The sequence below is a fragment of the Pseudophryne corroboree genome, chromosome 1, assembly GCF_028390025.1.
Source record: "Pseudophryne corroboree isolate aPseCor3 chromosome 1, aPseCor3.hap2, whole genome shotgun sequence".
Classification (NCBI taxonomy): domain Eukaryota; kingdom Metazoa; phylum Chordata; class Amphibia; order Anura; family Myobatrachidae; genus Pseudophryne; species Pseudophryne corroboree.
The window spans coordinates 1,201,022,893-1,201,167,071 of NC_086444.1; the positions used below are offsets into that span (position 1 = coordinate 1,201,022,893).

General features: G+C 49.4%; 1 protein-coding gene across 3 annotated transcripts; it reads right to left on the reverse strand.

Annotated features, from left to right (window-relative positions):
- Positions 1–2,098: 2,098 nt before the first annotated feature.
- On the reverse strand, positions 2,099–118,943 carry MAVS (mitochondrial antiviral signaling protein). 3 transcript variants are annotated; one of them, XM_063925327.1, is made up of 12 exons: positions 118,742–118,943; positions 64,305–64,413; positions 29,872–29,999; positions 23,505–23,673; positions 21,487–21,887; positions 20,669–20,800; positions 17,822–17,908; positions 7,123–7,233; positions 6,765–6,884; positions 3,715–3,825; positions 3,357–3,476; positions 2,099–2,861 (listed from the first exon to the last, which is right to left on the reverse strand). In XM_063925327.1, exons 3-12 carry the CDS (start codon positions 29,989–29,991, stop codon positions 2,229–2,231), a joined length of 2,004 nt encoding a protein of 667 aa, XP_063781397.1. In that variant the 5' UTR covers positions 29,992–29,999; positions 64,305–64,413; positions 118,742–118,943; the 3' UTR covers positions 2,099–2,228. The 3 variants fall into 3 exon arrangements, with proteins under 3 accessions (XP_063781397.1, XP_063781395.1, XP_063781396.1); XM_063925325.1 differs by having other exon boundaries at positions 2,099–2,882; positions 118,742–118,942; XM_063925326.1 differs by lacking the exons at positions 64,305–64,413; positions 118,742–118,943 and adding an exon at positions 36,631–36,723 and having other exon boundaries at positions 2,099–2,882.
- Positions 118,944–144,179: the final 25,236 nt, after the last annotated feature.

The following is a 144,179-nucleotide window of genomic DNA, read 5'->3' on the forward strand; positions in this document are numbered from 1 at the left end:
TTCTTTTCCCTTTATCCTTACCTCTGGCGAGGAAGGAAGAGCCCCCACCTCTTCCGGACTTATGCGACCAAAAGGACTGCATCTGATATTGTGGCGTTTTCTTTTGCTGTGTGGAAACAAAAGGTAAAAAAGTAGATTTACCCGCGGTAGCTGTGGAAACCAGGTCCGCGAGACCTTCCCCAAATAAATCCTCACCTTTGTAAGGTAAAACCTCCATATGCTTCTTTGAGTCGGCATCACCCGTCCATTGGCGGGTCCACAGGGCTCGCCTCGCAGAAATCGCCATGGCGTTGGCTCTCGAACCTAGCAGACCAACGTCTCTCTGAGCGTCTCTCATATATAAGACTGCGTCCTTAATGTGACCTAAGGTCAATAAAATGGTATCCCTATCCAGGGTATCAATATCAGTTGACAAGGTATCTGTCCAAGCTGCTACCGCACTACAAACCCAAGCCGATGCTATTGCCGGTCTGAGCACAGCACCCGTATGTGTATAAATTGATTTTAAAGTAGTTTCCTGTCTGCGATCAGCAGGATCCTTGAGGGTTGCCGTGTCTGGAGACGGTAGCGCCACCTTTTTGGACAAGCGCGTTAACGCCTTGTCCACCCTGGGAGAGGATTCCCACCGTAACCTGTCCTGCGCAGGGAAAGGATACGCCATAAAAATTCTTTTGGGAATCTGCAGTTTTTTGTCCGGAGTCTCCCAAGCCTTTTCAAATAACGCGTTCAGCTCATGAGATGGGGGAAAGGTTACCTCAGGTTTCTTTTCCTTAAACATGTGTACCCACGTGTCAGGGACAGAGGGGTCATCTGTGATATGCAAAACATCTTTTATTGCAATACTTTTGGCCACCCTTGGGTGTAACCTCGCATCATCGTAGTCGACACTGGAGTCAGAATCCGTGTCGGTATCAGTGTCGTTTTTGAGACCCTGAAGGGCCCTGTGACACCGTCAAAGCCATTGATTGACTCCCTGTATTATCCCTGGACTCTGCTTTGTCCAATCTCTTATGTAATAAAGTCACATTTGCATTTAAAACATTCCACATGTCCAACCAATCAGGTGTCGGCGTTGCCGACGGAGACACCACAATCATCTGCTCCACCTCCTCCTTAGATGAGCCTTCCGCTTCAGACATGCCGACACACGCGTACCGACACCCCCACACACACAGGGATATATTTATATGGAGACAGTTCCCCAATAAGGCCCTTTGGAGAGACAGAGAGAGAGTATGCCAGCACACACCCAGCGCCAACTGACACTGGAAACAAAATTCCCAGATAAACAGCGCTTTTATATAACTATATATAAATATATATATACACTCCCTGCGCCAATTACAAGTGCCCCCCCCCCCCCCTCTTTTTTGCCCTCTGTCACCGTGTTCAGCAGGGGAGAGTCCGGGGAGCCAGCTTCTTGCAGTGTGCTGTGAAGAAAATGGCGCTGGTCTGTGCTGGAGGATCAAGCCCCACCCCCTCAGCGGCGGGCTTCGGTCCAGCTCAAATTTACAATACTGGCGTGGGATTATATAATATACTGCCTCCGCAGCCTATATATATATGTTAGCCAGTCCTAGAGGTTTATTATTGCTGCCCAGGGAGCCCCCACTGCGTCCTGCACCCATCAATGCCCTCAGTGTGTGTTGTGTGTGGGAGCAATGGCGCGCAGCGTTACCTCAGAGAAGATCTGAAGTCTTCTGCCGCCTTTGAGGTCTTCTTTCTTCTTATACTCACCCGGCTTCTATCTTCTGGCTCGGCGAGGAGGACGGTGGCGCGGCTCCGGGACGAACGGCGAGGGTGAGACCTGCGTTCCGACCCTCTGGAGCTAATGGTGTCTAGTAGCCTAAGAAGCAGAACCTATCATTTAAGTAGGTCTGCTTCTCTCTCCTCAGTCCCACGATGCAGGGAGCCTGTTGCCAGCAGTGCTCCCTGAACATAAAAAACCTAACAAAAGTCTTTTTCAGAGAAACTCAGGAGAGCTCCCCTGTAGTGCACCCAGTCTCCTCTGGGCACAGGATCTAACTGAGGTCTGGAGGAGGGGCATGGAGGGAGGAGCCAGTGCACACCCATACTAAAGTTCTTTGAAGTGCCCAAGTCTCCTGCGGAGCCCGTCTATACCCCATGGTCCTTACAGAGTCCCCAGCATCCTTTAGGACATAAGAGAAAAGAGCAGAAACGCGTCAGTCTTTTTCTCCCTACTGTATTTGCCTCAGTCCCTGATGTATTTAAGTTCTAAGCTTCTTCCACAATAGGAAAAACGAAAGACCAACAGCAGCAACAACTAGTGTGATTGTAACTGGGCCTTCAAGTTTATTTCCCATCGGTGTGTCTGGCATTTTTTGATACTGGTTCCGTTCATTCAGCTCGCGGTTATCCGGTGTAGTCGGTTGTCTGTGCCGTAGGATTGAGATGTTTCCTTCATTAAGGTCCACTGGTGGCTCTTCATTGAACTGAATCCTATGACTTCTGTTGTCCTGGGACAATTCAAAGCTGTTTTCTTCAGGCTGCTGTGTTAGGTTATCATCTGGTGGAGCGTATGTGAAGTCGTTTTCTTCTGGGCTTTTCCTAGCATTTCTCCACGTGCTGTGGTGGTTTGGAGTGCTGGTTTGCAGCGTTACGGTCTGTGTGGTTACTGTAGTGTTTGTATCCGCGTTAGATGTAGGCGAAGACCCGGCCCGATCGCTGACACCTCTTGAAACGCTTCCCTCTTCACCATCACTATCACTAATCTGTAAATCCGGTGACCAAAGCAAATCAGACACCTGCCTTTCGTCTTCAGTGACCTCTCGCATTCTGCAGGTGGACAGCAGCACGCCCGGTTTGCTTAAAGACATTTCCTCACCATCCTCATCATTGTCCTGGGACGAAAAAGGGACAACCTGCAATTGGATGCCAACCCCTTATGTTAGAACAACATAATACTGACACAATGGATATTAATGTGGCATTATAGTAATCTGATGGAATGTACTTACTGATCACACCAATCACATCACTAAGGGGGGATTCAGTTATCAGAACGTTAGGTTGTATTCACCGTAACTTTTCATAATTAAATTGATAGAAATGTAGAGGAAATAATAATACAGGCTTTCCCAGGTGGGGGCCCTCAGGAGCGGCCAGACCAGTATCACCGGGCCCCCTCCCCACTCGGTCCGATAACATGCGTGGGCTGCTTCGGCAGTAATTACAACCTCTTGTTTTAGACAATGGGGGAGAGTTATCAAAGCTTGGATAGAGATAAATTGGACGGAGATAAAGTACTAACTGCCATGACAGGAGCTGATTGGCACGTACTTTATCCCTCTCCAAGCTTTGATAAATCTCCCTCTATATATGGTAACGATAATTACATTGCTTGTCGTCTCCCGCTGATGAAGAGACCGTTCCCTGTGCTGGGAGGCTGCGCCAGCTTCATTTGCTTGAACGCGATGATCTCCAGAAGGTCTCGACAAACCAGAAGATCCAGCCACCTTTATTGAAATAGCAGCGTCATTAGTTAGCTATAGAAATATGTAGAAACCATAGGTGACCACCATCCAACTATCAACGCTAAATTATTTGTTGAAACAACATTCCAAGCAAGTCTAAGGTGCACTTTGCCGGGGTATGATTGCAGGAGGACCGTAATTGTATATGGTCCTCCTGATGCTGTCTCTGACAGTCCCCCAGTTCTCTCTCTATCAGGGACTATGTAAGCTACTGTCTTACCGGCTGATGTACGGAATGCTCTCTGCTCGGTGGACTTGTGATAGGTTCATTAACTCCCGAGCGATGGTCTGTGGGAGGACGGGGCAGACTGCTCACGCGGAGATCATCCACCTTTATTGAAATAAAACCTAACAATTATTTTGTCTGCATTTATTATTCCAGAATAGAATCTACATACACACACACGTGTGTACATATATATATATATATATATATACATATATATATATATATATATATATATATACATACACATATATATATATATATATATTGTCTATTTCATCCTACTTTACCGCCAGGCCAGAGCAGGTAGACCACGACTATCCCTCACAACCATTAGACTGCGCACACATAAGTCATACTGTCCCAACATGAGCAGTAAGATGGTGGGGCTTGCGGAAACATGGTCACACATTGAGGTGCGTAGTGTGATCGGATTTCTGTGTGGAACTGGCATATCAGCAGTGAAAATTCTCTGGCAACTTGTTGAGGTGTACGGTGATAACATCATGTCATGGAAACAGGTTTGGGTTTGGTACATGGCGTTTGATAACGGCAGGACAGACATTCAAGATGAGCAGCGATCCGGCCGGCCAAGCACGTCCACCACAGGTGACACTTTGTGCAGCATTGAAGGTCTGATTCAGGAGGACAGACGCATCTGAGTTAGTGATATTGCTGATGAACTGAATATCTCAGTGGGTAATGTGCACAACAACGGTCATGAGCAACTGGGCATATTGACCATGTTCCCGCCAGCCCCGTTATTTTACACCAGTATGACTGATACGAGGCGCAGTCTAATGGCCGTGAGGGGAAGCAGCGGTCTACCTGCTATGGCCTGGCGAGAAATTAGAGTGAACTAGAGAACATCACACACGCAAGTGGTCTTGTTACCTTACTTACTAAACCACCCCCGTATATACTGTATCATGACGTTCTATGGGGAGCAGGAGTAAGGCTGGGATGGTCCTGACATTAGCATGAGGTAGCGAGCAGGCCGCCGAGGCCATACAGAACATCGGCAGCAGATGAATCAGGACCTAAATCTACAGGTTCTACAACCTGTAAAGATGGTGACAGGCACAATTCCTATGACAAACCCAATGCCCTCTAGTATGCCAGCTTGATAGGAAATGCGGCTGGAAGATCTTCACTATCAGCCCATAGGGCCGGAGTCTTTCCACCTGGAACACCCAATATTCAAAAAGTGCAGCCACACCAACTGCCAGCGAGTCCCACAATGTCTGGCAGTGTTTGGGGTGGCAGTTGGTGTGGAAGCAGTGATAAGAGTGGAGAAGTGGGCCACTGGAGTAGTTGCCCATGGCAACCAATCAGGATCTACCTGTCATTTTTTAGAGCGTGCTTGATAAATACTACCTCAGCATTGATTAGTTGCCATAAGCCTCCTCCTTGGCACAACGCAGCTGCCTAAGCTTGGGAGTAAACCATGGTTTATTATTGCCAAAGATGCGAAAAGATTTTGATGGTACATACATGTTCTCACAGAAGCTAATATATGATGTCACAATTTCTGTTAAATTCTCCAAATCCAAGGCTGAAGCCTCAAAACACCATAGTTGGTACAGTCAAAACAAGCCTGAAGTTTCCTCTTCGCCTCGTTGAACCATAACCTCACGGCTTTAACCCCAAGCTTTACCGATTTTAACTTTTGCTTGTAAGCGGGGAGCATTTGTATCCAACAATGGGCAGAGAGACCCACCATTGCCCAAGGAACAGACCGATAGACATATTTTAAGATGGTATAACAATGGTCCAACATACGTGCATCCCTAGTTGGACACTAAACATGGTCATGAGCAGGGTTGAACACATCTTCAACCCGGCTCACTGTGCGGTGTGAACGCGAGCCGGGTCGATGCGACCCGTTTCCCGTTTACTCTCTGTGTACGGGCGGCGTTTGGAGATCATGTGATCTCTAAGCGCCACCCCCGCCACATCACCACAGACGTCACCAACCCGGGAGCCTGAGGCGCGACCCGCTTCAGGCAGTCTGAAAGGGGTATTATATGAGCAGCCAAGTAATGCAATGCCTCATTTATACAAGCCCGGGGAGGAATGTAAACACCAACCAGGATAAATAATGCAAATTTCCGTGGAGAATTAAAAAGTTTACAGTTAATAATGAAGGACAAGGACATCTCTCCATCTAATCTCCTACTATATCTTCCTCTCTCTTCCCCTTACTTCCCTTCCCAACTTGTCCTCCCTCACTCTTGGTGATGAGGGTCATTCATCACCTTCCCCCACCACTTGCCCCATTCCCTCCTAATCTTCTGTTCTCCGACTCCTTATCTCCAGAATCCTACTCCCACCATGCCCATATCATCAGTCTGTCTCACTCTTCCGGCAGTGTCCCCTCCTCGTCTTCTCATCACTAAAAAAAAAAACACTTGAACGCAACTCCTACTCAACTTAAGCCCTATCTCTCTCCTCCCTTGTGCCTCCAACCTGCTAGATTGGAATCTCTCTATCTGACTTACCACACTCCTCTCCTCTAACTCCCTTCATGACCCTCTTCTGTCTGATGTTTGTCCCCTTCACTCCAAAGAAACTGCCCTCACCAAGGTCACCAATGAATAACCTTTTCATCTCCAAAGCCAATGGTCACTTCTCATCCACTTAGATCTGTCTGCCTTTTGACACTGTTGATGTGTCAACTACTTCTTCAAACCCTCCATTGGTCTCTGTGAGTCAGTCTTCTCATGTTCATGTCTTATTAATTCTTTCATCTCATCTCCTTCCTCTTCCTGTGGTTGCCACTCTAGGGTCCATATTTGGCAACCTCTTTTCTCCATTTACACCTCTTCCCTTGGAAAACTAATCAATTAGTTCAGTCTCCCATACCACATCTATGCCGATAACACTCAAATATACCTCTCCTCACCTGACTTAATTTTTTAATAACTTTTTGAATTTGAAAAGGGTGCAAAAAAAACCTTTAAAAAAAAATTGTAAAAATAATGTTAATAAATATGTCCCCAAGTTTTGATAAATCTCCCTCTATATATGGTAACGATAATTACATTGCTTGTCGTCTCCTGCTGATGATGAGACGGTTCCCTGTGCTGGGAGGCTGCGCCAGCTTCATTTGCTTGAACGCGATGATCTCCAGAAGGACTCGACAAACCAGAAGATCCAGCCACCTTTATTGAAATAGCAGCGTCATTAGTTAGCTATAGAAATATGTAGAAACCATAGGTGACCACCATCCAACTATCAACGCTAAATTATTTGTTGAAACAACATTCCAAGCAAGTCTAAGGTGCACTTTGCTGGGGTATGATTGCAGGTGGACCGTAATTGTATATGGTCCTCCTGATGCTGTCTCTGACAGTCCCCCAGTTCTCTCTCTATCAGGGACTATGTAAGCTAGTATCTTACCGGCTGATGTACGGAATGCTCTCTGTTCGGTGGGCTTGTGATAGGTTCATTCACTCCCGAGCGATGGTCTGTGGAAGGACGGGGCAGACTGCGCATGTGGAGATCATCCACCTTTATTGAAATAAAACCTAACAATTATTTTGTCTGCATTTATTATTCCAGAATAGCATCTACACACACACACACACACACACACACACTCACACACACACACACACACACACACACACACGTGTACATATATACATATGTATATATATTGTCTATTTCATCCTAATTTGCCACCAGGCCAGAGCAGGTAGATCACGACTTCCCCTCACGACCATTAGACTGCGCCTCACATAAGTCATACTGTCCCAATATGAGCAGTAAGATGGTGGGGCTTGCGGAAACATGGTCACACATTGAGGTGCGTAGTATGATCAGATTTCTGTTTGGAACTGGCATATCAGAAGCTAAAATTCTCCGCCAACTTATCGCGCAGTATGGTGATAACATCATGGAAACAGGTTTGGGTTTGGTGCATGCCGTTTGATAACGGCAGGACAGACGTCCAAGATGAGCAGTGATCCGGCCAACCAAGCACGTCCACCACAGATGATAATTTGTGCATCAGGAGGACAGACGCATCTGAGTTCGTGATATCGCTGATGAACTGAATATCTCACTGGGTACTGTGCACAACAACGGTCATGAGCAACTAGGCATACTGACCATGTTCCCGCCAGCCCCATTATCTTACACCAGTGTGACTGATACGAGGCGCAGTCTTAATGGACGTGAGGGGAAGCAGCGGTCTACCTTTTCTGGCCAGGAGGGAAATCAGAGCGAAATGGAGAACATCACACACGTGATACTTGATAAATGCTACCTCAAAGCTGATTAGTTGCTATGGGCAACTTCTGCACTTGCACAGTTATCTGTATGTCAATTTTATATCCGTTTGTAACCAAAGCCTTGGAGATATTTTTGGATGGCTGCACTCTGATTGGTGGATAGATCCAGCCATTCAATATCTGGATGGGGAGGCAGGTAGAGAATGCTGTCTGGCCACCCAGATTGGGTGCAATTCACAATCATTTTCAACTTGCCTCCCAAGAAACTCTGGAGGCACCAGCCTTCCCTTGCTCGAGGGCCCCTAGAATGGTTGGGACTCACACTAAGCAGTCTCTGATCTCCTCACAATCATCCCATCCTTGACAAGCTCAACTCCCTCTTTGCCCTTCCTATCCTTGCTTACTACACTTGAAATTGCCACCCACTTCACACCAAAGATTGACACCATCCACAATGACATCTCTCCATCCAATCTCCTACTATATATTACTCTCTCTCCCCCCTACTTCCCTTCCCAACTTGTCCTCCCTCACCCTTGGTGTTGAGGTTCGTGTCCTCCTTTCATTATCTTCCCCCACCACTTGTCCCGTGGATCCCATTTCCTCTTATCTTCTATTCTCATTATCTCCTGAATCCTACTCCCACCGTGCTCACCTCTTCAGTCTGTCTCTCTCTTCCGGCAGTGTCCCCCCCCCCCCCCCCCCTTCTTAGCTCTCTCATCAGTAAGAAAAAAACACTTGACCGCAACTGCTTCTCTAACTTGAGCCCTATCGCTCTCCTCCCTTATGCCTCCAACCAGGATTGAGTTAAGTTGCTAACGGTCGGGATCCCGTCTGCTGACGATGCCGACAGCCGGAATCCCAGCTAACGGGCTACTCTCACTCATGGGTGTCCAGGAAACCCGTAAAGTGGGAATAGAACTTGTGGCGAGTGCAGCGAGCCACTGTGCCCACATGATGGCGTGCGCAGCGAGCCCGCAAGGGGACTCATTGCGCTTGCCCCGCTGCCAGCATACTGATGGCCGGAATGCAGTTGTCGGTATACTGATGGACGGCATCCCACTTAGATCTGTATATCTTTGACACTGTTAATGTGTCAACTACTTCTTCAACCCCTCCGTTGGTCTCTGTGAGTCAGTCTTCTCATGTTCACGTCATATTTGGCACCCTCTTCTCTCCATTTACACCTCTTCCCTTGAATACCTCATAAATTACTTCAGTCTCCAATGCCACATTTATGCAGATGATACCTCTGATGAAGCCACCGTCTTAGTAGGCGGAGAAACGTGTCAGTTGACCGAAACTTTGACTGTGGAACGCAACCGGAAGCCCCGTTACCGGAAGTCGCGGCACGTGACCGACAACAGCATCCCCTGCTTGACTGGATCCAGACACACAGATTTCAGCTGCAGGCAGCGGCCTCCCACAGTGTCCTTTCCATCTTGGACCTTGCTATATAGCACAAAAGGTACTGTCTCTTAATTCCAACCACCGCAGCGCGGGGACTCTAAATACACTGACAGCACTGTGGGTACTGTGCTATATACAACAAGTGCACGGCTGACAACTAGCCAGATGGGCTTCAATATCTAGCAAGAGCCGCACCAGCATAATTGAAGTGGACATTCCATCTATATTTGGAATCTGGTGAAGTATGGCCATATAGTAAATCTCAAGCACTTTACTAAACAGATTTACAACTAACTGTGCATCTACATAATTATACCTATTTGCTGCAACTAAAAGCTGGTTTACGCATGTTCTATTAATCTTCTGTTTATATACTAATCAGTTTTGATTATATCCAGGATAAGACATTATTGTCCAATATTTAATGTTCCTCATGTCATAAATTCCATTGCTTTTAAAGTGATATCACACTTGTGTTTATATGTATTATTTATGAACAATAAAATGCTTGATTGTCAAACCAGCAGCTGAATCAATGTTCTACCTTTGAGTGCTCACACTATTCTTTTTATATCTATGCAGATGACGCTCAAACATACCTCTCCTCACCTGACTTCTGTGTCTCTAGCTTTACCATCTCGACCTGGATGTCCCAACACTTTCATGACCATGTTTTCACCCATCTGTCTCACCCACTTTCTCTCTGTTGATAACATCTCCTACCCTGCTGTCTCTCAAGACCACAGCCTGGGTGTCCGCCTTGACCCTTGGCTCCTACCTAGCCTTCACCCTCTTACATTCTAAATATCTTTCACTCCTACCATTTCCACCTCTGCAAAATCTCCAGCACCCCTGATATCACAAAGACTGTAATGCACTCATCATGTCCCACCTCAGCTACTGTAACAGCCCACTCTTTGGCCTTGCCTGTTCCTGCCTTTCTCCTCTTCATCCTGAATGATATTCAATCCTACTGCTCGTCTCATTTTCCTATCTTGACGTTCCCATGCGCCAGGGATAATATGCCAATGGTAGTCTCAGACTTGCCCCTTACTAGTATTGTTTTTAAAAGCACTGCATGACCTGCATGTGAATCCTGTGACCTTGGATAGACAACAGTGTGGGCCAGGGCTGGTTTATGGCATTAGTGGCCCCTGAGCAATGACCAATTGCGTGAATATAGGTCTAGGTTACGACTCTGAATCAGGCTCCCAATCTTTGCAGCTTCCTTCATGAGACTAATTTTCCTGCTACAACTCCACTAGTATAAAGTGACATCATTATGAAAAAAAAATATGATATAAATCTATTTTCCTCTTGTGTATTGTCATACTGTAGGTATAGCAAATCCCAGATTTTGAGCTCCCTAAAGTGTATGGCAATAAGTACCGGGGGCATTGCAACATACTGTATATCAGGGGCATGCAACGTGTGGCACGCCTACTGCTATACAAGTATACAACTACACATCCCAGCATGCTCTGCCACTGATTTTTTTTCTGTTAGGGTATGCTAAATCTGTGGCAGGGCATGCTGGAGTGTGTAGTTCTACATGTTGCCTGTGTCTGCTGTATATCATTGTAAAGCAGTATTTTTTATTATTAAAATGTGAAGCATTTAATATAAGAACCCAGACTCAGAGTGGCCCACAGGGGTACAGGGAAAATCCTCGAAAAAACTGAGCTCAGTTTGGAACGACATTGTAGCCCTGCATTAATTCACTACCCTACAATTTGTCATCCCAGTGGTAAGAGCTTAGGGGGTCATTCCGAGTTGATCGCACGTAGCAACTTTTTGCTGCTCGTACGATTAACCTGCCGCCGCCTATGGGGGAGTGTATTTTAGCATAGCAGGGCTGCGAACGCTTGTTCACGTAAAACAAGACCAGCCCTGCAGTTACTCACCCAGTGCGACTGATCCACTGATGAAGGTCCCGATCCTGACGTCAGAGATCCGCCCTCCAAACGCCTCGACGTGCCTGCGTTGGACTCACCACGCCTGGAAAAATAAGATTTTACTCACCGGTAAATCTTTTTCTCGTAGTCCGTAGTGGATGCTGGGGACTCGGTAAGGACCATGGGGAATAGACGGGCTCCGCAGGAGACTGGGCACTCTAAAGAAAGATTTAGTACTACCTGGTGTGCACTGGCTCCTCCCTCTATGCCCCTCCTCCAGACCTCAGTTAAGGAAACTGTGCCCGGAAGAGCTGACATTACAAGGAAAGGATTTTGGATTCCAGGGTAAGACTCATACCAGCCACACCAATCACACCGTATAACTTGTGATAACCTTACCCAGTTAACAGTATGAACAAACAACAGAGCATCAACCAAAGGATGCCAATATAACATAACCCTTTATTAAGCAATAACTATATACACGTATTGCAGAAAGTCCGCACTGGGGACGGGCGCCCAGCATCCACTACGGACTACGAGAAAAAGATTTACCGGTGAGTAAAATCTTATTTTCTCTAACGTCCTAGTGGATGCTGGGGACTCCGTAAGGACCATGGGGATTATACCAAAGCCTCCAAACAGGCGGGAGAGTGCGGATGACTCTGCAGCACCGAATGGGCAAACACAAGGTCCTCCTCAGCCAGGGTATCAAACTTGTAGAATTTTGCAAAAGTGTTTGAACCCGACCAAGTAGCAGCTCGGCAAAGCTGTAATGCCGAGACCCCTCGGGCAGCCGCCCAAGAAGAGCCCACCTTCCTTGTGGAGTGGGCTTTTACTGATTTTGGATGCGGCAATCCTGCCGCAGAATGAGCCTGCTGAATCGTGTTACAGATCCAGCGCCCAATAGTTTGCTTTGAAGCAGGAGCACCCAGCTTGTTGGATGCATACAGGATAAACAGCGAGTCAGTCTTCCTGACTCCAGCCGTTCTGTTAACATAAGTCTTCAAAGCCAGGACCACGTCCAGCAACTTGGAATCTTCCAAGTCACGAGTAGCCGCAGGTACCACAATATATTAGTTCAAATAAAACGAAGACACAACCTTTGGTAGAAATTGCGGACGAGTCCGCAATTCTGCCCTGTCCATATGAAAAACCAGATAGGGGCTTTTACATGACAAAGCCGCCAATTCTGACACACTCCTAGCCGACGCTAAGGCCAACAGCATGACCACTTTCCATGTGAGATACTTTAGCTCCACGGTCTTAAGTGGCTCAAACCAGTGGGATTTCAGGAACCCCAAGACCACGTTAAGATCCCAAGGTGCCACTGGTGGCACAAAAGGGGGCTGAATATGCAGCACTCCCTTAACAAACGTCTGAATCTCAGGCAGTGAAGCCAGTTCCTTTTGAAAGAAAATGGATAGGGCCGAAATCTGGACCTTTATGGACCCTAATTTTAGGCCCATAGTCACTCCTGACTGTAGGAAGTGCAGGAATCGACCCAGCTGGAATTCCTCTGTAGGGGCCTTCCTGGCCTCACACCAAGCAACATATTTTCGCCATATACGGTGATAATGTTTTGCTGTCACGTCTTTCCTAGCCTTTATCAGCGTAGGAATAACTTCATCCGGAATGCCCTTTTCCGCTAGGATCCGGCGTTCAACCGCCATGCCGTCAAACGCAGCCGCGGTAAGTCTTGGAACAGACAGGGCCCTTGTTGTAACAGGTCCTGTCTGAGAGGCAGAGGCCATGGGTCCTCTGTGAGCATTTCTTGCAGTTCCGGGTACCAAGTCCTTCTTGGCCAATCCGGAGTAATGAATATTGTTCTCACTCCTCTTTTTCTTACAATTCTCAGCACCTTGGGTATGAGAGGAAGAGGAGGAAACACATAGACCGACTGGAACACCCATGGTGTTACTAGTGCGCCCACAGCTATCGCCTGAGGGTCCCTTGACCTGGCGCAATACCTGTTTAGCTTTTTGTTGAGGCGGGACGCCATCATGTCCACCTGTGGGAGTTCCCATCGATTTGCAATCAGCGTGATAAAGTTGATAAAGTCCCCACTCTCCTGGGTGGAGGTCGTGTCTGCTGAGGAAGTCTGCTTCCCAGTGGTCGACCCCCGGAATGAACACTGCTGACAGTGCCTGCACGTGATTCTCCGCCCAACAAAGAATCCTGGTGGCTTCTGCCATCGCCACCCTGCTTCTTGTGCCGCCCTGTCGGTTGACATGGGCCACTGCAGTGATGTTGTCTGACTGAATCAGCACTGGTTGGTCTCGAAGCAGAGGCTCCGCTTGGCTTAGGGCGTTGTATATGGCCCTTAGTTCTAGGATATTTATGTGCAGACCAGTCTCCTGACTTGACCACAGCCCTTGGAAGTTTCTTCCCTGAGTGACTGCCCCCCAACCTCGGAGGCTTGCATCCGTGGTCACCAGGACCCAGTCCTGTATGCCGAACCTGCGGCCCTCGAGGAGGTGAGCCCTTTGCAGCCACCCCAGAAGAGACACCCTGGCCCTGGGGGCCAGGGTGATCAGCCGATGCATCTGAAGATGCGATCCGGACCACTTGTCCAACAGACCCCACTGAAAAATCCTGGCATGGAACCTGCCGAAGAGAATGGCTTCGTATGACGCCACCATCTTTCCCAGGACTCGCGTGCAGTGATGCACCCACACCTGTTTTGGTTTCAGGAGGTCCCTGACCAGAGTCACGAGCTCCTGAGCCTTCTCCTCCGGGAGAAATACCGTCTTCTGGCCTGTATCCAGAATCATGCCCAGGAAGGGCAGACGCTTCGTAGAGATCAGCTGCGACTTTGGAATATTCAGAATCCAGCCGTGCTGCCGCAACACTTCCTGAAAGTGTGCTACGCTGGACCTCGCCTTTATGAGGAGATCGTCCAAGTATGGGATAATTGTAACTCCTTGCTTCCGAAGGAGCACCATCATCTCCGCCATCACCTTGGTAAATATTCTCGGTGCCGTGGACAGGCCAAACGGCAGCGTCTGGAATTGATAATGACAGTCCTGTACCACAAACCTGAGTACTCTTGATGAGGCGGATAAATGGAGACATGCAAGTAAGCATCCTTGATGTCCAGAGACACCATGAAATCCCCCTCTTCCAGACTTGCAATGACCGCTCTGAGCGATTCCATTTTGAACTTGAATTTCCTCAGATAAATATTCAGGGATTTTAAATTCAAGATGGGCCTGACCGAACCGTCCGGTTTCGGTACCACAAACATAGTGGAATAGTAACCCCTTCCCTGTTGAAGGAGGGGAACCTTTACTAACACCTGCTGGAGGTATAGCTTGTGAATTGCCGCCAGCACTACCTCCCTTTCCATGGGGGAAGCTGGCAAGGCCGATTTTAGGTAACGGTGAGGGGGCGTCACTTCGAACTCCAGCTTGTATCCCTGAGACACATTTTGTATAACCCAATGATCCACCCGTGAGCGAACCCACTGGTGGCTGAAATTTCGGAGACGCGCCCCCACGGCTCCTGGCTCCGCCTGTGGAGCCCCAGCGTCATGCGGTGGACTTAGTGGAAGCCGGGGAGGACTTTTGTTCCTGGGAACTGGCTGCATGGTGCAGTTTTTTTCCTCTACCCCTGCCTCTGGCAAGAAAAGATGCCCCTCTGACTTTCTTGCTCTTTTGCGAACGAAAGGACTGCATTTGGTAACACGGTGCTTTCTTCGGCTGTGAGGGAACATATGGCAAGAAATTTGACTTCCCTGCCGTAGCAGTGGAAACTAGGTCCGAGAGACCGTCCCCAAATAATTCCTCACCCTTATAAGGCAAAACCTCCATGTGTTTTTTAGAGTCGGCATCCCCTGTCCATTGCCGAGTCCATAAGACCCTTCTGGCAGAAATGGACATTGCGTTTATTCTAGAGCCCAGCAGGCAAATGTCCCTCTGGGCATCGCGCATATATAGGACAGCGTCCTTGATATGTCCCAGGGTCAGTAGAACAGTGTCCCTGTCCAGGGTATCTATCTCCTCTGAGAGATTATCAGTCCAAGCTGCTACAGCACTACACATCCAGGCCGAAGAAATTGCTGGCCTCAGTAGAGTACCAGAATGTGTATAAACAGACTTCAGGATAGCTTCCTGCTTTCTATCCGCAGGATCCTTTAGGGCGGCCGTATCCTGAGACTGCAGGGCCACCCTCTTAGATAAGCGTGTCAACGCCTTGTCTACCCTCGGGGAGGATTCCCAGCGTAACCTGTCCGTTGGCGGGAAAGGATACGCCATCAGTAATCTCTTGGAAATTACTACTTTCCTATCAGGGGAATCCCACGCTTTTACACATAATTCATTTAATTCATGTGAAGGGGGAAAAGTCACTTCTTGCTTTTTCTCCCCATACATATTATAAACCCTCTTGTCAGGGACAGGGTTTTCCTCTGATATGTGCAACATATCCTTCATTGCTATAATCATGTAGCGGATGGCTTTAGTCATTTTAGGCTGCAACTTTGCATCATCGTCATCGACACTGGAGTCAGACTCCGTTTCGGCATCTGTGTCAACCATCTGGGATAGTGGGCGCTTGTGAGACCCTGACGGCCTCTGCATTGTAGGATCAGGCATGGGTTGAGACCCTGACTGTCCCAAGGCTACAGCTTTATCCAACCTGTGATGCAAGGAGCTTACATTATCATTTAACACCTTCCACATATCCATCCAATCAGGTGTCGGCACCGTCGGCGGCGACACCTCATTCACCTGCACTTGTTCTGCCTCCACATATCCTTCCTCATCAAACATGTCGACACTGACGTACCGACACACCGCACACACACAGGGAATGCTCTGACTGAGGACAGGACCCCACAAAGGCTTTTGGGGAGACAGAGAGAGAGTATGCCAGCACACACCCCAGCGCTATATAACCCAGGGATTACACTGTACCTTAGTGATTACCCAGTAGCTGCTGTTTGTGATCGTTTTGCGCCTAAATTTATGTGCCCCCCCTCTCTTTTTACCCTTTTTGCACCTGGATACTGCAGGGGAGAGCCTGGGGAGCGTCTTTCCAGCGGAGCTGTGAAGAGAAAATGGCGCCGGTGTGCTGAAGAAGAAGGCCCCGCCCCCTCAGCGGCGGGCTTCTGTCCTGCTTCTATGTGTAAAAAATGGCGGGGGCTCGAACATATATCCAGTGCCTGACTGGATATATGTGTTATTTTGCCAAAAGGTACCTTAATTGCTGCCCAGGGCGCCCCCCCCCTGCGCCCTACAGTGACCGGAGTGTGCGGGTGTGCTGCGGGAGCAATGGCGCACAGCTGCAGTGCTGTGCGCTACCTTAAGTGAAGACAGGAGTCTTCTGCCGCCGATTTCGATGTCTTCATGCTTCTGCTGCTTCTGTACTTCTGGCTCTGCGAGGGGGACGGCGGCGCGGCTCCGGGAACGGACGATCAAGGTTAGGTACCTGTGTTCGATCCCTCTGGAGCTAATGGTGTCCAGTAGCCTAAGAAGCGCAACCTAGCCGCAGTTAGTAGGTTTGCTTCTCTCCCCTCAGTCCCACGTAGCAGAGAGTCTGTTGCCAGCAGAAGCTCTCTGAAAATAAAAAAACCTAAACTAAAATACTTTCTTCTTAGCAAGCTCAGGAGAGCCCAGTAAAAGCACCCAGCTCTGGCCGGGCACAGATTCTAACTGAGGTCTGGAGGAGGGGCATAGAGGGAGGAGCCAGTGCACACCAGGTAGTACTAAATCTTTCTTTAGAGTGCCCAGTCTCCTGCGGAGCCCGTCTATTCCCCATGGTCCTTACGGAGTCCCCAGCATCCACTAGGACGCTAGAGAAATGGTGAGTATCCGCCCCAGAACGCCTCCTGCCTGTCCGTCTGCTTGCGATTGCCGCTGCGATCACATTCGTTGCTGGCGGCTTCGTTGCCCGGCGAAGATTGTTGCCAGGCAACGACGCGCATGCGCATTTCTGACCTGTTCACACCGCAGCGAAGAACCGCTGCGTGCAAATGGGTCGGAATGACCCCCTTAGATAGTTGAATCTTTTTTACAATGTCATGTATTTCACCTTTACTAAACCTAATGCAGTTCTCACTGGGTTTTAGACACTGGCCAGTCAGTACCGTGGGTGCACTATCATATGTACAGTGCATTAATGTGGTATAGATAATTCACAATTGCATCCCTCTTATTGTGTACTGTGCACCCATACATATTCAATGTACTGATGAGAGGATACAGATAGAGCAGAATGTACTGCAGCAGATGTTACGCCATGGCATAGAATGTTTGTTGGCAATTTACTGAAATATATGCTGAATTATTCACAAGTAACCTTATCCGTGATCTGGTATAAGATCACTTACACCCTGTATACTGCAATTCAATCTGCCCCTCCTGTTCCTCTTATTACTTATTGTCACATCTTTTAATGACCCTTTTACAGATGAAGTTATAGCCAATAGTGCTGACATGCATAATCAGACACAACCTGACAATTATAAGTTTTGTATTTCACCAGTGAATAAGAGAAGGTTATCTTCAGCCCAGAATTTTGGGTGTGTGACTGCAGTGTAATGCTCTCTTCCCTCACCTTGTGATACGCAGGTTGCCCCCCGAAGTCCGCAGCCCCTTCCTCATTACTTGCATGAAGACTAGGTGATTGCTGAGCCGGAGTCACCTTGACGAAAACATCAGTGTTGGTATTATTTACATTAATTATCCTGTATATTAAATTAAAAAAAGCTTTTATATATGTACACGTCAAGTCTTCACGCACACTCAGGCGCCCAGTGTCAGGTACCCAGAGCAATAAGTAACAATGATTATAATAGACAGTGTCGCTCAGCTGCCATGGTGATAATATATGGGTGTGGTATGTTAGGTAGATTAGACTTAGGTCGACAGTGTCTAGGTCGACCACTATTGGTCGACAGTAAGGTCGACATGGTTTCTAGGTCGACAGGGACTCTAGGTCGACATGAGAAAAGGTCGACATAAGTTTTTTAAACTTTTTTTGGTATTGTTTTCTCCGTACAGTGACCGGGAACCCCAATTAGTGCACTGTGTCCCCTGGCATGCTTCGGGCAGAGTCTCTCGCTCCGCTCGGAACAGGTTACTTATTCACCATTGCAGATCACGTGGATCGGTAAGTATGATAAAGTAAAAAAAAAGGGGGGGGGGGAAGGGAAAAACTCATGTCGACCTACTTTCTGTCGACTAATAGTGGTCGACCTAGACAGTGTCAAGCTACTTACTGTCGACCTAAAGACTGGATCCTATAATATATAATGTTTAAGTGCCTTGCTAAGTAGTATTTTTAGCACCTCAATAAGGAGAAAGAAAGAAAAGTTCACCTACAGTATCTCCACCAGACAGTAAGTGATCATTTTATATATGGGTATAAACTTCTACAATGTCACCCCAAAGCATTATTGTGATTCTTCCAAAATAAAACTAGACAGTGGGGTAATGTAATCTGCCTTGTAGAGTAGTTCTGTGACCCCTGGAAGTTGTGTGCTCAGGAAAATATTAACGTATATCCGTTTAGTGACAACTCCATACTAAAAGGACCGCATTGAAAAAACAACTGCTGTTCAGTGCAACTCTGCAATAAGGATTGTTTGTCCTAATGTCCAGGTTTGTTTTATCTCTTCCAGAATCCCGGAGCTCAGGGCCTAATTCAGATCTGATTTCAGCAGCAAATTTGTTAGCTAATGGGCAAAACCATGTGCACTGCAGGTGGGGCAGATATAACATGTGCAGAGAGAGTTAAGGGGGGTACTGACGGGGGAGATGTGTGCTGAGCGATCTTAACACAGACCGCTCAGCACACATCTCTCCCCCAGCTCAGCACAGCGCGATGTGCTGAGCGAGGGGGAAGACGGACGGTGGGCCGCTTACTTCACACAGCGGTGAAGTAAGCGACCCGCTAGATTGAGCCTGCATGCACGGGGCTGTGCATCGCTATCGCTGGGGGGCATACACACGGCAGATCCGTGCTTAAAGTCTAAGCAATCTAGTCAGATTGCTTAGATTTTAAACACGGATCTCTCCGTGTGTACCCCCCCATTAGATTTGGGTAAGGTGTGTTCAAACTGAAATCTAAATTGCAGTGTAAAAATAAAGCAGCCAGTATTTACCCTGCACAGAAACAATATAACCCACCCAAATCTAACTCTCTCTGCACGTTATATCTGCCCCACCTGCAGTGCACATGGGCCCTCATTCCGAGTTGATCGCTCGCTAGCTACTTTTAGCAGCCGTGCAAACGCATAGTCGCCGCCCACGGGGGAGTGTATTTTCGTTTTGCAGGAGTGCGAACGCCTGTGCAGCCGAGCGGCTGCAAACACATTTTGTGCAGAACAAGACCAGACCTGTAGTTACTTATCCTGTGCGATGATTGCTGCGACGAGTGACACGGTAATGACATCAGATACCCACCCAGCAAACGCCCGGCCACGCCTGCGTTTTTCCAAACACTCCCAGAAAACGGTCAGTTGACATCCAGAAACTACCACTTCCAGTCAATCTCCTTGCGATCGGCTGTGCGACTGAAAGCATCGCTAGAACCTGCGCAAAACCACGATGCTCTTTGTACCAGTACACCGCGCGTGTGCATTGCGGTGCATACGCATGCGCAGTTTTGCAGTTTTTTAACTGATCGCTACGCAGCGAACAACGGCAGCTAGCGATCAACTCGGAATGACCCCCATGGTTCTGCCCATTAGCTAACAAATTTGCTGCTGCGATCGGATCTGAATTACTCCCTTAAAGGGAACATTGTCTGCGACATTATAAAAAAGTGCATGGTCGTATGTCGAGAGTCACATGACTCCAATTTAATGTCTAACATCCGTGTAATCTAGAATATACAGTATCTGTTGTCTCTTTTCCAACCATTTTAAGATCATTGAAATTTTAAATCAAGGAAATGTAATAGTAATAGGTGGGGGCAAGGAAAGCTGTATGCATATCTCCCAACTACAGTATCTCAACTTCGGCACGGGCGGTCCCAAGTCGCAGAAATAAAAAAAGGATGGATCTTACACTAAAGTGGGAGGAGTTTCACCAAAAGTGAGCATTTGGGGGGCGGATCGGGGAGGCGGTTTATCTGGATGAAGGTGGGGCATATATTGTCCCGATTTAGCTTGTAGAAATGTTTGGGGGCAAGTTTCACTAGTATTTACTAAGAAGCATATTTTGTGAGTCCCTAGACCTGCCCAGATTACTGTGTCACATGGTGGGAGGAGTTGTGTTGTGTTTTATTGGTATAAATGTTTGCTAGTCCCCGCACCAACAAAGAGTAATTGGTACTATATATCTCTCCTATATGAGCTGATACAGCAGGTGTTTGGGAATTAGCCAGATGTTTGGTAATTAGGCTGAAGTCTAGCTGAGGCACAACGTCTGTGACATCCAGTGAATAATGGAATATAACCTGCGCCGCAGATGAATCCTCAGAGGTCTCTTGTCTAGATGTCTGTTGCGGAATAATGTCTGCCAAGTTCGGTGACAAACTATGATTACCCTGAGGAGGATTTCTGGAAGCCGGCACTTCCCGAGTCGCCATCTACAGAGGATGTAATGAGAAATACAGAATTGTTGGGAGAGAAGCAGAACCAGATTTAATGATGTCATCGACGGCATTAATATAAAAATGTTCTTGACTGGTGAATGGGAAAATATCTAACGATCCATAGGTCTAATTCAGACCTGATCGCACCTCTGTGAAATTGCAGAGGTTTGCGATTGGATAGTCGCGGCCCAGCCAGAGTGACTACCCGCCCCGTGCAAGTCTGCGTACGCCGTGCAAAAAGCTTTGCAAATGTCAGTCAGCTGCAAATCCGTTCGCAACTCACTCACCATCAAATGATTCTTCCAGTCTGTGCACAGCCCAGGACCTACTCCTACAGTGTGAAAGAAACAGGCTGATCAGGGCCGGAGCGGACGTCGTACACCCTCCCTGAAAACGCTTGGGAATGCCTGCGTTTTTCCTGACACTCCCAGAAAATGGGCAGTTACCACCCCCAAACGTCCGCTTCCTGTCAGTCAGCCTGCGTTAGCCTAGCGATAAAAAAACGCAGTATTTTTTTGCAGTTTGGCCTCGCGCCTACGCATTACGATCCGTATGCATGTGCAGTCGTTCGATAATCGGCCGCTGTGCGTTTTTGCACAACAGCGTTCGGGTCTGAATTAGGCCCATAGTCAGGGCAAAAATGACGCAAATGGATATTTTTAAGAGGCCAAACAACATACCCCACTTAAAGGCTCATCACTGTCCTCCGGGGGTGCAGCCTGAAAAGGTTCCGTCTCAGGAACTGGCACTCTAGCTGTATTATCTTCTGTCATCTTCCTGCTGAGTGGAGTGGATGGGGAGTCACTGAGGGGAATCCTGCTCTGTGATGGTGGAAAGGACTCATGAGATGCCCCAGGTATGACTGGTGACTCCTGTGGCTGGTCTGGTGATGGGCGGCTCCGTGCTGTCTCTTGCCTAGTCTGGATCGGATTGAGACTCCGAGAAGGCCCAGGTTGTGGGACCGGGGGTATCGGCTGTAACTGAGGTGGGAGACTGAGGTTACGCTGCGAAGCTTCTGGTTGATAGGGTGGTGGCTGTTGATGGGAACGGGATGGAAGAGAGGAAGGAGAAGGAAGGGGTCCTGAAAAGAGAACGATATTTTGTGATTGTTAAATAACTTTTTAAATTGGTAGTTTTTCAGTTTATTGCCCTTTTAAATGCTTTAAGGTGGAGCTTTCACATACTGAATCTAAAACTCAACTGAACAGCAATGAAACGACGTCTATTGAGGCTACAGCACATAAGGGGATATCCAATTAGCCCCGGTAATTTACCGGGGCTAAATGTTCCGCCGGGGGCTAGCTAATTAGCGCAGATAAGCCGTGGCACGCGCCGGCTTATCAGGGATTTTGTTTTCGGCAGGCGAAACAGAATCCCCGGAAACATCCCCGTTTTCACGGTTTCACACGAAAACACACAGGTATCACTGAACCTGTGTGTTTTCGGGAGAAGGGTATTTTTTTTACAGGTGATCCATCTGGATAGCCTGTAAAAAAAAAAAAAAATCTCGGTGAAACATCGGAAAAAAGTCCGAACTCGATGTTTTACCGGGGATAATTGGCTATCCCCCCCATAATCTCTACCTGTTCTCAGTGTGTAAAACCTGTGAGATTACAGTAGAGATGTGTGGTGGGGATCCAGCGGCATCCCAGTCCAAGTATTACATATCTGATTGATTCAGAATTGCCCCACACCAAATCCCCTTCCTCCCCCCCGCTCTGAGGTAAAACCTTCTGGTTTCATGATCGAATCTCAGGATGGGGGGAATTTACTAAAAGTCGATTCTGTTTGTTTTAAAATAGATGAAAATTGCTCAATATCGATTTTGTAAATCTAGGGCCAAAACGCACATTTATCAATATTTGAAAATTAATATGAAAAAAACCCTAAATCACCGGTTAGCAAATGTGTGTTTCAACCTCTGAAACCAAACATCAACCTGTCTTTCCTTATCAGCACTATTTGTGGTGGTTTCGGAAATGTGGTTTTAGTGCAATTTATCCTTTACAGATGTGTCCCCATACATCCAGCCTCAATACGCCACAAAGCGAGGAAGCCGCCAGGTCCCATGCAACTTTGCTAATGTCAGGCGCCTTTTTTTGCTGAAAAGGTATCTTAGTCGCAACGCGATGTGTTTAGGATGCACAGGAAGACCGTGCTGAGTAATTTGATATATGACACTTGTATACTGTATGTGACTAAGGGGGTCATTCCGACCCGTTCGCACGCTGCCGTTTTTCGCAGCGCAACGATCAGGTCACCGCAATGCGCAGGTGCGTCGTACGGGTACAAAGCGGATCGTTGCTGGGCGATGGATTGTATGAAGAATCCATTCGCACAGCCGATCGCAAGGAGATTGACAGGAAGAGGGCGTTTATGGGTGTCAACTGACCGTTTTCTGGGAGCGTTTGGAAAAACGCAGGCGTGTCCAAGCGTTTGCAGGGCGGGTGTGTCGTCAATTCCGGGCCCGGACAGGCTGAAGTGATCGCAAGGGCTGAGTAAGTTCTGAGCAACTCAGAAACTGCACATGCGATCGCACGCTTGCACAGCAAATATACACTCAACAGTGGGCAGTGACTATGCGTTTGCACGGCTGCAAAAAGTAGCTAGCGAGCCATCAACTCGGAATGACCTCCTAAGTCTGTATACAGAGGAGAACAGAACTTGCACTAGAACATTAAAATATACATATACTTACGATATGAGTTATATATCTCCTGAAAGCGATGGGCTAGGTCATAGAGCTCGCATCTTCGCAGAGCGCGTATTAAGTGATTTACCCAGTCATCTCTCTTCCTCAGGTCATTGACAAACTCAAGCAATGTGTTGCTATTACCTTCGTTATTCACAATCCTCTTTAGTTTCTCCTGTAAAACATGTAAATTACATGTTACAACGTATGACACATTCTTCATTAAAGAATGTAACAGAATGAGGTTTTCCACCATTGTGGCCTCCAAACACTATCTTAAAGGAACAGAGAACAAAATGTACAAAGTGGGGTCTCTGGAAATGTAAATATCGTCAGTTCCTCTCTTTCATAGAAAATAAGAATTTACTTACCGATAATTCTATTTCTCGTAGTCCGTAGTGGATGCTGGGGACTCCGTCAGGACCATGGGGAATAGCGGCTCCGCAGGAGACAGGGCACAATAATAAAAGCTTTAGGATCAGGTGGTGTGCACTGGCTCCTCCCCCTATGACCCTCCTCCAAGCCTCAGTTAGGATACTGTGCCCGGACGAGCGTACACAATAAGGAAGGATTTTGAATCCCGGGTAAGACTCATACCAGCCACACCAATCACACTGTACAACTTGAGATCTGAACCCAGTTAACAGCATGATAACAGAGGAGCCTCTGAAAAGATGGCTTCCAACAATAATAACCCGATTTTTGTAACAATAACTATGTACAAGTATTGCAGACAATCCGCACTTGGGATGGGCGCCCAGCATCCACTACGGACTACGAGAAATAGAATTATCGGTAAGTAAATTCTTATTTTCTCTGACGTCCTAAGTGGATGCTGGGGACTCCGTCAGGACCATGGGGATTATACCAAAGCTCCCAAACGGGCGGGAGAGTGCGGATGACTCTGCAGCACCGAATGAGAGAACTCCAGGTCCTCCTTAGCCAGGGTATCAAATTTATAGAATTTTACAAACGTGTTCTCCCCTGACCACGTAGCTGCTCGGCAGCGTTGTAATGCCGAGACCCCTCGGGCAGCCGCCCAAGGTGAGCCCACCTTCCTTGTGGAGTGGGCATTTACAGATTTTGGCTGTGGCAGGCCCTGCCACAGAATGCGCAACTTGAATTGTGCTACAAATCCAACGAGCAATCGTCTGCTTAGACGCAGGAACACCCAGCTTGTTGGGTGCATACAGTATAAACAGCGAGTCAGACTTTCTGACTCCAGCCGTCCTTGAAATATATATATATATATTTTTAAGGCTCTGACAACGTCGAACAACTTGGAGTCCTCCAAGTCGCTAGAAGCCGCAGGCACCCAATAGGTTGGTTCAGGTGAAACGCTGATACCACCTTAGGGAGAAACTGAGGACGCGTCCGCAGTTCTGCCCTGTCCCAATGGAAAATCAGATATGGCTTTTGTACGAAAAAGCCGCCAATTCTGACACTCTCCTGGCCGAAGCCAGGGCCAGTAGCATGGTCACTTTCCATGTAAGATATTTCAAATCCACCGATTTGAGTGGCTCAAACCAATGGGATTTGAGGAATCCCAAAACTACATTGAGATCCCACGGTGCCACTGGAGGCACAACGGGGGCTGTATATGTAGTACTCCTTTGACAAAAGCTTGGACTTCAGGAACTGAAGCCAATTCTTTCTGGAAGAAAATCGAAAGGGCCGAAATTTGAACCTTAATGGACCCCAATTTGAGGCCCATAGACAATCCTGTTTGCAGGAAATGTAGGAATCGACCCAGTTGAAATTCCTCCGTCGGAGCCCTCTCCTTCAGGATCCGGCGTTCAACCGCCATGCCGTCAAACGCAGCCGCGGTAAGTCTAGAGGTAGAGTGCACGGATCCTCCGTGCGCATCTCTTGAAGTTCCGGGTACCAAGTCTTTCTTGGCAAATCCGGAGCCACGAGTATCGTTCTTACTCCCCTTCGCCTTATAATTCTCAGTACCTTGGGTATGAGAGGCAGAGGGGGGAACACATACATTGACTGGTACACCCATGGTGTTACCAACGTGTCCACAGCTATTGCCTGAGGGTCTCTTGACCTGGCGCAATACCTGTCCAGTTTTTTGTTGAGGCGGGACGCCATCATGTCCACCTTTGGTTTTTCCCAACGGTTCACAATCGTGTGGAAGACTTCTGGATAAAGTCCCCACTCTCCCGGGTGGTGATCGTGTCTGCTGAGGAAGTCTGCTTCCCAGTTGTCCACTCCCGGAATGAACACTGCTGACAGTGCTATCACATGATTTTCTGCCCAGTGAAAAATCCTTGCAGCTTCTGCCATTGCCCTCCTGCTTCTTGTGTCGCCCTGTCTGTTTACGTGGGCGACTGCCGTGGTGTTGCCCTACTGGATCAACACCGGCTGACCCTGAAGCAGAGGTCTTGCCAGGCTTAGAGCATTGTAAATTGCCCTTAGCTCCAGTATATTTATGTGAAGTGAAGTCTCCAGGCTTGACCACACTCCCTGGAAATTTCTTCCCTGTGTGACTGCTCCCCAGCCTCTCAGGCTGGCATCCGTGGTCACCAGGACCCAGTCCTGAATGCCGAATCTGCGGCCCTCCAAAAAGGTGAGCACTCTGCAACCACCACAGAAGAGACCCCCTTGTCCATGGAGACGGGGCTATCCGCTGATGCATCTGAAGATGCGATCCGGACCATTTGTCCAGCAGATCCCACTGAAAGGTTCTTGCGTGGAATCTGCCGAATGGAATCGCTTCGTAAGAAGCCATCATTTACCCAGGACTCTTGTGCATTGATGCACTGACACTTTTCCTGGTTTTAGGAGGTTCCTGACTAGCTCGGATAACTCCCTGGCTTTCTCCTCCGGGAGAAAAACCTTTTTCTGAACTGTGTCCAGAATCATCCCTAGGAACAGCAGACGTGTCGTCGGGCTCAGCTGGGATTTTGGAAAATTTAGAATCCACCCGTGCTGTTGCAGCACTACTTGGGTTAGTGCTACACCGGCCTCTAACTGTTCTCTGGATCTTGCCCTTATCAGGAGATCGTCCAAGTAAGGGATAATTAATACGCCTTTTCTTCGAAGAAGAATCATCATTTCGGCCATTACCTTGGTAAAGACCCGGGGTGCCGTGGACAATCCAAACGGCAACGTCTGAAACGGATAGTGACAGTTTTGTACCACGAACCTGAGGTACCCTTGGTTTGAAGGGCAAATTGGGACATGGAGGTAAGCATCCTTGATGTCCAAGGACACCATAAAGTCCCCTTCTTCCAGATTCGCTATCACTGCTCTGAGTGATTTCATCTTGAACTTGAACCTTTGTATGTAAGTGTTCAAAAGATTTCAGACTTAGAATAGTTCTCACCGAGCCGTCCGGCTTCGGTACCACAAATAGCGTGGAATAATACCCCTTTCCTTGTTGTAGTAGGGGTACCTTGACTATTACTTGCTGGGAATACAGCTTGTGAATAGCTTCCAACACCGTCTCCCTGTCGGAGGGAGATGTTGGTAAAGCAGACTTCAGGAATCTGCGAGGAAGAGACGTCTCGAATTCCAATCTGTACCCCTGTGATACTACCTGCAGGATCCAGGGGTCGACTTGCGAGTGAGCCCACTGCGCGCTGAAATTCTTGAGACGACCCCCCCACCGGACCTGAGTCCGCTTGTAAGGCCCCAGCGACATCCTGAGGACTTTTCAGAAGCGGGGGAGTGCTTCTGCTCCTGGGAAGGAGCTGCTTGCTGCAGTCTCTTACCCTTTCCTTTGCCTCGGGCAGATATGAATGGCCTTTTGCCCGCTTGTTCTTATGAGAACGAAAGGACTGAGGCTGAAAAGACGGTGTCTTTTTCTGTTGGGAGGTGACCTGAGGTAAAAAAGGTGGATTTTCCGGCTGTTGCCGTGGCCACCAAGTCCGATAGACCGACCCCAAATAATTCCTCCCCTTTATACGGCAAACTTCCATATGCCGCTTGGAATCCGCATCACCTGACCACTGTCGCGTCCATAAACTTCTTCTGGCAGAAATGGACAGCGCACTTACCCTTGATGCCAGAGTGCAAATATCCCTCTGTGCATCTCGCATATAAAGAAAATGCATCCTTTAAATGCTCTATAGTCAATAAAATATTGTCGCTATTCAGGGTATCAATATTTCCAGTCAGAGATTCCGACCAAACCCCCCCAGCACTGCACATCCATGCTGGGGCGATTGCTGGTCGCAGTATAACATCAGTATGTGTGTATATACTTTTTAGAGTATTTTCCAGCCTCCTATCAGCTGGATCTTTGAGGGCGGCCGTATCAGGAGACGGTAACGCCACTTGTTTTGATAAGCGTGTGAGCGCTTTATCTACCCTAGAGGGTGTTTCCCAGCGCGCCCTAACCTCTGGCGGGAAAGGGTATAATGCCAATAACTTCTCTGAAATTAGCAACTTCCTATCGGGGGTAACCCACGCTTCATCACACACTTCAATCAATTCATCTGATTCAGGAAAAACTACAGGTAGTTTTTTCACACCCCACATAATACCCATTTTTGTGGTACTTGTAGTATCAGAAATATGTAACGCCTCCTTCATTGCCGTGATTATGTAACGTGTGGCCCTACTGGAAAATACGTTTGTTTCTTCACCGTCGACACTGGAGTCAGTGTCCGTGTCTGTCGACCGACTGAGGTAATGGGCGTTTTAAAGCCCCTGACGGTGTTTGAGACGCCTGGACAGGTACTAATTGGTTTGCCGGCCGTCTCATATCGTCAACCGACCTTGTAGCGTGTTGACACTATCACGTAATTCCATAAATAAAGCCATCCATTCCGGTGTCGACTCCCTAGGGGGTGACATCCCATTACAGGCAATTGCTCCGCCTCCACACCAACATCGTCCTCATACCTGTCGACACACACGTACCGACACACAGCACACACACAGGGAATGCTCTGATAGAGGACAGGACCCCACTAGCCCTTTGGGGAGACAGAGGGAGAGTTTGCCAGCACACACCAAAGCGCTATAATTATACAGGGACAACCTTATAGTAAGTGTTTTCCCTTATAGCAGCTTAATATATAATAATATCGCCAAAAAATGCCCCCCCTCTCTGTTTTAACCCTGTTTCTGTAGTGCAGTGCAGGGGAGAGCCTGGGAGCCTTCCCACCAGCGGATCTGTGTGGGAAAAATGGCGCTGTGTGCTGAGGAGATAGGCCCCGCCCCCTTCACGGCGGGCTCTTCTCCCGGTTTTTTCTGTAATCCTGGCAGGGGTTAAATACATCCATATAGCCCAGGGGCTATATGTGATGTATTTTTAGCCAGTAAAGGTAATTACATTGCTGCCCAGGGCGCCCCCCCCCCAGCGCCCTGCACCCTCAGTGACCGCGGTGTGAAGTGTGCTGAGAGCAATGGCGCACAGCTGCAGTGCTGTGCGCTACCTTAAGAAGACTGGGAAGTCTTCAGCCGCCGATTTCTGGACCTCTTCTCTCTTCAGCATCTGTAAGGGGGCCGGCGGCGCGGCTCCGGTGACCCATCCAGGCTGTACCTGTGATCGTCCCTCTGGAGCTAGTGTCCAGTAGCCTAAGAAGCCAATCCATCCTGCACGCAGGTGAGTTCGCTTCTTCTCCCCTTAGTCCCGCGTTGCAGTGAGCCTGTTGCCAGCAGGACTCACTGAAAATAAAAAACCTAACAAACTTTTATTCTAAGCAGCTCTTTAGGAGAGCCACCTAGATTGCACCCTTCTCGGCCGGGCACAAAAACCTAACTGAGGCTTGGAGGAGGGTCATAGGGGGAGGAGCCAGTGCACACCACCTAGTGGTCAAACTTTTAATTTTGTGCCCTGTCTCCTGCGGAGCCGCTATTCCCCATGGTCCTGACGGAGTCCCCAGCATCCACTTAGGACGTCAGAGAAATAATGTTTTGTAATCCTATGTTTCATGCTTTATTGCTACTAACAGTAGTATTGTGCCCCCAATTTATCAGTCGGAATGTTCCTGCGACCGTGATCGCCTCCTTTTCCCCACATAATTCCGCACTTGTGTAGAGTCCTGAACTATCGGCCAGTCTGATTTAATTTATCTAATTTTTACCATTAGGTGAGGCCATTATTTAATATCCAAATAGCCCTTCTTGGTGCACCAAGTCCCATGTGACTCGTATTCGCCGCATCTGTACATAAAGGACTTTTTGGAACCATATGGAGTAACAGCTTTCCATTGCAATACTTGATAAACTGTCCAATCTGCACCAAAGTCTTTCACGTTTGGCCAGTTCCGACACGCAACGCAAAAATGATTCAGAATTGCAGCACAGTTATTCATAGGCTTTTGTTAAATGGGCCGGGTCTCACCTGTACACAAGTGAATTATAAAGTCACCCCTGATTACTTTATTATAGGCTTTATATTGCTTTGCATTACCTCAGTAGGTTTGGTTAGGCATCCAGACAGGTGGAATAACATCTCATTGATATTTATAGCCTCCAGAAGTATCATGTTATGTCTCAGGTACTCCAAGAACTTATCCTCAGCAAAACCCATTCTTCACTCTAAGAGGGGGAAAAAATCCACGTTGTATAAAACATTGCATTTACTGACACAAAATCACCTCCACCCACTGTAATGTTCCCACCACTCAGAGACAGATCCTACAGCAGGCAACCCAGACTCCTATCTACGGTCTAATGGCAACTGAGGGGCGCAAATTATGGTAACCAATTAGGACAAATGTAGAGAGGAAATTTAGCCCCAAACCAGCAGATTGACTCTTAGGGGGTCATTCTGACCCGTTCGCGCGCTGCAGTTTGTCGCAGCGGTGCGAACGGGTCGGAACTGCGCATGCACGGTGGCCGCATTGCGCACGCGTGTCCGGGCAGCGACGCCGCCAGCAGAATAAGTGATCGCAGTGGAGATCGCAAGAAGACTGATAGGCGGGAGGCATTCCGGGGCGTCAACTGAGCGCTTTCAAGGCGTGTTGAGGCGAACGCCGGCGTGTCCAGGGGTTTGGAGGGCGGATGTCTGTCGTCAATTCCGGAACCTTCATCGCTGGATCCGTTACACGGGGTAAGTAAGTCTGACCCTGGTCTTCTTTTGCTCAAAACCTTTTTTTGCATAGCAGTGCTGCACAAGCATTCGCAGCCTTGCTAAGCAAAAATACACTCCCCCATAGGCGGCGTCTAGTTGATCGCAAGGGCTGAATAAAGTAGCTTCGTGCGATCAACTCGGAATGACCCCCTTAATCCGGCTCTGCAACTACTCAGCTTCCCATAACATTTTGGTCAAAAGAATGCCATTAGAATCCAGAGGCGCTCAAAAAAAACACATAAACAAACATTCATAGTGCATTATGTATGTGTATGGCAAATTCAATTAATTAAATTCTTTTGGTTGGTCTTGTACCTAAAGATGAGTCTACTTTTTTAGGAGTAGACAATCACGCTTTTGGGGGGAGTTGGAATTCTACCAGTCAGGATTCTATGTGCCTCTGGTCTTCCTCTCCACAATCAGTGCCCAAGAAGAAAAGATAAAAAACCTCCAATGGTGCAATACCTATTATTTACTGTACTAAAACATATAAGACGGGGATAGGGGTGGTCTCTCACCATATGAAGTGGTCTACAAAGTAGACAATAATAGCAGGTTTTAAAGATGATTGAATTTGGGCGTCCCCGGAACCAGCCGTTCAACTCCACAGGTGATGTCCCAACCGTCTCCCTCACAATCGACAAATCCTCCGGCCGACGCTTTTCGACACAAGCAGTGTCTTCATCATTATTGGCGCACAGTATTTTATCATAAGTATTTGATTTTTCCCAGAACATTTGTAATTGTGGGGCTTATTTATGAAATAGAGAAAAATTGCACAAAAACCTTCCTTGTGGTAATTTGGAAGAGCGTTTCGGAGCTATCTATCAATGACCCCGAGAATCTGCTCAATAATCAGATGTCCCGGTGAATCCTAAAAGCAACACTTTCACCAACAGTGGCAGCAATGAAAGATTACACTGTTGGGTTCTGTAAGAGCTGCGTTATGTCGCATGCATGACCGTGAGAGGCAGGTGGCTCTACATGAATCCCTCCTGGCACCCAAGAGCCGCTTTCCATTGAAAAATGGAGCTAAGGTCATCCGGAGACAGCTCCAACTATCAGGGTCAAGCAGAGTTGGATTAAGTGGGGGCACAGGTGACACCTTACCCTGGGCCCCCCTCTCTCAGGGGCCCACCAGCCAGAGCCGCCCACTCACCACCCCTGCCTGCTGCTCCAGGCTACAGCCGAGATCCTGGCCCCACCACCATAGAGTGTGATCTTCTACCTACACAGAGGTGTAGAGTGTCACACTGTTAAAACAAATTCACCACTAGCATGGTGCAATAAGCTCAATAGTAACATGGCGGCTTCTGTAGTGTACAGTCGGCTAGGAAGTGCTGCACAGGTAACTGCGGTGCAAGGGTGAGCTGCAGGGGTGATGGGGTGTGCCGGGCTCCCTGTCAGAGTACAGGGGAGGTGGGAAGCAGCAGAGACAGGAGTCTAGTAAGTGGTGGACTCTTGGTTAGAATAACTGGCGAGTGTGATTCTATGGTCTATGGTCGATTTTACCTACACACTGAACGATATCGATGATCAATTTGGTCAATATGAGAGTACATACATCTATATTGCCCAAATTGACCGGCATGTGTCAACGATGACCACTCAACGATGAACGATTGTGGGCACGCGCATCGTTCATCACTGATGCATCCACACTGAAAGATATGTAGGATTTATCGTTTATTTATGAACGATATCGTTCATATCTTTCAAGATATCGTCCAGTGTGTAGGCCCCTTAAGTCGCCCAAGTGTCAGGACAGGCATGGGTGTTATTAGCCAGCTGCACTTACTCTCCTGTATATTCTCCTCTACATACCTGCAGAAGAGCAATCACTGCGTGTAGTCTGGTTTCACAAAGTGTATACAGTGTCTGAATTGTTTGCCCAGTTTGGGTCTGCGTTTTGTGTGTGCACATGGGTGTATCCAGGGGTCCGAGCGCCCCTAACAAAGTAAGGGGCCGGCGCGCCCACCCCCCACACATTTGAAATAAGGTGTGAGTATTGGAAATGGGGCATTGTCTTGTTGGGGAAGGGTGTGAACACAATAGTACTTCCAAATCAAATTATGCCACACAATAGTGTCCCTTATTCACATTACACTGCACAGTAGTGTCTCGTATTCACGTTACACCATCCCTCCCCCCTAACCCACCTTTCCCATAGCCTGACTCTAACCCCCGTCCCCCCTTCCTAATCTCCCTCCCTGCAGCCTAACCCTAACCCTCCACCCTCGCAGCCTAACCCTCCCACACGGCTTTCCAGTGGAGACTTTGGCACTAACTCAATCCGGATTTTATTATTCTGCATCGCTATCTATGTTGGGATGCCAGCATCAGCATTCCGAGCAGTTTCGAGATGCTGGCGTCAGCTTTTTCCGACCGCCGGGATACCAAACGCCTTATTGTCTCATAAGTCACCCCTGCCTGAACTTCCTCCTTCCCTTACTTACCCCCTTGCACCTCTCATGCCCCCTGTTCCTCTTTAGCCCTGTAGTTTTCACTCCCTCATTCCATCTCTCAGTCTCACCCCTGCACCTCTCACTCTCTCCCTCTATCACCCATGTACCTCACTGCCTCCTTCCATCTCTCACATCACACCTGTACCTCACTCCCACCTTCCATCTCTCACATCACACCTGTACCTCACTCCCACCTTCCATCTCTCATACCTCTTCACTCCCACCTTCCATCTCTCATACCTCTTCACTCCCACCTTCCGTCTCCCCTGCACCTCGCTCCCACCTTCCATCTCTCACACCTGTACCTCGCTCCCACCTTCTATCCCCCACACCTCTTCTTCACTCACACCTTCCATCTCCCCTGCATCTCCCTCCCACCCCCCACGCCTGTACCTTGGTCCCACCTTCTATCTCCCCTACACCTCGCTCCCACCTTCTATCGCCTCTACACCTCGCTCCCACCTTCCATCTCCCCTGCACCTCGCTCCCACCTTCCATCTCCCCTGCACCTCGCTCCCGCCTTCCGTCTCCTCTACACCTCGCTCCCACCTTCCATCTCCCCTGCACCTCGCTCCCACCTTCCATCTCCCCTGCACCTCGCTCCCACCTTCTATCTCCCCTGCACCTCGCTCCCACCTTCCATCTCCCCTGCACCTCGCTCCCACCTTCTATCTCCCCTACACCTCGCTCCGACCTTCCATCTCCCCTACACCTCGCTCCCACCTTCCGTCTCCCCTGCACCTCGCTCCCACCTTCCGTCTCCCCTGCACCTCGCTCCCGCCTTCCGTCTCCTCTACACCTCGCTCCCACCTTCCATCTCCCCTGCACCTCACTCCCACCTTCCATCTCCCCTGCACCTCGCTCCCGCCTTCCGTCTCCTCTACACCTCGCTCCCACCTTCCATCTCCCCTGCACCTCGCTCCCACCTTCCGTCTCCTCTACACCTCGCTCCCACCTTCTATCTCCCCTGCACCTCGCTCCCGCCTTCCGTCTCCTCTACACCTCGCTCCCACCTTCCATCTCCCCTGCACCTCGCTCCCGCCTTCCGTCTCCTCTACACCTCGCTCCCACCTTCTATCTCCCCTGCACCTCGCTCCCACCTTCCATCTCCCCTGCACCTCGCTCCCGCCTTCCGTCTCCCCTACACCTCACTCCCACCTTCCATCTCCCCTGCACCTCGCTCCCACCTTCCATCTCCCCTGCACCTCACTCCCACCTTCCATCTCCCCTGCACCTCACTCACACCTTCCATCTCCTCTGCACCTCGCTCCCACCTTCTTTCTCCCCTGCACCTCGCTCCCACCTTCCATCTCCCCTGCACCTCACTCCCACCTTCTATCTCCCCTACACCTCGCTCCCACCTTCCATCTCCCCTGCACCTCGCTCCCACCTTCCATCTCCCCTGCACCTCGCTCCCACCTTCCATCTCCCCTGCACCTCGCTCCCACCTTCCATCTCCCCTGCACCTCGCTCCCACCTTCCATCTCCCCTGCACCTCGCTCCCACCTTCCATCTCCCCTGCACCTCGCTCCCACCTTCCATCTCCCCTGCACCTCACTCCCACTTTCCATCTCTCACACCTGCACCTTGCTCCCTCAGATTATTTCCCCCTAGTCCAGGGATCCCCTTCCTCTCAGACACATTATCTCCCTTAGCACAGAATAGCCCCTTCCTCCTAATATAGAAGATTCCCCCATCCCCCTGAGACAGATCTCCCCCTATCAGCCAGTACAGCTCACACACTGAACCTTCTCCTGGTATGCGGTGTCCGCTACATTGGCAGGTTAGGAATCACGGCGGTCAGTGTCACAATGGGAGCCGGGAAGAGATGGTACCTGCACATTGTGACTGCATAGTGTGTATTATGTGTAATTACTCAGCAAGTGCTGGCCAGGGCTGGTTCTATATTAAATATCTGTGCAGTGTCTGACTAGGCATGTGGGGTGTGCCCAACATCAGGGTGTGCCTGTGCACACATGCCACCCACCGTGTGCATGCTTACGCCCCCTCCCCCATAGCAGTGCAATTAGCCCCCTGAGCCCCCGCTCCCCATGTGTCTCTGCCTCATGCCCTACCCCTAATAGCAGTGTTATCAGCTGCTCCTACACCCTCATGTCTCCCCCCCAGTGTCATATTCCCCTGTGCCCCCACTTTCCATAGTTCTCCCCCTCATAGCCGTGTCATTACTCCCTTCCCCCACTCCCCATAGGTCTCCCACTCCCACATAGCAGTGTCATTACCCCCCTTCCCCCACTCCCCATAGGTCTCCCACATAGCAGTGTCATTACCCCCCTTCCCCCACTCCCCATAGGTCTCCCACTCCCACATAGCAGCATCATTACCCCTCTTCCCCCACTCCCCATAGGTCTCCCACTCCCACATAGCAGTGTCATTACCCCTCTTCCCCCACTCCCCATAGGTCTCCCACTCCCACATAGCCGTGTCATTACTCCCTTCCCCCACTCCCCATAGGTCTCCCACTCTCACATAGCAGTGTTATTAGCCACCTTCCCCCTACTCCCCATAGGTCTCCCACTCCCACATAGCAGTGTCATTACCCCCTTCCCCCACTCCCCATAGGTCTCCCACTCCCACATAGCAGTGTCATTACCCCTCTTCCCCCACTCCCCATAGGTCTCCCACTCCCACATAGCAGTGTCATTACTCCCTTCCCCCACTCCCCATAGGTCTCCCACTCCCACATAGCAGAGTCATTACCCCTCTTCCCCCACTCCCCATAGGTCTCCCACTCCCACATAGCAGTGTCATTACCCCCTTCCCCCACTCCTCATAGGTCTCCCACTCTCACATAGCAGTGTCATTACCCCCCTTCCCCCACTCCTCATAGGTCTCCCACTCTCACATAGCAGTGTCATTACCCCCCTTCCCCCACTCCCCATACGTCTCCCACTCCCACATAGCAGTGTCATTACCCCCCTTCCCCCTACTCCCCATAGGTCTCCCACTCCCACATAGCCGTGTCATTACCCCCCTTCCCCCTACTCCCCATAGGTCTCCCACTCCCACATAGCAGTGTCATTACTCCCCTTCCCCCTACTCCCCATAGGTCTCCCACTCCCACATAGCAGTGTCAATACTCCCCTTCCCCCACTCCCCATAGGTCTCCCACTCCCACATAGCAGTATCACTACCCCCCTTCCCCCTACTCCCCATAGGTCTCCCACTCCCACATAGCAGTATCACTACCCCCCTTCCCCCACTCCTCATAGGTCTCCCCCCCACCATAGCAGTGTTATTAGCCACCTTCCTCTCCCCATACCATACCTCCCAACTTTCTAAATATGAAAAGCGGGACGAGGGCGTGGCTTATTGGAAAGGGGCGTGGCTTCACGGAGGACCCGCAATCGTGAGCCATGCCCCGTTTTGGTCACTGAGGGGGCATGCCCAGCGCTCCGTGAGCTGCTGGCATGCCCCCTCTCCTCCTGTCTCCAGTGAATAGACGCTTATTCACTGCTGCTCTGCTAAGCTGCCCCCCCCCCCCCACGGGACACTGCGGCCCGCGGGTGGGACAGCGGGACAGTCCCCAAAAACCGTGACTGTCCCGCGAAAATCGGGACAGTTGGGAGGTATGCCATACAGTAAGTCCCCCGTTACCCCATCCATATCTTACCTTTGTGCTGTGATGCTGATGCTGCAGTGCTGGGGCAGGGTTCTGGCTCCGCAGTCACAGTGCCTGGCTTTCTCTGCAGCTGCCGTCTGTGCTCAGCCACAGGGCAGGCAGAAAGTGAAAGTAAAGTCACTTCCTGCCTGTGTGAGCAGAGATTCGGCTCTGTGTGCTGCTGCAGCCTCTGTCCTAACTCTCCTCTCTCCCCTTGCTGCGATAACAGAGCTGACCCTAGCCTTGGGAATGGATGCCCCTGGGCATTCTAGATGCCCTAGGCATTTGCCTATAATGCCTATTGGCTAGGGCTGGCACTGGGTGAGAGTCTGTTACTGCCGGTGTACGCCAGCACCGCACTGCACTAGTGATCAGACTAGTGTCCGGCAACACCGCACTTATAATCAGACTCAAAATAAACTACAGCTCCCAGCAGTGCAGTGCGTGCAGCGACCAGGTACAGTATGACAGTACTTCTCTTCTACCCTTTGGCTGCGGGTGGCACCGCCAGGCGGCGCCCCCTTCTTCCCTGGCGAGTGCCATCCTGGCCAATGGGTAGATACACCCCTGTGTGTGCACATAAATAGGTTAGTGTCCTGCAGTCATATACGAATAGGACACGCTATGGCTGTAGTAGGTGCTACTCCTCTGTCCTTTAAGCACCACAATAAATTTACTTTACTTTAGTGATGTGCACTATAATGTATATTATCTGTGAGTTAACCAATTTGTCTGAATGACAGGTTTTGTCCATTTTCCAGTGTTTTATAAATAATCAGGAAACTTCTTAGAAGCAGACATTTAAAAATGAAAGTTATACTAATAGCAAAAAAGAGCCCTTCATATTGGTAAATGTTATTAATCTATATAGTACAGTGGCCCTCATTCCGAGTTGTTTGCTCGCAAGCGGATTTTAGCAGATTTGCTCATGCTAAGCCGCCGCCTACTGGGAGTGAATCTTAGCATCTTAAAATTGCGAACGATGTATTCGCAATATTGCGATTACACACCTCGTAGCAGTTTCTGAGTAGCTTCAGACTTACTCGGCATCTGCGATCAGTTCAGTGCTTGTCGTTCCTGGTTTGACGTCACAAACACACCCAGCGTTCGCCCAGACACTCCTCCGTTTCTCCGGCCACTCCTGCGTTTTTTCCGGAAACGGTAGCGTTTTTTCCCACACGGCCATAAAACGGCCTGTTTCCGCCCAGTAACACCCATTTCCTGTCAATCACATTACGATCTCCAGAACGATGAAAAAGCCGTGAGTAAAATTCCTAACTGCATAGCAAATTTACTTGGCGCAGTCGCAGTGCGAACATTGCGCATGCGCATTAAGCGGAAAATCGCTGCGATGCGAAGATTTTTACCGAGCGAACAACTCGGAATGAGGGCCAGTATGTGTTAATATATGTAGAGAACAATATATAAACTGCTTATCTTCAAAAGTATTTATTCTATTTAAGTACTGTATATACAAGCAAGCTATATACAACTGATAGGTGAAACCCCCTGAACACATATAATACTTTAAAAGTTTTAAGAATTGTATTAAATGTTTCCCTTAAGACAAATCCCTGAAGAAGTCAACATTTGACGAAATGCGTCGAGTATCACATTTGTAGTCACCTCCCATAACAGGGGTCCTTACTGCCAAAGAAGCTCCCATCCAAATTGGGTTGTGGTCCACAACCCAATTTGGGTGGCAGCTCATTTAGCAGTAGGTTGCGGTAGCTGAAGGGAAAGCTACTACCCCAAAGTGGGTTCCCACCATCTTGATTCTATGTGTCATGTAAGATCAGATTTTACTTACTTGCTGATTTTACTAAACTTTCGTAATAACTGTATCAAATGACTATTTAAGACGGAGAAGCTCATTGCCTTTATCGGGTGATTTGGGTGAGAGGGCTTCTTTTTCAGAGGAAGGAGGAGGATAGTAGCCCCTATTACCTCAAACCATCACGGGACAGAAAGATAAGAACTGTATTATAACATTGGAGAATGTTTAGGTGGACTATACCATTGTGACTAACTCCAGACATGTCTATCAGGCTTGGGGCATTGGTGTGGGTACTAGACTATATCTTTTCTGTGCACGGCAGGGGCCAGGAGAGGTGTAAGTGTATTGCTGTGGAATACAATGGCCAGGTAAGGTGGTAGAAAGAATGAATGGTTAATGGATGATGATGAGATACTGCGAGGATAGAGGATGATGATGTCTGGAAGATGACCATTAGAGTGAGCCTCTTCATGAGGGATGGGGAGCTGGTGACTGGAGAAGACCAGAAGGTTGTGGTTAAGTAGTGAAGCCTGGAGACAATATGACAATGTTGCTCATCATTAGAAATGTTGATCTCATGCAGGGGGCAGATGTATGAAGCCTCGGAGAGAGTAAAAGTGGAGAAGTTTTAACTGCAATTTATCTAGCACAGTTAGGAGCCGATTGGCTGGTAAAGTACCTTTTCTTTCTCCAAGGCTTAGTACATAGACCCCTAAGAAAGAAGACATAAAGGTGTTTTGTGCGACGTCATCTGTTTCTCTGACCACAGAGGGCGCTGTGCTGACAGTGTCACAGCAGTGCGGAGTGGAGCACAGATTCTAGCAAGGTGTAAGGAAGGATGTACAGATACATTCAGAAATATTTACCCTATATAAGTGAGCGAGGGCCTGACAGGCCATTGGGATGGCGCAAGGCTGAAAACACAATTAGGACATAACTTACCATACCAAAAAAAAAAAAACACTACATGATAAGCATTTTCCAATCACTGTTGAGGAAAACTAAATGGGCTCCGTAAGTAGGCAGTAAGCAGCTCAGTTGTGTACCGGACGTCAGGATGTACACCAGGGAAGGGCTTTGTAGTTGCATTAGCATAAAGCATAGTTGCCTATCCTTCCGCATCTTGCAGGAGACACGCAGTTCACTGTGCAGTCTCCCTCTGTCCCCGCAAAGTTAAATAAATCCCTAGATTTCACATTGCTCCATCCGGTATGGACTGGGGTGGGGCCTGGTGCAGAATAGCAGCCAGCATGCAGAGGAAGGCAGGAGGGTGTTCCAGCCTCCACGAAATGTTATGTGGACTACTCAGTTAAGAGGGTTACCAGGTGGTACTTGGTGACGCTCACGCAATTACCCTTGCCCAGCAGTCTTTTAGCCTCCTGCGATGCTAGGCTTCACCTTTTGCAGCCATCTTTCCAGGGTGAATTAGGTCCACCCCGTACTCAGATGCCACCAGGTATTATGTAAGGACAAGGCGACTATTGGAGTCTGGACAAGAGTAAATGCAGTACAGTGAGACGTTCACTGGACACAACCTTAGTAACGCTGCTAAACGCACAGACGGAGATATTAACAGAATGCACGTGAATGCAACAATGCACAGAGTGAAATAATAATAAACACTGAATGTATATGAAATGCAACAATGCACAGGGTGGTATAATAATTAAACACAGATGGTTGGTAAATGCAACAATGCACATGATGATATAAGCAACTAAATATCAATGGATAATAAATGCAACAATGCATAGGATGATATAAATAATCAAATACAAGAGGTAACTCAGACTCTGAAAATAACCAATGCAAAATCCCTGGACTTAGCTTAAACTGTCTGATGCGGATTCTGAAGAAGCCTGAAAATTGGTACTGGAACAGAACCCCCTTAAGGGGAGCAGAGATCTACAGACACTGAGACTGGCTTCAGAGCAGGATTTCACTATGTGCAGTGATAGCAGGCTTGGCAACTGGAACAGACAGCACTAAATGCACAGACTCAATTCACAACCACAGGACGAGAACCGGGACCAGGTACAAACAGGAACTAGAAGCTATAACCGGCATCAGGTGAAGGGCAAGCTGGGTAATAAAGAGAGCAAGCCCCAATCAGGATGGCTGGAAAAAGGACAAGCCTCCTGAAACACAAATGAACTCTAGCTGGAAAACCAGACACAAGGTAATGGCCTAATTATCTGACAGGAGAAACTGCACAGGCCACACATACAGGAGACAGACTGCAGTTACACAGACTCACCAAAGGCGGCCCGCCACAGTACCCCAAACAAGTACATGAGAAAACCTGGAATGTTAACAGAAATACAACAGACTCACAACATAAAAACAAACAGAATGCAAGCTGCATTTGCAGCTTGTAACAGGAGGAAGTTGTGACAAGCTGTGCACACTGACAATAAAGGACATGGGGTGTATGTCCCCACTTACCTTTCACACATTGGTCAGCGGTCATCTCCCCACCACCAGAAACCCCACTTCCCCCGGAGCTTCTTACCCACCCCAGTGTGTGTAGGCTGGCACTGCCGCCTGAGTTAACAAACAGTGGAGGTTTTATAAATACTTTGTCAGAGGACTCATTTTGGTTGAGTCAATCAGTGTCACCTACTGGGGCTGATTCTCACTTGTACACAATATCAATAATCACGTAAATAAGTGCTTTTATTTGTGACCGCACATGCCACCCACAGACAAACCCCCTCTGGCGGCATGCTACACTTAGTGCTTTAGTTTTCACCTTCCACTGCAGGACGCACTCCTGAGTGGCAATAGTCATGCCCATAGGTGGAGCTAGACACAGCCTTTGGGTGGAGCATGACACACCCCTCAACGGCATGTGTGCTACCAACTGTAGTCTCTCTGAAACTTCTTTTCAAAAGTAGCCAAGTATGGCCTAAAGTCGCAGACGCAACTGTGACAAAAGACACAAAGACTCCCACAACTACGTCCGACTCAGACCCTAAGGCAGAGCTTCTCAAGCGCGGTCCTCAAGGCACCCCAACGGTCCAGGTTTTAGGTATATTCATGGCTCAGCACAGATGGTTAAATCAAATTGACTGAGGTGCTAATTAAGTCACCTGTGGCCAAGCATCAATATACTTAAAACCTGGACCGTTGGGGTGCCTTGAGGACTGCGTCGAGAACCTCTGCCCTAAGAGTATGGCCAGCAGAATAGGAACATGGCCTGGGTACATCAGGGCGTCCGCCATTGAACATGTCAGGAACACAAGCACATCCATAGAGGTTGTGGAGGATGAATGAATGACTCTGGGCACTGATAAAGCAGAAATAATGATAGCAATGTCCTGTTTCACAAGCTGCCATGGCAAAAGCTGCACAAGCAGACACCAGAATGACATCTGCGCGTATAGAAGTGACAAGAACTGTCACTGGCTTTAGAGATCTGCATTCCGTTCTCTATAGTGTAGGTAAATGTACTTTGATTTCTCACTACACAACTTACTATGCACGTCAAACACATATTTTATCTCCAGAACGGCATCATATCTACAAAGATCTTATTCATTTCCTGGTTTACAACTCTCTAATTAGCTGAGGGCACAAATCAGGGATGAGTTTCCTGCATGGTTGGAGCCTGCAGTCTCCAGCAATGCAGCCTCGTGGTGGGCTTCGCAGATGCTCTGCCCTTCCTCTACCTGCAGTTTATCTGCCACATCCTCCATAATTCACCTCGGCTAAGCCTGACCACTCTAGGCCTAGTAAGGTCAGCCCTCCCTGTAAGCCCTTGCTCCCCTTTACTCAGGAGAGTGACATACAGTCACTCTTGGGGTGACAATACCCTTTTGACACCCCCCCCCCCCCCCTCACACACACACACACACACACACACACACATTTATTCAGGGCTGCCATCAGAAATTGTGGGGCCGGGACTGACAAAATAGACAGGGCCCCCACAAAAAAAAAAAAAAAAGATTCTGCCACACCGCTCCACCCCTATGTGGTGTCAAACATCATGACGTTACATATAGGTGGAGCATTGCGAACCTGCAGGAACAATTCAAAGAGCTGATGCACAGGGGAAGGCTTGTTTTAAGACCTCCCTAAGCATCAGCCCGTGCAGCTCTCAAAGTATTGGCGGTAGGAGTCAGGGGTGGACCCCTCTCTCTAAGGGCCCAGGACTCCAGTCCCCATTGTCCCCCCCTGATGGCTGCTCTGCATACATTTCTTGGGGAGTACAGCACAAATTAGACTCAATCCTGCTACACTCGTCCCGTAGGACTCGAGGTGCTTTACAAATACAGATGAAAAAACACATAATACAAAATCAACATAAGTATTAACTACCTACAGAAAAGAGAGCCAAGCGTCTCCTTTATTACAAAAAAAGACTAAAGGGACATTAGTGAAACGCGTGAGTAAACAGGAAAGTCTTCAGTCTGTTTTTGAAGGATTTTAGAGTGGGGGCTTCTCTTACTGTGTGGGGAAGAGAGTTATATAGAGTCAGAGCCACAATGCTAAAAGCTGGACCCCCAGATGAAGTAAGGGAGATTCTAGGTACACCTAATAGTTCTTCAGCTACAGAGCGAAGTAAGCGAGAGGGACAGTAAAAAAGATTAAATAATGAGGATTTGATGATGTCCAACACATTGATCATGCCAAGCCACAATCCAGACCACCACCAAGATTCCACACATGGTCAATGTTTTGTGTTTCTGAAGCCACAAGGATAAGTGTGTGCGGTATAGAAGATCTACAGAGTCTAGACAGACAATCATTAGGTCAGTCCCATATGGTTGACATGCATTAGGTCGACAGGTTAAAAGGTCGCCAGGATCAAAAGGTCAACAGGTACCATTAGAAAGGTCAATAGGTACAAAAGGTCGGCAGGGTGAAAAGGTCGACACAACAATGGTCAGCACAAGTTTTTTCTGTGTCATTTTGGACAAGGCAACTATTCCCAATGGTAGTCCACGTGGATAGTAAGTCAAGCAAAAATTAGGAAAACATGAAAAAACTATGTCGACTATTTGTGTGTCAACCACTGCCATTTTGACTTTTTGAACCTGTCAACCTAATGAATGCCCTTGTTTGTATCACTGGACGGCCCTCTAACCTTCACAAGGGCCACACATTAATCATTATTTCTGTAGTAATATACAGTAACTGAATAAATTGAATCACTGAATGAGACACTTATCTGTAATAACCTATTTCATACTAGCAGGAAGGAGCTAGGGGCTGCAAGTGAAGGTTTCCAGGGCAGCCTCTTGCCCGCCAATGGTGCAGCATCTGTAGTCTGAGTGGGGGTAACTGTCAATCACTTGCAGTTCTCAGATATTAATCTAATATTGCTTTTTCTGCAAGTCACTGACAGTTAATAAAAGGAATGTATTTCAGGAAATTTTTATGTTATGCTTTGGGAAACAACCATGAAACAATGTGTTACCCCAAAGTGGCAGATTTGTGGAATATTAATAAATGAACTCTGTTCCGTGGCTTCTAAAACACAATATAAATCGGAGATGTGCAATACAGTACAGAGGCATCTTCCGCTGTCCTGTATAAAACACATAGGGGGTGATTCAGATCGCATGCAGGCATTTTTTTGTAGTGCTGCGATCAGGTAGTCACTGCCTACAGGGGGAGGAGGTAAATGCGATCGCTTGTGTAGGAGAGCTGCACAAACAAAAGTTTGTGCAGTCTCTGCATAGGCCAGTACTTACTCAGCCGCTGCGATGATCCTGCCAGGAACTGACGTCAGAATCCCTCCCTCCAAACGCCTGGGCACGCCTGCGTTTTTCCGGACACTTCCTAGAAACGGTCAGTTGACACCCACAAATGGCCTCTTCCTGTCAATCTTCTTGCGATCGCTGGTGCGATGGCTTTCTTCGTTAAATCCGTCGCTGTCCGGCGATCCCCATCACCAGCGGCCGGCGTGCCTGCGCATTGCGGAGCATCGGCATGCGCAGTTCAGACCCGATCGCACCGCTGCAAAAAAAGCTAGCGTGCGATCGGGTCTGAATGACTCCCATGACATGAGATTGTCCAATTCAATGCTGAACCACAGTATACAATACAGAGCCCTTTCCAGTACATTACACAGAATCCTATCTGTTATACACACAATGAACTAGAACCTGTTTAGATGGCTAATATACAATCCAGAGCATTGCTCTAATGTACACTGAGCAATGCCAGAGTCCAATCCAGGGGCGGCTTCAGAGGTGGGGCTGCAGCTAGGTTCAAAATTCAAATAGGGGAGCCACAGCAACTGCCAGTGAGTCAGTTTGAAATGACAGTTGGTGACAGTTGGTGTGACTCCCCTATTTGAATTTTTAACTGACCTGCAGCCCCTCCTCTGGAGCCACCATTGGTCCCACCTAATATACACTAAACAATACACTGTCCTCTCTGATGTGCAGTATACAATACAGAGCCCTTTCCAGTAAATTATACAGAGCCATATACAGTATGTTATTCACCCTATGAACCAGAAACTCTTTAGAGGTCAAATAAGATTTTAAACCTACCGGTAAATCTTTTTCTCCTAGTCCGTAGAGGATGCTGGGGACTCAGTAAGGACCATGGGGTATAGACGGGCTCCGCAGGAGACAAGGGCACTATAAAGAACTTTTAGTATGGGTGTGCACTGGCTCCTCCCTCTATGCCCCTCCTCCAGATCTCAGTTAGAGAACTGTGCCCAGAGGAGATGGACAATACAAGGAAAGGTTTTTGTTAATCTAAGGGCAAGATTCATACCAGCCCACACCAATCATACCATATAACCTGGAATATACGCAACCAGTTAACAGTATGAACAACAAACAGTATCAAAGACCAATTCCAACTGTAACATAACCCTTATGTATGCAATAACTATATACAAGTCTTGCAGATTTAGACCGCACTGGGACGGGCGCCCAGCATCCTCTACGGACTAGGAGAAAAAGATGCACCGGTAGGTTTAAAATCTTATTTTCTCTTACGTCATAGAGGATGCTGGGGACTCCGTAAGGACCATGGGGTTTATACCAAAGCTCCCAATCGGGCGGGAGAGTGCGGATGACTCTGCAGCACCGGCTGAGCAAATGCGAGGTCCTCATCAGCCGGGGTATCAAACTTGTAGAATTTTGCAAAAGTGTTTGAACCCGACCAAGTAGCTGCTTGGCAAACCTGTAATGCCGAGACGCCTCGGGCAGCCACCCAAGAAGAGCCCACCTTCCTAGTGGAATGGGCCTTTACTGAATTAGGTAACGGCAATCCTGCCGTAGAATGAGCCTGCTGAATCGTGTTACAGATCCAGCGAGCAATAGTCTGCTTAGACGCAGGAGCGCCAACCTTGTTGGCTGCATACAGGACAAACAGAGCCTCTGTTTTCCTAACCCTAGCCGTCCTTGCTACATAAATCTTTAAGGCCCTGACCACATCCAGGGACTTGGAATCCTCCCAGTCCCCCGTAGCCACAGTCACCACAATAGGTTGGTTCATATGAAATGAAGAAACCACCTTAGGTAAAATTTGAGGACGAGTCCTCAACTCAGCTCTATCCACATGGAAAATCAAATAGGGGCTCTTGTGGGACAAGGCTGCCAATTCGGACACCCGCCTTGCCGATGCCAAGGCCAATAACATGACCACCTTCCACATGAGAAATTTTAATTCAACCGTTTGAAGAGGCTCAAACCAGTGAGATTTCAGGAAACTTAACACCACGTTAAGGTCCCACGGTGCCACTGGGGGCACAAAGGGGGGCTGGATGTGCAGCACTCCCTTCACAAAAGTCTGGACTTCTGGGAGAGAAGCCAATTCCCTCTGAAAGAATATAGATAGTGCCAAAATCTGTACCTTAATGGAGCCTAACTTCAGGCCCATATCCACTCCTGTCTGTTGAAAGTGGAGAAACCGGCCCAGATGGAAATCTTCCGTAGAAGCATTCTTGGCTTCACACCAAGATACATACTTCCTCCATATACGGTGATAATGCTTCGCCGTCACCTCCTTTCTAGCCTTTATCAGAGTAGGGATGACTTAATCCGGAATACCTTTCCCAGCTAGGATTCGGTGTTCAACCGCCAAGCCGTCAAACGTAACCGCGGTAAGTCTTGGAATACGCAGGGCCCCTGCTGCAACAGGTCCTCCCTGAGAGGAAGAGGCCACGGATCTTCTGTGAGCATTTCCTGAAGATCTGAGTACCAGGCCCTTCGAGGCCAGTCTGGAACAATGAGTATTGTCTGTACTCTTTTTCGTCTTATGATCCTCAAAATTTTTGTGATGAGAGGAAGAGGAGGAAACACCTAGACCGACTGAAAAACCCATGGTGTCACCAGTGCGTCTACTGCTACTGCCTGAGATTCCCGGGACCTGGCACAATACCTCCGAAGCTTCTTGTTGAGGCGTGACGACATCATGTCTATTTGAGGAATTCCCCAGAGACTTGTTATCTCCTCAAAAACTTCTTGATGAAGTCCCCACTCTCCTGGATGGAGATCGTGTCTGCTGAGAAAGTCTGCTTCCCAGTTGTCCACTCTCGGAATGAAGACAGCTGACAGAGCGCTTAAGTGATTTTCCGCCCAGCACAGAATCCTGGTGGCTTCCGCCATCGCGACTCTGCTCCTTGTCCCGCCTTGGCGGTTTACATGAGCCACGGCTGTGACGTTGTCTGATTGAATCAGAACCGGTAGGTCGCGAAGAAGATTCTCCGCTTGTCGTAGGCCGTTGTATATGGCCCTTAATTCCAGTATATTGATGTGTAGACAAGCCTCCTGGCTTGACCATAGTCCCTGAAAATTTCTTCCTTGTGTGACTGCTCCCCATCCTCGGAGGCTCGCGTCCGTGGTCACCAGAACCCAGTCCTGAATGCTGAACCTGCGACCCTCTAGAAGGTGAGCACTCTGCAGCCACCATAGGAAAAACACCCTGGCCCTGGGGGACAGTGTTATTTTCTGATGTATTTGTAGATGGGACCCAGACCACTTGTCCAGAAGGTCCCACTGAAAAGTCCTCGCATGAAACCTGCCGAAGGGGATGGCCTCGTAGGCTGCCACCATTTTTCCCAGAACTCGAGTGCATTGATGAACTGACACTCTTTTTGGCTTTAGCAGGTCTCTGACCATGTTCTGGAGGTCCTGGGCTTTTTCCGATGGGAGAAAAACCTTCTTTTGTTCCGTGTCCAGAATCATGCCTAGGAATGATAGTCGAGTCGTTGGAACCAATTGTTTGCGCAGGAGCACCATCATTTCTGCCATCACCTTGGTGAAAATCCTCGGGGCCGTGGATACCCAAACGGCAACGTCTGAAACTGGTAATGACAGTCCTGTACAGCGAATCTCAGGTACTCCTGATGAGAGGGCTATATGGGGACATGAAGGTAAGCATCCTTTATGTCTAGTGACACCATAAAATCCCCCCCCTTCCAGCCTGGATATTATAGCTCGGAGCGATTCCATCTTGAATTTGAACTTTTTCAAGTACAGGTTTAGGAATTTTAGATTTAAAATGGGTCTGACCGAACCATCCGGCTTCGGGACAACAAACAGGGTTGAATAATACCCTTTTCCCTGTTGGACCAGGGGAACCTTGACAACCACTTGCTGTTGACACAGCTTTTGAATTGCGGCTAACACTACTGCCCTTTCTGGGGGTGAAGCTGGTAAGGCCGACTTGAAAAATCGGCGAGGGGGCACCTCTTCGAATTCCAGCTTGTAGCTTTGGGAAACAATTTCCATCGCCCAAGGATCCACGTCTGAAAGACCCCAGATCTGGCTGAAAAGTCGAAGGCGTGCCACCACTGGTGCGGACTCCCTTAGGGGAGCCCCAGCATCATGCGGTGGATTTTGTAGAAGCCGGGGAGGACTTCTGCTTCTGGGAACTAGCCGAAGCAGGTGTTCTTTTTCCTCTACCCTTACCTCTGGCAAGGAAGGAGGAACCCCGACCTCTTCTGGACTTCTGCAACCGAAAGGACTGCATCTGATACTATGGAGTTTTCTTTTGCTGTTGGGGAAGAAAAGGTAAAAAGGTAGATTTACCCGCGGTAGCTGTGGAAACCAGGTCCGCGAGCCCCTCCCCAAACAACACTTCACCCTTGTAAGGTAAAACCTCCATATGCTTTTTTGAGTCCACATCACCCGTCCATTGGCGGGTCCATAGAGCTCGTCTAGCAGAAATAGCCATGGCATTGGCTCTGGAACCCAGCAGTCCAACGTCTCTTTGAGCGTCCCTCATATATAAGACTGCGTCCTTAATATGGGTTAAAGTTAATAAAATGGTATCCCTGTCTAGGGTATCAAGGTCAGCTGACAAGGTATCTGTCCATACTGCCACTGCGCTACATACCCATGCCGACGCTATTGCCGGTCTGAGCAAAGCACCTGTATGCGCATAAATAGACTTTAAGGTAGTCTCCTGCCTGCGGTCAGCAGGATCCTTGAGGGCTGCCGTGTCGGGAGACGGTAGCGCCACCTTCTTGGACAGGCGTGTTAAAGCCTTATGTAATACAAGAAAAATGGTGTGGCCTGGGCGCCCTCTTTCCGTGGTTTATACCAACTCAATGGATTTAAAATACACAAAATTAAAACAGGTGAACATGAATCACCTTTTGAATGACAATGTTATGAATGTAGCAAATGTTTAAAATCAAACTGAAGATTTAATATAATAACAAATGCAAAAAAAACAATATTAACAATGTATCAAAACAATAGGATAAAACAAGAGCGTACCGCATGGGTAGCTAAGGAGCCGCAGGTGGTATAATGTGGCAGGGTGGTCCGGACTTCACCCTGCTCTGGCTCCCAAGCTTACCAACGATAGTCCTGGTCCCAATACGCCAGTATCCAGTAGCCAACGCGTTTCGAGATGTAAAATCTCTTCCTCAGGGCTTGGTGATCTTGCTGGTTTGCTTGAACTGGCTTTTAAAGATGGTGGAGAACTGTTTCCGGTTCAGGGGTCGCAGAGACCGGAAGTACAAGTCCGTGATCAATAAATGACTCTTTAGACTCTTTGAGCAAATAAAATAAATTTAACAACCTTAAAAATAGATAGTACTATGTTTGAGGTGGTATTTTGAAGGTATAAGGTCGGTGATTTTAGTGCCAGGACGTGTATCCGGCCGGAAGTGACGTTTGTTTATACCGGAAGTGCTTATGCCGGAAGTTGGTATACATATTAAATATAAGTATCAATTTCTAACACTTAAAAGATGTGTGCAGAGAGGATCTTGACATATTAATGATGGTGATAAGAGATTTAAAAGGTCGGTAGTTTAGAAGCCAGGACGTATTTATCGACCGGAAGTGACGTTTGTTTATATCGGAAGTGCTTATGCCGGAAGTTGATGCCCACAATAGTTATTGATTGTATAAGTCTACAACATTAATAGAAACTAATTAGGTGTGTAGAGGGGTGTTACCCAAATGTATGTGTGTATGATGGAGACACGGAGGTACCGCTGCGGCGGATGTCCCGTGTACCGGAAGTGACGAAAACCGGAAGTGGGGCATATGCCGTCGTGAAGCGGAAGTGGGGCGTCCGCTAATGATAAGCATGCATAGTGATAGAAAATGAAGGCTAATGTGGTGAGCTCTAGAAAGGCTGTAAAACCACAGATGTAAATTAGCTAAATCCCTTATGAAGGGATTCACCACATAGTCCAAAAACACAAATTACAATTCTCAGTCCAATGTCCCTTTTTGGTGGTGCTTTTACAGTTCATTTACAGGATCCCAGATGGAAAAAAATTTCTTCATGTACTCCAAAAGAGACAAAAGGGGAGAAGTAAAAGAAATCAATTGGTTAGACAGGAGGGATAAGAAGTTAATTTTGATAGATATTAAATAGCATAGATAGTAAAATAATGTGATTAAATGGAGGGGTGGAGGAAATGAGTAAATTATAGGAACCACTTCAGTTCAAAGTCTTTGTTCAGACCGTTTGGGCATAAAGATTGAAGTCTATAAATGAGTTTCATTTCCGCCCTTGCTAGGTTCTTTTCAATATTTCTGTCTCGCCAAGTTGATTTGATGTGTTGGAGTCCGACAAATTTCCTTATGGATGCAGAGGAACAGTTGTGTTCTATTTTGAAGTGTTCCGAGAGGTTGTGGGTTGTAAGACCCTTTTTGATATTCCGTAAGTGCTCCCCCAATCTAGTTTTGAGAGCTCTTGATGTGCGTCCAATGTAAATCTTGCTACATGTGCATTCCACCAGATATACAACATTACTGGTGTGGCATGTGATGAAGTCTTTGATTTTGAACGTGATCCCATTAGCAGTGATTTCTGAGTACTTAGATGTTTCAGTCTTAATTTGCCTGCAGGCTGGGCACACACCACATCTATGGAATCCACTGGTTCTAACGGGGTTGATGTTGCTTTGTGGTAATGCGCTCCGTACTAGCTTATTCTTTAAGTTTGATGCCTTTCTGTATATGAATGATGGTTTCTTGGGAATAATGTGCTTTAACGTGTTGTCCGTGCACAGTAAGTGCCAATGTTTTTTAATCACAGATTCAATTCTTTTGTGTTGGTGGTCGTAACCGGTAATGAAGGACCATTGTGTGTGATTTGGGAGATTGGTCATGATGCCATTTTGTTTCTTTGGATGTATGAGGGATGTCCTGTCTATCTTAATCACGTCAGTTTTTGTGGCTTCCAGACTCTCCGGATGGTATCCCTTTTCCATGAAGGATTTCTTCAGTTTGTCAATTTGAGAAAGACAGATAGTGTTATCACTGCAGTTCCTTCTTATTCTTAAAAATTGGCTCTTTGGTATGTCGTTGAGCCAATTTTTATGGTGTTCACTTTCTTTTGAGATGTAATTGTTAGAGTCTGTAGGTTTATTGTACGTCTTTGTGTGGATCTTGTTGTCTTGAATGTAGAATGATAAATCCAGAAAGTTAATTTCAACTTTGCTTCTTTCAAATGTGAAGACAATGTTCCTATTATTCCGATTTAAGTGCTCACAGAATTGGATCAAACTGTCCATGTTTCCTTTCCAGAAAAAAATGACGTCATCGATGTAACGGTTCCACATAATTAATTCTTCTTTCCTAGAATCGTGGGTATAGATGTTCTCCCTCTCCCAGTGCGCCATAAACAGTGAACCGCGTCCCCATTGCGGTTCCTCTTTTCTGGAGGTAATAATTACCTTCAAAGAAGAAAAAAATATTCTTTAGAATAAAATCGATGGACTCCGTGATAAAGGACTTCCTTGCTTCAGGGAGTTCTGTTTGATCAAGAAAATGTGATGTTGCCTCTATACCTTGCTGATGTTCAATGATAGTATATAACGATGTGACGTCTGCTGTGACCATGATGATTTCTGGATCCCATGTGACTCCTTCTAACTTCTTGATGGTGTCGCCTGTGTCTTTCAGGTAGGATGGATTTTTTGTCACCAGGGGTTGGAGCTCATGATCAATCAAGGCTGAAAGGTTGGATGTCAGGCACCCAGTCCCCGCCACTATGGGCCTGCCTGGTGGAGATGTTGTGCTTTTATGTATTTTAGGCAATAAGTAGATAGTCGGGGTGATGGGATCATCTATATTCAAAAACGAGTACTCAGATGCTGAGATGCCTCCTTTCTCTAAATGTGTTTGTAACAATTTCTGAAAATTGTTCTTAATCCTCGTGGACGGATCAGTCTTCTATTTTTGATAAGTGCCATTATCTGATAATTGGCAAAGGATTTCATTTATGTAATCCAATTTATTCAGAATAGCTATGCCTCCCCCTTTGTCACATGGTTTTATGACGATGTCCTTGTCTTCTTGTAGGGATTTGATTGCTTCTCTTTCTTTTCTTGTAAGGTTGGATCTATTGTTGTTTTTCTTCATTTCATCAATTTTTGCAATGTCCTCTATGACTAATTTCTGAAAAGTCTCTATGAAATTGCCTTTTATATGAGTGGGGTAACATTTTGATGGCTTTTTGTGTGTTATTCCGGTCGTAGGTTCTTCTGTGGTCTGAGTTGAGGAGGTTTCTTCTGTTCGTTTAATTCTCAGGTTGTATATGACTTTATTTTCTTTTTCTTCAATAGCATTCAATGTGGTGGGGTTTTTGTTGATTTTTTTCTTCTTTTCTTCATCAATTGGTTCTTTATTTTCTAATGTTGTCGTCTCTGACTCCTCCTTTCTTCTAAAAAAGGGCTTTGTCTCGATGTTCTCTCTCTTGGCCGGTTCCTATATGTGGGTTCATAAACCCACACATAGGAACCGGCCAAGAGAGAGAACATCGAGACAAAGCCCTTTTTTAGAAGAAAGGAGGAGTCAGAGACGACAACAATAGAAATAAAGAACCAATTGATGAAGAAAAGAAAGAGGAAAAAGAGCAGGTAAACACCTACGGAAGAAAAAAATCAACAAAAACCCCACCACATTGAATGCTATTGAAGAAAAAGAAAATAAAGTCATATACAACCTGAGTTCAAGAACTCTGACCGACATAGAAGAACGAGTCCTGAAAAAAGGTTTGAAGTTTGCACCGACCACCATCACTAATGATTTTGACAGGTTCGTGGATATCCACAAATTCATTAGAAAAATTTCTTTAAAGAAATTCTTTGAAATTAAATGAACAGAAGAAACCTCCTCAACTCAGACCACAGAAGAACCTACGACCGGAATAACACACAAAAAGCCATCAAAATTTTAAACCAACTCATATAAAAGGCAATTTCATAGAGACTTTTCAGAAATTAGTCATAGAGGACATTGCAAAAATTGATGAAAAGAAGAAAAACAACAATAGATCCAACCTTACAAGAAAAGAAAGAGAAGCAATCAAATCCCTACAAGAAGACAAGGACATCGTCATAAAACCATGTGACAAAGGGGGAGGCATAGCTATTCTGAATAAATTGGATTACATAAATGAAATCCATCGCCAATTATCAGAAAATGGCACTTATCAAAAATAGAAGACTGATCCATCCACGAGGATTAAGAACAATTTTCAGAAATTGTTACAAACACATTTAGAGAAAGGAGGCATCTCAGCGTCTGAGTACTCGTTTTTGAATATAGATGATCCCATCACCCCGACTATCTACGTATTGCCTAAAATACATAAAAGCACAACATCTCCACCAGGCAGACCCATAGTGGCGGGGACTGGGTGCCTGACATCCAACCTTTCAGCCTTGATTGATCATGAGCTCCAACCCCTGGTGACAAAAAATCCATCCTACCTGAAAGACACAGGCGACACCATCAAGAAGTTAGAAGGAGTCACATGGAATCCAGAAATCATCATGGTCACAGCAGACGTCACATCGTTATATACTATCATTGAACATCAGCAAGGTATAGAGGCAACATCACATTTTCTTGATCAAACAGAACTCCCTGAAGCAAGGAAGTCCTTTATCACGGAGTCCATCGATTTTATTCTAAAGAATATTTTTTTCTTCTTTGAAGGTAATTATTACCTCCAGAAAAGAGGAACCGCAATGGGGACGCGGTTCGCCCCCAGTTTCGCGAATCTGTTTATGGCGCACTGGGAGAGGGAGAACATCTATACCCACCATTCTAGGAAAGAAGAATTAATTATGTGGAACCGTTACATCGATGACGTCATTTTTTTCTGGAAAGGAAACATGGACAGTTTGATCCAATTCTGTGAGCACTTAAATCGGAATAATAGGAACATTATCTTCACATTTGAAAGAAGCAAAGTTGAAATCAACTTTCTGGATTTATCAATCTACATTCAAGACAACAAGATCCACACAAAGACGTACAATAAACCTACAGACTCTAACAATTACATCTCAAAAGAAAGTGAACACCATAAAAATTGGCTCAACGGCATACCAAAGAGCCAATTTTTAAGAATGAGAAGGAACTGCAGTGATAACACTATCTGTCTTTCTCAAATTGACAAACTGAAGAAATCCTTCATGGAAAAGGGATACCATCCGGAGAGTCTGGAAGCCACAAAAACTGACGTGATTAAGATAGACAGGACATCCCTCATACATCCAAAGAAACAAAATGGCATCATGACCAATCTCCCAAATCACTCACAATGGTCCTTCATTACCGGTTACGACCACCAACACAAAAGAATTGAATCTGTGATTAAAAAACATCGGCACTTACTGTGCACGGACAACACGTTAAAGCACATTATTCCCAAGAAACCATCATTCATATACAGAAAGGCATCAAACTTAAAGAATAAGCTAGTACGGAGCGCATTACCACAAAGCAACATCAACCCCGTTAGAACCAGTGGATTCCATAGATGTGGTGTGTGCCCAGCCTGCAGGCAAATTAAGACTGAAACATCTAAGTACTCAGAAATCACTGCTAATGGGATCACGTTCAAAATCAAAGACTTCATCACATGCCACACCAGTAATGTTGTATATCTGGTGGAATGCACATGTAGCAAGATTTACATTGGACGCACATCAAGAGCTCTCAAAACTAGATTGGGGGAGCACTTACGGAATATCAAAAAGGGTCTTACAACCCACAACCTCTCGGAACACTTCAAAATAGAACACAACTGTTCCCCTGCATCCATAAGGAAATTTGTCGGACTCCAACACATCAAATCAACTTGGCGAGACAGAAATATTGAAAAGAACCTAGCAAGGGCGGAAATGAAACTCATTTATAGACTTCAATCTTTATGCCCAAACGGTCTGAACAAAGACTTTGAACTGAAGTGGTTCCTATAATTTACTCATTTCCTCCACCCCTCCATTTAATCACATTATTTTACTATCTCTGCTATTTAATATTTATCAAAATTAACTTCTTATCCCTCCTGTCTAACCAATTGATTTCTTTTACTTCTCCCCTTTTGTCTCTTTTGGAGTACATGAAGACAAATTTTTCCATCTGGGATCCTGTAAATGAACTGTAAAAGCACCACCAAAAAGGGACATTGGACTGAGAATTTTAATTTGTGTTTTTGGACTATCTGGTCAATCCCTACATAAGGGATTTAATAAGAATTTACTCACCGGTAATTCTATTTCTCGTAGTCCGTAGTGGATGCTGGGAACTCCGTAAGGACCATGGGGAATAGCGGGCTCCGAAGGAGGCTGGGCACTCTAGAAAGATTTATGACTACCTGGTGTGCACTGGCTCCTCCCACTATGACCCTCCTCCAAGCCTCAGTTAGGACACTGTGCCCGGACGAGCAGACATAATAAGGAAGGATTTAGAATCCCGGGTAAGACTCTTACCAGCCACACCAATCACACCGTACAACACGTGATACTATATCCAGTTTGACAGTATGAAAACAACTGAGCCTCTCAACAGATGGCTCAACAATAACCCTTTAGTTAACAATAACTATTTACAAGTATTGCAGACAATCCGCACTTGGGATGGGCGCCCAGCATCCACTACGGACTACGAGAAATAGAATTACCGGTGAGTAAATTCTTATTTTCTCTAACGTCCTAGTGGATGCTGGGAACTCCGTAAGGACCATGGGGATTATACCAAAGCTCCCAAACGGGCGGGAGAGTGCGGATGACTCTGTAGCACCGAATGAGAGAACTCCAGGTCCTCCTCAGCCAGGGTATCAAATTTGTAGAATTTTGCAAACGTGTTTGCCCCTGACCAAGTAGCTGCTCGGCAAAGTTGTAAAGCCGAGACCCCTCGGGCAGCCGCCCAAGATGAGCCCACCTTCCTTGTGGAATGGGCATTTACAGATTTTGGCTGTGGTATGCCTGCCACAGAATGTGCAAGCTGAATTGTACTACAAATCCAGCGAACAATAGACTGCTTAGAAGCAGGAGCACCCAGCTTGTTGGGTGCATACAGGATAAACAGCGAGTCAGAGTTTCTGACTCCAGCCGTCCTGGAAACATATATTTTCAGGGCCCTGACAACGTCTAGCAACTTGGAGTCCTCCAATTCACTAGTAGCCGCCGGCACCACAATAGGCTGGTTCAGGTGAAACGCTGACACCACCTTAGGAAGAAATTGGGGACGAGTCCTCAATTCTGCCCTATCCATATGGAAAATCAGATAAGGGCTTTTACATGATAAAGCCGCCAATTCTGACACTCGCCTGGCTGAAGCCAAGGCCAATAACATGACCACTTTCCACGTGAGATATTTTAGATCCACGGTTTTTAGTGGCTCAAACCAATGTGATTTTAAGAAAACTCAACACCACGTTGAGATCCCAAGGTGCCACAGGGGGCACAAACGGGGGCTGAATATGCAGCACTCCTTTCACAATGCCTGAACTTCAGGTACTGAAGCTAATTCTTTTTGAAAGAAAATCGACAGAGCCGAGATCTGTACTTTAATGGAGCCTAGACTTAGGCCCATATTCACTCCTGCTTGCAGGAAATGTAGAAATCGACCTAGTGGAAATTCCTCTGTTGGGGCCTTTTTGGCCTCGCACCATGCAACATATTTCCGCCACATGCGGTGATAATGCTTTGCCGTAACATCTTTCCTGGCTTTAATAAGCGCAGGAATGACTTCTTCCGGAATACCCTTTTCCTTCAGGATCCGGCGCTCAATCGCCATGCCGTCAAACGCAGCCGCAGTAAGTCTTGGAACAGACAGGGCCCCTGCTGAAGCAGGTCCTGTCTGAGCGGCAGAGGCCATGGGTCCTCTGATATCATTTCCTGAAGTTCCGGGTACCAAGCCCTTCTTGGCCAATCCGGAACCACGAGTATCGTTCTTACTCCTCGCCATCTTATTATTCTCAGTACCTTTGGTATGAGAGGCAGAGTAGGGAACACATAAACCGACTGGTACACCCACGGTGTCACTAGAGCGTCCACAGCTATCGCCTGAGGGTCCCTCGACCTGGCGCAATATCTCTTTAGCTTTTTGTTGAGGCGGGACACCATCATGTCCACCTGTGGCCTTTCCCAACAGTTTACCAACAGCAGGAAGACTTCTGGATGAAGTCCCCACTCTACCGGGTGTAGGTCGTGTCTGCTGAGGAAGTCTGCTTCCCAGTTGTCCACTCCCGGAATGAACACTGCTGACAGTGCTAGTACGTGATTTTCCGCCCATCGGAGAATCCTTGTGGCTTCTGTCATTGCCATCCTGCTTCTTGTGCCGCCCTGTCGGGTCACATGGGCGACTGCCGTGATGTTGTCTGACTGTATCAGTACCGGCTGGTTTTGAAGCAGGGGTCTTGCCTGACTTAGGGCATTGTAAATGGCCCTCAGTTCCAGAATTTATATGTAGGGAAGTCTCCTGACTTGACCATAGGCCCTGGAAGTTTCTTCCCTGTGTGACTGCTCCCCAGCCTTGAAGGCTGGCATCCGTGGTCACCAGGACCCAGTCCTGTATGCCGAAACTGCGGCCCTCTAGAAGATGAGCACCCTGCATCCACCACAGTAGAGACACCCTGGTCCTTGGAGACAGGGTTATCATTTGATGCATTTGAAGATGCGATCCCGACCACTTATCTAAGAGGTCTCACTGGAAGGTCCTCGCATGGAACCTGCCGAATGGAATTGCTTCGTATGAAGCCACCATTTTTCTCAGGACTCGTGTGCAACGATGCACCGATACCCTTTTGGTTTTAGGAGGTCTCTGACTAGAGATGACAGCTCCTTGGCTTTCTCCTGCGGGAGAAACACTTTTTTCTGTTCTGTGTCCAAAATCATCCCCAGGAACAGTAAGCGAGTGGAAGGAACCAGCTGTGACTTTGGAATGTTCAGAATCCAGCCATGCTGTTGTAGCACCTCCTGAGATAGTGCTACTCCGACCAGTAACTGCTCCCTGGACCTTGCCTTTATAAGGAGATCGTCCAAGTATGGGATAAATAAAAACTCCCTTTTTTTTTTTTTTGAAGGAGTATCATCATTTCTGCCATTACCTTGGTAAACACCCTCGGTGCCGTGGACAGTCCAAACAGTAGTGTCTGGAATTGGTAATGGCAATCCTGTACCACAATCTGAGGTACTCCTGGTGAGGAAGGTAAATAGGGACATGCAGGTAAGCATCCTTGATGTCCAGGGATACCATGTAATCCCCCTCGTCCAGGCTTGCAATAACCGCCCTGAGCGATTCCATCTTGAACTTTGTTATGTAAGTGTTCAAGGATTTCCATTTTAAAATGGGTCTCACCGAACCGGCTGGTTTCGGTACCACAAACAGTGTGGAATAGTAACCCCGTCCTTGTTGAAGTAGGGGCACCTTGACTATCACCTGCTGGGAATACAGCTTGTGAATTGCCTCTAGCACAGCCTCCCTGCCTGAGGGAGTTGTCGGCAAGGCACATTTGAGTAAACGGCAGGGGGGAGACGCCTCGACTTCCAGCTTGTACCCCTGAGATACTACTTGAAGGATCCAGGGATCCACCTGTGAGTGAGCCCACTGATCGCTGAAATTTTTGAAACGGCCCCCCACCGTACCTGGCTACGCCTGTGGAGCCCCCGCGTCATGCGGTGGACTCAGAGAAGCAGGGGAAGAATTTTGATTCTGGGGACTGGCTGCTGGTGCAGCTTTTTCCCTCTCCCCTCGTTTGACCCGCCTGCTTTTTTGAAGCCGAAAGGACTGTACCTGATAATACAGTGCGTTTCTTAGGCTGTGAGGAAACCTGAGGTAAAATATTTTCAACCCAGCTGTTGCTGTGGATACGAGGTCCCAGAGACCATCCCCAACCAATTCCTCACCCTTATAAGGCTCTATGTGCCTTTTAAAGTCAGCATCACCTGTCCAGTGTCGGGTCTCCAATACCCTCCTGACAGAATGGACATTGCAATAATTCAGGATGCCAGCCGGCAAAATATTCCTCTGTGCATCCCTCATATATAAGACGACGTCTTATGTTCGCAAAATAGTATCCCTGTTTGAAAGGGGTACAGACCACGCTGCAGCAGTCTGCAGGTCTCAGTCTAGTACCTGAGTGTGTAATTACAGACTTCAGGATAGCCTCCTGCTATTTATCAGCAGGTACCTTCAAAGTGGCCGTATCCTAAGACGGCAGTGCCACCTTGACAAACGTGTGAGCGCCTTATCCACCCTAGGGGATATCTCCCAGCGTAACTTATCCTCTGGCGGGAAAGGGTACGCCATCAGTAACTTGTTAGAAATTACCAGTTTCTTATCGGGGAAACCCACGCTTTTTCACACTTCATTCACTCATTTGATGGGGGAACAAAACACTGCCTGCTTTTTCTCCCCACACATAAAACCCTTTGTTTTTAGTGGTACTTGGGTTAATGTCAGAAATGTGTAACACATTTTATATTGCCGGGATCATGTAACGGATGTTCCTAGTGGATTGTGTATATGTCTCAACCTCGTCGACACTGGAGTCAGACTTCGTGTCGACATCTGTGTCTGCCATCTGAGGGAGTGTTGATGGCCTTTGAGACGTCTGGGCAGGCGCGGGCTGAGAAGCCGGCTGTCCCATAGCTGTTACGTCATCCAGCCTTTTATGTAAGGAGTTGACACTGTCGGTTAATACCTTCCACCTATCCATCCACTCTGGTGTCGGCCCACAGGGGCGACATCTCATTTATCGGCATCTGCTCCGCCTCCACATAAGTCTCCTCATCAAACCTGTCGACACAGCCGTACCGACACACCGCACACACACAAGGAATGCTCCAATGAGGACAGGACCCACAAAAGCCCTTTGGGGGGACAGAGTGAGAGTATGCCAGCACACACCAGAGCGCTATATAATGCAGGGACTAACTGAGTTATGTCCCCTATAGCTGCTTTTATATAATTTATACTGCGCCTAAATTTAGTGCCCCCCCCTCTCTGTTTTAACCCTGTTCTGTAGTGTAGACTGCAGGGGAGAGCCAGGGAGCTTCCCTCCAACGGAGCTGTGAGGGAAAAATGGCGCCAGTGTGCTGAGGAGATAGGCTCCGCCCCTTTTTCGCTGCCTTTTCTCCCGCATTTTTATGGAATCTGGCAGGGGTTAATATACATCCATATAGCCCTGGGGGTTATATGTGATGTATTTTTGCCAGCCAAGGTGTTTATATTGCTGCTCAGGGCGCCCCCCCCAGCGCCCTGCACCCTCAGTGACCGGAGTGTGTGGTGTGCATGAGGAGCAATGGCGCACAGCTGCAGTGCTGTGCGCTACCTTGGTGAAGACTGATGTCTTCTGCCGCCGTTTTTCCGGACCTCTTCTTGCTTCTGGCTCTGTAAGGGGGACGGCGGTGCGGCTCCGGGACCGAACACCAAGGACTGGGCCTGCGGTCGATCCCTCTGGAGCTAATGGTGTCCAGTAGCCTAAGAAGCCCAATCCGGCTGCAAGCAGGCGAGTTCGCTTCTTCTCCCCTTAGTCCCTCGCTGCAGTGAGCCTGTTGCCAGCAGGTCTCACTGAAAATAAAAAACCTAAATCTATACTTTCTTTCTAAGGGCTCAGGAGAGCCCCTAGTGTGCATCCAACCTCGGCCGGGCACAAGATCTAACTGAGGCTTGGAGGAGGGTCATAGTGGGAGGAGCCAGTGCACACCAGGTAGTCATAAATCTTTCTAGAGTGCCCAGCCTCCTTCGGAGCCCGCTATTCCCCATGGTCCTTACGGAGTTCCCAGCATCCACTAGGACGTTAGAGAAATCTAATTTACATCTGTGGTTTTACAGCCTTTCTAGAGCTCACCACATTAGCCTTCATTTTCTATCACTATGCATGCTTATCATTAGCGGACGCCCCACTTCCGCTTCACGACGGCATATGCCCCACTTCCGGTTTTCGTCACTTCCGGTACACGGGACATCCGCTGCAGCGGTACCTCCGCGTCTCCATCATACATACATACATACATTTGGGTAACACCCCTCTACACACCTAATTAGTTTCTATTAATCTTGTAGACTTATACAATCAATTACTATTGTTTGCACCAACTTCCGGCATAAGCACTTCCGATATAAACAAACGTCACTTCCGGTCGATAAATACGTCCTGGCTTCTAAACTACCGACCTTTTTATTCTCTTATCACCATCATTAATATGTCAAGATCCTCTCTGCACAAATCTTTTAAGTGTTAGAAATTGACACTTATATTTAATATGTATACCAACTTCCGGCATAAGCACTTCCGGTATAAACAAACGTCACTTCCGGCCGGATACACGTCCTGGCACTAAAATCACCGACCTTATACCTTCAAAATACCACCTCAAACATAGTACTATCTATTTTTAAGGTTGTTAAATTTATTTTATTTGCTCAAAGAGTCTAAAGAGTCATTTATTGATCACGGACTTGTACTTCCGGTCTCTGCGACCCCTGAACCGGAAACAGTTCTCCACCATCTTTAAAAGCCAGTTCAAGCAAACCAGCAAGATCACCAAGCCCTGAGGAAGAGATTTTACATCTCGAAACGCGTTGGCTACTGGATACTGGCGTATTGGGACTAGGACTATCGTTGGTAAGCTTGGGAGCCAGAGCAGGGTGAAGTCCGGACCACCCTGCCACATTATACCACCTGCGGCTCCTTAGCTACCCATGCGGTACGCTCTTGTTTTATCCTATTGTTTTTATACATTGTTAATATTGTTTTTTTGCATTTGTTATTATATTAAATCTTCAGTTTGATTTTAAACATTTGCTACATTCATAACATTGTCATTCAAAAGGTGATTCATGTTCACCTGTTTTAATTTTGTGTATTTTAAATCCATTGAGTTGGTATAAACCACGGAAAGAGGGCGCCCAGGCCACACCATTTTTCTTGTATTACATATGTCATTTTGGGGTAATTAGGAAAACCCCTAGGTGCATCCAAGGCAGCCCATTTTCTTTCCAGCGCCCAACAAGTTCCTCCACCCTCCATTTTTTCCTCTTCGTGTTAAAGCCTTGTCCACCCTGGGCGAGGATTCCCACCGTACCCTGTCCTGTGCAGGGAAAGGGTACGCCATAAGAACCCTTTTGGGAATCTGCAGTTTCTTATCTGGAGTTTCCCAAGCTTTTTCAAATAACTCGTTAAGCTCATGAGATGGGGGAAAGGTTACCTCAGGTTTCTTTTCCTTAAACATGTGTACCCTCGTGTCGGGGACATAGGAGTCATCAGTGATATGCAAAATATCTTTTATTGCAATAATCATACACTGAATACTTTTTGCCACCCTTGGGTGTAATCTTGCATCATCGTAGTCGACACTGGAGTCAGACTCTGTGTCGGTGCTCGTATCTACTATTTGGGATAAGGGACGTTTTTGAGACCCAGAAGGGCCTTGTGACTCGGTCCAATCCGTGGATTGACTCCCTGTTTTCTCCCTGGACTCTGCTTTGTCCAGTCTCTTATGTAATGAGGCCACACTTGCATTTAACATATGCCACATGTCCATCCACTCATGAGTCGGCATTGCCGACGGAGACACACCACACATCTGCTCCACCTCCTCCTTGGACGAGCCTTCCGCTTCAGACATGCCGACATGCACGTACCGACACCCCCACACACACCGGGATATAACTATAAGGGGACAATTCCCCAACAAGGCCCTTTGGAGAGACAGAGAGAGAGTATGCCAGCACACACCCAGCGCCAACTGACACTGGAATAAAACCAGATAGCGCTTTTATGTATATATATCTCAATGTTATACACTCACTGCGCCAATAATTGTGCCCCCCCCCCTCTTTTCCAGCCCTCTGTCACCGAGTTCAGCAGGGAAGAGTCCGGGGAGCCAGCTTCTCTGCAGCTTCTGTGGAGATTCTTTGTAAGGATATTCATATGCCTATCCCAAGCATGTTTAAATTGCTCTACAGTCTTAGCCTCTACCACCTCTGACGGGAGGCTATTCCACTTATCCACTACGCTTTCTGTGAAGTATTTTTTCCTTAAATTTCCCCTGAACCTGCTTCCCTCCAGTTTCATTGTATGTGCTCGAGTTCTAATACTTCTCTTCCTTTGAAGAATGTTTCCCTCCTGAACTTTGTTAAAACCTTTGGTATATTTGAAAGTTTCTATCATGTCTCCCCTTTCCCTTCTCTCCTCCATACTATACATGTAAAGATCTTTTAGCCTTTCCGGGTAAGTTTTGTGATGTAGGCCATGCACCATTTTAGTTGCCCTTCTTTGTACACTCTCTAATGTATTTATATCCTTCTGGAGATATGGTCTTCAGAACTGGACACAGTATTCTAGATGAGGCCGTACCAATGACCTATACAGTGGTTTTATTACTTCTTTTTTCCTGCTACTGATTCCTCTCCCTATGCAGCCAAGCTTCTGACTAGCCTTCCTCATTGCTTTGTTACATTGCTTACCTACCTTTAAGTCACTTGAAATGGTGACTCCTAGATCCATTTCCTCCTCAGTAGTTTCCATTATAGTACCCTTGATACTTTATGTTAATGTACTGGAACACCTTGGGGGGTATTCAGTTGTTTGAAAAGTCAGTTGGGTGTCTGTTTTTTCCTATCTAATAGAAAGGGAAAAAACAGACTTCAAACAATTGAATACCCCCCAATGTGTAGCATAGAATAGTGTATGTGCTTGATTTTATTTGTACAGATATCCAACTGTAAATTGGCTATAGTTAAACATAAAGATGTTAACCTTTATGATAAGTACGTCAGTCCGTTCTGCTCAACGTGACCAACTCCAAACCGAGGAGGGCTGTAAATATAAGTTATTCCAATAACTGTAACTTAGCACCGGCAAAGGCTTCTCTACTTGGGAGAATGGTTGGGTGGATTGTGGCATGGCCTGGGTAGACTGGAGGTGTGGCCTAAAATCTAAATATTAATTGGGAGTTTTCAGATGCATGGATTTAGTAAGTTCCTTAAGATAGAGTGAAATACTTTTTGTGGTGTAACTGTAGAGAGATTTGCATAACCCTGATTTTCTCATGTAATTAATTTCCCAAGTAACTTTTCTAAATCCATCATTCATCCTAAATCCAGAGTTCATTGCAGATTCATAAAAAGCCTTCCTGTTGGAATTGACGATTCGTATCAATCTCTCCTACCTCTCTGAACATGGTACCAGCCAGTCGCTTGAGAGTCTTCCTTACCTATATGGTGGGTTCTTTACAATGTGGAATCTCTGAATAATTGCCCGTCCCTGGGCAGAAGGTGACTTCACTCGGTGTTCACTATTCACATGGTCCGGAAGATGTCTGTCTGTGTAGGAACAGAAGTAGTGTCAGGATCATACAGCAGAGGTACAACCAGATAATACATAGTAATAGCAATAATAATAATAATAATAATAATAATAATGTTATTTATATAGCACTTTTCACACAATAGGACTCAGAGGGTTTTCCATTTGCACTTACAGCATAAAATACATGACTCTGCAGCTCCAGACCCTTTTTGTCTCTCAGCCCCATTCCCCCGTTCCTCTGCACCTCCTGCCCCCTTTTGTATCTCCAGCCTAATCATCAATGGTTTATGGCCGATGTTGAATGCTTTTGCCATCGAGATGATTTCCCTCCATCGATGGCACAGCATAAACTAATATATATATTTTTTTTTTTTGCAAGGTATCAGTACTCTGAGCATAGCTCTGCCCCTGACACCCACGAACCCTCGCCCCCAGGCTGTGATTAGCCCGCGGGTCATTTTCTGAACTAGCAGGGATGACCATCGATAAGTGAAACCATCGATGGTCTCCCATAGCATAGTTGGTGACCATTGATGGCCACTCACACTTTCGCCATACCTACTCCAGCCTCATTCTCCCGTGCCTCTGCAGCTCCAGACCCCTTTTGTTTCTCCAGCATCATTCCCCCATGTCTCTGCTGCCCAGAGGAGGCGGTCACATCTCTGAAAGCTCCTGAAGAGTTTTCTGCATTTACTTTATATGTTTGTTATTTTCAGGCAGGACTGGATGGCACCAGCCTGCCTGCTCCGTGGGACTTGGGAGGGGGGCGGCCCAACCTCTCTCAGGGTTAATGGTCCCGTTCTCCGCTGACAGGACGCTAGCTCCTGAGGGAACTATTCGCAAGCCCCACCACGGCGAGCGAACATTCCCCCAGCACGCCGCCACCCCTAACAGAGCCAGAAGAATGGAGAGTGGGGAGTACAAAGCCGGCGTCCCGGTTAGGGGGTATCCGGCCATTATGGCGGCATGAGAGTACGGAGACGCACGGCTTCTAAACGGGGCAGACTGCGTCTCCTGACTGTGTACATTAACAGCGTACACAGTACCCAGACTGGCAAGAAAGCCGCCATAAAAGGAGTCTGTCTCCATTTTATGCACAGACACATACAGCCAGTATAAAGAAGAGCGGGAAGACTGCGTGCCATTGAAGGGGCGGGGATTCACTATGAGCGGATCCAGCAGCTCACCAGCGCCATTTTCCCTACTGCAGCTGACACGGACGCTGACTGTCAGGGATGCACAGCTCCTCCGGAGAGACTCCAGATTACGTCAGCGGTACCAGGGAGTCATAGCAGGGGGGAAAGGGGGGAGTGATTATTAGTGCGACCCGGATAAGCTTGGCATTAGCGATAAGGGCGCCGTGTGCTGGATCCACACTCTCTCTGTGTCTCCCTGGAAGGGCTCTTTGGGGGTTAATTGTGCATTTAACCTTTTCCTGTGTGTGTGTGCTGTCACTGTTACAGTATGTCAGGCAAAGAGTGTGTTTCATGTAAGGCACAGTGTTCCTCTTCTCCAGGGGGTTCACTAGAGTGTACTCAGTGTAGTATCCCTTCCCAGGCAAGTGGGGCAGAACCAGCATGGCTGGACTCCATTAGGGGAATGATTTCTTCCATTTCTACTAAGTTATCTCGGAATGAGAAAGAGACACAATACTTAAGACAGTCTATGACTCAGTACCCAAACCAGAGTCTCAATCCCCTGCCATATGTCCGCAAAAAGCTACTTTGCCCATATCCTGCAGTCTGCCTCTGATGATGAGGGTCAGAAATGGAGGAGGGTATGGTGCACTCAGAGGTGGGGAAGGGTACTCTGTCGCAGGGAATAGAGGCTCTCATAGAAGCTGTCAGAGAAGTTCTGAATATCCCTGATAAGGTGACAGAGGAGAGTGAGGAATCTTATTTTAATATATAAGAAATTTCAAATCCCTAAAAGGTTGCTCTCATCTTTTCCTTTTCCTCCTGAGGATAGGAAAAAATGGGAGAATCCACCGGTAGTGAATGCATCGGTCTCCAGGCTCTCACAAAAGATTGTATTGCCTGTCCTGGGTGCAGCCTCCCTAAAAGATGCGGCTGATCGCAAAATTGAGACTACGCTCAAATCTTTGTATATAGCTGCGGAGGTTGCCCAGAGACCCACTATAGCATGTGGGTGGATTACGCTAGCCATTGCTAAATGGTCGGGTAACCTAATTGAGGGGTTAGATACCTTGTCTCAAGGGGAGATTATTTTGCTCCTGTATATGTTATGCAGTACTCTGCGAACTTTATGGTGGAAGCCATAAAAGAGATAGGCTTGCTTAATGCACGCACTACAGCTATGGTAATGTCTGCACGCATGGGTTTATGGCTACACCAGTGGACTGCGGATGCGGACTCCAGGAAAGGTGTGGAAGGCCTACCTTTCACAGGCGAGGCCTTATTTGGAGATGAACTAGACAAATGGATCTCCAAAGCTACTGCGGGTAAGTCCACATACCTACCTTCTGCAGCTCCCCCAGCTAGGAGGGCCTATTCAGGATCCAACTTACAGTCCTTTCGGATGGCCAAGTTTAGGGGCAAGGCCAGAGGTTCCTCTGCAGACTGTCAAGTGGGAGCCTGGCTAAAATTTTTCAGTCACATCTGGACAAGATCGTGCCAGGATCCCTGGGTCATAGACCTTATATCCCAGGGCTAAAGACTGGAGTTCCAGGAGCTCCCACCTCACAGATTCTTCAAATCAGGCTTACCAGTTTCACAAGAGGCAAGAATAACCTTACAGGACGCCATTCAAAAACTGTTACAGACCCAGGTCATTGTTCCAGTTCCACCTCATCTACAAAACAAGGGTTACTATTCCAGCTTGTTTGTAGTACCAAAGCTGAATGGTTCGGTAAGACCGATTCTGAACCTCAAGATGTTGAACCCGTATTTACGAGTGTTCAAATTCAATTTGGAGTCTCTGAGAGCGGTGATCTCAGGTCTGAAGGAGAGGGAATTCCCTGTGTTTCTGGATATCAAGGATGCATACCTTCATATTCCTATCTGGCAGCCTCATCAGGCTTATCTACGGTTTACACTGCAGGACTGTCTCTACCAGTTCCAGGCCCTGCCATTTGGTCTCTCCAGGGCACCAAGGGTGTTCACCAAAGTGATGGCAGAGATTATGTTACTACTCCGCAAACAAGGAGTGAACATAAGGGGTTATTCCGAGTTGATCGCTAGCTGAAAATGTTTGCTGCGCAGCGATGATGCAAAAAAAAGGCACTTCTGCGCATGTGTATGCGGCGCAATGCGCACGCGCGACGTACTTTCACAATGGCCGAAGTAGTTTCACACAAGGTCTAGCAAAGCTTTTCAGTTGCAGTGCTGGCCGCAGAGTGATTGACAGGAAGTGGGCGTTTCTGGGTGTCAACTGACCGTTTTCAGGGAGTGATTGAAAAAACGCAGGCGTGGCTGGGCGACCGCAGGGCGTGTTTGTGACGTCAAATCCGGAACTAAACAGTCTGAAGTGATCGCAAGCTAGGAGTAGGTCTGGAGCTACTCTGAAACTGCACAATTTTTTTTGTAGTCGCTCTGCGATCCTTTCGTTCGCACTTCTGCTAAGCTAAGATACACTCCTAGAGGGCGGCGGCTTAGCGTTTGCACTGCTGCTAAAAACAGCTAGCGAGCGATCAACTCGGAATAACCCCCATAATTCCGTACCTGGACGATCTTCCGATAAAGGCACAGTTGTCAGGAATCGGCATTCAGCAGCATCTCACTTACCAGCGCGCTGGTGTGCAGGCCTCCGGAGGTCATGGCCCCAGTCGCAGCTGCATGAATGCACTGTCCGCGAGCGCCATAATTAATGTCGTACCCCTGAACCGCATCCAGTGTGTGCCCTGCTGTGTGCCGGCGTCTGTCGGGTATGGGCACCTGCGCTCAGCTGATCCGGACACCCAATCCAGCGGGGTGTGTTCTCACAGAGTTCAACATCCAATCATCACAGAGCAAGGGGTATAAGTTTCAGTCCATGGCTCAGTCTCATCGCCTCGGACAACGAGTCACATTCGGTGTGCTAGTTCTCCTGGTTCCCGTGTTCCTGTCTCCAAGTGGATTCCCTGTTGTTATTCTCATCGTCTCATTCTCCAGCCTTCATTCCTCCTGTGTGCTTCAGACTCCAGCCACAGTCCGCTACATCCATCTGCAGTAAGAGACTCTCCTCAGGTGTTTACTCATTGCTAAACCTGTGCACCTAATTACCAGCATTCCATTCTGTGCATTGCATCCAGCATTTAACAAGCTTGCTGTGTTAGGACTGTCTCCTGCCTGGGCCTTGCTTGGCTAAAGAACTTGTATGATACAGAGACTGTGTGCTTTTTACAATTACCGGAGTTCTGTCTGCTTCAGTCATAATTACCAGTACCGTTTGCATCCAGTTTTCAAGTTATCGTTATTTCCTATTTCTGTTACCAGTGACTTTTGAATATTCATGCCACTGGATTAAGTTACCGTTCATTATTCTTATTATCAGCTGTACCAGTTATTATCCCTACTTCAGTTTCTGTTATTATTGGCTTCCGAATTATCATCTATTGCATTTCATCCCATCTGTTATCCAACTACTCTGTGACCTCTGTGACACAACAAATATCAGCGCATATGCGCAGGACTTTTCTTCGGCCTCCTCGTTTTATACACCACACCTGCACTGACCCACTAGTGCCTCCTCGGGGGACAGATAAAACCAGAGACCTGACAACCGTCCAGGGAGCGGTTGTTAGACAACATTGGTCTCTCAACCAGACTACTCCTGGATCACGGGTGGATTCTGAACCTACCAAAATCTCACCTAGAACCAAAACAGAGGCTTCCTTTCCTGGGAATGATACTGGACACAGAGTCTCAGAAAGTATTCCTTCCCTTGGAAAAGGCAATGGTAATCCAGTCAATGGTTTGGGCTGTCCTGAAACCAACCCGGATCTCGGTGCATCTCTGCATACGCCTTCTGGGGAAAATGGTGGCCTCTTACGAGGCGATTCAGTTCGGATGGTTTCATGCGAGGCCCTTCCAGCTGGATCTGTTGGACAAATGGTCCGGATCGCATGTTCACATGCACCAGAGGATTCGTCTGTCTTGAAAAGCCAGGATCTCCCTCCTGTGGTAGTTACACACTTCTCACCTCGTCGAGGGTCGGAGGTTCGGGATTCAGAATTGGATTCTGCTAAGCACGGACGCAAGCCTCAGAGTTTGGGACGCAATCACCCAGGGGGTGCAGTTTCAAGGAAGATGGTCAAGTCAGGAAGTTGTCCTTCCAATAAACATCCTGGAACTCAGGGCTATCTACAACGCCCTTCAGCAGGCCGTATTTCTTCTTCAGAATCAGGCTATTCAAGTCCAGTCAGACAATGTGACGGTTGTGACGTACATAAACCGACAGGGCGGAATGAAAAGCAGAGCAGCAATGTCAGAGGTGTCAAGAATTCTCCTCTGGGCAGAAAAACACGCAGTGGCATTGTCGGCGGTTTTCATCCTGTGAGTAGACAACTGGGAAGCAGACTTCCTCAGCAGACACGACCTGCACCCGGGGGAATGGGGCCTTCACCCGGAGCTGTTCCGGTGGTTGACACATCCATGGGGATATCCATAAATCGACATGATGGCCTCTCGACTCAAAAAGAAGCTCAAGCGGTATTGTTCCAGGTTGAGAGACCCACAAGCAGTGGTGGTAGATGCTCTAACAACTCTAAAGGGAAAATGATCAAGCAATCCTCATTGCTCCGGACTGGCCACGAAGGGCCTGGTATGCTGATCTTCTCAAGATGCTGCTCGAAGATCTGTCGCCTCTACCTCTTCACGAGGATCTTTTGCAACAGGGACTGTTTGTCTCTCAAGACTTACCGCGGTTACGTTTAACGGCATGGAAGTTGAACGGCTGATTCTAGCCAGGAGAGGGATTCCTGACAAGGTCATCCCGACTATGATCCAAGCCAGGAAGGGGGTAAGGGCTAAACATTACCGCCGTATCTGGTGGAAATATGTCTCTTGGTGTGAGAGCAGACAATATTCTGCGGTGGAATTTCATCTGGGACGTTTCCTGCTATTTCTGCAGTCGGGAGTGGATGTGGGCCTACGTCTAGGCTCCATAAAAGTCCAGATTTCAGCCTTGTCTATCTACTTTCAGAAACAATTGGCTTCTCTCCCTGAGGTCCAGACATTCGTGAAAGGTGTTCTGAACATCCAACCTCCCTTTGTGCCTCCCACAGCACCTTGGAATCTCAATTTGGTGCTGCAGTTCCTCCAATCGGACTGGTTTGAACCGTTACAGGAGGTAGTCCTAGAGTACCTTACAGACCGTCACACTGTTGGCCTTGGCTTCAGCAAGGCGTGTGTCGGAGTTGGAGGCGTTGTCTTACAAGAGCCCCTATCTAAGTTTCCATGAGGACAGAGCTGAACTTGGGACTCATCAGCAATTTCTTCCTGAAGTGGAGTCCGCGTTTCACATAAACCAACCTATTTTGGTTCCGGTTGTTATGGACACCTCTGTTACTTCAAAGTCTTTGGATGTTACGAGGGCTTTGAAGGTCTATGTAAAGACAACAGCTCGTCACAGGAAATCGGACTCGATGTTCATTCTCTATGATCCCAATAAAATTGAGTGTCCTGCTTCAAAGCAGTCAATTGCACGCTAGATTAGGCTCACTATCCAGCATGCTTATTCCACGGCAGGTTTGCCAGTTCCAAAATCTGTACAGGCCCACTCTACTAGGTCGGTGGGTTCTTCTTGGGTGGCTGCCCGGGGTGTCTCAGCTTTACAGCTCTGCCGAGCAGCTACTTGGTCAGGTTCGAACACGTTTGCTAAGTTCTACAAGTTCGATACTTTGGCCTCTGAGAACCTTCAGTTTGATCAATCGGTTCTGCAGGAACCTTAGCACTCTACCACCCTGTTTGGGAGCTTTGGTACTTCCCCATGGTACTAAATGGATTCCCAGTATCCCCTAAGACGTAAGAGAAAATAGGATTTCAATTACCTACCGGTAAATACTTTTCTCGTAGTACGTAGGGGATACTGAGCGCCCGGTGATTCATTCTTCCTGCCCTGTTACTAGGTTAAGTATTCTTGTTTGATTCAGCTGTTGCTGTTTCTGTTTACATGTTTGGTTAGCATGGCTTTCCTGTTGTTATGGTTGTGCTGGTTCGAAATCTCACCACTTTCCTTTTCTATATCGTTCTCTCAAAGTCTGTCCGTCTCCTCGCGTACAGTTTCCTAGACTGAGTCTGGTAGGAGGGGTATAGAGGGAGGAGCCAGCACATGTAATCAAATCTATAGTGCCCATGGCTCCTAGTGGACCCGTCTATACCCCATGGTACTAAATGGATTCCCAGTATCACCTACGGACTACAAGAAAAGGATTTACCGGTAGGTAATTAATATCCTATTTTCTATAGTTACATTTCATTGTCATCTATTTTAAATCAGACATTTCTTAGCAGTCATACAATCATTTTACAAGTGTCATACCCAGGATTAGAACCCACAACCTATTACACTGGACCCAGGAACCTTACTGATGGAGCTATTTGCTCCTGTATAGGAAGCATGAAAATTCTAACTATATGAAGTCACGTGTTATTGTCAAAGAAGTAACTTCATATAGTTAGAATTCTCATGTTTCTATAGAGGAGCACATAACTCCATCAGTAAGGTGTCTGCTTCCAGTGCAAAAGGTCGTGGGTTCTAATCCTGGGTATGACACTTTTAAAATGTGCATCTATAATAAGGAGGGTGTGACTTATAAGGTGCAGGGACTAGTGGGAAAATCAATAATAAGGTAAAAGTGAATTGAATAACAGTATGGATGGTGTAGTGGTCAGCATTAAGGCGCACTGAGGTCATGGGTTCAATTCCCATCCCGGCCCTAACAATTTAAAGTGTAGATATCTATACTTTTCTGTTCGGTTGCTGTAGGTAAATTGAAATTCTACAGGTTAAACTTTACTGTGCCCCACGAATAATTGCAGGTGATCAGACTTTGTTCCCAGGTACAGTATCTATGCCCGCTTAAAAAGCCTGTGAAAGTACAGTACAGACTCTGAATCTTGGGTTAAACCTGCATTTAATTACAGATTGTGAACAATGAAACTACATTTCCCAACATGCTCTGTTTCACACTGAGATCATGTGACTCTCCCAGGCCATCGCTGGAAACATGGGTCCCCCTCTGCTCCCCAGAGATACTAGCACAGTGGGTGGGCGGAGCTGAATCATAGTGACAGCTGACTGGCTAGCCCCTGCCCACCCCCATGGCCAGAAGCATAAGTGGATGTCGCTGTGATGGTGTTTTGGGGGCGTGATCCCTTTCCCTGGATTCGGCCCTGTGGGGAGTGAGAGGATGGGTGGCATATGTGGGAAATCTGCCACTGCACCTATACCTAACACCAACTTACTACTCACACACAGCCTAAACTCTCCCTCCTGCAGCCTAAACCTAACTTCCCCCACCCCTGCAGCCTAACGTCAGGTACACACTGAGACAATACAGGCCCGACATATTGTTTCTGGCCAACGTGCAGTTGGCTGCTGACGCTAGCCCGGTTAACCCTGCTGCACGGCCAACCGAACGATAGCGCTAGTGACCTACTTATATGTAAATGAAGGATGGAGCGATATGTCACTTCCGTTCTTCATTACTCGTTCTGGTGTGTACCCAGGATCTGATATGTTGGCCCGGCTAGGTACACACTACGCCTGCACATCGAGTAGTGTGTACCCAGCTTAACCCTATCTGTCGGGATTCTGCTGTCAGTCTTCTAACTGTTGGGATCCTGACAGCCGGGATTCAGATTCTGGCATCCCTGACCAAGCTGCAAGCACCATCAATAGAGGAGAGGCCTAGGATATAAACAAGTAGAGAGGTCTGGAGTCTGGAAATAGACCTAAAGAGCGGTCTCTGGAGAGAGACCTGGAGAAAGAGAGCGTCTGCAGCCAGAAGCCTGCAATGTGAGCAGCACAGTGTCATCCTACAGCACCTAGGTGAGGGTAAGAGCTGCATAGGTCTCGCTAAGGGGTGGGGGGGGGGGTAAGGGGGGGGGGGGGGGGGGGAGAGTTCCCTATGCATATAAGCCCCTTACAGCCATTGGGGGGGTCACTGCTAGAGCAGTGCAGATCTGATCGCAGCAGCAGATTTGTTAGCCAATGGGCAAAACCATGTGCCCTGCAGGGGGGTAGGGGCAGATATACTGTAACATGTGCAGAGAGAGTTAGATTTGGGTGGGGTGAGTTCAAACTGAAATCTACATTGCAGTGTAATAATAAAGCATCCAGTATATACCCTGCACAGAAACAATATAACCCACCCAAATCTAACTCTCTCTGCACATGTTACATCTGACCCCCCTGCAGTGCACATGGTTTTGCCCAACTGCTAACAAATTTGTTGCTGCCATCAGATCTGGATTACCCCAAGTGTGGCTATAGGAGCCATTCCTGTAGGAGAGAGAAGGACTGCAGCTGAGAGCGAGTGTACGTTTGTACCGCTGAGCGCAAGTTCCGCAACGTGTCTATTATTACTACGTGTCTATGATTCCTGCTAGCACCCTGCTTAAGGTTGCTAGCAGGAATCCGCCCAAAGTTGGGCTTTTGGGTGCACAAACTACTTTTTCAGCAGCTCGGCAGGTAGTTTGCACAGGTTTAGCCTTTTACGCAGCTAATCCCGGCACATTTAGGCGCGTTATATGTGATAAGTAATGGGCGCCCATGGCACTTGCGCCCAGCTGCACAAACTATTGTATATAGCGGGTCATTCCGAGTTGATCGTAGCTGTGCTAAATTTAGCACAGCTACGATCATTCACACTGACATGCGGGGGGACGCCCAGCACAGGGCTATCCCGACCCGCATGTCAGTGCCGCCCCCACCCCCCCGACCCCCAGGCAGAAGTGCAAAGGCATCGCACAGTGGCGATGCCTTTGCACTTTATGAGTAGCTCCTGGCCAGCGCAGCTTTAGCGTGCTGGCCGGGAGCTACTCATCGCTCCCTGGCCCGCAGCGGCTGCGTGTGACATCACGCAGCCGCTGCAGCCCGCCCCCCGTTTGGTCCGGCCACACCTGCGTTGGCCAGACCGCTTCCACGAAACAGCGGCCAAACGCCGCCGTTCCGCCCCCTCCCGCCCAGCGACCGCCTCTGCCTGTCAATCAGTCAGAGGCGATCGCAGCCCTGCTACGGCCCTCTGCCGTCTGGCATGCGCCGGTGCACTACGGCACATGCGCAGTAGGGACCCGTTCGCTCGGCTGCGACAAAAAGCAGTGAGCGAATGGGTCAGAATGACCCCCTTAGCCCATCACTTTACATGGGAGCTGCAGGTGCTAGAAAACAAGGATGGAGTGTAGTGCAGCCATATCCATAAGAGTGTCATCTGCCAATCACGCTGCAACCGTTGCTGCAGACACAGATACTACGCAGATGCATATCGTCAAACATCGGAGATGCACATAAACCAATGGGTCTACATACATCTCTGAATCAGGCCCTCAGTTCCTATAACCGGAACTGCTAAGAAACACCGTGTATTCCCAGTGATTGTTGTCTTCATGAACCAATTATCGCGGGAGATTCAAATGTTTGAAAAGTCGGTTGGGTGTCTGTTTTTTCCTGTGTATTAGATTTGAATCTCCCCCATTGAATTCAAAGGCATCAGAAAAAAACACGCTGTTTCAAACGGGTTGGGTACGGGATCCAGGCGGTCAAAATCCTGATGCCAGAATCCCGACCGCCAGAATGCCGACAGAGGGGCGAGCGCAACAAAGCCCCTTGCAGGCTCGGTGGCTCGCCACAGGTTCTATTCCCCTTCCATGGGTGTTGTGGACACCCAGGAGAGGGAACGGCTGTGGTGCCGCTGCCGGCATTCTGGCGGTTGAGACTCCGGCGTCGGGATTTTGACCGCTGGGATCCTGACTATATCCCGTTTCAAACAGTTGGTCTGATAATGGGCAGCCTGATACACTACATGGGCCACGTGAACGGCCCTTTTACCTTCAGAACAAACTGGCCTTCATCTCAGCAATAGAGGAAAGAAAAAAATCAAAGGATGATCGGAGTATGTAAAACCACATCAGCAGACGCTATATGAGCCAGAGCCGTAAGTAGGTGTGTGCCGGCGGTGCCTGGCACACAGCGCATGTGCACTGAGGGCGCAGGACCGCCGGCACACACCTGCAGGAGGTCCACGCTGCTTGGTGTTTCTGTGGAACGACTTTGCCTGTGGTCTCTAGTGACTGTCTGCGCGTCTCTGGCCTCTGCTCTTCTGTCGGAGGTAACACAGCGGGAACAGGGGAGGGTGGGGAGAGTGAGTGAGTGCATGTGTGGATTTGAGGAACAGACTGTGCGTGTATGGGACAGGCTTAGTGTGTGGGGGGGACAGGCTGTGTGTGTGTAGGGGACAGGCTATGTGTGTGTGTGTAGGGGACAGGCTGTGTGTGTGTAGGGGACAGGCTGTGTGTATAGGACAGGCTGTGTGTGGATGGGGGGCAGGCTGTGTGTGGGTGGGGGGCAGGCTGTGTGTCTGTGTGTTGGGGGGACAGACTGTGGGGGGAAGGGAGGACAGGCTGTGTGTGTCTGTGTGTAGGGGACAGGCTGTGTGTGTGTGTGTGTGTGTGTGTGTGTGTGTGTGTGTGTGTGTGTGTGTGTGTGTGTGGACAGGCTGTGTGTGTAGGGGACAGGCTGTGTGTGTAGGGGACAGGCTGTGTGTGTATGTGGGGGGGAGGAGGGACAGGCTGTGTGTGTAGGGGACAGGCTGTGTGTGTGGGGGGGAGGAGGGACAGGCTGTGTGTGTAGGGGACAGGCTGTGTGTGTATGTGGGGGGGAGGAGGGACAGGCTGTGTGTGTAGGGGACAGGCTGTGTGTGTATGTGGGGGGGAGGAGGGACAGGCTGTGTGTGTAGGGGACAGGCTGTGTGTGTATGTGGGGGGGAGGAGGGACAGGCTGTGTGTGTAGGGGACAGGCTGTGTGTGTGGGGGGGAGGAGGGACAGGCTGTGTGTGTAGGGGACAGGCTGTGTGTGTGGGGGGTGAGGGGGGACAGGCTGTGTGTGTGTAGGGGACAGGCTGTGTGTGTATGTGGGGGGGAGGAGGGACAGGCTGTGTGTGTAGGGGACAGGCTGTGTGTGTATGTGGGGGGGGGGAGGGACAGGCTGTGTGTGTAGGGGACAGGCTGTGTGTGTATGTGGGGGGTGAGGGGGGACAGGCTGTGTGTGTAGGGGACAGGCTGTGTGTGTATGTGGGGGGGAGGGGGGAGGCTGTGTGTGTAGGGCACAGGCTGTGTGTGTGTGGTGGGGGGGAGGGGGGACAGGCTGTGTGTGTAGGGGACAGACTATGTGTGTGTGGGGGGGGGGGGGGGGGCTGTGTGTGTAGGGGACAGAAATTGTGTGTGTGGGGGGGGAGGGGGGACAGGCTGTGTGTGTAGGGGACAGCCTGTGTGTGTGTGTGTGTGTGTGTGTGTGTGTGTGTGTGTGTGTGTGTGTGGGTGGGGGGGGGTAAAGGGGGGACAGGCTGTGTGTGTGTGGGGGGGGGGGGGCAGGCTGTGTGTGTAGGGGACAGGCTGTGCGTGTGTGGGGGAGGGGGGGACAGGCTGTGTATATGGGGGGGGCAGGCTGTGTGTGTAGGGGACAGGCTGTGTGTGGGGGGGGGGGGGGGGGGCAGGCTGTGTGTGGGGGGGAGCAGGCTGTGTGTGTAGGAGACAGGCTGTGTGTGTAGGGGACAGGCTGTGTGTGTGTGGGGGCGGGGGAGGGGGGGGAGGCTGTGTGAGGGGGGGCAGGCTGTGTGTGTAGGGGACAGGCTGTGTGTGGGTGGGGGACAGGCTGTGTGTGTAGGGGACAGGCTGTGTGTGGGTGGGGGGTAGGCTGTGTGTCTGTGTTTTGGGGGGATAGACTGTGTGTGGGGGGAGAGGGGGGACAGGTTGTGTCTGTGTGTTGGGGGGCAGGCTGTGTGTGTGGGGGGGAGGGGGACAGGCTGTGTGTGTAGGGGACAGGCTGTGTGTGTGTGGGGGGAGGGGGACAGGCTGTGTGTGTAGGGGACAGGCTGTGTGTGTGTGGGGGGGACAGGCTGTGTGTGTAGGGGACAGGCTGTGTGTGGGTGGGGGGCAGGCTGTGTGTGTAGGGGACAGGCTGTGTGTGGCAGGGGGGTAGGCTGTGTGTCTGTGTTTTGGGGGGACAGGCTGTGTGTGTGGGGGGGAGGGGGGACAGGTTGTGTCTGTGTGTTGGGGGGGCAGGCTGTGTGTGTGGGAGCGAGGGGGGACAGGCTGTGTGTGTAGGGGACAGGCTGTGTGTGTGTGTGGGTGGCAGGTAGGCTGTGTGTCTGTGTTTTGGGGGGACAGGCTGTGTGTGTGGGGGGGGAGGGGGGATAGGCTGTGTGTGTGTAGGGGACAGGCTGTGTGTGGGGGGAGGGGGGGACAGGCTGTGTGTGTGTAGGGGACAGGCTGTGTGTGTGGGGGGGGGGACAGGCTGTGTGTGTGTGTGTAGGGGACAGGCTGTGTGTGTGGGGGGGGCAGGCTGTGTGTGTGGGGGGGAGGGGGGGGAGGCTGTGTCTGTGTGTTGGGGGGCAGGCTGTGTGTGTGTGAGGGGGGAGGGGGGACAGGCTGTGTGTGTGTAGGGGACAGGCTGTGTGTGGGGGGGGGGAGGTACAGGCTGTGTGTGTGTAGGGGACAGGCTGTGTGTGTGTGTGGGGGATAGGCTGTGTGTGTAGGGGACAGGCTGGGTGTGTGGGGGGGGAGGGGGGACAGGCTTTGTGTGTGGGGGGGGACAGGCTGTGTGTGTGTGGGTGAGGGGGGGAAAGGCTGTGTCTGTGTGTTGGGGGGCAGGCTGTGTGTGTGTGGGGGGGGGGGGGGACATGCTGTGTGTGTGTAGGGGACAGGCTGTGTGTGTGTGGGGGGGATAGGCTGTGTGTGTAGGGGACAGGCTGTGTGTGGGGGGGGGGAGGGGGGGGAGGCTGTGTGTGTGTAGGGGACAGGCTGTGTGTGTGGGGGGGAGGTACAGGCTGTGTGTGTGTAGGGGACAGCCTGTGTGTGTGGGTGTGTGGGGGACAGGCTGTGTGTGTGGGGGGGGAGGGGGGGACAGGCCGTGTGTGTGTAGGGGACAGGCTGTGTGTGTGTGTGTGTGTGTGTGTGTGTGTGTGTGTGTGTGTGTGTGTGTGTGTGTGTGTGTGTGGGGGGGGGATAGGCTGTGTGTGTAGGGGACAGGCTGTGTGTGTGGGGGGGGACAGGCTGTGCGTGTGGGGGGGGGGGGGAGGGGGGGAGGCTGTGTCTGTGTGTTGGGGGGGCAGTCGGTGTGTGTGGGGGGGGGAGGGGGGACAGGCTGTGTGTGTGTAGGGGACAGGCTGTGTGTGTGGGGGGGAGGTACAGGCTGTGTGTGTGTAGGGGACAGGCTGTGTGTGTGTGTGGGGGATAGGCTATGTGTGTAGGGGACAGGCTGAGTGTGTGTGTGAGTGGTCACAATGTCGTTGGCTAGAAAGTTAGCAGATGGTAATCTGGAGCAGTATATGTGCTTTGCTCACTCTAAAAGTTAAGTGCCCTACACATATGGCGATGTGCCGCCGAGGTCCCCGACGGCCGATAAGTTTCTTCACTGCCCCCGTCACCCGGCTCCATAGCAGTGCAAGCAAATATGAACGAGATCGTCCATATTGGCCTGCATGCACAAGCGACGGGGCACCAGCAATGAACGAGCGCGGGGCCACGCATCGTTCATTGATGCTGCCTCCACACTGCCAGATATGAATGAGTTCTCGTTCATTAATGAACGAGAACGTTCATATCGTTCAGTGATATCTGTCAGTGTGTAGGACCCATTAGTCCCTGTCAGGTACTGATCCCTCTTGTTCTATTTGGGCAGTGAATACTGCAGCACTCTGGTGTAGAAAGAGGTTCCTGCTCGTGTTGCAGATGTATGTACTGACTATATAATGAGAGGGCAGATACAGAACCACCTGTTTATTGTCCCTTCAATGCAACCTAGTGTACTGGCTATTATGTCTCTCTTGCTCAATTCAGCCTCTGTCTCCACCACCTGACAATTGATGGGCTACAAGCAGTGCTGTAACTACGTGTGTGCCAAGTGTGCCTGGCACACAGCGCAGTCGCCCTGAGGGCACAACTGGCCGCATTGTAATGAGTCAAACTGACTCATTACAAGCCGCCTTTGTGTGCCAGGTGAGGAGCAGCAGCTGCGGGAGCAGGGGAGAAGGAGGAGGAGCGAGGGGGACTCGGGAGCCGCAGCAGTGCAGTGTAATTGGTGGCGGCGCTGCTGCAGCTGTCCCTCTCCTTCCACATTGGCTGGCCGCCGCCGCTGTGAATGCTGGGATGAGGGAAGCGCCGAGGAGCCTGACTGCCTGAGCCAGCGGGGAGAGAGTAAGTATCATCTATTCTTTCTGTCTGTCTGTCTGTCTATTCTATCTGTCGTAATGTGTAAAAAGGGGACACTGTCTGCCGTAATGTGTAAAAAAAATAAGAATTTACTCACCGGTAAATCTATTTCTCGTAGTCCGTAGAGGATGCTGGGGACTCCGTAAGGACCATGGGGAATAGACGGGCTCCGCAGGAGATAGGGCGCTTTAAGAAAGCTTTGGATTCTGGGTGTGCACTGGCTCCTCCCTCTATGTCCCTCCTCCAGACCTCAGTTAGAGAAACTGTGCCCAGAGGATATGAACAGTACGAGGAAAGGATTTTTGTAATCTAAGGGCGAGATTCGTACCAGCCACACCAATCACACCGTATAACTTGTGATAAACTACCCAGTTAACAGTATGAACAATTAACATAGCCTCGGTTCAAGACCGACCAACTATAACATAACCCTTATGTAAGCAATAACTATATACAAGTCTTGCAGAAGAAGTCCGCACTTGGGACGGGCGCCCAGCATCCTCTACGGACTACGAGAAATAGATTAACCGGTAAGTAAAATCTTATTTTCTCTAACGTCCTAGAGGATGCTGGGGACTCCGTAAGGACCATGGGGATTATACCAAAGCTCCCAAACGGGCGGGAGAGTGCGGATGACTCTGCAGCACCGATTGAGCAAACAGGAGGTCCTCCTCAGCCAGGGTATCAAACTTGTAGAACTTTGCAAAGGTGTTTGAACCCGACCAAGTAGCAGCTCAGCACAGTTGTAATGCCGAGACCCCTCGGGCAGCCGCCCAAGAAGAGCCCACCTTCCTAGTGGAATGGGCCTTAACCGATTTAGGCAACGGCAATCCTGCCGTAGACTGCGCCTGCTGAATCGTGTTACAGATCCAGCGAGCAATTGTCTGCTTTGAAGCAGGAGCGCCAACCTTGTTGGCCGCATACAGAACAAACAGAGCTTCAGTCTTTCTGATCCTAGCTGTTCTGGTCACATAAATCTTCAAAGCCCTGACCACATCCAGGGACTCGGAATCCTCCAAGTCCCACGTAGCCACAGGCACGACAATAGGTTGGTTCATATGAAAAGATGAGACCACCTTGGGCAGAAATTGAGGACGAGTCCTCAACTCTGCCCTATCCACGTGAAAAATCAGGTATGGGCTTTTATATGATAAAGCCGCTAATTCCGAAACACGCCTTGCAGAAGCTAAGGCCAACAACATGACCACTTTCCAAGTTAGGTATTTCAACTCCACTGTTTTGAGTGGTACAAACCAAGGTGACTTGAGGAAACTTAATACCACGTTAAGATCCCAAGGCGCCACCGGAGGTACAAAGGGAGGCTGAATATGCAGCACGCCCTTCACAAAAGTCTGTACTTCAGGAAGAGAAGACAATTCTCTTTGAAAGAAAATGGATAAGGCCAAAATTTGCACCTTTATGGACCCTAATTTTAGGCCCAAATTCACTCCCGTTTGAAGGAAGTGAAGCAGACGGCCCAAATGGAACTCCTCCGTAGGAGCAGCTCTGGCCTCACACCAAGAAACATATTTCCGCCATATACGGTGATAATGTGTCGATGTCACCTCCTTCCTAGCCTTGATCAGGGTAGGAATGACCTCCTCCGGAATCCCTTTTTCAGCTAGGATCCGGCGTTCAACCGCCATGCCGTCAAACGCAGCCGCGGTAAGTCTTGGAACAGACAGGGCCCCTGCTGCAGCAGGTCCTGCCTTAGAGGAAGAGGCCACGGATCTTCTGTGATCAACTCTTGCAGATCCGGATACCAAGTCCTCCTTGGCCAATCTGGAACAATGAGAATTGTTCTGACCCTTCTTAGTCTTTTTAATCTCAACACCTTGGGTATGAGAGGCAGAGGAGGAAACACATAGACCGACTTGAACACCCATGGTGTCACCAGAGCGTCTACCGCTACCGCCTGAGGGTCTCTTGACCTGGCGCAATACCTCTTTAGCTTTTTGTTGAGACGGGACGCCATCATGACTATTTGAGGCAGTCCCCACTCTGCCATGGCCACTCTGCTCCTTGTGCCGCCTTGGCGGTTTACATGAGCCACTGCCGTGACATTGTCCGACTGAATCAGAACCGGTTTGTTCTGAAGCCATTCCTCCGCCAGGCGTAGGGCGTTGTAAATGGCCCTTAACTCCAGGACATTGATGTGGAGACAAGTCTCTAGGCTTGACCAGAGACCTTGGAAATTTCTTCCCAGTGCGACAGCTCCCCAACCTCAGAGGCTCGCGTCCGTGGTCACCAGGATCCAGTCCTGAATGCCGAACCTGCGACCCTCTAGGAGGTGAGCACAGTGCAGCCACCACAGGAGAGATACCCTGGCCCTGGGAGACAGGGTGATCTGTTTCTGCAAATGTAGATGGGACCCGGACCATTTGTCCAATAGGTCCCATTGGAAGGTCCTCGCATGGAACCTGCCGAAGGGGATGGCCTCGTATGAAGCCACCATCTTCCCCAGAACTTTTGTGCAATGATGCACAGAAAACTTTTTTGGCTTTAAAAGGTTCCTGACCAGGGCTATGAGCTCCTGAGCCTTCTCCACCGGAAGAAAAACTCTTTTTTTGGTCTGTGTCTAGAATCAGGCCCAAAAAAGGTCAGACGCGTTGCAGGTACTAGCTGGGATTTCGGTAAATTGAGAATCCAGCCGTGCCTCTGCAACGTCTTCACGGACAGAGACACGCTGACCAGCAACTTCTCCCGAGATCTCGCCTTTATAAGGAGATCGTCCAAGTACGGGATAATTGTGACTCCCTGCTTGCGCAGGAGCACCATCATCTCCACCATTACCTTGGTGAAAATTCTCGGGGCCGTGGAAAGACCCAACGGCAACGTCTGAAATTGGTAGTGACAATCCTGTACTGCAAATCTCAGAAACGCCTGGTGAGGGGGGAAAATCGGAACATGAAGGTACGCATCCTTCATGTCCAGGGATACCATCCAATCCCCTCCCTCCAGGCTGGCGATGACCATTCTGAGCGATTCCATCTTGAACTTGAACCTCTTCAAGTACAGGTTCAGGGATTTTAGAATTAGAATGGGTCTGACCAAACCGTCCGGTTTCGGTACCACAAACAGGGATGAATAATAACCCTCTCCTTGCTGGAGATGAGGAACCTTGATTATCACCTGTTGAATGTACAATTTGTGAATTGCGATTTGAAAAACCGGCGAGGGGGCATGTCTTCGAATTCCAGTCTGTATCCCTGGGAAACAATCTCTATTGCCCAGGGATCCACCTGTGATTGTACCCAGACGTGGCTGAAGAGACGAAGACGTGCCCCCACTTGATCTGGACCCCCCCCCCCCGGAAAGCCCCAGCGTCATGCTGCGGACTTTGCGGAAGTAGGGGAGGACTTCTGCTCCTGGGAACTAGCTGAGTGCAACCTTTTTCCCCTGCCTTTACCTCTGGCAACGAAGGACGATCCTCGTACCTTCTTGTTTTTATTGGAACGAAAGGACTGCATTTGATAATGTGGTACCTTCTTAGAATGCTGCGTGGGAACATAAGGTAAAAAAATAAGATTTTACTCACCGGTAAATCTATTTCTCGTAGTCCGTAGTGGATGCTGGGAACTCCGTAAGGACCATGGGGAATAGCGGCTCCGCAGGAGACTGGGCACAACTAAAAGAAAGCTTTTAGACTACCTGGTGTGCACTGGCTCCTCCCACTATGACCCTCCTCCAAGCCTCAGTTAGGATACTGTGCCCGGAAGAGCTGACACAATAAGGAAGGATTTTGAATCCCGGGTAAGACTCATACCAGCCACACCAATCACACCGTATAACTTGTGATACTATACCCAGTTAACAGTATGAAATATAACTGAGCCTCTCAACAGATGGCTCAACAATAACCCTTAGTTAGGCAATAACTACATACAAGTATTGCAGACAATCCGCACTTGGGATGGGAGCCCAGCATCCACTACGGACTACGAGAAATAGATTAACCGGTGAGTAAAATCTTATTTTCTCTGACGTCCTAGTGGGACCATGGGGATTATACCAAAGCTCCCAAACGGGCGGGAGAGTGCGGATGACTCTGCAGCACCGAATGAGAGAACTCAAGGTCCTCCTCAGCCAGGGTATCAAATTTGTAGAATTTTGCAAACGTGTCTGCCACTGACCAAGTTGCAGCTCGGCAAAGTTATAAAGCCGAGACCCCTCGGGCAGCCGCCCAAGATGAGCCCACTTTCCTCGTGGAATGGGCTTTTACTGATTAAGGATGCGGCAATCCAGCCGCAGAATGCTCCAGCTGAATTGTGCTACAAATTCAGCGAGCAATAGTCTGCTTAGAAGCAGGAGCACCTATTTTGTTGGGTGCCTACAGGATAAAAAGCGAGTCAGTTTTCCTGACTCCAGCCGTCCTGGAAATATAAATTTTTTAAGGCCCTGACTACGTCCAGTAACTTGGAATCTTCCAAGTCCCTAGTAGCCGCAGGCACTACAATAGGTTGGTTTAAGTGAAAAACTGATACCACCTTAGGGAGAAACTGGGGACGAGTCCTCAATTCTGCCCTATCCATATGGAAAATCAGATAAGGGCTTTTACATGACAAAGCCGCAAATTCTGACACACGCCTGGCCGAAGCCAAGGCCAATAACATGACCACTTTCCACGTGAGATATTTCAAATCCACAGTTTTTAGTGGCTCAAACCAATGTGATTTTAGGAAACTCAACACCACGTTGAGATCCCAAGGTGCCACAGGAGGCACAAAAGGGGGCTGAATATGTAGCACTCCCTTTACAAATGTCTGAACTCCAGGCAGTGAAGCCAGTTCTTTCTGGAAGAAAATCGACAGAGCCGAAATCTGGACCTTAATGGAACCCAAGTTTAGGCCCATAGTCACTCCTGACTGTAGGAAGTACAGAAGACGACCCAGCTGAAATTCCTCTGTTGGGGCCTTCCTGGCCTCACACCACGCAACATATTTTCGCCAAATACGGTGATAATGGTTTGCGGTTACTTCTTTCCTGGCTTTTATCAGCGTAGGAATGACTTCCTCCGGAATGCCTTTTTCCTTTAGGATCCGGAATTCAACCGCCATGCCGTCAAACGCAGCCGCGGTAAGTCTTGGAACAGACAGGGCCCCTGCTGTAGCAGATCCTGTCTGAGCGGTAGAGGCCATGGGTCCTCTGATATCATTTCTTGAAGTTCTGGGTACCAAGCTCTTCTTGGCCCATCCGGAACCACGAGTATCGTTCTTACTCCTCGTTTTCTTATTATTCTCAGTACCTTTGGTATGAGAGGCAGAGGAGGGAATACATAAACCGACTGGTACACCCACGGTGTCACTAGAGCGTCCACAGCTATTGCCTGAGGGTCCCTTGACCTGGCGCAATATCTAGTTTTTTGTTGAGGCGGGACGCCATCATGTCCACCTGTGGCCTTTCCCAACGGTTTACCAACAGTTGGAAGACTTCTGGATGAAGTCCCCACTCTCCCGGGTGTAGGTCGTGTCTGCTGAGGAAGTCTGCTTCCCAGTTGTCCACTCCCGGAATGAACACTGCTGACAGTGCTAAGACGTGATTCTCCGCCCATCGGAGAATCCTTGTGGCTTCTGCCATCGCCATCCTGCTTCTTGTGCCGCCCTGTCGGTTTACAAGGGCAACTGCCGTGATGTTGTCTGATTGGATCAGTACCGGCTGGTTTTGAAGCAGAGGCCTTGCCAGACTTAGGGCATTGTAAATGGCCCTCAGTTCCAGAATATTTATGTGTAGGGACGACTCCTGACTTGACCAAAGTCCTTGGAAATTTCTTCCCTGTGTGACTGCCCCCCAGCCTCGAAGGCTGGCATCCGTGGTTACCAGGACCCAGTCCTGTATGCCGAATCTGCGGCCCTCTTGAAGATGAGTACTCTGCAGCCACCACAGTAGAGATACCTTGGTCCTTGGAGACAGGGTTATCAGCCGATGCATCTGAAGATGCGATCCCGACCACTTGTCCAAGAGGTCCCACTGAAAGGTTATTGCATGGAACCTGCCGAATGGAATTTTGCTTCGTAAGAAGCTACCATTTTTCCCAGGACTCGTGTGCAGTGATGCACCGATACCTGTTTTGGTTTCAGGAGGTCTCTGACTAGAGATGACAGCTCCTTGGCTTTCTCCTGCGGGAGAAACACTTTTTTCTGTTCTGTGTCCAGAACCATCCCCAGGAACAGTAGGCGTGTGGTAGGAACCAGCTGTGACTTTGGAATGTATAGAATCCATCCGTGCTGTTGTAGCACTTCCCGAGATAGTGCTACTCCGACCAACAACTGCTCCTTGGACCTCGCCTTTATAAGGAGATCGTCCAAGTACGGGATAATTAAAACTCCCTTTATTCGAAGGAGTATCATCATTTCTGCCATTACCTTGGTAAAGACCCTCGGTGCCGTTGACAGTCCAAACGGCAGTGTTTGGAATTGGTAATGGCAATCCTGTACCCCAAATCTGAGGTACTCCTGGTGAGGATGGTAAATGGGGACATGTAGGTAAGCATCCATGATGTCCAGGGATACCATGTAATCCCCCTCCCTCCAGGCTTGCAATAACCGCCCTGAGCGATTCCATCTTGAACTTGAATTTTTTTATGTATGTGTTCAAGGATTTCAAATTTAAAATGGGTCTCACCGAACCGTCCGGTTTCGGTACCACAAACAGTGTGGAATAGTAACCCCGTCCTTGTTGAAGTAGGGGCACCTTGACTATCACCTGCTGGGAATACAGCTTGTGAATTGCCTCTAGCACAGCCTCCCTGCCTGAGGGAGTTGTCGGCAAGGCAGATTTGAGGAAACGGCGGGGGAGAGACGCCTCGAATTCCAGCTTGTACCCCTGAGATACTACTTGAAGGATCCAGGGATCCACCTGTGAGCGAGCCCACTGATCGCTGAAATTTTTGAGGCGGCCCCCCACCGTACCTGGCTACGCCTGTGGAGCCCCCGCGTCATGCGGTGGACTCAGAGGAAGCGGGGGAAGAATTTTTATTCTGGGAACTGGCTGACTGGTGCAGCTTTTTCCCTCTTCCCTCGTCTCTGTGCAGAAAGACAGCGCCTTTGACCCGCTTGCTTTTCTGAAGCCGAAAGGGCTGTACCTGATAATACAGTGCTTTCTTAGGCTGTGAGGAAACCTGAGGTAAAAAAATTTCTTCCCAGCTGTTGCTGTGGATACGAGGTCCCAGAGACCATCCCCAAACAATTCCTCACCCTTATAAGGCTCTATGTGCCTTTTAAAGTCAGCATCACCTGTCCAGTGTAGGGTCTCTAATACCCTCCTGACAGAATGGACATTGCATTAATTCTGGATGCCAGCCGGCAAAATATCCCTCTGTGCATCCCTCATATATAAGACGACGTCTTATGTTCGCAAAATAGTATCCCTGTTTGACAGGGTTACAGACCACGCTGCAGCAGCACTATCTGCAGGTCTCAGTCTAGTACCTGAGTGTGTAAATACAGACTTCAGGATAGCCTCCTGCTTTTTATCAGCAGGTACCTTCAAAGTGGCCGTATCCTAAGACGGCAGTGCCACCTTTTTTGACAAACGTGTGAGCGCCTTATCCACCCTAGGGGATATCTCCCAGCGTAACTTATCCTCTGGCGGGAAAGGGTACGCCATCAGTAACTTTTTAGAAATTACCAGTTTCTTATCGGGGGAACCCACGCTTTTTCACACTTCATTCACTCATTTGATGGGGGAACAAAACACTGCCTGCTTTTTCTCCCCAAACATAAAACCCTTTTTTAGTGGTACTTGGGTTAATGTCAGAAATGTGTAACACATTTTTTATTGCCGGGATCATGTAACGGATGTTCCTAGTGGATTGTGTATATGTCTCAACCTCGTCGACACTGGAGTCAGACTCCGTGTCGACATCTGTGTCTGCCATCTGAGGGAGCGGGCGTTTTTGAGCCCCTGATGGCCTTTGAGACGCCTGGGCAGGCGCGGGCTGAGAAGCCGGCTGTCCCATAGCTGTTACGTCATCCAGCCTTTTATGTAAGGAGTTGACACTGTCGGTTTATACCTTCCACCTATCCATCCACTCTGGTGTCGGCCCCACAGGGGGCGACATCACATTTATCGGCATCTGCTCTGCCATCACATAAGCCTCCTCATCAAACGTGTCGACACAGCCGTACCGACACACCGCACACACACAGGGAATGCTCTGACTGAGGACAGGACACCACACAGCCCTTTGGGGAGACAGAGAGAGAGTATGCCAGCACACACCAGAGCGCTATATAATTTAGGGATTAACACTATATTGAGTGAATTTTTCCCAATAGCTACTTGTATATACAATATTGCGCCTAAATTTAGTGCCCCCCCTCTCTTTTTAACCCTTTGAGCCTGCAAACTACAGGGGAGAGCCTGGGGAGCTGTCTTCCAGCTGCACTGTGAAGAGAAAATGGCGCCAGTGTGCTGAGAGAGATAGCTCCGCCCCTTTTTCGCATATTTTTCTCCCACTTTTTTATGGATTCTGGCAGGGGTATTTATCACATATATAGCCTCTGGGGCTATATATTGTGATATATTTGCCAGCCAAGGTGTTTTTATTGCTGCTCAGGGCGCCCCCCACCCCCCCCAGCGCCCTGCACCCTCAGTGACCGGAGTGTGAAGTGTGCATGAGGAGCAATGGCGCACAGCTGCAGTGCTGTGTGCTACCTTGGTGAAGACGGATGTCTTCTGCCGCCGATTTTCCGGACCTCTTCTTGCTTCTGGCTCTGTAAGGGGGACGGCGGCGCGGCTCCGGGAACGAACACCAAGGCCAGTTCCATGCGGTCGATCCCTCTGGAGCTAATGGTGTCCAGTAGCCTAAGAAGCCCAAGCTAGCTGCAAGCACGTAGGTTCGCTTCTTCTCCCCTTAGTCCCTCGATGCAGTGAGCCTGTTGCCAGCAGGTCTCACTGTAAAATAAAAAACCTAAAATAAACTTTCTTTCTAGGAGCTCAGGAGAGCCCCTAGTGTGCATCCAGCTCGGCCGGGCACAGAAATCTAACTGAGGCTTGGAGGAGGGTCATAGTGGGAGGAGCCAGTGCACACCAGGTAGTCTAAAAGCTTTCTTTTAGTTGTGCCCAGTCTCCTGCGGAGCCGCTATTCCCCATGGTCCTTACGGAGTTCCCAGCATCCACTAGGACGTCAGAGAAATTCGATTTACCGGCCGTAGCAGTAGAGACTAGGTCCGAGAGGTCTTCTCCAAACAACTTCTCCCCCTTGTACGGCAATGACTCCATATGCCGCTTCGAGTCGGCGTCTCCCGTCCACTGTCGGGTCCACAAGAGCCGCCTAGCAGAAATAGACATAGCGTTTATTCTAGAGCTTAGTAAACAAATGTCTCTCTGAGCATCCCTCATATACAAGGCAGCATCTCTGATATGCTCCATTGTCATTAGGATGATATCCCTATCTAAGGTGTCAATCTCCGAAGATAAGGAGTCCGCCCATGCCACGACAGCACTACAAACCCAGGCCGACGCCATGGCCGGCCTAACTATAGTTCCTGAATGTGTGTAAATGTGCTGCAGGGTAATTTCCTGCTTGCGATCAGCAGGATCCTTGAGGGAAGCAGTATCCGGAGAAGGCAGTGCTACCTTCTTGGATAAGCGTGTCAGCGCCTTGTCTACTTTAGGCGCAGATTCCCATCGTATCCGATCCTTCCGTGGAAAAGGATACGCCATGAGAAACCTTTTGGGAACATGTAGTCTCCGATCCGGAGATTCCCAAGCCTTTTCGCACAATTCGCTTAGCTCAAATGAGGACGGAAACGTGACCTCAGGCTTTTTCCCTTTATACATGTGAACTCTCGTGTCAGTGACAGGGGGTTCCTCCGTGATATGCAAAACCTCTTTTATGGCAATAATCATGTACCTAATACCTTTTGCCACCTTCGACTGTAATTTTGCATCCTCATAGTCGACACTAGAGTCAGTATCTGTGTCGGTATCTGTGTCAGCGACCTGGGATATGGGGCGCTTTTGAGACCCTGAAGGTCCTGACACCACAGGGACAGGCATGGACTGGCTACCTGACTGATCCCTAGCTTCAGCCTTGTCTAACCTTTTATGCAGAAGATTTACATTTGCATTCAAGACATTTAGCATATCCACCCATTCCGGTGTCGGCGATGCCGACGGCGACCTGACATTCAAGCACTCCCCCACCACATTAAGCGAGCCTTCCTCATGTCGACACACACGTACCGACACACCGCACACACCCAGGGAAACTTTTCTGAAGACAGTATCCCCTGAAAGGGCCCTTAGGAGAGACAGAGAGAGAGTATGCCAGCACACACCCCAGCGCAACAACCTGGAGACCAACACGGAATGCTTTTCCCCAGCAGCGCTGTATTATACTGTATCCGCCAATTATGTGCCCCCCCCCTATCTTTTTAAACCCCCTTCACCGTGTGTAAGCAGGGGAGAGACCGGGGAGCTTCCTCTCAGCGTTCTGTGGAGAGAGAAATGGCGCTGGTGAGTGCTGAGGGAGAAGCCCCGCCCCCTCGGCGGCGGGCTTCTATCCCGCTCAAAATCGTGAAAAATGGCGGGGGATCAATTATATACATGCACAGTGCCCAGCTGTACATGTATATACCTATTTGCCATCCAAGAGGTGTTACTATTGCTGCCCAGGGCACCCCCCCCCCCCTGCGCCCTGCACCCATACAGTGACCGGAGTGTGTGAGGTGATGTGGAGCAATGACGCACAGCTGCAGTGCTGTGCGTTACCTCTGTGAAGCTGAAGGCTTCTGCCGCCTGAGACGTCTTCTTGCTTCTTCTCTTCTGGCTCTGTGAGGAGAACGGCGGCGCGGCTCCGGGGGTGGACGCCCAGGACGAACCTGTGTTCACCCCCTCTGAAGCTAATGGTGTTCAGTAGCCGAGGCAGCAGATCCTATCAGTTAAGTAGGTCTGCCCCTCTCTCCTCAGTCCCTCGATGCAGGGAGCGTGTTGCCAGCAGTGCTCCCTGTGAAAAAGTAAAAATCCAAACAAAAATGCTATCTGTAGCAAAGAACCCAAGAGAGCTCCCTGCAGTGCGCCCTTCATCCTCTGGGCACAGTGTAAAACTGAGGTCTGGAGGAGGGACATAGAGGGAGGAGCCAGTGCACACCCAGAATCCAAAGCTTTCTTAAAGTGCCCTAACTCCTGCGGAACCCGTCTATTCCCCATGGTCCTTACGGAGTCCCCAGCATCCTCTAGGACGTTAGAGAAATGGGGACGCTGCCTGCCATAATGTGTAAAAAAGGGGACGCTGTCTGCCGTAATGTGTAATAAGGGGACGCTGTCTGCCGTAGTGTGTAATAAGGGGACTCTGCCGAAATGTGTAAAAAATGGGGACGCTGCCTACCGTAACGTGTAAAAAGTGGGGACGCTGTCTGCCTTAATGTGTAAAAAGGGAACACTGTCTGTCGTAATGTGTAAAAAGGGGACACTGTCTGCCGAATGTGTAAAAAATGGGGACGCTGCCTGCCGTGATGTGTAAATAAGGGGACGCTATCTGCCGTAATGTGTAAAAAGGGGATACTGTCTGCCGTAATGTGTAAAAAATAGGGACGCTGCCTGCCGTAATGTGTAAAAAAGGGGACGCTGTCTGCCGTAATGTGTAATAAGGGGACGCTGTCTGCCGTAGTGTGTAATAAGGGGACGCTGTCTGCCGAAATGTGTAAAAAAAATAAGATTTTACTCACCGGTAAATCTATTTCTCGTAGTCCGTAGTGGATGCTGGGACTCCGTAAGGACCATGGGGATTAGCGGCTCCGCAGGAGACTGGGCACAACTAAAGAAAGCTTTAGGACTACCTGGTGTGCACTGGCTCCTCCCACTAAGACCCTCCTCCAGACCTCAGTTAGGATACTGTGCCCGGAAGAGCTGACACAAATAGGAAGGATTTTGAATCCCGGGTAAGACTCATACCAGCCACACCAATCACACCGTATAACTCGTGATACTATACCCAGTTAACAGTATGAAATATAACTGAGCCTCTCAACAGATGGCTCAACAATAACCTTTTAGTTAGGCAATAACTATAAACAAGTATTGCAGACAATCCGCACTTGGGATGGGCGCCCAGCATCCACTACGGACTACGAGAAATAGATTTACCGGTGAGTAAAATCTTATTTTCTCTGACGTCCTAAGTGGATGCTGGGACTCCGTAAGGACCATGGGGATTATACCAAAGCTCCCAAACGGGCGGGAGAGTGCGGATGACTCTGCAGCACCGAATGAGCAAACTCTAGGTCCTCCTCAGCCAGGGTATCAAACTTGTAGACTGTTGCAAAAATGTTTGAACCCGACCAAGTAACAGCTCGGCAAAGTTGTAAAGCCCACTTTTCTCGTGGAATGGGCTTTTACAGATTTAGGGTGCGGCAGTCCAGCCGCAGCATGTGCAAGTTGAATCGTGCTACAGATCCAGCGAGCAATAGTCTGCTTAGAAGTAGGAGCACCCAGCTTGTTGGGTGCATACAGGATAAATAGCGAGTCAGTTTTCCTGACTCCAGCCGTCCTGGAAACATATACTTTTCAGGGCCCTGACTACGTCCAGTAACTTGGAATCCTCCAAGTCCCAAGTAGCCGCAGGCACCACAATAGGTTGGTTCACATGAAAAACTGATACCACCTTAGGAAGGAATTGGGAACGAGTCCTCAATTCCGCCTTATCCATATAAAATACAGATAAGGGCTTTTGTATGACAAAGCCGCCAATTCTGATACACGCCTGGCCGACGCCACGGCCCACAGCATGACCACTTTCCACGTGAGGTATTGTAGCTCCACGGATTTAAGTGGCTCAACCCAATGCGACTTCAGGAAATCCAACACCACGTTGAGATCCCACGGTGCCACTTGAGGCACAAACGGGGGCTGACTATGCAGCACTCCCTTAACAAAAGTCCGAACTTCAGGCAGTGAAGCCAGTTCTATTTTGGAAGAAAATCGATAGAGCCGAAATCTGGACCTTCATGGAACCCAATTTTAGGCCCATAGTCACCTCTGACTGTAGGAAGTGCAGAAATCGACCTAGCTGAAATTTCTCCTTTGGGGCCTTCCTGGCCTCACACCACGCAACATATTTCCACCATATGCGGTGATAATGGTTTGCGTTCACTTCTTTCCTAGCTTTAAATAGCGTAGGGATAACTTCCTCCGGAATGCCCTTTTCCTTCAGGATCCGGCGTTCAACCGCCATGCCGTCAAACGCAGCCGCGGTACGTCTTGGAATAGACAGGCCCCCTGCTGCAGCAGGTCCTGTCTGAGCGGCAGAGGCCATGGGTCCTCTGAGATCATTTCTTGGAGTTCTGGTTACCAAGCTCTTCTTGGCCAACCCGGAACAATGAGTATAGTTCTTACTCCTCTCCTTCTTATTATTCTCATTACCCTGGGTAAGAGAGGCAGAGAAGGGAACACATATACCGACTGGTACACCCACGGTGTTACCAGAGCGTCCACAGCTATCGCCTGAGGGTCCCTTGACCTGGCGCAATATCTTTGTAGCTTTTTGTTGAGGAGGGACGCCATCATGTCCACCTGTGGCCTTTCCCAACGGTGTACAATCATTTGGAAAACTTCTGGATGAAGTCCCCACTCTCCCGGGTGGAGGTCGTGTCTTCTGAGAAAGTCTGCTTCTCAGTTGTCCACTCCGGGAATGAACACTGCTGACAGTGCTAACACATGATTTTCCACCCATCGGAGAATCCTTGTGGCTTCTGCCATCGCCATCCTGCTTCTTGTGCCGCCCTGTCGGTTTACATGAGTGACCGCCGTGATGTTGTCTGACTGGATCAGCACCGGCCGGTGTTGAAGCAGGGGTCTAGCCTGACTTAGGGCATTGTAAATGGCCCTTAGTTCCAGAATATTTATGTGTAGGGAAGTCTCCTGACTTTTCCATAGCCTTGGAAGTTTCTTCCCTGTGTGACTGCCCCCCAGCCTCGAAGGCTGGCATCCGTGGTCACCAGGACCCAGTCCTGTATGCCGAATCTGCGGCCCCCTAGAAGATGAGCACTCTGCAGCCACCACAACAGCGACACCCTGGCCCTTGGAGACAGGGTTATCCGCCGATGCATCTGAAGATGCGACCCGGACCACTTGTCCAACAGATCCCACTGGAAAATCCTTGCATGGGACCTGGCGAATGGAATTTCTTCGTAAGAAGCTACCATCCTTCCCAGGGCTCGCGTGCATTGATGCACCGACACCTGTATACGTATTAGGAGGTCTCTGTCTAGAGACGACAACTCCTTGGACTTCTCCTCCGGGAGAAACCCTTTTTATCCTGTTCTGTGTCCAGAACCATACCCAGGAACAGTAGACGCGTCGTAGGAACCAGCTGCGACTTTGGAATATTCAGAATCCAGCCGTGCTGTTGTAGCACTTCCCGAGATAGTGCTACTCCGCCGAACAACTGCTCCCTGGACCTCGCCTTTATAAGGAGATTGTCCAAGTACGGGATAATTATTTCGGCCATTACCTTGGTAAATACCTCTGTGCCGGGGACAGACCAACGGCAACGTCTGGAATTGGTAATGACAATCCTGTACCACAATTTTGAGGTACTCCTGGTGAAGAGGGTAAATAGGGACATGCAGGTAAGCATCCTTGATGTCCAGTGATACCATGAAATTCTCCAGGCTTGCAATAATCGCCCTGAGCGATTCCATTTTGAACTTGAACCTTCGTATATAAGTGTTCAAGGCTTTCAATTTTAGAATGGGTCTCACCGAACCGTCTGGTTTCGGTACCACAACATTTTGGAATAGTAACCCCGGCCTTGTTGAAGGAGGGGTACCTTGATTTCACCTGCTGGAAGTACAGCTTGTGAATTGCCGCCAGTACTACCTTTCTCCGAGGGCAGCAGGCAAGGCTGATGTGAGGTAACGGCGAGGGGGAGTCGCCTCGAACTCCAGCCTGTATCCCTGTGATACTATTTGCAGAACCTAGGGATCCACCTGTGGGCAAGCTCACTGGTCCCTGAAGTTCCCGAGATGCGCCCCTACCGCACCTGTCTCCACCTGTGGAGCCCCAACGTCATGCGGTGGACTCAGAGGAAGCGGGGGAAGATTTTTGATCCTGGGAACTGGCTGCTGGTGCAGCTTTTTCCTTCTTCCCTTGTCTCTGTGCAGAAAGGAAGCGCCTTTGACCCGCTTGCTTTTCTGAAGCCGAAAGGACTGTACCTGAAAATACAGTGCTTTCTTAGGCTGTGAGGAAACCTGAGGTAAAAAAAATTCTTCCCAGCTGTTGCTGTGGATACGAGGTCCCAGAGACCATCCCCAAACAATTCCTCACTCTTATAAGGCAGAATCTCCATGTGCCTTTTATAGGCAGCATCACCTGTCCACTGCAGGGTTTCTAATACCCTCCTGGCAGAATGGACATTGCATTAATTCTGGATGCCAGCCGGCAAATATCCCTCTGTGCATCCTTTATATCTAAGACGACGTCTTTAATATGCTCTATATTAGCAAACTATTATCCCTGTCTTAGAGTATTAATATTATCTGACTGGGTATCAGACCACGCTGCAGCAGCACTATTTATGCTGAGGCAATTGCAGGTCTCAGTATATAACCTGAGTGTGTATATACAGACTTCAGGATAGCCTCCTGCTTTTTATCAGCAGGCTCCTTCAAGGTGGCCGTATCCTAAGACGGCAGTGCCACCTTTTTTGACAAACGTGTGAGCGCCTTATCCACCCTAAGGGATATCTCCCAACGTGACCTATCCTCTGGCGGGAAAGGGTACGCCATCAGTAACTTTTTAGAAATTACCAGTTTCTTATCGGGGGAACCCACGCTACTTTACACACTTCATTCATTCATCTGATGGGGGAACAAAACACTGGCTGCTTTTTCTCCCCAAAAATAAAACCCCTTTTATGTGGTACTTGGGTTCATGTCAGAAATGCGTAACACATTTTTCATTGCCGAGATCATGTAACGGATGTTCCTAGTGGATTGTGTATATGTCTCAACCTCGTCGACACTGGAGTCAGACTCCGTGTCGACATCTGTGTCTGCCATCTGAGGTAACGGGCGCTTTTTTGAGCCCCTGATGGCCTTTGAGACGCCTGGGCAGGCTGTCCCACAGCTGTTTTACGTCATCCAGCCTTCTATGTAAGGAGTTGACATTGTCGGTTAATACCTTCCACCTATCCATCCACTCTGGTGTCGGCCCCACAGGGGGCGACATCCCATTTATCGGCCTCTGTTCCACCTCCACGTAACCTTCCTCATCCCACATGTCGACACAGCCGTACCGACACACAGCACACACACAGGGAATGCTCTGACTGAGGACAGGACCCCACAAAGTCCTTTGGGGAGACAGAGAGAGAGTATGCCAGCACACACCAGAGCGCTATATAATGCAGGGATTAACACTATAACTGAGTGATTTTTTCCCCCAATAGCTGCTTGTATAAACAATATTGTGCCTAAATTTAGTGCCCCCCCTCTCTTTTTAACCCTTTGAGCCTGAAAACTACTGGGGAGAGCCTGGGGAGCTGTCTTCCAGCTGCACTGTTAAGAGAAAATGGCGCCAGTGTGCTGAGGGAGATAGCTCCACCCCTTTTTCGCAGACTTTTCTCCCGCTTTTTTATGGCTTCTGGCAGGGGTATTTATCACATATATAGCCTCTGGGGCTATATATTGTGATGATTTTGCCAGGCAAGGTGTTTATATTGCTGCTCAGGGCGCTCCCCCCCCCCCCCAGCGCCCTGCACCCATCAGTGACCGGAGTGTGAGGTGTGCATGAGGAGCAATGGCGCACAGCTGCAGTGCTGTGCGCTACCTTGGTGAAGACTGAAGTCTTCTGCCGCCGATTTTCCGGAACACTTCTTGCTTCTGGCTCTGTAAGGGGGCCGGCGGCGCGGCTCCGGGACCGAACATTAATGGCCGGTTCCATGCGGTCGATCCCTCTGGAGCTAATGGTGTCCAGTAGCCTAAGAAGCCCAAGCTACCACCAGTTAGGTAGGTTCGCGTCTTCTCCCCTTAGTCCCTCGCTGCAGTGAGTCTGTTGCCAGCAGATCTCACTGTAAAATAAAAAACCTAAAATATACTTTCTTTCTAGGAGCTCAGGAGAGCCCCTAGTGTGCATCCGGCTCAGCCGGGCACAAGAATCTAACTGAGGTCTGGAGGAGAGTCTTAGTGGGAGGAGCCAGTGCACACCAGGTAGTCCTAAAGCTTTCTTTAGTTGTGCCCAGTCTCCTGCGGAGCCGCTAATCCCCATGGTCCTTACGGAGTCCCAGCATCCACTTAGGACGTCAGAGAAATGGGGACGCTGCCTGCCGTAATGTGTAAAAAAATGGGGACGCTGTCTGCCGTAATGTGTAATATAGGGGACGCTGTCTGCCGTAATGTGTAAAATAGGGGACGTTGTCTGCCGTAATGTGTAAAAATAAGAATTTACTTACCGATAATTCTATTTCTCGGAGTCCGTAGTGGATGCTGGGGTTCCTGAAAGGACCATGGGGAATAGCGGCTCCGCAGGAGACAGGGCACAAAAAAGTAAAGCTTTACTAGGTCAGGTGGTGTGCACTGGCTCCTCCCCCTATGACCCTCCTCCAGACTCCAGTTAGGTACTGTGCCCGGACGAGCATACACAATAAGGGAGGCATTTTGAATCCCGGGTAAGACTCATACCAGCCACACCAATCACACCGTACAACTTGTGATCTAAACCCAGTTAACAGTATGACAACAGAAAGGGCCTCTTAAAGATGGCTCCTTAACAATAACCCGAATTAGTTAACAATAACTATGTACAAGTATTGCAGATAATCCGCACTTGGGATGGGCGCCCAGCATCCACTACGGACTCCGAGAAATAGAATTATCGGTAAGTAAATTCTTATTTTCTCTATCGTCCTAAGTGGATGCTGGGGTTCCTGAAAGGACCATGGGGATTATACCAAAGCTCCCAAACGGGCGGGAGAGTGCGGATGACTCTGCAGCACCGAATGAGAGAACTCCAGGTCCTCCTTTGCCAGGGTATCAAATTTGTAAAATTTTACAAACGTGTTCTCCCCCGACCACGTAGCTGCTCGGCAGAGTTGTAATGCCGAGACCCCTCGGGCAGCCGCCCAAGATGAGCCCACCTTCCTTGTGGAGTGGGCTTTTACAGTTTTAGGCTGTGGCAGGCCTGCCACAGAATGTGCAAGTTGAATTGTGTTACAAATCCAACGAGCAATCGACTGCTTAGAAGCAGGTGCGCCCAACTTGTTGGGTGCATACAATATAAACAGCGAGTCAGATTTTCTGACTCCAGCCGTCCTTGCAATGTATATTTTTAAGGCTCTGACAACGTCCAACAACTTGGAGTCCTCCAAGTCGCTAGTGGCCGCAGGCACCACAATAGGTTGGTTCAGATGAAATGCTGATACCACTTTAGGGAGAAAATGCGGACGAGTCCGCAGTTCTGCCCTATCCGAATGGAAGATTAGATAAGGACTTTTATAAGATAAAGCCGCCAATTCAGATACTCTCCTGGCAGAGGCCAGGGCTAGTAACATAGTCACTTTCAATGTGAGATATTTCAAATCCACCTTTTTCAATGGTTCAAACCAATGGGATTTGAGGAAATCTAAAACTACATTTAGATCCCACGGTGCCACCGGAGGCACCACAGGAGGCTGTATATGCAGTACTCCCTTGACAAAAGTCTGGACCTCAGGGACAGAGGCCAATTCTTTTTGGAAGAATATTGACAGGGCCGAAATTTGAACCTTAATGGATCCCAATTTGAGACCCATAGATAATCCTGATTGCAGGAAATGTCCTCGCACCACGCTACATATTTTCGCCAAATGCGGTGATAATGTTTCACGGTGACTTCCTTCCGTGCCTTAATCAAGGTAGGAATGACTTCTTCTGGAATGCCTTTCCCTTTTAGGATCTGGCGTTCAACCGCCATGCCGTCAAACGCAGCCGCGGTAAGTCTTGAAAAAGACAGGGACCCTGCTGTAGCAGGTCCCTTCTCAGAGGTAGAGGCCACGGTTCGTCCGTGAGCATCTCTTGAAGTTCCGGATACCAAGTCCTTCTCGGCCAATCCGGAACCACTAGTATTGTTCTTACTCTTCTTTGCCGTATGATCTTCAATACCTTTGGTATGAGCGGCAGAGGAGGAAACACATACACTGACTGGTACACCCAAGGAGTTACCAGTGCGTCCACAGCTATTGCCTGTGGATCTCTTGACCTGGCGCAATATTTGTCCAGTTTCTTGTTGAGGCGAGACGCCATCATGTCTACAATTGGTCTTTCCCAACGGTCTATTAACATGTTGAAGACTTCTGGATGTAGACCCCACTCTCCCGGATGAAGATCGTGTCTGCTGAGGAAGTCTGCTTCCCAGTTGTCCACGCCCGGGATGAACACTGCTGACAGTGCTATCACGTGATTCTCCGCCCAGCGAAGAATCTTGGCAGCTTCTGCCATTGCACTCCTGCTTCTTGTGCCGCCCTTCCTGTTTACATGGGCGACCGCCGTGATGTTGTCCGACTGAATCAACACCGGCTTTCCTTGCAGGAGAAGTTCCGCCTGGCTTAGAGCATTGTAGATTGCTCTTAGTTCCAGAATGTTTATGTGAAGAGACTTTTCCAGACTCGTCCATACTCCCTGGAAGTTTCTTCCTTGTGTGACTGCTCCCCAGCCTCTCAGGCTGGCGTCCGTGGTCACCAGGATCCAATCCTGAATGCCGAATCTGCGGCCTTCTAATAGGTGAGCCTTCTGCAACCACCACAGAAGTGACACCCTTGTCTTTGGTGACAGGGTTATTCGCAGGTGCATCTGCAGATGCGACCCTGACCATTTGTCCAACAGATCCCTTTGGAATATTCTTGCATGGAATCTGCCGAATGGAATTGCTTCGTAAGAAGCCACCATTTTTCCCAGGACTCTTGTGCATTGATGTACTGACACTTTTCCTGGTTTTAGGAGGTTCCTGACCAGATCGGATAACTCCTTGGCTTTTTCCTCTGGAAGGAAAACCTTTTTCTGAACCGTGTCCAGAATCATTCCTAGGAACAGCAGACGAGTTGTCGGGATTAAATGGGATTTTGGAATATTCAGAATCCACCCGTGTTGTCTTAGCACCTCTTGAGATAGTGCTAAAGCTGTCTCCAGCTGTTCTCTGGACCTTGCCCTTATTAGGAGATCGTCCAAGTATGGGATAACTAATACGCCTTTTCTTCGAAGAAGAATCATCATCTCGGCCATTACCTTGGTAAAGACCCGAGGCGCCGTGGACAATCCGAACGGCAGCGTCTGAAACTGATAGTGACAGTTTTGAACAATGAACCTGAGGTACCCCTGGTGTGCGGGGTAAATCGGAACGTGTAGATACGCATCCTTGATGTCCAAGGATACCATAAAGTCCCCTTCTTCCAGGTTCGCTATCACTGCTCTGAGTGACTCCATCTTGAACTTGAACTTTTTTATGTAGAGGTTCAAGGACTTCAGATTTAGAATAGGCCTTACCGAGCCATCCGGCTTCGGTACCACAAATAGAGTGGAATAATACCCCTTTCCTTGTTGTAATAGGGGTACTTTGACTATCACCTGCTGAGCGTACAGCTTGTGAATGGCTTCCAACACCCTCTCCCTTTCGGAAGAGACGGTTGGTAAGGCAGACTTCAGGAAACGATGAGGAGGATCCGTCTCTAATTCCAACCTGTACCCCTGAGATATTATCTGCAGGATCCAGGGGTCTACCTGCGAGTGAGCCCACTGCGCGCTGTAATTTTTGAGACGGCCCCCCACTGTCCCCGAGTCCGCTTGAGAGGCCCCAGCGTCATGCTGAGGTTTTTGCAGGAGCCGGGGAGGGCTTCTGTTCCTGGGAAGGAGCTGCCTGTTGGTGTCTCTTCCCTCTTCCTCTGCCTCGTGGCAGGTACGACAAGCCCTTTGCTCTCTTATTTTTGTAGGAGCGAAAAGGCTGCGGTTGAAAGGTCGGTGCCTTTCTCTGTTGGGGAGTGACTTGAGGTAAAAAAGTGGATTTCCCGGCAGTAGCCGTGGCCACCAAGTCTGATAGACCAACTCCAAATAACTCCTCCCCTTTATACGGCAAAACCTCCATGTGACGTTTTGAATCCGCATCGCCTGTCCACTGTCGTGTCCATAAGGCTCTTCTGGCTGAAATGGACATAGCACTCACCCGAGATGCCAGTGTGCAAATATCCCTCTGTGCATCACGCATATAGATAAATGCATCCTTTATTTGTTCTAACGACAGTAAAACATTGTCCCTATCTAGGGTATCAATATTTTCAATCAGGGATTCTGACCAAACTACTCCAGCACTGCACATCCAGGCAGTTGCTATAGCTGGTCGTAGTATAACACCTGCATGTGTGTATATATTCTTTTGAATAACTTCCATCTTTCTATCTGATGGATCCTTAAGTGCGGCCGTCTCAGGAGAGGGTAACGCCACTTGTTTGGATAAGCGTGTGAGCGCCTTGTCCACCTTAGGGGGTGTTTCCCAGCGCGCCCTAACCTCTGGCGGGAAAGGGTATAATGCCAATAACTTTTTTGAAATTATCAACTTTTTATCAGGAGCAACCCACGCTTCATCACACACGTCATTTAATTCTTCTGATTCAGGAAAAACTGTTTGTAGTTTTTTCACACCATACATAATACCCTGTTTTACGGTATCTGTAGTATCAGCTAAATGTAACGTCTCCTTCATTGCCAAAATCATATAACGTGTGGCCCTACTGGAAAATACGTTTGAATTTCTACCGTCGTCACTGGAATCAGTGCCCGTGTCTGGGTCTGTGTCGACCGACTGAGGCAAAGGGCGTTTTACAGCCCCTGACGGTGTTTGAGGCGCCTGGACAGGCATTAATTGATTGTCCGGCCGCCTCATGTCCTCAACTGACTGTTTAAGGGAAGATAAACCATCACGTAATTCCACAAATAAAGGCATCCATTCTGGTGTCGACCCCCTGGGGGGTGACATCTGCATATTTGGCAATTGCTCCGCCTCCACACCAATATCGTCCTCATACATGTCGACACCACGTACCGACACACACCGCAAACTCACAGGGAATGCTCTAATGAAGACAGGACCCACTAGCCCTTTTGGGGAGACAGAGGGAGAGTCTGCCAGCACACACCACAAAGCGCTATATATACAAGGGATATCCTTATATTAAGTGCTCCCTTATAGCTGCTTTAATATATATATATATAGCCATTAATGTGCCCCCCCTCTCTGTTTTACCCTGTTTCTGTAGTGCAGTGCAGGGGAGAGACCTGGGAGCCGTTCTGACCAGCGGAGCTGTGACAGAAAATGGCGCCGTGTGCTGAGGAGATAGGCCCCGCCCCTTTTTCGGCGGGTTCTTCTCCCGCTATTTTTCCAGTCAGGCAGGGGTTAAATATCTCCATATAGCCCCTATGGGCTATATGTGAGGTATTTTTAGCCTTGTATAAGGTTTATATTTGCCTCTCAGAGCGCCCCCCCCCAGCGCTCTGCACCCTCAGTGACTGCCCAGTGAAGTGTGCTGAGAGGAAAATGGCGCACAGCTGCAGTGCTGTGCGCTACCTTATGAAGACTGAGGAGTCTTCAGCCGCCGGTTTCCGGACCTCTTCACGCTTCAGCATCTGCAAGGGGGTCGGCGGCGCGGCTCCGGGACCGGACTCCACGGCTGGGCCTGTGTTCGATCCCTCTGGAGCTAATGGTGTCCAGTAGCCAAGCAGCAAATCCACTCTGCATGCAGGTGAGTTTACTACTTTCCCCCTAAGTCCCACGTTGCAGTGATCCTGTTGCCAGCAGGACTCACTGTAAAGAAAAAAACCTAAACTAAACTTTCTCTAAGCAGCTCTTTAGGAGAGCCACCTAGATTGCACCCTTCTCGTTCGGGCACAAAATCTAACTGGAGTCTGGAGGAGGGTCATAGGGGGAGGAGCCAGTGCACACCACCTGACCTAGTAAAGCTTTACTTTTTTGTGCCCTGTCTCCTGCGGAGCCGCTATTCCCCATGGTCCTTTCAGGAACCCCAGCATCCACTTAGGACGATAGAGAAAAAGGGAATGCTGTCTGCCGTAATGTGTAATAAGGGGACTCTGTCTGCCGAAATGTGTTAAAGGGGACGCTGCCTGCCGTAATGTGTAATAAGGGGACGCTGTCTGCCGTAATGTGTAAACAATGGGGACGCTGCCTGCCATAATGTGTAAAAAATGGGGACGCTGTCTGTCGTAATGTGTAAAATAGGGGACGCTGTCTGCCGTAATGTGTAAAAAAATAAGAATTTACTCACCGGTAATTCTATTTCTCGTAGTCCGTAGTGGATGCTGGGAACTCCGTAAGGACCATGGGGAATAGACGGGCTCCGCAGGAGACTGGGCACTCTAAAAGAAAGATTAGGTACTATCTGGTGTGCACTGGCTCCTCCCTCTATGCCCCTCCTCCAGACCTCAGTTAAGGAAACTGTGCCCGGAAGAGCTGACACAACAAGGAAAGGATTTGGAATCCAGGGTAAGACTCATACCAGCCACACCAATCACACCGTACAACTCGTGATAACCATACCCAGTTAACAGTATGAACAACAAATGAGCCTCAGTAGCAGATGGCTCATAACAATAACCCTTTAGTTAAGCAATAACTATATACATGTATTGCAGAGAGTCCGCACTTGGGACGGGCGCCCAGCATCCACTACGGACTACGAGAAATAGAATTACCGGTGAGTAAATTCTTATTTTCTCTGACGTCCTAGTGGATGCTGGGAACTCCGTAAGGACCATGGGGATTATACCAAAGCTCCCAAACTGGCGGGAGAGTGCGGATGACTCTGCAGCACCGAATGAGCAAAGGCAAGGTCCTCCTCAGCCAGGGTATCAAACTTGTAGAACTTAGCAAATGTGTTTGAACCCAACCAAGTAGCAGCTCGGCAAAGCTGTAAAGCCGAGACCCCTCGGGCAGCCGCCCAAGAAGAGCCCACCTTCCTTGTGGAATGGGCTTTCACTGATTTAGGATGCGGCAATCCTGCCGCAGAATTAGCTTGCTGAATCGTGTTACAGATCCAGCGCGCAATAGTTTGCTTTGAAGCAGGAGCACCCAGCTTGTTGGGTGCATACAGGATAAACAGCGAGTCAGTTTTCCTGACTCCAGCCGTCCTGGCTACATAGATTTTCAAAGCCCTGACTACATCTAGTAACTTGGAGTCCTCCAAGTCCCGAGTAGCCGCAGGCACCACAATAGATTGGTTCAAATGAAACGCTGATACCACCTTAGGGAGAAATTGGGGACGAGTCCTCAATTCTGCCCTGTCCATATGGAAGATCAGATAAGGGCTTTTACAAGACAAAGCCGCCAATTCTGACACACGCCTAGCCGAAGCTAAGGCCAATAGCATGACCACTTTCCACGTGAGATATTTTAGCTCCACGGTCTTAAGTGGCTCAAACCAGTGGGATTTCAGGAAACCCAACACAACGTTAAGATCCCAAGGTGCCACTGGAGGCACAAAAGGGGGCTGAATATGCAGCACTCCCTTACCAAACGTCTGAACTTCAGGCAGTGAAGCCAGTTCTTTTTGAAAGAAAATAGATAGGGCCGAAATCTGGACCTTTATGGATCCTAATTTTAGGCCCATAGTCACTCCTGACTGTAGGAAGTGCAGGAATCGACCCCGCTGGAATTCCTCTGTAGGGGCCTTCCTGGCCTCACACCAAGCAACATATTTTCGCCATATACGGTGATAATGTTGTGCTGTCATGTCTTTCCTAGCCTTTATCAGCGTAGGAATCACTTCATCTGGAATGCCCTTTTCCGCTAGGATCCGGCGTACAACCGCCATGCCGTCAAACGCAGCCGCGGTAAGTCTTGGAACAGACAGGGCCCCTGCTGTAACAGGTCCTGTCTGAGAGGCAGAGGCCATGGTTCCTCTGAGATAATTTCTTGTAGTTCTGGGTACCAAGTTCTTCTTGGCCAATCCGGAACGATGAGTATAGTTCTTACTCCTCTCTTTCTTACTATCCTCAGTACCTTGGGTATGAGAGGAAGAGGAGGGAACACATAAACCGACTGGTACACCCACGGTATCACTAGTGCGTCCACAGCTATCGCCTGAGGGTCCCTTCACCTGGCGCAATATTTTTTTAGCTTTTTGTTGAAGCGGGACGCCATCATGTCCACCTGTGGCCGTTCCCAACGGTTTACAATCTGCGTGAAGACTTCTGGATGAAGTCCCCACTCTCCCGGGTGTAGGTCGTGCCTGCTGAGGAAGTCTGCTTCCCAGTTGTCCACTCCCGGAATGAACACTGCTGACAGTGCTAGCACGTGATTTTCCGCCCATCGGAGAATCCTTGTGGCTTCTGCCATCGCCATCCTGCTTCTTGTGCCGCCCTGTCGGTTTACATGGGCGACCGCCGTGATGTTGTCTGATTGAATCAGCACTGGTTGGTTCTGAAGCAGGGGCTCTGCTTGACTCAGGGCGTTGTAAATGGCCCTTAGTTCCAGTATATTTATGTGTAGTGAAGTCTCCTGACTTGACCACAGTCCCTGGAAGTTCCTTCCCCGAGTGACTGCCCCCCAACCTCGGAGGCTTGCGTCCGTGGTCACCAGGACCCAGTCCTGTATGCCGAATCTGCGGCCCTCGAGAAGATGAGCACTCTGCAGCCACCACAGCAGAGACACCCTGGCCCTTGGGGACAGGGTGATCAACCGATGCATCTGAAGATGCAATCCGGACCATTTGTCTAACAGATCCCACTGAAAGATCCTTGCATGGAATCTGCCGAAGGGAATTGCTTCGTAAGAAGCCACCATCTTTCCCAGGACTCGCGTGCAGTGATGCACCGACACCTGTTTTGGTTTCAGGAGGTCCCTGACCAGAAATGACAATTCATGGGCCTTCTCCACCGGGAGAAACACCTTCTTCTGTTCTGTGTCCAGAATCATGCCCAGGAAGAGCAGACGCGTCACAGGAATCAGCTGCGACTTTGGGATATTCAGAATCCAGCCGTGCTGTATCAACACTTCCCGAGAAAGTGCTACGCTGACTAACAACTGCTCTCTGGACCTCGCCTTTATAAGGAGATCGTCCAAGTACGGGATAATTATAACTCCCTTCTTCCGAAGGAGTATCATCATTTCGGCCATTACCTTGGTAAATACTCTCGGTGCCGTGGATAGACCAAACGGCAACGTCTGTAATTGGTAATGACAATCCTGTACCACAAACCTGAGGTACTCCTGGTGAGGTGGGTAAACGGGGACATGCAAGTAAGCATCCTTGATGTCCAGCGACACCTCCAGGCTTGCAATAACCGCCCTGAGCGATTCCATTTTGAACTTGAACTTCCTTATATAAGTGTTCAAGGATTTTAAATTCAGAATGGGTCTCACCGAACCGTCTGGTTTCGGTACTACAAACATTGTGGAATAGTAACCCCGTCCCTGTTGAAGGAGGGGAACCTTGATTATCACCTGCTGGAGGTACAGCTTGTGAATTGCTGCCAGTACTACCTCCCTTTCCCTGGGAGCAGCTGGCAAGGCTGATTTGAGGTAACGGCGAGGAGGAGTCGCCTCGAACTCCAGCTTGTATCCCTGAGATACAATTTGTACAGCCCAGAGATCCACTTGTGAGCGAACCCACTGGTTGCTGAAGTTTCGGAGACGCGCCCCCACCGCACCCGGCTCCGCCTGTGGAGCCCCAGCGTCATGCAGTGGACTTAGAGGAAGCGGGGGAGGATTTTTGTTCCTGGGAACTGGCTGCCTGGTGCAGCTTCTTTCCTCTACCCCTGCCTCTGGGCAGAAAGGATGCGCCTCTGATCCGCTTGCCTTTCTGAGGCCGAAAGGACTGTACATGATAATACGGTGCTTTCTTAGGCTGTGAGGGAACCTGAGGTAAAAAAGTTGACTTCCCGGCTGTTGCCGTGGATACGAGGTCCGAGAGACCGTCCCCAAACAATTCCTCACCCTTATAAGGCAAAACCTCCATGTGTCTTTTAGAATCAGCATCACCTGTCCACTGCCGAGTCCATAATACTCTCCTGGCAGAAATGGACATTGCATTAATTCTAGATGCCAGCAGGCAAATGTCCCTCTGTGCATCCCGCATATATAAGACAACGTCTTTTATATGTTCTATGGTTAGCAAAATAGTATCCCTGTCGAGGGAATCAATGTTGTCTGACAGGGTATCAGACCATGCGGCTGCAGCACTACACATCCATGCTGAAGCAATAGCAGGTCTCAGTATAGTACCTGAGTGTGTATACACAGACTTCAGGATAGCTTCCTGCTTTCTATCCGCAGGCTCCTTTAAGGCGGCCGTATCCTGAGACGGCAGTGCCACCTTTTTTGATAAGCGTGTGAGCGCCTTGTCCACCCTAGGGGATGTTTACCAACGTAACCTATCCGTTGGCGGGAAAGGGTACGCCATCAGTAACCTCTTAGAAATCACTAGTTTCTTATCGGGGGAACTCCACGCTTCCTCACACAATTCATTTAATTCATCAGATGGGGGAAAAGTCACTGGCTGCTTTTTCTCCCCAAACATAATACCCTTCTTGGTAGTAACCGGGTTAATATCAGAAATGTGCAATACATTTTTCATTGCAGTAATCATGCATCGGATGGCTTTAGTAGACTGTGCATTTGTCTCATCCTCATCTACACTGGAGTCAGACTCCGTGTCGACATCTGTGTCTACCATCTGAGCTAGCGGGCGTTTATGAGCCCCTGATGGCCTCTGAGACGCCTGGGCAGGCGCGGGTTGAGATCCCGGCTGTCCCAAGGCTGCTGCGTCATCGAACCTTTTATGTAAGGAGTTGACACTGTCTGTTAAGACCTTCCACATATCCATCCAATCCGGTGTCGGCCCCGTCGGGGGCGACACCACACTTATCTGCCCTTGCTCCGCCTCCACGTAACCCTCCTCATCAAACATGTCGACACAGCCGTACCGACACACCGCACACACACAGGGAATGCTCTGACTGAGGACAGGACCCCACAAAGTCCTTTGGGGAGACAGAGAGAGAGTATGCCAGCACACACCACAGCGCTATATAACACAGGGATTTACACTATAATGAGTGATTTTTCCCAATAGCTGCTTAATATATATTATTTGCGCCTAAATTTATGTGCCCCCCCCTCTCTTTTTTACCCTTCTTGTATCAGGAATACTGCAGGGGAGAGCCTGGGGAGCTGCTTCCAGCGGAACTGTGAAGGAAAAATGGCGCTGGTGTGCTGAGGAAGAAGGCCCCGCCCCCTCAGCGGCGGGCTTCTCCCTGCAGTTTCTGACTGAAAAATGGCGGGGGTTTTACACATATACAGTCACAGACTGTATTATGTGTATTTTTATGCCAAAAGGTATATTATTGCTGGCCAGGGCGCCCCCCCCCCCCAGCGCCCTGCACCCTACAGTGACCGGAGTGTGTGGTGTGCAGTGGGAGCAATGGCGCACAGCTGCAGTGCTGTGCGCTACCTTAATGAAGACCGGAGTCTTCTGCCGCCGATTTCATCTCCTTCTCTTCTGTCTTCTGGCTCTGCAAGGGGGACGGCGGCGCGGCTCCAGGAACGGACGATCGAGGTCAGGCCCTGTGTTCGAACCCTCTGGAGCTAATGGTGTCCAGTAGCCTAAGAAGCACAAGCTAGCTGCACGCAGGTAGGTTTGCTTCTCTCCCCTCAGTCCCTCGTAGCAGTGAGTCTGTTGCCAGCAGATCTCACTGAAAACAAAAAACCTAACAAACACTTTCTTTCTAGCAAGCTCAGGAGAGCTCACTAGGAGCACCCAGCTCTGGCCGGGCACAGATTCTAACTGAGGTCTGGAGGAGGGGCATAGAGGGAGGAGCCAGTGCACACCAGATAGTACCTAATCTTTCTTTTAGAGTGCCCAGTCTCCTGCGGAGCCCGTCTATTCCCCATGGTCCTTACGGAGTTCCCAGCATCCACTAGGACATCAGAGAAAAGGGGACGCTGTCTGCCGTAATGTGTAATAAGGGGACTCTGCCGCAATGTGTAAAAAAGGGGACGCTGTCTGCCGTAATGTGTAATAAGGGGACGCTGTCTGCCGTAATGTGTAATAAGGGGACGCTGTCTGCTGTAATGTGTAATAATAAGAATTTACTTACCGATAATTCTATTTCTCGTAGTCCGCAGTGGATGCTGGGAACTCCGTAAGGACCATGGGGAATAGCGGCTCCGCAGGAGACTGGGCACAAAAGTAAAGCTTTAGGACTACCTGGTGTGCACTGGCTCCTCCCCCTATGACCCTCCTCCAAGCCTCAGTTAGGATACTGTGCCCGGACGAGCGTACACAATAAGGAAGGATTTTGAATCCCGGGTAAGACTCATACCAGCCACACCAATCACACCGTACAACCTGTGATCTGAACCCAGTTAACAGCATGATAACAGAGGAGCCTCTGAAAAGATGGCTCACAACAATAATAACCCGATTTTTGTAACAATAACTATGTACAAGTATTGCAGACAATCCGCACTTGGGATGGGCGCCCAGCATCCACTACGGACTACGAGAAATAGAATTATCGGTAAGTAAATTCTTATTTTCTCTGACGTCCTAGTGGATGCTGGGAACTCCGTAAGGACCATGGGGATTATACCAAAGCTCCCAAACGGGCGGGAGAGTGCGGATGACTCTGCAGCACCGAATGAGAGAACTCCAGGTCCTCCTCAGCCAGGGTATCAAATTTGTAGAATTTAGCAAACGTGTTTGCCCCTGACCAAGTAGCTGCTCGGCAAAGTTGTAACGCCGAGACCCCTCGGGCAGCCGCCCAAGATGAGCCCACCTTCCTTGTGGAATGGGCTTTTACAGATTTTGGCTGTGGCAGGCCTGCCACAGAATGTGCAAGCTGAATTGTACTACAAATCCAACGAGCAATAGTCTGCTTAGAAGCAGGAGCACCCAGCTTGTTGGGTGCATACAGGATAAACAGCGAGTCAGATTTCCTGACTCCAGCCGTCCTGGAAACATATATTTTCAAGGCCCTGGCTACGTCCCACAACTTGGAGTCCTCCGAGTCACTAGTAGCCGCAGGTACCACAATAGGTTGGTTCAGATGAAACACTGAAGCCACCTTAGGGAGAAAATGAGGACGAGTCCTCAATTCCGCCCTGTCTGAATGGAAGATCAGATAAGGGCTTTTACAGGATAAAGCCCGCCAATTCTGACACGTGCCTGGCCGAGGCCAGGGTCAACAACATGACCACTTTCCATGTGAGATATTTTAACTCCACAGATTCAAGTGGTTCAAACCAATGTGACTTTAGGAACCCCAAAACTACATTGAGATCCCAAGGTGCCACTGGAGGCACAAAAGGAGGCTGTATATGCAGTACCCCTTTTACAGACGTCTGAACTTCAGGTAGTGAAGCTAGTTCTTTCTGGAAGAAAATTGACAGGGCCGAAATTTGAACCTTAATGGACCCCAATTTTAGGCCCATAGACACTCCTGTTTACAGGAAATGCAGGAATCGACATAGTTGAAATTCCTCCATCGGGGCCTTACTGGCCTCGCACCACGCAACATATTTTCGCCAAATGCGGTGATAATGCTTTGCGGTTACATCCTTCCTGGCTTGACCAGGGTAGGGATGACTTCATCCGGAATGCCTTTTTCCTTCAGGATCCGGCGTTCAACCGCCCTGCCGTCAAACGCAGCCGCGGTAAGTCTTGGAATAGACAGGGTCCTTGCTGGAGCAGGTCCCTTCTTAGAGGTAGAGGCCACGGGTCCTCCGTGAGCATCTCTTGAAGTTCCGGGTACCAAGTCCTTCTTGGCCAATCCGGAGCCACTAGTATAGTTCTTACTCCCCTCCGTCTTATAATTCTCAGTACTTTTGGTATGAGAGGAAGAGGAGGGAACACATACACTGACTGGTACACCCACGGTGTTACCAGAGCGTCCACAGCTATTGCCTGAGGGTCCCTTGACCTGGCGCAATACCTGTCCAATTTTTTGTTTAGGCGGGACGCCATCATGTCCACCTTTGGTTTTTCCCAATGGTTTACAATCATGTGGAAGACTTCTGGGTGAAGTCCCCACTCTCCCGGGTGGAGGTCGTGCCTGCTGAGGAAGTCTGCTTCCCAGTTGTCCACTCCCAGAATGAACACTGCTGACAGTGCTATCACATGATTTTCCGCCCAGCGAAAAATCCTTGCAGCTTCTGCCATTGCCCTCCTGCTTCTTGTGCCGCCCTGTCTGTTTACGTGGGCGACTGCCGTGATGTTGTCCGACTGGATCAGCACCGGCTGACCTTGAAGCAGAGGTCTTGCTTGGCTTAGGGCATTGTAAATGGCCCTTAGCTCCAAAATATTTATGTGAAGTGATGTCTCCAGGCTTGACCACAAGCCCTGGAAATTTCTTCCCTGTGTGACTGCTCCCCAGCCTCGCAGGCTGGCATCCGTGGTCACCAGGACCCAGTCCTGAATGCCGAATCTGCGGCCCTCTAGAAGATGAGCACTCTGCAACCAACACAGGAGAGACACCCTTGTCTTTGGTGACAGGGTTATCCGCTGATGCATCTGAAGATGCGATCCGGACCATTTGTCCAGCAGGTCCCACTGGAAAGTTCTTGCGTGGAATCTGCCGAATGGAATTGCTTCGTAGGAAGCCACCATTTTTCCCAGGACCCTTGTGCACTGATGCACTGACACTTGGCCTGGTTTTAGGAGGTTTCTGACTAGTTCGGATAACTCCCTGGCTTTCTCCTCCGGGAGAAAACACCTTTTTCTGGACTGTGTCCAGGATCATCCCTAGGAATAGAAGACGTGTCGTCGGGATCAGCTACGATTTTGGAATATTGAGAATCCAACCGTGCTGCCGCAGCACTATCTGAGATAGTGCTACCCCGACTTCCAACTGTTCCCTGGATCTTGCCCTTATCAGGAGATCGTCCAAGTAAGGGATAACTAAAACTCCCTTCTTTCGAAGGAGTATCATCATTTCGCCCATTACCTTGGTAAAGACCCGGGGTGCCGTGGACAATCCAAACGGCAGCGTCTGAAACTGATAGTGACAGTTCCGTACCACAAACCTGAGGTACCCTTGGTGAGAAGGGTAAATTGGGACATGTAGGTAAGCATCTTTGATGTCCAGAGAGACCATATAGGTCCCTTCTTCCAGGTTTGCAATCACTGCTCTGAGTGACTCCATCTTGAATTTGAACCTTTGTATGTAAGTGTTCAAGGATTTTAGATTTAAAATTGGTCTCACCGAGCCGTCCGGCTTCGGTACCACAATAGTGTGGAATAGTACCCCTTTCCCTGTTGCAGGAGGGGTACCTTGATTATCACCTGCTGGGAATACAGCCTGTGAATGGCTTGCAATACTGTCTCCCTGTCTGAGGGAGACGTCGGTAAAGCAGACTCTATGAAACGGCGAGGGGGAGACGTCTCGAATTTCTTGAGACGGGCCCCCACCGTGCCTGAGACCGCTTGTAAAGCCCCAGCGTCATGCTGAGGACTTTGCGGAGGCGGGAGAGGGCTTTTGTTCCTGGGAATTGGCTGTTTGCTGCAGCCTTTTTCCTCTCCCTCTGCCACGGGGCAGAAATGAGGCGCCTTTTGCCCGCTTGCCCTTATGGGGCCGAAAGGACTGCGCCTGATAATATGGCGTCTTCTTAGGTTGAGAAGCTACCTGGGGTAAAAATTTGGATTTTCCAGCCGTTGCCGTGGCCACCAGGTCTGTTAGACCTACCCCAAATAACTCCTCCTTTTTATAAGGCGATACTTCCATATGCCTTTTGGAATCAGCATCACCTGACCACTGTCTTGTCCATAACCCTCTTCTGGCAGAAATGGACAGCGCACTTACTCTTGATGCCAGTCGGCAAATATCCCTCTGTGCATCACGCATATATAGAAATGCATCCTTTAAAATGCTCTATAGTTAGTAATATACTGTCCCTATCTAGGGTATCAATATTGTCAGTCAGGGAATCCGACCAAGCCACCCCAGCACTGCACATCCAGGCTGAGGCGATTGCTGGTCGCAGTATCACACCCGTGTGAGTGTATATACATTTTAGGATATTTTACTGCTTTCTGTCAGCAGGTTCCTTAAGGGCGGCCGTATCCGGGGACGGTAGTGCCACCTGTTTAGACAAGCGTGTGAGCGCTTTATTCACCCTAAGGGGTGTTTCCCAACGTGCCCTATCCTCTGGCGGGAAGGGGTATGATGCTAATAACTTTTTAGGAATTAACAGTTTTTATCGGGGGAAACCCACGCATCATCACACACTTCATTTAATTCCTCAGATGCAGGAAAAACTACAGGCAGTTTTTTCTCACCCAACATAATACCCTTTTTAGTGGTACTGGTATTATCAGAAATGTGTAAAAACATTTTCCATAGCCTCAATCATGTAACGTGTGGCCCTACTGGATGTCACATTCGTCTCTTAATCGTCGACACTGGAGTCAGTATCCGTGTCGGCGTCTGTATCTGCCATCTGCGGTAACGGGCGTTTTAGAGCCCCAGATGGCTTTTGAGACACCTGGACAGGCACAGGCTGAGTCGCCGGCTGTCTCATGTCATCAATCTTTTGTAAAGAGCTGACACTGTCACATAATTCCTTCCATAAGCTCATCCACTCTGGTGTCGACTCCCTAGGGGGTGACATCTCTGTTACAGGCAATTGCTCCACCTCCACCTCATTTACCTCCTCATACATGTCGACACAACGTACCGACACCCAGCACACACACAGGGAATGCTCTGATAGAGGACAGGACCCCACTAGCCCTTTGGGGAGACAGAGGGAGAGTATGCCAGCACACACCAGAGCGCTATATATATATACAGGGATAACCTTATATAAGTGTTTTTCCCCTTATAGCTGCTGTATTGTTATACTGCGCCTAATTAGTGCCCCCCTCTCTTTTTTAACCCCTTTCTGTAGTGTAGTAACTGCAGGGGAGAGCCAGGGAGCTTCCCTCCAACGGAGCTGTGAGAGAAAATGGCGCCAGTGTGCTGAGGAGATAGGCTCCGCCCCTTTCTCGGCGGCCTTTTCTCCCGTTTTTCTGTGGAGTCTGGCAGGGGTTAAAATTCATCCATATAGCCCTGGGGGCTATATGTGATGTATTTTCGCCAGCCAAGGTGTTTTTATTGCTGCTCAGGGCGCCCCCCCCTAGCGCCCTGCACCCTCAGTGACCGAAGTGTGAAGTGTGCTGAGGAGCAATGGCGCACAGCTGCAGTGCTGTGCGCTACCTTGGTGAAGACAGGATGTCTTCTGCCGACGATTTTTCCGGACCTCTTCTTGCTTCTGGCTCTGTAAGGGGGCCGGCGGCGCGGCTCTGGGACCGAGCTCCGAGGCTGGGCCTGTGTTCGGTCCCTCTGGAGCTAATGGTGTCCAGTAGCCTAAGAAGCCCAATCCACTCTGCACGCAGGTGAGTTCGCTTCTTCTCCCCTTAGTCCCTCGATGCAGTGAGCCTGTTGCCAGCAAGTCTCACTGAAAATAAAAAACCTAAAACTAAACTTTCACTAAGAAGCTCAGGAGAGCCCCTAGTGTGCACCCTTCTCGGCCGGGCACAAAAATCTAACTGAGGCTTGGAGGAGGGTCATAGGGGGAGGAGCCAGTGCACACCAGGTAGTCCTAAAGCTTTACTTTTGTGCCCAGTCTCCTGCGGAGCCGCTATTCCCCATGGTCCTTACGGAGTTCCCAGCATCCACTAGGACGTCAGAGAAAAGGGGATCTACCTGGTGTAGTGGCGCTACTGTGTGGCGTAATTTGAATAATGGAGACTACTGTGCACCGTAATATGAACTGGTATTATTTTCTGGCCACACCCCTTCCCCATAAAGCCACGGCCCTATATTTTTGGCGCGCGCCGCCCCTATTTTACGGGAGGGGGTGGGGGCGCCAATGCCAATTCTTGCACACAGCGCTAAAATGTCTAGTTATGGCACTGGCATGAGCTACACGCTCCAACAAACTAATTGCACAACAAGACAGGGTGGACCTGGGGCCCGCTGGAGGCTCGGAGGGTTGCTTGTTGTCCCAGAGCTGTATACTGACCAGCACCATTGTCTCAGATCTTGTGACACAACGTCTTCTATCAACTCATCATTTTCTGTTCCACATTACAGAAAATGTTCCAAACAATCAGAAACTTATTTCTGACGTTCCCTTTTTGCCCGTTTGGCTGGAACCCTCCAAAACAGACATTTTTTGACAAAAGCTCAAACTCTCTGAAACATACAGAGTTCTCTAAATACATCAAGTGTAAGAAGTGAAACCATTCCAATTACTGGAAATGTCCTAATAAACTGCAATAAGTATGGGTATGTTACTCCACCTTGCTATAAGGAAGCATTCTGAGCAACTGCATTCTGCAAATGATGTAAATTCATCGGGAACAATATAAAAGCATGGTCACGATCAGATTATCATTATGTGCTACTACTACTTTTCATTATACAACTTTCAGGCTGTGGCATCCTATTTGTTCCCTCCTCACATCACTGGCCCTGTCACATGCAGCCTGTCATCACCAGGGCAGCCATCAGAAATTCTGGGGCCAGGGACTCGCAAAATAGGCAGCCCCCCCCCCACCCCCCCCCCACCCCCCAAAAAAAAAAAAAAAAACATTTTATATATATAAAAAATATTTAAAAAAAACATACAAAGTAATTATATATACACACACACACACACACCCACACACACACACACACACACACTTTCCCTCTCCCACAAAACACTCCCTCAACTTACCTATTGCAGGCTGGCCAAAGCTGTAACAGCCTGGTCCCGTGTAGCTCCGCCCCCTTTTCATGACCACGATCTGGCACTGTCACAGGAGAGGGGAGAGTCTCTGCCAAAATGGCTGCCTCCTCAGAGGAGACAGTTATTAAAATTACTAGTGGAACCTCCTCTAGTATCTTTAATAACTGTCTCCTCTGAGGCAGCGGACACTTTTGAGGGACATTTACAATAGAAGCTTGCAGCATCCTCTCCCAGGGGCGTAGCTAGAACTTTCTGGGCCCCATAGCAATATTATGAAGGGGGTCCCATCCTAATGCTTCTAGAGAGACACTTCTCTGCAGCAGTTGTTAATTTTATGCCCTATAATAGTTCCCTAGTTCATTTTCTGAACCATAGTAGAGCCTTATTTAATGGTATGCCCCATAGTAGTGCTCTAGTTTCTTTTATGAATCGTAGTAGTGCTTAAGTTCACCCTATGTCACATTTCAGAGCTGCCAGTACACATTATGCCGCACAGTACCCCCAATTCACATTATGATATACAGTGCTCCCTGTTTATATTGTGCCTCATTACAGTGCCCGGCTTCATATTATATAACATTAAAATGCCCTCCAGTTCATTTTATACCACACTACAATGAGCAGGTCCAGGGGCATACCTAGATATAATGCAGGTCCCGAGGAAAAAGTTTGAAAGGACCCCCACGTACCATCTAATGGTAACAAATGTATATAACACATGTAACTGTGACAGGGAAGGTGGCCCCTCTCAGCTCTAGGCCCCATAGCAGCTGCACTCCCTGCACCTATGGTAGCTACACCCTGTATATAACACATGTAACTGTGACAGGGAAGGTGGCCCCTCTCAGCTCTAGGCCCCATAGCAGCTGCACTCCCTGCACCTATAGTAGCTACACCCCTGTATATAACACATGTAACTGTGACAGGGAAGGTGGCCCTTCTCAGCTCTGTGCCCCATAGCAGCTGCACTGACTGCACCTATGGTAGCTACACCCTGTATATAACACATGTAACTGTGACAGGGAAGGTGGGCCCCTCTCAGCTCTGGGCCCCATAGCAGCTGCACTGCCTGCGCCCATAGCTCCCAACTGTCCCGCTTTCAGCGGGACAGTCCCGATATTCGGACCCTGTCCCGCTGTCCCACCCGCGGGTAGCAGTGTCCCGCGGGTGGGGGGGGGGGCAGTTGGGGGGAGGCTTTGATTACCCGCTGCTCTGCTCTGCAAAGCAGCCGGTGATCACTGAATACATGCTGTGCGCACGCGCACGGCATGTATTCAGAGCTAGGAGGGGAGCGGGGGCTGCTCGGCGAGCGCTGGGCACGCCCCCAAATGGCAAAAAAACGGGCCGTTTGGTGAGGCTACGCCTATTCGAGCGAGGCCACGCCCATCACGAGCGAGGCCATGCCCCCTTTTTGGGTCCCGCCTGCTTACACCCAAAAGTTGGGAGGTATGCTGCACCTATAGTAGCTACGCCCCTGTATATAACACATGTAACTGTGACAGAGAAGGTGGGCCCCTCTCAGCTCTGGGCCCCATAGCAGCTGCACTTCCTGCACCTATGGTCTTCTCCCCCTCCTTTGACAGTGCCAGAACTCGGTAACATACCCTCCAACATTTTACACATAAAAATTGGTACAAATTCGAAAAGGGGCGTGGTCATTGGTAAAGGGGTGTGGCCACGGCCCTTTTCCCATACTTTCAATGGAAGTTTGGAGAGCCAGAAATCTGTACAGACCATAAAAAAATGTACTGTACCTGCCAAAAAGGTACAGTTGGAGGGTATGTGGTAATGAAAAGGGGGCGGAGCATTGCAACGGTGGCATGAGCGGCCTGGGCCCTCTCCACTCTGTCAGGGGTGCTAGTGGTGTGTTACCCCCATAGTGTTTGTTCCCAGAGCTTAAGTCGTATGTGTAGCAAGTTTGGTGTAAATTGCTCCAGGCATTCCAGAGTTATGCTGTCTCCTGATATACTCTGTGCTGCTGTCTCCCCCCCTAGGGGTGCTAGGGATTTCTAATTGTTTTAGTTGCCTCCGCCATGTTTTAATACTCTTGTATGTGAAATTTCAGGCTCTTCACTTGTAAACTGTGGATTTGTATAGAAAGACAGAAGGACAAATTTTTGCTTTTATATAGTAGATCGGTAATAGCGAGGGGATCCGGTCTCTAGGTTGACAAGACTTAAGTTGACACTGTCTAGGTCGACCACTATTGGTCGACAGTAACTAGGTCGACAGGGTTTCTAGTTCGACAGGGCCTCTAGGTCGACATGTTCTAGGTTGACAGGTCAAAAGGTCGACATGAGTTTTTCACTTTAAAAAAAAAACTTTTTCATGCTTTATGATCCACGTGGAGTATGACTGTGCCGAGCGCAGCGAGGGGACACCGTGCACTAATTGGGGTTCCCCGTCACTGTACGGCGAAAACGACACCAGAAAAAATTTAAAAACTCATGTCGACCTTTTGACCTGTCGACCTAGAGACCCTGTCGACCTAGTTACTGTTGACCAATAGTGGTCGACCTAGAATACTCCCAAATCCCACCTCTTTTAGAGCGTGAGAGTGACACCTCTGCTTCCTGATGCTTGCTTCATGCACTAAATGTATTACAAATATTGTATACAAAGACCTTCAGGCTGTGTGTACAGTATATGACACATAAATGCGTTCCGTGTTTAGACTTGGGCCCATCCCCAAGAGATCTCCTTATGGTATGCACATATTCCACAGTACAGAAAAATCCAAAATCCTTCTGATCCCAAGCATTCCAGATGTGGGAGACTGCGTTCAGCTTCAGTTTTACCATTAATACGCCCAAAAAACATTAATGACTACAGTTTACTAAATTCCATTCATTACTAGGTAGTTTGTCTTCGGAACTTCCTGCATAATGTGTTCTGTCTCTTCGTGAACCTTTACGGACAAACAAGTCTGACTGGCTCTACCATTTCTAGCAACATTACAGAATGTTTTGGGTAACGCAGCCACTGTATTTTTTATAGCCATTTACATCAGACGCTGGGGCAAGGTAGAGACGTTCGTGATGCAAAGGTCAGACAACAAATCGGGGGCCCAGTTTTGAGTATATGAAATGTCTGGAGACAGAATAAAGTCTCAGAATGAAATTGCATAGAAAGCTGATATTTCTGCACCTCAGGAGGCCTGTGTGCTATGAATAATCTCCGATGCAGCCTGCATGGCCTGGAGGGGGGACTGTGCAAGTAATATAAGGCAATGGGGCTATTTTAGTGTAAGTGGGACTTGCAGCAAATGGGTTCATGCACCTACTTGTTCCTGGGCGCTCTCTCTCTCTCTCTCTCTATCTCTCTTTCTTGCAAATAAGGGGCAGCTTTGGTAGCCAGCGAAGTTGTAACAAAAATATTCTGTTCTTGCAACGTTTGTGTCAGATACTTCCTGCAGGAATCCTGGGGAAGGACGCTGCTTGTAACACTGACACGGTGGAAATGGATTGGACTGTCTGCCGTACGGGGCCCTCCCTCTAGAATGCATTGGTTGCCAGCAGTGTTGGTGTTTAACTCTATTGTAGCCGCTGCTTTAAAGTACACAGGGCTTATCGGTGCGTTACAGGGATGTTTTCTTGTTTGCACATGTGTTTATGTCGCTGCTTAATTTCACCGCACTCCCCTTTCTCCATTCCATGCTCTGCCTGCCGTTCTGCCCGGGATCCGGTCTGAAGATCGATAGTGTCTAGGTCGACAATGTTTAGGTCGACCACTATAGGTCGACAGTCACTAGGTCGACATGGATGGAAGGTCGACAGGGTTTCTAGGTCGACATGTGCTAGGTCGACAGGTCTAAAGGTCGACATGAGTTTTTAAAAAAAATAAAATATTTTTTCATACTTAACGATCCACGTGGACTACGATTGGAACGGTAAAGTGTGCCGAGCGAAGCGGTAGTGGAGCAAAGGCACCATGCCCGAAGCATGGCGAGCGAAGCGAGCCATGCGAGGGGACGCGGTGCACTAATTTGGGATCCCGGTCACTTTACGAAGAAAACGACACCCAAAAAAAAAAAATTCCTCATGTCGACCTTTAGACCTGTCGACCTAGCACATGTCGACCTAGAAACCCTGTCGACCTTCCATCCATGTCGACCTAGTGACTGTCGACCTATAGTGGTCGACCTAAACATTGTCGACCTAGATACTGTCGATAAAACGAACCACACCCGTTCTGCCCTGAGTGAGGCAACGTGCTGATGAAGTTATTTAGGGGTCAGTTCAGCTTGATGCGAGATGTAAGATCGCCAGTTCCTGCGCCATGTTCGGGCGATGTGCATTGGGTATCCGGTCTCTAGGTCGACAGTCATTAAGTCGACCACTATTGGTCTACATGCATTAGGTCGACAGAGATTCTAGGTAGACATGGTCACTAGGTCGACATGTTCTAGGTCAGTGATGGCTAACCTTGACACTCCAGCTGTTGTTGAACTACACATCCCAGCATGCCCTGCATCAGTTTTAGCAGGGCCAAATAAAAAAAACTGTAGAAGGGCATGCTGGGATATGTAGTTCAACAACAGCTGGAGTGTCAAGGTTAGCCATTACTGTTCTAGGTCGACAAAAGGTCGACATGGGTTTTTCACATTTTTTTCCTCCATTTTTTTGAACTTTTTCATACTTTATGATCCACGTGGATTACAATTGGAAATGGTAACCTGTGCCGAGTAGTGGAGCGAGGCACCTTGTCTGAGGGGGACACGGTGCACTAATTGGGGTTCCCCGTCACTCTACAAAGAAAACGACACAAAAAAATAAATAAAAAAACTCATGTCGACCTAATGCTTGTATTGACCTATATTTTAGGTGTTGACTTAGTTGCTGTCGACCAATAGTGTTCGACCTAGGGTGGCGCCTAAACCTAACCCATCCACCCGGCCCTTATGGTCGAGATTCATTCTCCATACCCAGTTGGGTATTCCAGCATCAGCATTCTGCCGACTGTTGGGATTCTGGCGTCGACATTCTGTCATCTTAAATAATAATTGACCAGACTATCATAACCCTAACACTACAGAAAATATTTATAATTCTGGGATTCCCCCAATATACTCCGTCAGGGCACTCACATTTAAAAGAGGAAGGTCACCTCTTTCAAACGCTGGAACCCCTCAGTGCTTGTACAGTATTCAGGTAATCAGCTGTGATCAACAGCCAATGTCCCTGATTCTTATTTGGAAGTAAAGCAAAAAAAAAAAAAAAAAGAGCAAGTAACGCTGCAACAAACCATGTTACCATGCAAGGGGAGCTAATATATTTATATTGTTTCTGTGCAGGGTATATACTGGCTGCTTTTGCATGCAGCCCACACATATTAGACAACTTTATTTTTATACTGGAATTTAGGGGGTAATTCCGAGATGATCGTAGCTGTGCTAAATTTAGCACAGCTACGATCAGTCACATTGACATGTGGGGGGACGCCCAGCACAGGGCTATCCCGCCCCACATGTCAGTGCCGCCCCCCCCCCCCGCATGTCAGTGCCGGCCTTCCCCGCAGAAGTGCAAAGGCATCGCATAGCGGCGATGTCTTTGCACTTCAAGAGTAGCTCCCGACCAGCGCAGCTTTAGCGTGCTGGCCGGGAGCTACTTATCATTCCCCGACCCGTAGCAGCTGCGTGTGACGTCACGCAGCCGCTGCAGCCCGCCCCCCCCCCCCCCTTTGGTCCAGTCATGTCTGCGTTGGCCGGACTGTGTCCACGAAACGGCAGCCAAACGCCGCCGTTCCCCCCCCCTCCCGCCCAGCGACCGCCTCTGCCTGTCAATCAGGCATAGGCGATCGCAGCCCTGCTACGGCCTTCGCAATATGGGACTGGACAGTCCCCCTGCCCTCCCCTCCAGTATTACCGCCAGTCCCCCTGCCCTCCCCTCCAGTATTACCGCCAGTCCCCCTGCCCTCCCCTCCAGTATTACCGCCAGTCCCCCTGCCCTCCACTCCAGTATTACCGCCAGTCCCCCTGCCCTCCACTCCAGTATTACCGCCCGTCCCCCTGCCCTCCACTCCAGTATTACCGCCAGTCCCCCTGCCCTCCACTCCAGTATTACCGCCAGTCCCCCTGCCCTCCACTCCAGTATTACCGCCAGTCCCCCTGCCCTCCACTCCAGTATTACCGCCCGTCCCCCTGCCCTCCACTCCAGTATTACCGCCAGTCCCCCTGCCCTCCACTCCAGTATTACCGCCAGTCCCCCTGCCCTCCACTCCAGTATTACCGCCAGTCCCCCTGCCCTCCACTCCAGTATTACCGCCAGTCCCCCTGCCCTCCACTCAAGTATTAATGCCAGTCTGTCACAGTTCACTAGGAATTCCCCTGTTTGTGATGATCAGAATGATGTAATACAAGCAAATGTTCAGATTTATTTGACACACACAGCAAACAGGGCAGGCAAGATAGGCACAGCAGGCTAAAGACACGGGATAATGGAATCACAGTAGACAGGTAATAATAATGCAGTTCCTATCACATCCAGGGGTGCACTGGTTAATGCAAATAACAATGCAGTTCTGATCTCTTCCAGGGGTGCACTGGTTAATAAGATAACAGAAGTCAGGAGAAAATAGCAAATATATGATAGAGGGCCTAATTCAGGTTGGATCGCAAAATTTGTGAATCGCAATCTGGCCGATTATCGAACAACTGCGCATGCGGAGCGTTCACATTGCGCACGCGCTAGCAAAAAAAACTACACATTGTGATCACAATGGAGTCGCTGTTTGAGTGACAGGAAGCCGGCATTTCTGGGAGTGTCTGAAAAAACGCAGGCGTGCCCAGGCGGTTTTGAGGAGGGCCTCTGACGTCAGTGAGGACCACTTCCAGCCTCTTGTTCAGCAACAATTGAGGACGACCTTGCCTGGCGCAGATAGGAAAAATCTTCGATGTTCCGGTAATTGCGTATGGTTTTGTGATCAGCCCGCATATTGCGATGCATTCGCAATTTTTATGATGGGCGTTTTTTCTCTATTTCTGGGCGACAACTATTTGATCACACTAACTGCTTTTTAGCAGAAACTGCCATTCTTAAGGGCCCTACACATATGGCGATGTGCCGCCGAGGTGCCCGACGGCCGATACGGCCGACGGGCGACCCGGCGGCGGGGGGGCAGTGACGGGGGAGTGAAGTTTCTTCACTCCCCCCGTCACCCGGCTCCATAGACGTGCAGGCAAATATGGACGAGATCGTCCATATTGGCCTGCATGCACAGCCGACGGGGGACCAGCGATGAACGAGCGCGGGGCCGCGCATCGTTCATCGCTGGAGTCTCCACACTGAAAGATATGAATGAGTTCTCGTTCATTTATGAACGAGATCGTTCATATCTTTCAAAAAATCGGCATGTGTGTAGGGCCTATTACTGAATGAGGCCCAGAACCAGGAATCTTAACTGAACAGAATGTAGCGATAGCTGTGGGTTATTTAGAATTGTTAACAAACCAAAAAAGTCAGCAACTGGTCAAAACCATGTGCACTGCAGGTGGGGCAGATGTAACATGTGCAGAGAGAGTTAGATTTGGGTGGGTTATTTTGTTTCTGTGCAGAGTAAATACTGGCTGCTTTATTTTTACACTGCAATTTAGATTTCAGTTTGAACACACCCCAACCAAATCTAACTCTCTCTGCACATGTTACATCTGCCCCACCTGCAGGGCAGCATGGTATTGCCCAATTGCTAACTTTTATGGTTTGCTAACAAACCGGAATAAGGCCCACAGTACAGAAGACTGCAGGAATTAACCGAAGAAGCTGGATGGAATCTTACCAGGATGCACCAGGATATCCTGACTGAATGGCATTGTTGGAGGCAGAACATAGGCCCAGCAGGGCAAATACGGGAGGTGGTATGGGACACTGGAACTTGATGAGCAGAGATCAGATATTATTATTTATTTACTTATTTATATGGCGCCGCAAGGGTTCCGCACCGCCTAACAAAGTACATACACAAAGGAGCAAATCAAGAAAACAGTGACTTATAGTACAATATAGGCCAAGTACATAGGGGGTAATTCAGACCTGATCGCTGCTAGAATTCACATCGCAAGCCAAATGCGCACGCGCAAAGCCACAAGTGTGCATGTGCCGGGCTCGCCGTGCGGCGAATGTGCAGCTATACACATGGAATTTATGTTCGCTGTCAGGCAACGTAAAAGAGGCGTGTTGAAGGCGGTGCGGGGGCATGGCTTCTCAGACTAGCGAAAAGGGGTGTGTAGGTGGGTGTCTTGCGGGGGAGTGTGCTAAGGGCTGCAGGCGTGGTTTTTGCACAGCTATAAAGGACATCGCTGTTAGTGCACACTGAGCGTTCGCAGGTGACGAGTAAGTCTTGGGCTGTGCACGACTTGCAAACACTCAGCGCAGGTGTCCTGTCCGCCATCTCCCAGCGATTAGGTGCAAATCAAACACACCTGTACGCAATGCAGCCGCCTCCACAGCTCACTGCACCTCTAGCTCTCTCTCTGAAATGGTATGTAGTTTATCACACCCTGCATATGTTTAACACACAATCTACACACATTTGGTTACAACTATGTGTACTACACATGTACAACATGTGTTGTATGACAAGCAATTGTACACATAACACACAACTGTATTTTATTTGGTAGGTCCTCTTTCTGTGTTCACATTGCTTTGTGATGACACATTGCTTTGAGTTGTCTATCAAGCTGAATTGTACAGCCAAACTACACATACTGTATTTATATATCACACACAGTGGCGTAAGTTCTCCCCAGTCACCCGGAAGCATGATAAAATGCCCCCCCCCCCTACACCCGCTGCACTCCCACCCGTAGCACCAACACCCGCAGCCCCCCACCCGCGGCACTCACGCCTGCTCCCCCCCCAGTAGCACTAACACCCGCGGCCCCCCACCTGCGGCACCCACCGCATCCTTCCCCCACCTGCGGCACTCCCGCCCCCTCCCCCACCTGTAGCACCGACACCTGCGCCCATCCCCAACCCGCGGCACTCCCGCCGCTCCCCCACCAATAGCACTAACGCCCGCGGCACTCCCGCCCCCTCCTTCACCCGTAGCACCGACACCCGCAGCCCCCCCACCCGTGCCACTCCCGCCCCCACCCGTAGCTCCCACATCTGCAGCACCCACTGCCCCTCCTCCACCCGCGGCACCCGCACCCCTCCCCCACCCCCATACCCACCACTCCCCCCGCTACATCCCTGCACCCTCCACCCCACCGGCACCATCACCACATCTGCACCTCCTGCACCTGCCCCTCCCCCATCCGCAGCACCCCTGCTCCCGCCCACCAAGCTACGGCACCCCCCCAACCCTCGGAACCCCCGCAGCCGCCTCCCACCCCCCAACCGCAGCACCACTGCACCCGCCACTGCCCCCCCGTACCTGTCCCCCCACCCATGGCACCACGCCCCCACCCGCAGCACCCCACCCACGGCACTCCCACACCAGCTTCTGCCCCAGCCCCCCACCCCTCCCACAGCTGCATCACCCCTGTTCCTAACCCCCCACCCATGGCACCCCCGCCCCTCCCCTATGCACAGCACCCCTGCTCCCGCACCCCCACCCCTCCCCTACCTGCAGCACCCCCACACCCGCAACCGTGGCACCCTCGCACCCACCTCCCAACCCAACTGCACCACCCCACCAACCGGCCCCCTCCCCCACCCGCAGGACCCCCGCACCCACCCCTCCCCCCCAACACCCACGCACCTGCCCCTACACCACCCGCAACACCACCACAGCGGCCCTCCCTAACTGCGGTAACCCCACACCCGCCCCTCACCCACCCACAGCGCCCTCGGATCCCCTCCCCCATCCGCCCCATCCCCGCACCTGCCCCTCCCCTGCCCGCGGCGCATCCGGACCCCCACCACAACCCCGCAGCCGCCACTACCCCACCCACAGCACCTCCGACCCATCCCCCACCCCCATCATCTATAGACACCTTTCCCCATTCACGGACCTACCACACCTTCCCCTCCACCACCCCCAGCACCTCTGGACCACCACCCACAGCACCTCAGGACCCCCTCCCCCATCCATGGCTCCCCTGCAGCCAGCCGCAGCATCTACATACCCCATCCCGCACCCACACCTCCCCCACCCGCAGCACTTCTCCAACCCATCACCCAACCTCCCCCCCTGCAACCCCACCTCCCTCTACAGACCCCATCCGCACCCCCCAACGCCCCCGCCCTCACCCCTGGCACCCCGCCCCCACCCGCAGCATCCCCACACCCGCCCCCTGCAGCACCCCCGCACCTGCCCCTCCCCCACCCGCCACAGCAGCACCCCCGGCCCTCCCCTGACCGCGGTATCCCCGCACCGGCACCCTCCCCCACCCACCGCAGCAGCACCCCCGGTCCTCCCCCGACCGCGGTATCCCCGCACCGGCACCCTCCCCCACCCACCGCAGCAGCACACCCGGCCCGCCACAACTGCCGTAACCCCGCACGCACCCCTCACTCATCCACAGCGCCCACGGACCCCCTCCCCCATCCATGCCATCCCCGCACCCGCCCCTCCCTTGGCTACCGCACATCCTGATCACCTACCCCATCCAGATCACCTACCCCACCCGCAGCCCCCCCCCCCCGCACCGGCCACTCCCCCAACCACAGCACCTACCCACCCGCATTATCTACAGACACGCGATCCTGCAAAAGGGGCGTGGCTTATGAAAAGGGGCGTGGCTTCGCGGGAGGACCCGCGATCGCGAGCCACGCCCCCGTTTTCGTCACTGAGGGGGCATGCCCAGCGCTCTGTGAGCCGCTGGCATGCTCCCTCTCCCTCTGACTCCACTGAATAGACGCTGTGCGCATGCGCACAGCGTCTATTCACCGCTGCTCTGCTAAGCAGAGCAGCGATTGACAGAGCCTCCCAACTGACCCCCCCCACCGCGGGACACTGCGGCCCGCGGGTGGGACAGCGGGACAGTCCCCAAAAAACGGTACTGTCCCGCGAAAATCGGGACAGTTGGGAGGTATGCTTCTGAAACACATCACCTAAGCTCACCCCCTCTGCACCTCCAAACGCACACCCCTACATCGCCCCTCCCACACACACACGTCACCTCCATACCCCCTCCTTCATCCACAGTCCCAGTAATCATTATCCCCATCCCCCTCTCTACACCACACACAGAGTGCAGCAGCTTGAGGCAGGTGGTGCCAGTGCCTACCTGTTGCTATCCCTGGGATGGAGGAGGAGAGAGCTTCAGCCGGCCAGCTCTGTTGGAAGTCCTGTGAGCAGCTGTGTGCTGGAGCTCCCCCTAGCTGCAGCCAGCTGTCAGCTCGTCTCTGTGGATACGAGGAGGCAGCTGCTGCTGCCATGTCATGACACTGACACAGCTCCTCCACCATTCCAGTCAGATGCGGCGATGGATTGCCTGGCAGTGGGAGGCAATGGAGAAGTGCCCCCTGCAGGTCAGGAGCCCGGCAGCAGCCGACTCCACTGCCTCCAACAGTTCCGCCACTGATCCCACATACATGCCATGTTTTATTGATTAATACATTTGTTGTGTGTTTTATATAACAACATTCCCACCATAATGCTCCTTTACGGTGACCATATTATCCCTTTTTCCTGCCTCACACATGGATTACACAGGTTCCATGGCTGGCTGATTTCAAGCCTACATTTCAGCTGATTTTAATCAGCCACAGAACCTGTGTAATCCATCAGTGTTCCAGGTAAAGAGGGTAATATGGTAAACCTACTTTACCTATAATGTTCTGTAATAATGCTTCAGATACTACATTCATTTGGGTTAATTTGCACAGATGGGACCTCTATTTAAGATGGGATGTTGCCCATAGCAACCTAGCACATTCTACTTGTCCTCTATCTACCACCTTCTCCAACAAAAATCCTGAAATGTTTTTGGTTGCTATGGGCAAAACCCATCTTAACTAGAACATCCATTTTAGTAATGTATCCCCCTAGTACGGTTTTTTTTTAAACCCCCAAAAAATACTCTTTTTTTTTATTGTTTTATAAATATAAAAATTCCTATGCATCACAATAATAAAAACACAAATTTAGGACAAAGTGTGAAGGGCCCCATGCACTACAACGATAATGCCCGATTTCATCCAATTTCGGGCATTCGGGCCGATATATCGGGTGAAATCGGGCATTTTGGAGGTGTTTCCGATCTGATGCGCGTTCCCGTGAGGGTCGGATCAGCTCCCCTAGATCGTTAGTGATATGTCGGTTCCCGCATGCATGGTTGGGATTGCATTAAAAAATCGTATGGAACCACTCCCAGGAAGCTCCCGGGAAATCGCCTACTACTTCAGCTTAGGACATATCGTTGTAGTGTATGGGTCCCTTAAGGGTTTAAAATATTTATACTCATAAATCTGATATTACAAAAACAATACACAAAGACAAAGAGAAATGATAAAAACTGTACATCAAATGGCACAGTGACAAGCACTTGGATGTGCAGAAACAGGATGACAGTACCCAGTAGTGAAGTACCCCCATCTACTGGGCAACAAACAGAGCCGGCCTTAGGCATAGGCAAACTAGGCAGTTGCCTGGGGCATTTGGTATGCTTAGGGGCACCAGCAGCTTCTGCTAATTAAAATGATATGCGGCATGCCTATATTCTGTGTGTGACTGGGGCTGTATCTGCATACAAAATGCTACGTTGCAGTGTAGTCCTGGAAACCACTGTAATGTAGCATTTCATATGCAGTTACAGCCGCAGTCACACACAGAATATAGGCATGCTGCATATCATTTTAATCAGCAGAAGCTGCATGTGCATCCTAGCCACATAGTAATGCAAATAAGATGCATTTTTATAAACAAAAGGCGCCCGACATTAGCAGAGCTACCAGCTGACTCATGCCAGGCATCTCCTGCAGAACTAGCGGCGGTGCTAGGGGGCACCAGCCAAAATCTTGCCTAGGGCATCATATTGGTTAGGGCCGGCTCTGGCAACAAACATAAAAGACTGCTATCAGTACCCTGGGTGAGGAAGATGTGGGCCAAATTGGGGATGTTTCTGGGCCCAATACCCAAACGCAACAATCCGCACCACAAAATGAAGAGGAAGGTGGGACGAGTTCTCAGACTAATGCATCACAGGCAGAGAAAGAAAAGCGAATACACCTAACCCCATTCTGCAGGAGAGAGTTGGACATTCTTGACCCACGAACCATTGAGATCAAACATTTTTTAAAACAGAACATGGGCGCAGGGCACAAGGGCCGCATCTGGAGTGAAAATAGGATTTTAATTACCTACCGGTAAATTATTTTCTCGTAGTCAATAGGGGATACTGGGGATCCATTTAGTACCATGGGGTATAGATGGGTCCACTAGGAGCCTTGGGCACTTTAAGAATTTGATAGTGTGTGTTGGCTCCTCCCTCTATGACCCTCCTACCAGACTCAGTCTAGGAAACTGTGCCCGAGGAGACTGACATACTTTGAGAGAAGGATAGATAAAGAAAGTGGTGAGATTGGGGGGCGTGGCCTGGCTAGCAGTGAGGACAGAAGCACCTCTCATGAGCTCCTGCTACCTAAGGGCTCAAAATCCAAATTTACCCCCATAAAAGTACCCTGCTCCCACCTCCACATACCTTATTGCCTCTGCCCTCAGTAGCCCCCAACAGGGAAGCGAGCTGCGGAGTCGGGAGGCGGCCTTGGCTGTCTCTGCGGACTGCGGCCTTCCCCTCCTGGTGAAGCCGGGGCCTCGATTTTGGCGCCTAACGGGGCCGGGCTCCGGAGCCCTCAGCGGGAGCCGAGAAACCTCCTCCAGCCCTCCTAGATGTACTGCGCTGGGCTGTGGTGACCTCGTCTACCCCCCGTGGTCCTGCACAGCGGAGTTGTGTGGCCGACGAACCGGGCCTGCGTCCTCCGGCTACCTCCGGCCGCCGAGGCCTACTACGCGACCTGCAGCCGGGGCCTGGAGTTTGGGGATACCCCGGCCGGGAGCTCCGGGACCGGAGCGCGGCCGCACCGGAACCCCCAGGACATCGGACCTTCCCCCCCTGGCTTGGCTGAGCACCCCCTGGCACCCGGAGAGAGCCTCAGCACCTCCACCAGCCCCACAGGAGATTTCTGAGGAGGGTGGACTGCCCTGTGTGAGCTGCGGCGGCCATCTTGGATTCCCGGGCCATAAGCTGGAGAGAGCTGTGCACACCTAAGGGAAGCCCTGAAAAGCTGTAAAACACATTCAGCGGGCTGATTTACCTTCAATGCCTGGTCCACTTGGAGGGTGGTGAGTACCTGCTGTTGCCACAGCAATCATCCCCGATCTGCACCCCTGCCCCATAGAATCCTGTGACACGAACCCGGAACCTCCATTTTGCTTTCTGGCATTTAGCCAGGGTGAAGATAAATTGCATTATACCACACACCTCTCACCCGTGCAGGCCCACAGATTCTGCCCGCACTACCGCCCGCAGTGGCGACAACCATGAAAGAGCTTTAATATCCACGGGGTAAACCGGGGCCACGGGATGAAGGGTTAAGCCGCAACCTACCTCGACACCGGAGCTGACGCCTGGGAAAGCCCAGCCCCCGACGTCATGACACTCGGATCTAAATGTTCCCGACCCACTCTTAAGATGAGTTAACGCAGGATAATAAAGTGCCATAACTAAGTAATACAAATCTATCTATAACGTTCAGGCACACTATCCCCAACTCAAAGGTTAGGACACCTGAAGAAGACAAATTTATCCCCCTCGGGTGAGCTACTTGATCTACAATAACAGAAATCAGGAACACAAAATAATTTTGAACACCGACCAACTCCTACGAACCTGACAAGACACCCTCCTCCGCCCCCCGACCCTCCTGGGGCTTCCACCATTCATTCCACCAGCTGCAAAGGAGACCGGTGCAAACCTAAAACGGAAAGCAGTCCGACCTCCCCGGACTAATATACGGACCCTGAACTGTGTCCCCCCGTTAACAATTTTTTCATTCCCTTTTTTTTTTTCACCTCCACCTTCACCCCCCCTCCCCCCTTTTTTTTTTTTGGTACATACATGCCACTATGTCTAAAAATAAAAAAGCAACACAAGTCCCGACTAACTTCTTTGGCTCAAAACCTAAGGGCCCACAGAACCCCAACATGTCCGCAGGCTCCCCCCCCCCTCTCCGTGCTCATTGGAAACAGGTATCGACCCTCAGATACAGGCGGTCATGTCGAGCCTACTGGAGGGGGTACAATCTGCGTTCAAACAGGAACTCTCGAACGCCATAGCCGACTTTAAATCAGACCTTACAGCCCTTGGCAATCGAACGGACACACTGGAAACCAAGACAGACGATCTCTGTCGCTCCCAACACCGACTTGACAGTGAGATCACTAGATTGCACGAAGAAATGGAGACCCTCAAAGAGCGACAAGAGGACCAAGAAAATCGCTCGCGTAGAAACAACCTACGCATACGCGGCATCCCGGAATCGGTCCTCGGAACATCGCTGCCGGCATTTCTGAGAGATTTCTTCACGCACATAACACCAGACCTCACAGACGAAGAATGCCTCTGCGACAGGGCACACAGAGCACTCCGTCCAAAACCGTCTCCTGCCCAACCACCCAGGGATGTTATTATCCGTTTCCATTATTTCCGTTCGAAAGAGAAAATCTTGTCCTCCGTTCGAGACTCACCGGAGACTCTTTTTAAGGGTATGCAACTACAGATTTATCAGGACCTAGCCCCCTCCACGATCCAGAAACGGCGGGACCTCCAGCCGGTCGCCCGGATCCTGCGTCAGCATCAGATCAGATACAGATGGGGATTCCCCTTTCAACTCCATGTCTCGGTCAACAACCTTGTCCACTCAGTCAAGACCCTAAACCAGGGACAGGAACTACTGGCAAAGTTAGATCTCCTCCCAGCATCACCCGTAGCAGAGTCGGCGACTTCCTCATCGAAAACACCGCACCCTCCGCCACCCCTTCCCGACTGGACAAGGGTGACCCGACAGCGTAACACGGACAAAGACCCTCCCTGACTTGGGGATCCCCCCACTGTAGATCATACACGTCATGCTGGCGCAACACTTGCGCGCATTGAACTGAGCCAAAGTCGTGGATGATCCGACCTCCATCCTTCTGCCAGTATCGTAATTATTTTCTGTTATTGCTGTTATAACTAAACCATACTTGCCTGTACCCCTGTGGTTTATCCTCCCCCCCCCCCACCCCTGTTTATATCCCTTTTTTTTTTTGTGTGAGTCTCCCCCCCCCTCCCTCCTTTCTCCCCCTTCCCCAATCCCCTCCTTCTCCCCCCTTCCCCCTCCCCATTTCGAATTTACGTTTAAATTTCTTGTTGTCTGGACACAGTTCTCACTGTCCTATACTGTAATATGTCCGATATAGTTAAAAAGGCTGACCCCGACCCTTGTGGCCCGGGCACCCTAGGCCCTCCCACATGGTACCCTGGTTACCCCCCCATAATCCCTCACTGATGCTTACAATGTTATTGATGCAATGCTTTCTCCCTGGCGGTCCCCGAATGGGACCCACAACTTTAGGGATGTTTCCCCGTTTGGGGTGTTTCTTTCTCTTCTCTATTTTCCTCTTTCTTTCCCTCTTCTGGCGACCTCTGCCTGACCTCCCCGTTCCTTTCCTAGCTAGGCCCGGAGGGGTGGCCCTCTCCTGGCGCGAGCGGTACGTTACTGGACCTTTAGGGCAATATGTCATACTCCCCCATGCAAACAGCCATGTCCCTTAAAATATTCTCGGCCAATGTAAATGGCCTAAACTCCCCTAGGAAACGCACTGTGTTCCTGAGCGCCTGCAGACGTGAGAAAATCGACATAGCATTTCTCCAGGAAACACATCTCACCGGTCCCCATACCCAGCTTAAGGGCAAATGGTTCTCCCAGTCCTACTTTGCTTCGGCAGACTGTAAAAAACGGGGTGTGGCCATATTAGTTCACCGTAACATCCCGTTTATCCACTCTAGGACAGTGACAGACCCAGAAGGACGCTTCCTCATGGTAATGGGCACCCTCCGCTCAACGGCTCTCACACTGGTCTCCACCTATGCCCCCAACCAAGACCAGTCTCTGTTTTTCGACTCTCTTTCTAAACGCTTATCACGGGAAGCACAAGGAAGCATTATTATGGGTGGCGACTTCAACACCATAATCGACCCCTTACTAGACAGATCTGCCCCCCCCCCCCCCCGCATGCTTCTATATCAACCCTCCCTCGGGCCTCCCGCACACTTACCGCCATCATGAAACATCACGGCCTCTGTGACACTTGGCGTTCTCAACACCCTCACATCAAAGATTTCACACATTTTTCAGCCCCACACCAACACTACTCCAGGATCGATATGATCCACATCTCCTCTGCTCTCATGCCACTGATCTCGGACACGGGCATTACACCTCTGTCATGGACGGACCACGCTGGGGTCTATCTCCTCATAGATATATACCGCGTGCCGCGTAAGAGATACAAATAGCGTCTGGACGACTCGCTTTTACAACACCCCTCAGCATTAGAGGAAACCAGACTAGCAATCACACACTACTTCACCGAAAACACATCTCCCGATATCTCGCTCAATGTTCTCTGGGAAGCCCACAAAGCTACGATTCGCGGAGCCTTATTAGCAAAATCGTCAGCTCTTAAGAAAAAAGCCGCGCAAGAGATATCCTCCCTTGAAACAGAAATAGCCACCCTTCTATCCAAACATAAAGCATCCCCCAATCCTTCCCTGCTCACTCAGATAGATTCCCTCCGGGGACAACTTAATACCCTCCTCTCCAACCGCGCGGCATTGATCCTCCGGAAGCTGCAACAACGCTTCTATGATAAAATGGATAAAATAGATTCCCTACTGGCCAACAAACTACGCCGCAAGCAAGCGTTGGGTGCAATAGATAAATTGTATTCGTCACGAAGGGGAACCTATACATATGACCCTGAAGTGATGGCCGAAGAATTCCGTTTGTTTTATAGCTCCCTTTATAACCTACCCGACCCACCCCAGCAGTCTCCAGAAGAGACGGGGGGAGTGCGCTCATACTTGTCTGATACTCCAATCCCAACCCTGTCGGATTCTCAGTCGGAAGCCCTTAATTGTCGAATCACGGAGGAGGAGACATTAGCCGCCATACGATCAATGCGCTCGTCGGCCGCCCCAGGCCCGGATGGTTTCACAGCCCAATATTATAAACTCTTCGCGAAGGAGCTGACCCCACACCTAACCTCCCTATTTAACGGTGTTTTTAAGGGAGCCCCCTTCCTACCAGAGTCCACCCGAGCCGATATAGTGGTAATCCCAAAGCCCGACAAAGACCCGACTAGCTGCCTGAACTACAGACCGATTTCACTATTGAATGTCGACCTGAAGATATACGCGAAAATATTAGCTAATCGCCTGGGGCCTTTGATGCCCGGTCTGGTCCACCCGGACCAGGTCGGCTTCATCCCTGGACGTCAGGCACCTGATAACACCAGAAGGGCCATAGACCTAATATATTCGATCCAAAAAAGGAAATCTCCCTCCCTCATCCTGGCCCTCGATGCGGAACAGGCCTTCGACCGTATATCGTGGTCTTTTGCCTTTGCAGTCCTTGGCAAACTGGGATTCTCCGGAGAATTTTTGGAAGGGATCAAAGCACTTTACCGCTCCCCATCGGCCCAAGTTATGGTTAATGGTGTCTCCTCCTCCAGTTTTGAGATTGCCAACGGCACCAGACAGGGTTGCCCCCTTTCCCCGTTAATTTTCGCACTAGTCATGGAGCCCCTAGCAGCAAGAATTCGCAACAACAATTCTATTCGTGGAATATCCACAGGCCTATCCGAACATAAGATAGCGTTATATGCCGACGATGTCCTGATCTCCCTCACAGACCCAGCCCAATCCCTCCCCGCCCTCTTATCCGAGATCACCTCATACTCCCAGTTCTCTGGATATAAAATAAACGTTAATAAAATAGAGGTCCTAAACTTTTATATCCCAGCAGATCTCAAACAGGACCTCCAGAACATCCTTCCATGTAACTGGTACACAAAGAAAATCAAATACCTCGGTGTGTACCTGACCCACCATCACCACCAACTTTTCCAAGCAAATTATCCCCGTCTATTGCAGGCAATCAAGGAAGACTTGGTGGAATGGTCCAGCTATTTTATATCATGGATAGGCAGAATTAACTCCGTCAAGATGAGCGTACTCCCCCGGCTTTTGTATTTATTTCAGACCCTCCCAATTTACGTCCCTACCTACGTGTTCAAGACCCTGCAACGCCAATCCTCCCTTTTTATCTGGAACCATAAGCGCCCCCGCGTTAGACTTAAATTGCTTCAACGCCCCTCCAGAGGCGGAGGCCTGGGTATCCCGGACTTTAAGAAATATTTCTATGCTGCACAACTTGCTCAGTGCGCACAATGGTGCAACGAGGGAGGGTCACGAAAGGTCTGGGTGGGAATCGAAGCAGAGGAAACGGGCCTAGCTACATTATCCTCCCTACTTTGGCTTCACCGAAACCAGCGTCCACGCGCGGCCCTCTCGCACCCTGTAGTAAGCCGTTCATTAGCGACATGGGATCTAACAAATAGACGGTTCAATTTAGCCCCATACCCATCTCCGCTAATTCCATTATTTCACAACCCAGCCTTTCCTCCGGGCATAGGTAAAGCCTCGCATACATGTTGGCGCTCGAGTGGTATATTATATGTTAACGATATTACCTCCAATGCCACTTTCCCACAATTCGCGGATATCCGTGAAGGAACAGCAATCCCCTCTTCGGATTTCTTCCGCTACCTACAAATCAGACACTTCCACTCCACCACTACCACCACCCTCCTCCACAGACACTTATCTCCCTTCGAATACATTTGCTGGAAACGCACCAACACCAAGGGCCTCATATCAGATATTCACATCTTACTTGACGACTACCCCAACACATCCCAAGCCCCCCACGAAGCGGCATGGGAAAAGGAACTGGGAGTAACTATAGACAATGAAGACTGGGTAGATATTTGGGACAATGCTGCCTCCAGCTCTATCTGTGTGAAAATTAAAGAAAACACATATAAACTACTCTACCACTGGTACTATGTCCCAGCCCGCCTACACACTATGTTCCCCAACACCCCAGATGGTTGCTGGAGGGGGTGCATGGACAGTGGCTCTTTCTTACACATATGGTGGGCCTGCCCCAAAATTCACAAAATATGGGGTGAACTCATTATATTGCTTTCGCGCTTATTTGATATCTCTATCCCCCCAGACCCCCAATACTTCTTGCTCCCCATGTCCCTCCCAATCCTCAATAGACACCAAAACAAACTATTTCGACATGTAGTTTCGGCAATGACATGCCAAATTGCTACAGACTGGAAGAGCCTGACCCCTTCACCAATGCCGGTGATAATCTCCCGAATATGGTATGTCCACAAAATGGAATATATGACCGCAGTCATACGTAACACCTCGAAACAATTTGACAAAGTATGGTCCCCGTGGCTAAACCTACAGCAAGCCTCCTCCCCATTTGTGGCCTGACGCGTACCTCGCGGTTCGACCCGCCTCCTGCCCTGGAGGGCCACCCCTCCCCCCCTCTCTACTCCCCCTCCTTCTCTCTCCGACTGGAGGCTCTCAGCCTCACCTGCTTTTCTATCCCCTTTTTTACTCGATTTCTGAGTACTCGTTTCTTCTCATTGACTCCGCTGACTCTCTATGACGGAAGGCCAATCCGTCGCCGAGAGTGCCCCACCGCATACATCTTAACTTTACTCTCTTAAAATAAGGGGAAAACAAAAAAAAAAAAAAAGGATCAATTATTCTATTGTTGTAACAATTCATTGTAACTATATTTGTTCTTTAAACACCCAAATTGTCCGGGTGCTCTGTTACCAATGTAATCTTATTTTGATCCACCCAATAAATCGTGTTTAAAAAAAAAAAAAAAAGAAAGTGGTGAGATTACGAACCAGCACACACAGAACAAGAGGAAAGTCATGCTAACCAAAACTTGAAACAGGAACAGCAACAGCTGAACCAACCAGAATACTTAACTATGTAACAGTGCAGGAAGAACGAAGCACCGGGCAGGTGCCCAGTATCCCCTACGGACTACGAGAAAAGGATTTACCGGTAGGTAATTCAAATCATATTTTCTCTTATGTCCTTGGGGATACTGGGAATCCATTTAGTACCATGGGGAAGTACCAAAGCTCCCAAACCGGGTGGGAGAGTGCTGAGGTTCCTGCAGAACTGATTGACCAAACTAAAGGCCCTCAGAGGCCAAAGTATCGAACTTGTAAAACTTGGCAAACGTGTTCGAACCTGACCAAGTAGCTGCTCGGCAAAGCTGTAAAGCCGAGACACCCCACAGGCAGCCGCCCAAGAAGAACCCACCGACCTAGTAGAGTGGGCCTGTACAGATTTTGGAACCGGCAATCCTGCCGTGGAATAAGCATGCTGGATAGTGAGCCTAATCCAGCGTGCAATAGACTGCTTGAAGCAGGACACCCAATTTTATTAGGATCATAGAGAACGAACAGAATCGGATTTCCTGGATGAGCTGTTCTCTTTGCATACACCTTCAAAGCCCTCACAACATCCAAAGACACCCGTAGAGGTGTCCATAACAGCCGGAACCACAATAGGTTGATTGATGTGAAACGCGGACACCACCTTAGGAAGAAATTGTTGACGAGTTCTGAGTTCAGCTCTGTCCTCATGGAAAATTAAGTAGGGACTCTTGTGAGACAAAGCCCCTAGCTCCGACACACGTCTTGCTGAAGCCAAGGCCAACAGTGTGACGGTCTTCCGCGTAAGTTACTTTACGTCAACCTCCTGTAATGGTTCAAACCAGTCCGATTGGAGGAGCTGCAGCACCAAATTGAGATCCCAAGGTGCCATGGGAGGCACAAAAGGAGGCTGGATGTGCAGAACACCTTTCAGGAACATCTGGACCTCAGGAAGAGAAGCCAATTGTTTCTGAAAGTAAATAGACAAGGCCAAAATCTGGACTTTAATGGAACCTAGGCATAGGCCCACATCCCCTCCTGACTGCAGAAAAAGCAGGAGACATCCCAGATGAAATTCCACTGCAGAATATCATTTGCTCTCACACCAAGAGACATACTTCTTCCATATACGGTGGTAATGTTTAGATGTTACCCCCTTTCTGGCTTGGATCATAGTCGGGATGACCCTGTCAGGAATCCCTCTCCTGGCTAGAATCAGCCATTCATCTTCCATGTCGTTAAACATAGTCGCGGTAAGTCTTGATAGATGAACAGGCCCTGTTGCAGAAGAATCTCGTGAAGAGGTAGAGGCCATGGATCTTTCGATCAGCATCTCGAGAAGATCCGTGTACCAGGCCCTTCGAGGCCAGTCCGGAGCAATGAGGATTGCTTGAACCTTTTCCCTTTCTATTCTCTTTAGAATTCTTGGGATCAGAGGAAGTGGAGGAAACACATACACCAGGTGGTAGACCCACGGAGCTGTCAGAGCGTCTACCGCCACTGCTTGCGGATCTCTTGACCTGGAACAATACCGCTTATGTCACGTCTGGCAGGGTTTGAGGATCCGGCAGCTGAGATTTGCCCGAGGAGGTAGCAGGCTGTGAATGAACCAGATGAGGGGGCTGGATATAGATCCTTCGCATGGGACACGGAGCAATGAAGAACATAGATGGGGTTTGAGAGTCAATGGAAAGTATTTATTATGTACAGAGCTGAGGTAGGGAACTGAGGCTGAAGCACAATGGTTAAAGACGTGGCTGGAGGTGAAGAACTGCGGACTGTGATTTGAAAGACGAGACTGTAGATGATGAACTGTGGATGGTAGTTGAAAACGTGGCTGGAAACAAGGACTGTGGACTGTGGTTTGGAAAACGAGGCTTGAAGATAATAATCTGCAGGCTGTGGTCAGTGGTACAAAGGCGTGGCTGGTGAAGGAGATCTGTGGAGTGTGGCTTGAAAGACGAGGCAGAAGACCCGGGGCCGACTGTGCCCAAAGAGTCTTACTGGACCGGGTTTTCCAGGAGCGCTTCCACAGGCAGTAGCAGGCAAGAAACGGCAGGGCTGCAGCAGCAACAGAGAGCCGACCAAGCAGGATCAGGAGGAACCAAGATACAGCAGGAATCCTGGGAGCACAGGCTAAAGCACCTACACCAGGGTTGTAACTTGAAGCACTGGCATCATTGTCCTAAACCAGCCCCCTTTTATAGGGAGAGCTTCCCCTGGATTGGCTGGAAGAAACAGGAAACAGGAACTATGCTTAAAACTTGGTCTCCAACATGGCGGCGTCCAGTAATGCAGACCTTTTTGCAAAGCCACATTGCTCACTGCCCCTGGTCTCCAAGCAACGGTTCAGCAAGAGCGACCCGCTGTAGCGGCGTCCCGCCGCCACGAGCGGACCCCCTCACCTCCGCTACTGCTGCCCACGGATCCGGCGCAGCAGCCCACCTCCGCCGCTGCCCGCACAACGCCAAGGAAGCCAGCCCCGCGGCCCCAGCATACCGGTAATACTCCGGACGCTGACAGTACCCCCCCTTTTGCGGGTAGACTCCGGACACCTATGTGGTTTAGTTGGAAACTTGGCATGAAATGTCCGAAGAAGTCTTGGAGCATGGACATCCTCTGCATCTACCCAAGATCTCTCCTCTGGCCCATACCCTTTCCAATCGACAAGGTACTGGATGCGACCATAACGTCTGCGAGAATCGAGGATCTTGTGAATCTCAAATTCATCTCCATGTGCTGATTGGATCTTGGGTGATTTAGGCAGAGCGGCTCTGAACCGATTAAGTACCAGTGGTTTTAAGAGAGAAATATGAAATGCATTAGGAATTCTTAACTGCGGAGGTAATTTCACTTTGTAAGCCACAGGATTCAACACTCTTTCGATTGGGTAAGGCCCAATAAATTTGGGAGCAAACTTTTTTTGTTGGAACCTTTAATCTTAGGTTACGTGTGGAAACCCAAACCCGATCTCCTACCTTAAGGCTTGGTACAGCTTTTCGTTTCAGATCTGCATAGGTCTTATATCTCTTGGATGTCTTGAGCAAAGTCTTGTGAACTTGTTTCTAGGCTTCAGTAAATTGACGAAGTGATGACTCTGCGGCCGGAACCTCGAGCATAGGCAGAAGTTGGAAGTCAGGAACTCTTGGATGGTAACCATAATTAATGAAGAATGGAGAAGATTTTGTGGCAGAGTGATAAAGATTGTTATGGGCAAATTCTGCGAACAGGAGGAAGTCCAGCCAGTCGTCCTGTGAGGAGGACATGAATAAACGCAGAAAAGTCTCCAGATCCTAGTTCACTCTCTCTGTTTGACCATCCGTTTGAGGATGATATCCTGAGGAGAAGTTTAATTTCACGCCAAGAGCAGAACATAGGGATCTCCAAAACCTGGCCACAAATTGAGGACCTCTATCAGACACGATCTCCTGGGGTAGACCATGGAGTCGAAAGATCTCTGCTATAAACAATTTTGCCAACTGGGATGCAGATGGAAGATTAGCCAGAGGAACAAAGTGTGCCATTTTAGAGAATCGGTCAACTATGACCCATACGGTGTTCCGCCCACCAGACATAGGTAAATTTGTAATAAAGTCCATATAAATATGAGTCCATGGTCTTAGTGGTACCGGCAAAGGATGGAGTAACCCGGCTGGTGGACCTTTGGGACTTTTATGCTGGGCACATTTTGGACAGGCAGCTACGAATTCCTGAACGTCAGTCCTGAGATGAGGCCACCAGTAGGAGCGTTGAATGAATTTAAGTGTCTTATGACCGCTTGCATGGCCCATGAAGGAGGAGGAGTGAGCCCATGTAAGAAGTTTTTTGCGAAGATTTGGTGCAACGAAGATCTTCCCTGGAGAGGTATTAGTTGCAGAAAAAGAGGTGGATTCCAGGATAAATTGCTCTTTTGAACGGTCAGAGGGTTCTTCTGAACTTAGGGAGCGAGATAATGCATCTGCCTTTTTGTTGAGGGAACCTGGTCTGTAACTGAGTTTAAAATTAAAACGGGTAAAGAAGAGTGCCCATCTTGCTTGGCGTGGGTTCAGACATCGGGTTGACTCTAGATACAGGAGGTTCTTGTGATCCGTGGTCACCGAAATTGGATGCTGAGCTCCCTCCAACAAATACCTCCACTCCTCAAAGGCCAACTTAATTGCCAGTAATTCCTGTTCCCCAATAGCGTAATTCTGTTCAGCGGGGGAGAATCTTCGCGAGAAGAATGCACAAGGATAGACCTTCTTGTCCTCGAAAAGCTGGGATAATACTGCTCCTACTCCTTCAGTAGAGGCATCAACCTCCACCAAGAACGGACGGCTGAGATCGGGTTGTCGAAGAACTGGAGCAGTCGTGAAGGCCTCCTTTAAAGATGAAAAAGCTTCCATAGCCTCCGGAGACCACTTGGCAGGATCAGCTCCCTTCCTAGTTAATGCGGTTATAGGAGCTATGACAGAAGAATCATTTTGAATGAATCTTCGGTAGAAGTTAGCAAACCCCAGGAAACGTTGAATTCCTTTAAGGGTAGCTGGAAGTGCCCAATCCTGAATCGCCTGGACTTTAGCGGGGTCCATCTGTAACCTCTGCCCTGAAAGAATGTAACCGAGGAATGGAATCGTGGGTACTTCAAAGGTGCACTTCTCTAACTTACAGAATAACTGATTCCTTCGTAAACGAGTTAACACTTCTTTGACTTGTTCCCGGTGGGTCTTCAGATCCCTAGAAAAAATGAGGATGTCATCCAGATACACTACCAAGCAGTCATAGAGGAGATCTCTGAAGATTTTGTTAACAAACTCTTGAAAGACGGCTGGGGCGTTGCATAGGCCAAAAGGCATCACCAGGTATTCGTAATGGCCGTCGCGGGTATTAAATGCCGTCTTCCATTCGTCCCCTGGGCGAATACGTATAAGATTGTAGGCCCCCCGTAAGTCCAACTTAGTAAATACAGTAGCTCCTTTAACACGGTCGAACAGTTCTGGAATCAGAGGTAACGGATATCTGTTCTTAATTGTTATGTCATTGAGGCCTCTATAGTCAATACAGGGCCGCAACCCCCCATCCTTCTTTTTGACGAAGAAAAACCCTGCTCCGGCCGGAGATGTAGAAGATCTGATGAACCCTTTCTCCAAGTTCTCCCGTATATACTCCGACATGGCCTGTGTCTCGGGAAGTGAGAGAGGGTAAATTCGACCTCGGGGAGGAGTCTTACCGGGTACCAGCTCAATGGGACAATCCCAAGTACGATGCGGAGGCAAGGTGTCCGCCCCATGCGTACTGAAAACATCTTGAAAAGATTGGTACTCCACAGGAAGGCTGGAAGGGTTGGAAGAACAGAGAGGTCTAACTGAAGGTAAACAGTTCTGAAAGCAGTCTTGTCCCCAAGAGAGAACATCCATAGTTTGCCAATCTATGTGGGGATTGTGTCTGATTAACCATGGAAACCCTAGGATTAGTTCATGAGAGGCTTTAGGAATTACAAGGAAAGAGATTTTTTCTGAATGGAGAACTCCGACCTTCATCTTGAGAGGAATAGTACGAAAGGATATAATACCCTCTGGGATATAACTTCCATCCACTGCGGTAACAGAAATGGTACGATCCAAAGGAACCGTTTGTATTCCAGATCGTTTGACCAGAGCTGACGTAATGAAGCTTTCGGCGGATCCGGAGTCGAGTAGTGCAGGGATGAGAAGAGAAGAAGAAGGGAGCTCCAATTGGGTTAACAGGACAGACTCTTTCTTGGTATGTAATTCTGAGAATTCTCCTAGCTTGACCTCTCCAGCACAATCTAGGAGCGGGCGTTTCCCGGACGTAGACTGCAAGTTTTAACAAAGTGATCAGATGCACCACAATACAGGCAGAGGTTCCCTTGTCGCCGTCTCTGACGTTCTTCATTGGAGAGGTGGGAGCGATTAATCTGCATGGGTTCTTCCACAGTTGGTGATGATGGTGTTGGTAGAAGAACAACTTTAGGCTTAGGGCGATCTGACCGCAACCTCTCCATACAGCATTCTCTGTACCTCAGATCTAACTTATTGCATAAAGAAATTAGTTTATCCAACTTATCAGGTACGTCCTGAGTTGCAAGGTCAACTTTGATCTTTTCGGAGAGACCGCTCCAGAAAGCTGCAATGAGAGCCTCCTCGTTCCAGTTTAGTTCTGAGGAAAGGGTGCGAAACTGGATCACATACTGACTGACCGTACGCGTGCCCTGACGCAGGCGCAGGATCTCCAATGAGGCGGCAGAAGTCCTGCCCGGTTCGTCGAAGATTCTTCGAAAGGTGGCCATGAATTCTGGATAGTTAGATAAGATGGGATCCATCCTCTCCCACAAAGGTGAAGCCCATTCCAATGCTTGCCCGGTAAGTAAAGAAATTATATAGGCTACTTTGGTTCGTGCTGATGGGAAGTTGGCCGACTGTAGTTCGAACTGGATTTCGCACTGGTTAAGAAACCCACGGCATTGTTTTGGATTCCCATCAAATTTACTGGGAGGTGGCAAATGCAAACGTGGAAGTGGTACTGGTACAGGAGGAAGCAGGACCGGAGGTGCCAATGTGGGAGCAGCTGTAGATACTTGAGGTGCCGTCATGGCAACACAGAGAGAATCGAGACGTTCGGACATACTCTGCATGAACTGCACGATTTGAGATTGTGTGGCCTCCTGCTTACTTAAGCGAGGCCAAATATCTGCAGTTGAATCCCCTCCTGAGGCCTGATCACCCGTCGAATCCATTGGGCCAGTGCTTACTGTCACGTCTGGCAGGGTTTGAGGATCCGGCAGCTGAGATTTGCCCGAGGAGGTAGCAGGCTGTGAATGAACCAGATGAGGGGGCTGGATATAGTTCCTTCGCATGGGACACGGAGCAATGAAGAACGTAGACGGGGTTTGAGAGTCAATGGAAAGTATTTATTATGTACAGAGCTGAGGTAGGGAACTGAGGCTGAAGCACAATGGTTAAAGACGTGGCTGGAGGTGAAGAACTGATTTGAAAGACGAGACTGTAGATGATGAACTGTGGAACTGTGGATGGTAGTTGAAAACGTGGCTGGAAACAAGGACTGTGGGCTGTGGTTTGGAAAACGAGGCTTAAAGATAATCTGCAGGCTGTGGTCAGTGGTACAAAGGCGTGGCTGGTGAAGGAAATCTGTGGAGTGTGGCTTGAAAGACGAGGCAGAAGACCCGGGGCCGACTGTGCCCAAAGAGTCTTACTGGACCGGGTTTTCCAGGAGCGCTTCCACAGGCAGTAGCAGGCAAGAAACGGCAGGGCTGCAGCAGCAACAGAGAGCCGACCAAGCAGGATCAGGAGGAACCAAGATACAGCAGGAATCCTGGGAGCACAGGCTAAAGCACCTACAACAGGGTTGTAACTTGAAGCACTGGCATCCCTGTCCTAAACCAGCCCCCTTTTATAGGGAGAGCTTCCCCTGGATTGGCTGGAAGAAACAGGAAACAGGAACTATGCTTAAAACTTGGTCTCCAACATGGCGGCGTCCAGTAATGCAGACCTTTTTGCAAAGCCACATTGCTCACTGCCCCTGGTCTCCAAGCAACGGTTCAGCAAGAGCGACCTGCTGTAGCGGCGTCCCGCCGCCACGAGCAGACCCCCTCACCTCCGCTACTGCTGCCCACGGATCCGGCGCAGCAGCCCACCTCCGCCGCTGCCCGCACAACGCCAAGGAAGCCAGCCCTGCGGCCCCAGCGTACCGGTAAGACTCCGGACGCTGACAGCTTAAGCTTCTTG

Bases quoted from the DNA above. Each gene is read 5' to 3' on its own strand.
- MAVS (XM_063925325.1), bottom strand. From the start codon at position 29,991: ATGGGTTTTGCTGAGGATAAGTTCTTGGAGTACCTGAGACATAACATG. The intron at 7,234-17,821 runs GTGAGGGAAGAG...ATTTCAATAAAG, and splicing joins GGCAACCTGCGTATCACAAG to GTGGATGATCTCCACATGCG. The intron at 6,885-7,122 runs GTAAGATACTAG...ATTTCAATAAAG, and splicing joins AGCATTCCGTACATCAGCCG to GTGGCTGGATCTTCTGGTTT.